Below are 144179 nucleotides of genomic sequence, written 5' to 3' on the forward strand. Positions count from 1 at the left end.
TATTTTTGCAAATGCTTCACCCTTATCTTTCGCACTGATGTGCTGGGCTCCCCCTCATTGAGGATGGGGATATTTGTGGAGCCACCTCCTCCAGTTAGTTGTTTAATTGTCCAACACCATTCACGACTGGATGTGGCAGGATTGCAGAGCCTGGATCTGATCCATTGGTTATGGGATCGCTTAGCTCTGTCTATCGCATGCTGCTTATGCTGTTTCCACACAAGTAGTCCTGTGTTGTAGCTTCACCAGGTTGACACCTCATTTTGAGATATGCCTGGTGCTGCTCCTGGCATGCCCTCCTGCACTCTTCATTGAACCAGGGTTGGTCTCCTGGCTTGATGGTAATGGTAGAGTGGGGGATATGCTGGGCCATAAGGTTACAGATTGTGGTTGAGTACAATTCTGCTGCTGCTGATGGCCCACAGCGCCTCATGGATGCCCAGTTTTACATTGCTAGATCTGTTTGAAATCTATTCCATTTAGCACAGTGATAGTGCCACACAACATGATGGAGGGTATCCTCAATGTGAAGGCGGGACTTTGTTTCCACAAGGACTGTGTGATGGTCACTCCAGTGTTGTTACTGGACTAGTAACCCAGAGACCCAGGGTATTGGTCTAGGGTCATGGATTTGAATCCCACCACGGCAGAAGGTGGAATTTGAATTAAATTAATAAATCTGTAATTAAAAGCTAGTCGAATGATGACCATGAAACCAGTGTCGATTGACGTAAAAACCCATCTGGTTCACTAATGTCCTTTAGGGAAGGAAATCTGCTGTCCTTACCTGGTCTGGCCTACATGTGACTCCAGACCCACAGCAATGTGGTTGACTCTTAAATGCCCTCTGAAATGGCCGAGCAAGCCACTCAGTTGTATCTAACTGCTACAAAGCTGATAAGGAATGAAACCGGACTGACCACCTGGCATCGACCTAGGCACCGGAAATGACAACAGCAAACCCAGCCCTGTCGATCCTGCAAAGTCCTCCTTACTAACATCTGGGGGCTTGTGCCAAAGTTGGGAGAGCTGTCCCACAGACTAGTCAAGCAACAGCCTGACATAGTCATAGTCACGGAAACATACCTTACAGACAATGTCCCAGACACTGCCATCACCATTCCCGAGTATGTCCTGTCCCACCGGCAGGACAGACCCAGCAGAGGTGGCGGGACAGTGGTATACCGTCGGGAGGGAGTTGCCCTGGGAGTCCTCAAAATCGACTCCAGACCCCCTGAAGTTTCATGGCATCAGGTCAAACATGGGCAAGGTAACCTCTTGCTGATTACCATCTGCTGCCCCCCCCCGTCTCAGCTGATGAATCAGTACTCCACCATGTTGAACACCACTTGGAGGAAGCACTGAGGGTGGCAAGGGTGCAGAATGTACTCTGGGTGGGGGTCTTCAATGTCTATCAGCAAGAGTGGCTGGGTAGCACCACTACTGACCGAGCTGGCCGAGTCCTAAAGGATATAGCTGCTAGACTGGGTCTGCGGCAGGTAGTGAGGGAACCAACAAGAGGGAAAACATATTTGACCTCGTCCTCACCAATCTGCCTGTCTTGGATGCTTCTGTCCATGACAGATACCATCCAATTACTGACAGTGAGCGAGCTCTAGAAGCTGGAAGGCCAATAGGAGGCCAAACAGCACTGAGAGAGCTGCTGCCCATCATTGCTGGCAAGGGAGAGAGAGACAGAGAGAGAGAGAGAGAGAGAGAGCCTCCATCTTGAGGCACTTTCTCAGCACTTTTAAAACTTTTGAAATAAAAAATGGGCACAGCTGTTGGGCTATCATCGTGGAGGGGAAACCCCTCCACACGGCAACCTGTGGTCGTAGCTGTGGCCAGGTGGGCGGGGGTGAGGCCTCAAAGACATCCTGGAGCACTGCACCCCCCCACCCACATCCCTGCGTCTGCCCCTGGGAGGCCGCCTCCAGGCAGCTGCCGCACTCCCAATGCCCCAGGGGCCTGCAGGCCAACTGGAATTTTCCAATCAGCCTCTGAGCATTGGCTTTTTAATTATCTTAACAAGTTACCCGCTACTTTCAGGCATATGGCTGTTCCACCCCCGATTCGACTTGCTGGAAAATGGCTCGGGGGTGGGATGGTGCCGGCAAACCGGCACGCCGGCTAGCGGTGCAAAATTGAGTGCATGCCCGCCTCTGTCCCCACCCTCGTTTCAGGGCAAAGATCCTACCCCCAGTCACACTGGAGTTGTTTAGAGATTAACTATGAGATTCTTTCGACTGAGTAAGACTGGCAGAATAAGGCCACCTGCAGTGAAAGTTGTCATCTTTAATTATAAGGCTCAGATTATTCCTGTATGATACATGCTTATTTTGTAAAATTTCTTGTCTTTAAACTATTTGCACCTCTCGAATGATGATTATTATTTCTCTGACAGTCGGTTTTAGATAGGAATGCTAAAAATGGAGACCTGGGTGTCTGGCCCTGTGTTGGCATCGGCAGAACACAGACACTATCCCAGTCGATAATGGCTGTTTATTGCTGCAGATGCTCATTTTTGATTTTCAGTGCACATTTCTCCAAGACTATAAGAGAGGGAAACAGGTCAGAAACAGCAGACCATTGCTGCATGATCTAAACTTCCTGTTAGTGACCTGGGTGCATTACGTTTGTAATTAAGATACAATGAAAAATAGTTTGTTTGTAAAGAGGCTTTGTCACTAATATAAAGGGACGGCAAACCTTTTCTTCTTTGTTTGTTAGTACAAAGTGTTCCTCTAACTCTGCTCCCTTGAACACTTGTCTTGCTCTGGATTCCAAATCCACTTGATGCACGATGGCTGCAATCAGTCTAATCTGCAGGAAGCACTGCATCAATATCCTTTCACGCCAGTGTCAGAATGGACTGCACAACACAGCCAAGTCGACCCTGAAATCTCACAATTCATCAAAGAAACACCATCAGATGCAGAAAGAAATCCCCACATCAAAAAATACTCCCAAACCTTACCAGAACAGAAAGAAGGGCACTGGCAACTGGAAGTCAGCACCAGGAAATGAGGAAACTGGGGGGTAACCAGTAAATGGGGGAATTGGAGGGCTACCAGCAAATGGAAGAATGGGAGTAACCACTAAATGGGGGAATGGTTGGTTACTCGTAAATAGGGGAATTTGGGGGGATCCAGTAAAAGGGGGATGGCGGGGTAACCGGTAAATAGGGAAATTGGGGGTTCCAGAAAATGGATGAATTGGGGTTAACCAATAAATGAGGGAATTGGGGGTGGGGTGCCAGAAAATGGGGGAGGGAGGGGTAACCAGGGAGTGGGACTGACAACATAACTCTGTGGGAAGCCAGCAAGGACTAGATGGGCCGAGTGGCCTCCTTCTGTGCCATAAATGACTCTATGACTGTATGACTCTAAATGGGGAAATGGGTGGGGTGCCAGTGAATGGGGGAATGGGGGGAATGGCATGAGTAAATAGGCAAAGCCTTGACTTGATAAAAGCCTAAAATCAGAAGGGATTCGGCACGGCAGACATTGAGAAAATGTTTCCACCTGTGGGGGACACTAAAACTAGGGGCTACAAATACAATAGCCGCTAATAAATCCCAATAAGGAATTCAGGAAAAATTCTTTATCAGAGAGTGGTTAGAATATGAAACCCCCACCACGTGGAGTAGTTGCAGAGAATAGCATACATGCATTTAAGGGGAATCTAGATAAGAACATGAAGAAAGGAATAGAAGGACATGCTGATAGGGTTAGATGAGGGAAATAGAATGGGAAGAATCTCATGCGGAACATAATCACCTGTTGAATGACTTGTTTCTGTTCTGTAAATTCTATATAACTCACTAAAGTTACTTCAACAGCACCTGTTCTCCCCAAGGACCTCAACAGCTGAGAAGGACAAAAGCAGTAAAGTTATGGGAACACCATTACCTCCAAGTCACACACCATCCTGACATGGCCATATATCGCATTCCATAGTGTCTTAGCTTAGTGTAGAGCTGGTGCCTCTGAGCTCAGCTCATAATCCAACTCATTATCCAAGCAAATGCTTCAGTGTAGTGCTGAGGGTGTGCAACACTGTCCGATAAGAAGTCAAACCAAGACCTTGTCTGTTCTCTCAGATGGATGTAAGTGATCCCATGAACTTGGTGTTCTGGCCAATATTTATCCCTCAAGCAAGTTCACCAAATACAGGTTATCTAATTATTATCACATTGCTCTTTGTGGGAGCTTGCTGTGCCCAAATTGGTTGCCATGTTTTCTACATAACAGCAGTGACTACGTCATTGGCATCCTTTAATCTGTGAGAGATGATAGACATGCAGCAAATTCATTGGTGATGGGATAATTTTAGGTGGTGCACTTTTGAAGATGGCTGAAGAAGCTAATCAATGAGAGACAGGTTCTGCCACAAGTGCCACGTATGAGATGGTTCACGGCTGTCATTATGGGATGCTGTTTTCAGCCTTGGTGCCTGCGGTCAAGCTGCTGTAGCCATTGATCGCCATGGTGATGCACACCCAGCCCACAGGCAATGTTGCCATTTCCCTCCGTTGTTGACTCGAGTCTCGCGTGTGTGAAAATCAATGTTTAGGACCTTCATGTCACGTTTGTAAGCATCCTTGAAGCGGAGCTTTAGGCATCCTACTGGCCTTCTGGCTCCAGCTACCTCCCCATAAAGAATATCCTCGGGAATGTGTCCATCTTCCAACCTGCAAACATGCCCGAGCCAGCGAAGTTGTTTCTGCTTGACGAGAGCTAGCATACTTAGGAGATTTGCCTTTGAGAGGACTGTCACATTTGTGATTTTGACCTTCCATGAGATGCTGAGAATATGCCATAGACACTGAAGATGAAAATTGTTGAGCTTCCTTTCTAGATAGTTTGATGTCATTGATGCTTCACAGCTGTACAACAAGGTGCTGAGAACACAGATTTCATAGACTATCATCTTGGTCCTAAGGGTTAGCTTGTTGTTTTTCCATGCACGTTTGTGTCGGCCGTAGGTGGTAGCTGCTTTCTTTATGCATATGTCGAGTTCTGCATCAAGAGTCAGATGGTCTGTCACCTTTGACCCAGAATAGCAGAATTTGTTAACCACTTCAAGCAGAATGTTAATTAAGGTGATTGAAGGTGGAGATGTGACACCATGTCCCATACCAGTTTTCTTGATGCTTATAGTAAGGGAGAAGAGGTTACAGGCATGGGAGGCAGCCCTTGAGTCTTTGAAGCTGAGCTTTCATTGGGTGACTAGTGCAGCATCATCAGTGCAGAGGAGTTCTCCGATCAGGAAGTGTTTTTGTCTTCACTTTCAGTCTGGACAGGTTGCTGAGTTTCCATCTGACTTAGTATGCAGGCTTACATATTCCTTACATATTTGCAGGAAAGGCAAAGGTCAGGAGCATGGTAAAGAAAATAGCAAACAAAGTGGAGGCTGGGACACAGTCCTTTTCACTCCATTCTTCACCCTGAAACTGTTAGAAGTGGAGTCATCAAACTGTACAATACTGTGCATGTACAATACTGTACAATACTGTACAATACTGTGCATGTACAATACTGTACAATACTGTACAATACTGTGCATGTACAATACTGTACAATACTGTACAATACTGTGCATGTACAATACTGTACAATACTGTGCATGTACAATACTGTACAATACTGTACAATACTGTACAATACTGTGCATGTACAATACTGTACAATACTGTGCATGTACAATACTATACAATACTGTACAATACTGTGCATGTACAATACTGTACAATACTGTACAATACTGTGCATGTACAATACTGTACAATACTGTGCATGTACAATACTGTACAATACTGTACAATACTGTACAATACTGTACAATACTGTGCATGTACAATACTGTACAATACTGTACAATACTGTGCATGTACAATACTGTACAATACTGTACAATACTGTGCATGTACAATACTGTACAATACTGTACAATACTGTACAATACTGTGCATGTACAATACTGTACAATACTGTACAATACTGTACAATACTGTGCATGTACAATACTGTACAATACTGTACAATACTGTGCATGTACAATACTGTACAATACTGTGCATGTACAATACTGTACAATACTGTACAATACTGTGCATGTACAATACTGTACAATACTGTACAATACTGTACAATACTGTGCATGTACAATACTGTACAATACTGTACAATACTGTGCATGTACAATACTGTACAATACTGTACAATACTGTACAATACTATGCCTGTACAATACTGTACAATACTGTACAATACTGTGCATGTACAATACTGTACAATACTGTACAATACTGTGCATGTACAATACTGTACAATACTGTACAATACTGTGCATGTACAATACTGTACAATACTGTGCATGTACAATACTGTACAATACTGTACAATACTGTGCATGTACAATACTGTACAATACTGTACAATACTGTGCATGTACAATACTGTACAATACTGTACAATACTGTACAATACTGTGCATGTACAATACTGTACAATACTGTGCATGTACAATACTGTACAATACTGTACAATACTGTGCATGTACAATACTGTACAATACTGTACAATACTGTACAATACTGTGCATGTACAATACTGTACAATACTGTACAATACTGTGCATGGTGTCATGTAAAAACAGATGAGACTAAGGAGCTTTGGTGGACAGCCAATTTTCTCCACAATTTTGTCGAGTCATGAGATCTGCGAAAGCAGAGAGGTATGTCCTGTTCCCTACACTTGTCTTGTAGCTGGTGTATGGAGAAGATCGTCTATCTCAAAAAAAGGTAGGCCTGGATACTAAATATTCCTGGTATTCAGGAAAGAAAGAGAAGGGAGGAAAGGAGGAAGAGTAGCTGTATCGATTAAGGAGACTATTATAGTGCTGTAGAGAGAGGATGTCCTAGAAGGATCAAGGGCAAAATCTATCTGGTTAGAGCTAAGAAACAGTAGAGGTACCATTACATTGCTGGGTGTATTCTATAGGCCACCAACTAATGGGAAGGATATAGAGGAACAAATTTGCAAGGAAATTACAGAGAGGTGCAAGAATTATGGAGTAGTTATAATGGGGTAATTTAATTATCCAAATATAGGCTAGGATAGTAGTAGTGTAAAGGGCAGAGAGGGGCAAGAGTTCCTAGAGTGTGTTCAGGAGCATTTTCTACAGCAGTATGTTTCCAGTCCAACGAGAAAGGAGGCACTGCTAGACCTGGTTCTTGGGAATGAGGTGGGCCAAGTGGATCAAGTATCAGTAGGAGAGCATTTAGGGGACAGTGATCATTGTATCATAAGTTTTAGGCTGACTATAGGAAAGGACAAAGAACAATCCAGAGTAAGAATAATTAACTGGGGGAAAGCCAACTTCAATGGAGTAAGAATGGATCTGATCCAGACAAATTGGAATGAAAGGTTGGCAGGAAAAGCAGCAACTGAACAATTAAAAGAAGAGATAGTTTGGGCGCAGTCAAGGTACATCCCCACAAGGGGGAAAGGTAGGGCAAACAAATTCCGGAGCTCTCTGAATGATGAAAGAGATAGAGATTAAGATGAAGGTGAAAGAGGAAGTAATTCACACACTTGAAGAGTTTAAAATTGATAAAGAGGAGGGATTGGATAGGCTGTCTGTACTTAAAGTTGATAAGGCACCAGGACCAGATGAGATGCGTCCAAGGATACTAAAGAAAGTGAGAGTGGCTTCCTTACATTCAGGGGTGGTGCCAGAGGACTGGAGAATTGCAAATGTTACATCCTTATTCAAAAAAAACTGTAAAGATAAGCCCAGCAGCTACAGGCCAGTCAGTTTAACCTCGGTGGTGGGGAAGCTTCTAGAAATGATAATTTGGGACAAAATTAACAGTCACTTGGGCAAATGCAGATTAATTAAGGAAAGCCAGCATGGATTTGTTAAGGGCAGACCATGTTTATGTAACTTGCTGGAGTTTTTTGGTAAGGTAACAGAGACAGTTGATCAGGATAATGCTGCTGATGCGGTGCACATGGGCTTCCAAAAAGCATTTGATAAAGTGTTGCACAATAAACTTGTGAGCAAAGTTACAGCTCATGGAATAAAAGGGACAGTAGCAACATGGAGACAAAATTGGCTGAGTGACAGGAAACAGAGTAGTAGTTACTAGATGGGGAGTCAGTGGTGTAGTGGTAATATTGCTGATATTAGTAATCCAGAGCCCAGGGTAATGGTAGGAGACATTGGTTCAAATCCCACCACGGCAGCTGGTGGAATTTTAATTTAATTAATAAAAATCTGGAATTGAAAGCTAGTCTCAGTAATGGTGCTGTAAAACTATCATTGATTGTTGTAAAAACCCATCTGGTTCACTAATGCCATTTGGGGAAGGAAATCTGCCGTCCTACATGTGACTCCAGACTCACAGCAATGACTTTAACTGCCCTCTGAAATGGCCTAGCAAGCCACTCAGTTGTCAAGGGCAATTAGGGATGGGCAACAAATGCTGGCCTTGCCAGCAACACCCACATCCCATGAAAGAATTATAAAAACAGGAACTTCAGTTGTTTGGATAGATTGGAGAAGTTAGGACTGTTTCCCTTGGAGAAAAGAGGTTTGAGAAGAGATTTGATAGAGATGTTCAAAATCATGAGGGGCCTGGACAGAATAGATAGGAAAAACCATTCCCATTGGTGGAAGGATTGAGACCAAGTGGGCACAGATTTAAGGTAACTGGCAAAAGAAGCAACGGTGACATGAGGAAAAATTCTTCACGCAGCGAGTGGTTAGGATCTGGAATGCACTGCCTGAGAGTGTGGTGGAGGCAGATTCAATCAAAAGAGAATCGGATTATTATCTGAAAAGGAAGAATGTGCAGGGCTAAGGGAGTAGGCAGGGGAGTGTCACTAGGTAAATTGCTCCTTCGGAGAGCCAGCGCAGACACGAAGGCCTGAATGGCCTCCTTCTGTGTTGTAACAATTCTGTGATTCAATTCCGTGACATTAAACCACACTGTAAGTGGACAATGCTTTCTTCATAAAATGTTCATGGAATGAGCTTTTCTTAGCAGCTTGAGCAAAATGAGCTGCGTTCCAGTTTTTGTTGCAGGAATGTTATCTGCCAGTGGTGTGATATCATGGGCCAGTGGTGTGATGCCTGAAGAGGTGGCAGAGGCAGGAACCCTCACATTTAAGAAGTATTTAGATGAGCACTTGAAACAACATAACATACAAGGCTTTGGGTCAAGTGCTGGAAAATGGGATTAGAATAGTTAGGTGCTTGATGGCGGACACAGACACGATGGGCCAAAGGGCCTGTTTCTGTGCTGTATAACTCTATGACTCTATGATATTACGAGCTAATGGTGTGGTGATATTTGTGGTGATATTATGGGCTGGATTTTCCCAGTTGGGTCGCAATTCTGCCATCGGCCTCAATTCCTGGTCTGGAACCTGGAAGTGATCATGGTGAGATATCAGGTGGGATCTTGCCAGAGGCAGCTGAGTAAGAAACCGCCTCCCGGAGCCCTGTCCAATTAAGGACGGTGGCCATAGCAGGAAAGCGACAGGCCCAGCAATGTCCGGCCAGCAGCCCCATCTGGAGAGGTGAGCAGTGCTAAAACAGATAGCCAAGCATGAGAGCGTATCAACATGGATGTGCTGTCCAATGCTTTCTGCAAATGTTATACTGAAGATGCCCACAGGAGGTAGGGCCATGAGGGTGATGGAGGAGCCTAGCCTCAGGGCCGGTTTTGGCCGTGATAGCAGCCTTTTGTCTTATCAATGTTTTTCTTGGGGCAGGGAGTCACCAACTCCGATGGTTCTGCCCCCGACCTCCCCCCTGCTTCCCCAGCCTGCCGTCGGGAGTCCACCTCTAGGGAGCTGGCAGGCTCCATACATGGCGGGCGTTTACTCTGACAGCAGGAAGCCCTGTCTCCATTGGAAAATGCCCCAATTGTCCCTTAAATGGCATAATTGGCGGCCCACCTCACTGAAGGGGGATGCCAAATTACTTCCCTGCCTGCCCGAGGGAGATTCCCATGGAGGAGGGGATGAGTGAAGGAGCTGGCCTGACACGGCTCCCTGCTATTTTCCCAATTCCACCCCTTCCAACCCCATCTCCACAGGGCTGGGAAAATTCAGCCCTACACATCTGTAGTGTTTGATATTACGAGCAAATAGTGTGGTGCTATTACAAGTCAGTGGTGCGGTGATCATAGAGTCATAAAGTCATTATGGCACAGAAGGAGGCCATTCGGCACATCGAGTCCATGCCAGCTCTCTATAGAGCAATCCCTCAACGCTGGAACCATTCTCTCTCCACCCTCTCACGGACCCTCACATCTTTCCTAAAGTATGCCTAAAGTAAAGACATGTCAGTCGTTTGGTGATATTGCAAGTCAGTGGTGATGTGATTTTACCAGTAAGTGATGAGGGGATATTACGAGTCAGTGGTGATGTGATATTACGAGTCAGTGGTGATGTGATTTTACCGGTAAGTGATGAGGGGATATTACGAGTCAGTGGTACAGTGATATTACGAGTCAGTGGTACAGTGATATTACGAGTCAGTGGTACAGTGATATTACGAGTCAGTGGTGATGTGATATTACGAGTCAGTGGTGATGTGATATTACGAGTCAGTGGTGATGTGATATTACGAGTCAGTGGTGATGTGATTTTACCGGTAAGTGATGAGGGGATATTACGAGTCAGTGGTACAGTGATATTACGAGTCAGTGGTACAGTGATATTACGAGTCAGTGGTGATGTGATATTACGAGTCAGTGGTGATGTGATATTACGAGTCAGTGGTGATGTGATATTACGAGTCAGTGGTACAGTGATATTACGAGTCAGTGGTACAGTGATATTACGAGTCAGTGGTACAGTGATATTGTCTCACAAGGTTTGCAATGTGGCATTGCCAAATTGGAATTGAATGAGAAATGAGCCCTGTGTGTAACATGACAGGAACAGACAGACCCTGTCTCCACTTTGCTCACATGTAGAAAGAAAATAATCATCACAGGATCATTCTCAGTAGTTTAAAGAATGAAAATGTGATTACACAATCCCAAATCATTCTATCATGAGGTCTATAATTAAAGAGGATGTATTTTCCTAAAGATATTCTTAAAGAAGCTCTGATCATATATTTGTGCAGCTCCATTCTAGGCCAGCAGAGTCTAACTGCAGCCTATTGCTGCTCTTCAACAAGACTGGACAAACCCATTATCCATCATCCTGTTACTGACGCATTACCTGCACCATTAGCTGATTAATTGTTGTGTTGGAATACTCAGCAGGTCAGGCTGCATTTCTGCAGAGAGAAATCAGGTTAACGTTTTAAGGCCAAAGACATTTCATCAGAATATTCATTGTAACCGTACGGCTGGACAACCTCCAGAGGCTATGGTTTGCCAACCCATGACATCAACAACAAATTGTATTTATATAGCGCTTTTAACATAGCAAAACATCCTAAGAAGCTTCTCAAGAGCGTTACCAGACAAAACTCGACAGCAAGGAGATATTAAGACAGCTGACTAAACATTCGGTCAAAGAGGTAGATTTTAAGGAGCATCTTAAAAGAGGAAAGAGAGGCGGAGAGGTTTAGGGAGGGAATTCCAGAGTTTAGACCCTCAGCAGCTGAAGGCATGGCCGCCAATGGTGGACTCGTTTAAAACAAGAAGCCAGAATTAGAGGAGCCTGGAGGAGATTACAGAGAAAGGGAGGGCTGAGGCCGTGGAGGGACAATTTCAAAATTGAGGCATTGCTTAACTGGGAGGCAATGTAGATCTGTGAGCGCAGGGGTGATGGGTGAATGGGACTTTGTGTGAACCAGGCAAAGGGCAGCAGAGTTTTGAATGAGCTCAAGTTTCTGGAGAGTGGAAGATGAGAGGCCGGCCAGGACTGCAGTGGAGTAGTCATGTCTGGAGGTAACAAAGTCACGGATGAGGGTTTCAGCAGCTGTTGAGCTGAGACAGGGGCGGAGTTGGGTGATGTTACGGAGGTGGAAATAGGCAGTCTCAGTGATGATGTGTATATGTGGTTAAAAGCTCAGCTCAGGATCAAATATGAAACCGAGGTTATGAACAGTTTGGTTTAGCCTGAGACAGTTGCCAGGGAGAAGGGTTGGTTAGGTGGCTACAGATCGGAGTTTGTGGCAGGGACCGAAGACAATGGGTTTGGATTCTCCAATATTTAGTTAGAGCAAATTTCTGCTCATCCAGTACTGGATGTTGGACAAGCAGTCTGACAGTTTACCAACTGTGGAGGGGTCGAGGGAGGTGTTGGTGAGATAGAGCTGTGTGTTGTCAGTGTACATGTGAAAACTTGCCTGGATGGGTGCAGTTCCAGCAACACTCAAGAAGCTCAACACCATCCAGGACAGGGCAGCCCACTTGATTGGCACCCCATGCACAAACATTCACTCCCTCCACCACCGACGCACAGTGGCAGCAGTGTGTACCATCTACAAGATGCACTGCAGCAATGCACCAAGGCTCCTTAGACAGCACCTTCCAAATCCGCGACCTCTGCCAACTGGAAGGATAAGGGCAGCAAATGCATGGGAACACCACCACCTGCAAATTCCCCTCTAAGTCACACACCATCCTGACTTGGAACTGTATCGCCGTTCCTTCGTTGTTGCTGGATCAAAATCCTGGAACTCTCTTCCTAACAGCACTGTGGATGTACCTACCCCACATGGACTGCAGCACTTCAAGAAGGCAGATCACCACCACCTTCTCAAGGGCAATTAGGGATGAGCAATAAATGCTGGCCTAGCCAGCGACGCCCACATCCCATGAATGAATTTTTTAAAACTGACATGGTGTTTTTGGTTAATATAAATGTAAGAGGCCTTGTGGAAGATGATAATCAGCAAGAGAATGTTTCCAGGGAATATTACCCCCTGTGCTACAGTTTAATTAACTAGCCAGGTCTGTGGTGAGAGTTTACTGAAACAAATTGCCTACATTTTACATAAGGATCAAAATATTCTCCTCTGAATATTCTGACTCCAAATATCAGCAACTTAGAAAGACAGCTTTGTTGCAGTAATGTGTAAACAGTATCTGTTTTCAGGAACTTGATGAATGAAGAACATGGTAATCCATAAGCTGCTATTGTGTTTGTATGATTACAGCCTGTGAAAAGCGTGGGATAGATTGAACTGGTATTGGCAGTGACAAGATCCAGCTCATGGCATTTAATTTATTTTTGCATACACCTGATCTCATTTCATCAAATGTCAGTCATTAATCTTTGCTTCCGTCAGACTATCTCTGAAATCAACTCATCCTCCTTCGTAAGTATTCATTACAGAAGTGTATTTGCTAATGGCTTAACTGTATTGTCAACTGACGATTAATGTGCTGAAGTATCAAATAACTGTTTACAATGTGCTCTGTGTTGTACCGCACTGTAATACTCTACCCTCAGCACTGTGCTCTGTGTTGTACCGCACTGTAATACTCTACCCTCAGCACTGTGCTCTGTGCTGTACCGCACTGTAATACTCTACCCTCAGCACTGTGCTCTGTGCTGTACCGCACTGTAATACTCTACCCTCAGCACTGTGCTCTGTGCTGTACCGCACTGTAATACTCTACCCTCAGCACTGTGCTCTGTGCTGTACCGCACTGTAATACTCTACTCTCAGCACTGTGCTCTGTGCTGTACCGCACTGTCATACTCTACTTTCAGCACTGTGCACTTAGAAAATCATAGTATGATCAGACAAAGTCTCCATGTTTTACGAAAAGGAAATTATGTTTGACAAATTTATTACTGTTTTTGAGAATGTAACTAGTAGGGTCGATAAAGGGGAACAAGTAAATGTAGTATACTTGGATTTCCAAAAAGCATTCGATAAGGTGCCACACAAAAGGTTAATTCACAAGATAAGGGCTCTTGGATAACATATTAGCACAGATAGAGGATTGGTTAATGGACAGGAAGCAAAGAGTCAGGGAAAATGGGACATTTTCAAGTTGGCAGGCTGTAACTAGTGGAGTGCCGCAAAGATCAGTGCTGGGACCTCAGCTATTTACAATCTATATTAATGACTTAGACAAAGAGACTGCGAGTAATGTATCTAAGTTTGCTAATGATACAAAGCTAGGTGGGAATCAGCTGTGGGGAGGACACAGAGAGGCTGCAAAGAGCTGTAGACAGGTTAAGTGTGTGGGGATCAAGGTGCAGGCAGAGTAAAATGTAGGGAAGTGTGAGGTTATTCATGTTGGTCATAAGAATAGAAAAGCAGAATTTTTTAAAAGGCATGAAAATTGTAAATGGTGATCTTCAGAGGGACTTGGGTATATTCGTACACGGAACACTGAAAGTTAGCATTGAGGTATAGCAAGCAATTAGAAAGGCAATTGGCATATTGGCCTTTATTTCAAGGGAATTGGCACACAAGAATAAGGAAGTCTTGCAATAGTTGTTCAGGGCTTTGGTGAGACCACACCTGCAGTACTGTACCCAGTTTTGCTTTCCATATTTATATATATATATATATATATATATATATTCCATACTTTGTATTGGAGGTGGTACAGCAAGGGTTCATTAGGTTGGTGCCTGGGCTGAGGGGGTTGTCCTATGATGAGAGGCTGAATAAATTGGGCCTATATTCTCTGGAGTTTAGAAGAATGAGAGGAGCTCTCATTGAGACATACAAGATTCTGAACGGGCTGGACAAGATAGACACTGAGAGATTGTTTCTGTTGGTCAGGGAATCTAGAAGACGGGGGCAGAGTCTCAGGATAAGGGGCCAATCATTTAGGACTGAGATGAGGAGAAATTTCTTCACTCAAAGATTTGTGAATTTTTGGAATTCTCTACCCCAGAGGATTGTGGATGCTCCATCATTGAATATATTTAAGGCTGGGATAGACAGATTTCTGGTTTCTCAGGGAATCAAGGGATATGGGGAGCAGAGGGAAAGTGGAATTGAAGCCAAAGATCAGCCATTATCATATTGCGTGGTGGAGCAGACTGAATGGGCCATATGGTCTACTCCTGTCCATATTTCTTATGTTCTTATGCTGTATCACACTATAATACTCTACTCTCAGCAGTGTGCTCTGCGGGGCACTGTAAAGATTTTTTTAAAAATTTGTTTGTGGGAGTCACTGACTGGGACAGCATTTGTTGTCCATCCCTAATTGCCCTTGATAATGGAGTGGCTTGCTAGGCCATTTCAGAGGGCATTTAAGAGTCAACCACATTGCTGTGGGAATGGAATCACATGTAAGCCAGACCAGTAAGGACAGCAGATTTCCTTCCCCAAAGGACATTAGTGAACCAGATGGGTTTTTACAACAATTGACAATGGTTTCATGGTCACCATTAGACTAGCTTTTAATTCCAGATTTATTAGTTGGATTCAAATTTCACTGTCTGCTTTGGTGGGATTTGAACCCATATCCCTAGAGCATTAAACTGGGCTTTGGATTACTAGGTCCGCAACATTAACACTTCACCACTGCCTCCCTGTCATCTGTCAAATAAACACGAATCTCAGGGTCATTTCAGTTTGTATTTGACTGACAGCTCCTTGTTAATTCTGAGCAGTGAGATATCTAAAATCCCGAACATCCCCCTTATCCTTCTTGGATATGAAAAAGACAATTTCATTTGGAATCAGACAGACAGATCACTTGCAGAATTAACAGCGAGCTGCAGAAACTCTGGACAAGACACAGTTGAGAAATCTTAGTTGTAGAAAGTCTGTGTCAGTCTGGTACTGGAAACTAAGTGAAAAAGACTGTGGGTGTGATTGTGGTGTCTGGTATTCATCAGGTGGGTGGGGAATCCACTCTGCCTGGTCTATGACATCACTGGGAGGCTCCATCCATTTTTGTGGATTGGGCCTCATTTTAATATGTTTGGAAAGATGCCTGTGTTAACGCAGGGATGGAGGAAATGGGAAATATAATGGCTGTATGGAGCTTAGCTAGAAGTTTCCTTTAAAAGGGGAAGAGGCAATCTCTGGCCAGGGGAGCACGGAGGGTATAGCATTAGCAAGGAAGATACTCGCTCCTCCTGGCCCCACAAAAATCATTGACAAAGTTGTCCTTAAGCAAATAAAAGCAAAATACTGCAGATGCTGAAAATCTAAAATAAAAACAGAAATACTCAGCAGGTCTGCCAGCAGCTGTGGAGAAAGAAACAGAGTTAATGTTTCAGGTATGTGACCTTTCATCAGAACGGCAGGTTCTCACTTTTTTTTTTAAAAGCCTGCCGGAAAACCCCAAGTCTGTTGGAAAACGGCTGTTCCCGATGTCAGCAGCTGTCGGCTTGAAACTGACAGCGATGTTTTTAAATAGGTTGCTCTGTAAGAAGAAGGCAAAGGAAAATTTCTCATCTCCAGTCAGAGTGAGGATGAGGAACGGCCCTGGGAACAGATTACATCCGCGGGCTGATAGAAACTTCTGGCGGGCCAGATTCTGACCCACGGGCTGCATGGTGGACAACCCTGACCTAGATTTGCAAGTACTATCTTGGGAAGGAGATGTACATAGCTGACTGGTTGAGTAGAGACTACCTACATGAACATTGTAGCAGAAAGGCTGATCCAATTTATGATGAAATCGAGCAGATTAATCAAGCAGACTACCTGAGAGTGAATGATACAACATCCATCCAGTCCAGAAAGAGACTTTGACGAATCAAACACTACAAACACTGATGTCCATGGTGATGAATGGATGGCTAGCTGATCGAGCAGAAATACCAGTCTCAGTTCGAGAGTACTTCAATGTCAAAGAGGAATAGAATTCTCTACAAGGGCATAAGAGTCATTGTGCCTAAAGCAATGCAGCCACTGATCTTGTACAGAGTCCCCAACAGTCATCTTGCATCAGACAAGCCAGAGATGTTCTCTTCTGGCCGGGAACGGTTGCATGACTGAAAGACAAAGTGACACAATGTAGCACGTGCAACGTATTTCAGGCAAAGCAGCAGAAAGTGCCAATGATGTCATATGACATTTCATCATGTCCCTGGAGTGTTGTGTCACAAGATCTGTTTAACTACCGGAGTGAGGACTACTTGATTACAGTCGATCAATGCAGTGATTACTGGGAGGTGGATAGGCTAACAGCATCAGCAGTTGTCAAATACACAGCAGTCTAGTTTGCAAGATGTGGCAGGCCTGATAAGGTGATAATGACAATGGGCCCCAATTTGTGTCAAGAGAGTATGAAGAATTAGCATGAAACTGGGAGTTTGAGCATATGACAACATCGTCGCTACACAGTCAAAGCAACAGGAAGGCTGAATCAGCAGTGAAGATAGCAAAGAATGTCCTCAAGAGGACTTCAGGAGAGGGGCGAGATGTTTACTTAACAGTCCTAGATTGGCACAACACGCCCAATGAGAGCAGAAGCAGCCCGGCACAGAGATTGATGTCTTGTCACACCAACATGCTGCTACCTACATCTGAGGTCTACTGAAACCACATGTAATAGAAGGGGTCGCTGAGAACATTCAACACAGAAAACAACAAGCAAAGAAGCAGTATGACAAAGGTGCAGCCCCCCCTTCCAGAGCTGGAGATAGGACAGCGGTTAGAATCCAGCTAGACAGTCACGGCCTGGAATGGAGACTGGGCTGGTGTCAAGACAAAGTAGGACCCAGATCTTACCTAGCTCAGACAGAGACAGGACAAGTCTGCAGGAGAAACCATACATTCCTGAGACTGACAGATGAACTGATACAACCTCCAGCTCAGTCTGAGCCAGTAAGTCAGTCCGCATGAGAGAATCAGCGAGAAACAGATTGGACGGTGTCTCAGAGCGGAGGGAGTAAGGAGAACCCTTCCTATTCAGCAGCAACAGCTAGCACACCAGTCAAAGCTGAGGCTGGCAAAGACCAGCTTCAGAAACATGCAGGAGTATCTGCATCCACCAGACCTAGAACAGAGAAATCAACGGTTACAACATCCTTGACAGCAGCACAGCAGAGCTGGCTGACTTGGTCACTAGATCAAGGCAGAATATCAAGATGCCAGCTAAGTATGATCAGTTTGTCAGCAAGTGAGCTGAGAGTGCTGATTAGAGCAGAGGGAATTCTTTTATAAAGCTCAAGTTTTCTTTGAAATGGTCCATTCAGGTTTGAAATTATTAGTCAATCACTAAACAGAACACTGGAGACACATTTATTGTTGTACAAATACTTAGTTTTATTGACTCACAGAACTGAAAAGAACACTTTGAACACTAAAGGACTCAGCTGAAAAAAACATATACACTTATACATTTGTTGTTTGTTATTGTGCTGTGATTGGGATTGCAAGTAATTCAAAAAAAAATGAAGGGAGGTGTTATGCTATGTGAGGAGAACATGACTTGGTTGCTGTGCTGTTGTGATAACCTGACCAGGCTACCTTTCAGACCGTGTGTGTGACTTGATGTGAGTCTATTTGTATTGGCTCCCTCTAATGGCTATGGCCGCACAGACACAGGAGAATAGAGAAGGATGCTTACAGGGTGAAGCAGATGTTAGAATGTTGAAACTTGTGTCAACCTAACCAAACCAAACAGGTGGGACTGCACTCACCTGGTTCCATTCTTATCTATCCAGTCATAGCCAGAGAATCACCTGTAGTGGCTTAATTCTCTTCCCACTCCCACACCATTAGCTCTGGAGTCCCACAAGGATCTATCCTTGGCCCCATCCTATTTCTCAGCTACCTGCTGCCCTCAGCACCATCATCTGAAAACACCTCAAGTTTCACATGTATGCTGATGACACCCAGATCTACCTCATCACCACCCCTCTCGACCACTCTACTGCCTCTGATTTGTCATGTTGTTTGTCCAACATCCAGTATTGGGTGAGCAAAAAATCCCTCCAACTAAATATTGGGAAGATCATTGTCTTCGGCTTCCACCACAAACTGTTCCCTCGTCACCAACGCCATCCCTCTCCCTGGTTACTGTCTGAGGCTGAACTAGACCATTTGCAACCTTGATGTTCATCCCTGAGATGAGCTTGCCACCCCATAACCTTTCCATCACCAAGACCACTGACTTGTACTTCTGAAACTCACCCATTACTTCGCTGCCTCGTTTCATCTGCTGCTGAAACCCTCAGCCATGCTTTTGTTACCTCTAAATTCGACTACTGTAATGCTCTCCTGGCTGACCTCTCACTGTCCACCTCAAGGTCCAATTTCCATAAACCTGAGCTCATCCAAAACCATGCTGCCCGTATCCTGAACTGCATCAAGTCCCATTCACCCCTCACCTCAACTGACCCCCAGCATTCAGAGCCGTTTGGAGCAGAGATCCCATTTCCTTGGGGAATGAGCCAGCCTCCCATCAGAGTTGGGGCACGAGATCTGTAGACCTGGGGCTAACATTTTTAAAGCAAACACTGCACATGTGGTTTCCTCGGACACAGGCTCTGTCTGGAATGTAAGGGCAGTGGGTGGAAATCCAGCTTTCAGTCAGTTCTATGAGATGGAAGCTCAGGACTCCCATTAGGGAGAAGATGTCTTTCTGTTAAACCTCCCTCTCCTGGCACAGGATGAAGTGCACAGGCCACAAATCAAACACATTGACCACCAGACCCAAATTCACAATTCAGGGTTGGGGGGGTCGGGGGGGTGGGGGGTTGGTGGTGGTGGATCCCTTCGCATGAAGCTCTGGAATGGGAGCATTAAAGAGTAAAATGTCCCCTCCGAGATCTCTGCGCTGCTCTAATTCCGGCCTCTTGAGCATCCCTGATTTTAATCACTCCACCTCTCCATCTCTCTCTCCTCCTTTAAGATGCCCCATGAAATCTTTTTAATCAAGCTTTTGGTAATTTGCCCTAATATCTCCTTGTATAGCTTGATACCAATCTTTGTTTGATCATCAGCTATCCCTCGATTCGAGGATGACATCTACTCAGGGTCACTAGTTTCTGACATGGATCTTCAGGTGACTGAACAGGCCAATTCTCGCCCCGGAGATCTTTGGGCACATGGGGCAGGACATCCCTCGCAGTAGTGGGATCCGGAGTGCAGGATTTGCTTCCTTTCCTTTTCCTCTCTGCCGCCGTTCTGCTTCATCGTTAAGGCATTTAGACTCAAAGCATGACGCAGCTTGATGGACACGCTGTCGTCATTTTGAACAATTGGTAGCAAACCCCTGCCAGTCATTAATGTTGATGCTGCCCCGCTTCAAAGAGAGCTTCAGAGTGTCTTTGAAGCATTTTCTTTGTCCTCCCCTGGAACACTGGCTATTTGAGTGTTGAGAAAACAGGGCCTGGCGTGGCAGACGGTTTTCAGCCATCCAGACACAGTGTCCAGTCCATTCAAGTTGGTTGTGCATGGGTTTGCCTGAATGCTTGTGGATCTGGCTTCAAGGAGGATACTAGTGTTTGTTCGACAGTGCTCCCACTAAATCCAGAGGATGTGGCGGAGGTATTGCTGATGGAATTTCTCTAGCGCTCTTATGTGTCGCTGATACACAGTATAGGAGCGTGGTGACAACTGCTCTGCACACTAGGATTTTATTGACTTGTGGAGGTCTTTGTTGTCAAACACTCGCTGCCGTAGTTTGTAGAAGGCTGAGCTGGCGCAGCTGATCCGGTTTTGGATCTCCTCGTCAATGATGGCCTTTTGAGAGTGGTGGCTGCCAACGTATAGGAAGTGCTCAACATATTCCAACGTCTCTCCTTCAACATATAAGAGAGGTGGAATATTTAACTGACCAGGTGTGGGTTGATATTGTGATGGAAACCACACCTGCAAAATGGAAATATATTAATTTTGTCAGATGGAACACTACTTGAACCCTTTTGCTTTACATTTCACAGAACTTGTTTAAAAAAGACCACAGAGTTGGAGAGCTGAAACGTGGCTGCACATTTGCATTCTGAGAGACCATTGAATAGAGACACAATGGGAGTGCTCACTGATTCAATTAACAAGATTGGTCTGGGCAATCATGATACTCAACATTCTTTGTCTGTGTAAGAGCCAGAGCTCCATACCACACCGACTGTAACTGGAGAACTTTGAGAAGCAACAACCCGTGCAGACGATGCTGTTTCAAACAAAGAGCTGGTCACATGACTTACCTGCTGGCCAGACTGGGAACTGTTTGATTTGTGCCTCACAGAAAGGTTTTGGGAAGACTGCAATTTGAGGACAAAAGAGAAGGAAGGTCTCTCCCTGTCTCTCTCTCTCTCCAGCAAAGTCCCAGGGACCCAAGGCAGAAGCTTGAGCCTCAAGACAGAGCACTTCTTCAGCCTTCTGGTACCAGAGAAGTGAGTTGGAAATTGTGCACTGGACCCCAGTGAGAACTCCAAGACTTCAATTTTTGTCAAGGACTTTTCTACCCAGTAGCTGAATTCCATTTACTACTCCACCTCCCCCCACCCCACCCCCACTTAATTTCACCCCCCCCCGTGTCTATTTGTGTGTGTGTTTATTCCATATGCATGCTAGCATGGTTGCATCACACATTTTAATAATTTTAGCTGAGTTAGAGTGATAAGGATAATAAACTTACATCTTTCTTGTTTAAACCTGAGAAAACTTGTCAGATTGGTTCATTTACAATTACAATTAGAGAGCAGTGAGCAAGGACTCATTGAGGTGCAGCTAAAAACACTGCAGTTTGAAAGATAAACCCTGTTATGGCCAAACTAGGAAAGGGGCAAGGAGGGAGCTTGAGACCCCTTCCTCATCTGGTCGTAACATAAATTTGGGGGCCAGCGTCCGGATTGGACCCACAGCCAAACAAGAAATTGGAAGTGGGAAATCAAATTGATCCCAATCAAAAAAGAGAAAAGATTTACATACAGGTTTTCTTGTGGTTGTGTGTGCTGGAAGACTAACATGTCTGCGACTGAAGCCAGGGTGAAATAATTGGGATAAGTTAAAGGCACTGTCTATGGACAGTTGAGAAATATGGCTGAGCAGTGTGGGATCACTTTCCGTGTCAAGACTAGGAAATCAGAACTGCTAAGACTAGTGGCCAACCACTTTTCCCTCAAATCTGAAGAATCAGAGGCAGGGTTAGAGTTCGAGTCAGACAGGATAATATTGGTAAAGATACAATTGGAACAGAGGAAACTTGAACTAGAAGACAGGGAAAAAGAGAGAGAAGAGAGAGGCAGAGAAAGAACTTTCCGGAAGGAATGGGAGGTAAGAGAGCAGAGAGGGCTTGAGTTAGCTAGGGGACGACAGAGTGACCCCAGTGAAAGCATGGAGAATACAAATAATTCGGGGCTGTGTGCTGAGTTTTTAAAATGTTCCCAATTGATTCCAAAATTCAATGAGGGAGACGTGGAAGCATTTTTTGTATCTTTTGAGCAACTTGCGAGGCACTTAAAATGGCCAGCACAGAACTGGACTCTACTGCTACAAAGCAAGCTAACAGGAAAAGCCCATGAGGTTTATTCCCTGTTACCAGGCAATAAAACGCTAGTTAGGCCATAGCTGGGGTACTGTGTACAGTTCTCATCACCGCACTATAGGAAGGATGTGATTGCACTGGAGAGGGTGCAGAGGTGATTCACCAGGATATTGCCTGGGCTGGAGCATTTCAGCTATGAAGAGAGACTGGATAGGCTGGGGTTGTTTTCCTTAGGGCAGAGAAGGCTGAGGGGGGACATGATTGAGGTATACTAAATTATGAGGGGCATTGATAGGATAGATAGGATGAAACTTTTTTTCCCTTAGCGGAGGGGTCAATAACCAGGGGGCATAGATTTAAGGTAAGGGGCAGGAGGTTTAGAGGGGATTTGAGGAAAAATATTTTGACCCAGTGGGTGGTTCGAATCTGGAACACACTGCCTGAAGGGGTGATGCAGGCAGGAACCCTCACAACATTTAATAAGTATTTAGATGAGCACTTGAAATGCCATAGCGTACAAGGCTATGGGCCAAGTGCTGGAAAATGGGATTAGAATAGTTAGGTGCTTGATGGCTGGCGCAGACACGATGGGCTGAAGGGCCTGTTTCTGTGCTATATGACTCTGACTCTGTGGTCTAGCCTATATGTGACTCCAGACCCACAGCAATGTGGTTGACTCTTAACTGCCCTCTGAAGTGGCTTAGCAAGCCACTCAATTGTATTCAAGTAACTGGCTCTTCACCAGCTTCTTAAGGGCAATTAGGGATGGGCGATAAATGTTGGCCTTACTGATGACACCCTCATCCCATAACTAAATTAAGAAAAATTACAAGGAGAGGTTACACAAGTTAGAGTCGTATTCCCTGGAATTTAGCAGGTTATAGTAGGATTTGATCAAAGTTTTCAAGATATTAAGAGGATCAGATTGGGTAGAGAATAAAACTGTTTCTGCTAGTTGCTACCCAGGTTAATAGGGCTGTTAAGAAGGCATATGGTGTGATAGCTTTTATTAGTAGGGGGATCGAGTTTCGGAGCCACGAGGTCATGCTGCAGCTGTACAAAACTCTGGTGAGACCGCACCTGGAGTATTGCGTGCAGTTCTGGTCACCGCATTATAGGAAGGATGTGGAAGCTTTGGAAAGGGTGCAGAGGAGATTTACTAGGATGTTGCCTGGTATGGAGGGAAGGTCTTACGAGGAAAGGCTGAGGGACTTGAGGTTGTTTTCGTTAGAGAGAAGGAGGAGGAGAGGTGACTTAATAGAGACATATAAGATAATCAGAGGGTTAGATAGGGTGGATAGTGAGAGTCTTTTTCCTCGGATGGTGATGGCAAACACGAGGGGACGTAGCTTTAAGTTGAGGGGTGATAGATATAGGACAGATGTTAGAGGTAGTTTCTTTACTCAGAGAGTAGTAGGGGCATGGAACGCCCTGCCTGCAACAGTAGTAGACTCGCCAACTTTAAGGGCATTTAAGTGGTCATTGGATAGACATATGGATGAAAATGGAATAGTGTAGGTCAGTTGGTTTCACAGGTCGGCGCAACATCGAGGGCCGAAGGGCCTGTACTGCGCTATAATGTTCTAATTCTAATTCTAAGAGTTCATCAAATTAAGAACTGACTAAAAATGCTATCCTTGGGGCATATAAGCTAGTACCAGAAGCCTACCACCAGAAATTCCAAACCCTCCGGAAACAAGCTGACCAAACTTACTTGGAGTTTGAGAGAAGTAAGCAGCTGGCCTTTGGCCAGTGGTTGAGGGCTCTTAAAGTGTAGCCCAGTTATGAAAGCCTCCGAGAGATAATTTTCCTTGAGGAAATTAAAAACTCGCTCCCCCTCTCCATAAAGACCCACGTGGAGGAACAAAAAGTACATAGAGCGAAACAAGCTGCAGTTCTGGCTGATGAGTTTGCTTATCCCCAGGGGAAAAACATTTCTAGTCATCCCCACAAATCCGAAAAGGATAAAGGCTGGGATGGTGATCGGAGCCCAAGCAATCCTGGGAGAGAAAGAAAAGCAGGACGCACAGGGGGCCCTCCTCCAGCCAAAAAGGATAGTGCTGAAAGTAGGAGTGAGACCCGGAGGCCTGTGTGCTTCCATTGTAATAAAGTAGGTCATCTAAGAGTTGACTGCTGGAAACTAAGGGGAAAGCCTATAGAGTTAATCAGGACACATAGAGCGAGTGCAGGAGAAGAGACCCTGATGGAAAGCACAGCGGAACAAACTATGGCTTTAACTGCAGCAGAAGTTAAGACCCAGAAGACATACTGCTGCGGGTGCAGGAAAATGTAATAGGATCCATGAAGGTTATCAGGCTTTTGTATCTGAAGGGAAAGTAACTCCATACCCCTCGAGTGGGGCAAGCAAGCCCATAGTAATCCACAGGGATACAGGGGCCACTAGATACCTTTTACTGGGAAAAGGCCTGACCTTTCTCCCAGCGAGTGCAGTAAATACCAGAATGGTGATGAATGGTATTGGAGGGCAGTGAACGCCCACACCTTTACACCGGGTGCAGCTGGAGTACGACCTAGTTTCGGGACCGGTGACTATAGGGATTGTCCCTAGTTTGCCTGTGGAAGGGGTTGACCTGCTCCTAGGTAATGATCTGATGGGGATGAAGGTGGTAGCCCCCCCCAGTATTGAAAGAGAGACCGAAGAGGGTCAGAGAGACGGGGCAGTGGCAGGAGATGGTCCCCTGCATTTCCCTGAATGTGTAGTGAATCAGGCCATGACCAAACCAGCTCCCCCAGAGGAGACGGAATTGGCACTGCAGACAGATGACCATGTGGTCTGTCTGTCTGAAACTTTCTTTGGAAAGTTAGAGGACCCAGGGAATGGATTAAATGGATCTTTCCTAGTGGAGGTTCAGCGAGCTGACCCAGTATTGGAAAAATTAGCACAGGCTGCCCAGCAAAGGGAGCCCCTGATTGCTACCATTTAAAGAATGAGATACTGATGAGGAAATGGAGTTCTCCTCACAGACCTGAGAGCAAGGAGGGGACAGTAGTTCACCAGTTAATGGTGCCACAGAGATACCGGAGAAAAATTTTAAGGGCCCATGAGAATACAGTGGCTGTACATGTCGGTATACGAAAGACCAAAACCCGCTTAAGGCAGCAGTTTGACTGGCAAAATACTCCACAAAGATGTGGTGGAGTACTGTAGGAGTTGCCACATGTGCCAAGTTGAGGGGAAACTCCAACCTGCAGTGAAATCTGCACCCTTAAGTCCTGTACTGGCGTTTGTGAAATTCTCCATCAAAGGGCTGGTGAATTGTGAGGGACCCCCGCTGAGAACAAAAGGGGACAGACAGGCAGAGGGCTGGAAAAAGGTTAGAATTTCTTGTATGCAGAATTGAAGAGATCGAGAGTGGCTTGCAAATCTGGTGCAGAGTGGGCAATGACACTGCAGTTATCCGCCAATTGTAGATCATGTATATCTATGGTGGTCAGTTTACTTTTGGCACTGAGGTGACTGAGGTTAAAGAGTTTCCTAACTAGGCGGTATTTAATACTCACACTGGAGGACAGTTCATCTTTGATGAGGTGATTAGCCACTGTCAGGTAGATTGTGAATAGTATGCGGTTATCACACAGCCTTGCTTAACTCCAGTCCGGATTTTGAAGAGTTCTGTTTCAGATCTCCCGCTCAAGACAGTTGCAGTCATATCATCATGGAGCAACTGCAGGATTGTGATGAAGTTTCTTGGACATCCAAATCTTTGGAGCACCATCCACAGAGCCTCACAATTTACTGAGTCAAATGCTTTGTTCAGGTCGATGAATGCAATGAAGAGTTCCTGGTGTTGTTCCCGTCATTTTTCCTGGATTTGTCTGGAAACAAAGACCATGTTGGAGGTTCCTCTTGAAGGTCTAAAGCCACACTGTGTCTGAGGATTTCATCAGCCAAAGAAAGTAGGCGATTCAGGAGAATGTGTGTCAGGATTTTCCCTGCTATGGACAAGAGGGAAATACCTCGATAGTTTCCACAGCATGATTTATCTCCCTTCTTGAAGATAGTTACAATTGTCGCATTCCTGAAGTCAGGGGGGTGTCCTTTTCCTCCCAAATCCATAGGATGAGTGCATGGAGTCTTGAAGTGAGCAAAAGCCCACCAACTTTGAAGACCTCAGCTGGAATACCATCAGGGCTGCAGGCTTTGTCGTTTTTCATCTGTTTGGTTGCTTGTTGCAGCTCTCCCATCGATGGTGGTTTGATAATGCTCCTGTGAGGTGTTGCAGGATGTTCTGCTACGTTAAAGGTGCTATATAAATACAAGGTGTTGGTGTTGTTGTTTCTTGAGTACTTTTGATCAGTCTGCAGCGGTGCCTCGAATGGAGAGCTGTTTTGGTCACTCAACACCCAGTGGATGATGAAGATTGCCCTGGATTCCTAAACGTGTCTTACAGCATTCATCAACCTATCGCAAAATAGCAATTATTGAGAATTGTGTTACAGTGATAGTGGGGCAGTGGTGAGTATAAACACTAATAGATCGCTCTTTAAATTAGGACCAAAGCATAATGTTCGTAAATTAGGGGCCTGTTTATCAGCAAAAGGAAAAGTAATTCATTGTATTTACTGACTTATTCAAAACAGGATCACTTCCTGGTTGGTGATGGTGACCTGCTGTTAAACAGTTGATCTGGTGCTAATTCCTAATTTCATTATTCTGTAAAATAGATGGCAATTATTTTGTCTGCAAAATAGACACATTCTTTGGGGTACAATTTGGTATATGTTATGACTGTTTGAGAGCAAAACAGATTGTGTATACCAATTTATTAATGGCTTTGCCTATGCCCAATCTGCACTTGCATTGGTCCCTATGGTAAATTTGTGAGGACCATATTTTAGACTTCCCAGATGGAATCTATCACGTCTGAGCAACTTCTGCCTGACTCCTTCATTCTTTTTGAAATCAATTTTCTCCCCCTCTTCCTCAATATTAAGACTCCTGAGGTCACGCAGCACCTCTAGCTAAAACTGGAAGTATGTGTTCTTTGCTCAGACCTTCACCAATGCCCCCCTGAAATTGGCCACAAAGAATGGTCCAGGGACTCTCATCCTCTGGTTTACTTGCCTCTGTATTTGAACTGCTTCGTTTTTTTTCCCCAGATGATGAATCCATGATAAGTGGTCAGGGATTGTGCAATGTTAGGACTGGGTCACCTCCAATTTCACAAGATCATAACAGAATTTAATTTATTTAGTTCATCTATGTAGAAAAAAAGTAAGCCCTTCCAGGACAAGCAATTATTTCTTAGATGATTCCAAGTATTGTGTGGATCAAGAGCTGTTCACACCTTCTGAATTCTTCAAAAGACCTGAAGTTGAGATTGAACCTCAGCCCTGCCATCAATGTAGCTCTTTAGTCTCCCATTTCCCAAGTCTACATTGTGGGAAACTCTGACAGTTAAACAAGGAGTTAATTCATGCTTGTTTGTATAATTTGCACATTGTAAATTCTTGTTTTGACTGTAGAATCATCGAGATAAGGGATAGTAAAATATATGTTTTCTGCAAGTATCTCACTCTGTGTCCGCTGATTCATGAAATGGCTGTGTGTAACGTAAACTTGAGGACTCCAGGTTAAGGAAGACTTTTACTCTGTGTGTGCTGACCGTACAGATAAACATGTGGACAGGCCTGATATAGACTAGGTTTTCAATCACTACATATCAACATGAATCAGTGCTCCAGACCACACACAGCTCTTTCATCCAAGGTAAAGAATACCCGGTTCAGTCTTTCAAAAATAAAAACATTGAGAGACAGGAAATCAGAAGGTGTGGTGAAAATGATGTAGTGCTTACAATGACACACAGTGGTGATTACGATTAATCTCCCATCTCTGCCAATAAACAAAAGTGAAGTCTTGGTGATGCACAAATTCCATTAGCAAGAACAGTCAATATAGCATTACAGTCCTATCAACTCAAAACATTTAGGTTGGAAAGATATCAGTGCTCCTCTGTTCAAAGACACCAGAACGGAAAGAAAAGGTGAAGGCCATTTGGCCCATCAAACTTGCTCCTTCCACAGAGGATGTGCAATCGACTTAATCACTGTGAATTTTTTTTCTCCCTTTGAAGTCAGTATAACCCTCATATCTTCATCACCAGGAACTGAATGGTAGTTGTGATGGAGACCACACCTGCCAAAATGAGACATATTAATTTCATCATATGGAACATTATTTTTTAACTGTTATTGGACTTGAAATAACTTGTTTAAGAAGACCACAACAGTGGCTGAAAACATAGCTGCACATTTGCATTCTAAAAGACAGTTGCATGAAGAAGACAATGGGAATACTCCCTGATTCAATTAGCCAGATGGATTTTATCCATAGTGATGATCAAGAGACATTGAGTGTCATTGAGCCAGCAGTCCACCACCCCTCCCCCCGCCCCCCACTGCCCCACCACTGAGAGTGTCTGGTGAGCTTGAAGGAATCCAAAAATCTCATGGGCGAGGCTGCTCTAAACAAGGAGCTAGTCACATGACTAACCTGGTGGCCAACCTGGGTTTTTTTTGAATTATACCTGACACAGAACAGTTTTGGAAGAGACTGCAACTGAACGTCAAGAAGAGAGCATCTCTCTCTGTCTCTCTCCCACACACACACAAAGTTTCAGGGACCCACGAAGTAACTAAGCCTCAAGACAGAAGACCTGTGAAACAAGTTTGAAAGTGTGCACTGGTTCCCAATGAGAACTGCAACACTTAACTTCAATCAAAGACTTTACATCCAATCCAAAACCAGTAACTAAACTCTATCTACTGCTTCAAACCTTTCCCTTTTGATACTTTCTTCTTTTCTGTGTCTATTTGCGTGTGTATCGCATATGCATGCATGGTCACGTCGCATCACATATCTTTCGTAGTTTTAACTGAATTAGAGTGTTAAGGTTAATAAACTCACTCCTTTCTTGTTTAAATCTGAGAAAACCTGTCTGGTTGATTTCTTTGCAATCACAATTAGAGAGCAGTGAGCAAGGACTCACTGAGGAGAATCTAAAAACACAGTGTTTTAAAAATTAAACCCTGTTACGGCCAAACCAGGAAAAGACTGAGAAGAAAGCCCCAGACCCCTGCCTCAACTGATCATAATATAGTTCTAAGATCAACTCATTTCACTGATGTCAGCCATGGTTCAGTAGGTGGCACCCTTTCCCCGAGTCAGAAGTTTGTGGGTTCAAGTTCCACTCCAGAGACTTGAGCACTCACTCTAGGCTGGCACAACAATGCAGTATTGAGATGAGTATGTGCTGTGCTGTCAAAGGTGCCATCTTTCGGATAAGACATTAAACTGAGGTGCCGTCCGCCCTCTTTAATGAATGTAAAAGATCACATATTCAAAAAAGCGCAGCAGAATTTTCATAGAAGCAAAATACTGCAGATGCTGGACATCTGAAATAAAAACAGAAAGCGCTGGAAACACATAGCAGGTCTGGCAGCATTTTTGGAGCAAGAAAGGTCTGTGACCTTTCATCAGAACTGGCAAAGGTTAGAAATGTAATAGGCTATAAGCAAGTGAAAAGGGGGAGGAGGAAGAAGAATAAAAGGGAAGGTCTGTGATATGGCAGAGGGCAGGAGAGATTAAATGACAAAGAAGTCATGGAGCAAAAGGTAAAGGGAGTGATAATAGTCTAGTAAAAGACAAGGCATTAGTCCAGAGAGAGTGTTAATGGCAGAATAATGAACAGCTCTGTCTGAAAGCAAAAACATGAAAAACAAGTTTGAGACACTCACATGGTAAAAGATAATCAAAATGGCAGTCATGGTCTGAAGTTGTTGAACTCAGTGTTGAGTCCAGAAGGCTGTAGAGTGCCTCATCGGAAGGTAAGGTGCTGATCTTCATGCTTGTGTTGAGCTTCACTGGAACACTGCAGCAAGCTGAGGTCAGAAATGTGGGCATGAGAGCAAGATGGTGAATTAAAATGCCAAGCAACCGGAAGCTCAGGGTCATGCTTGCGGACTGAGAAGAGGTGCTCTGCAAAGCAGTCACCCAATCTGTGTTTGGTCTCCCCATTGTAGAGGAGACCGCACTGTGAGTAGTGAATACAGTATACTAAATTGAAAGAAACACAAGTAAATTGCTGCTGCACCTGGAAGGAGTGTTTGTGGCCTTGGATGGTGAGGAGAGAGGAGGTAAAAGAGCAGGTATTACACCTCCTGTGATAGCATGGGAAGGTGTCATTGGAAGGGGACAGGGTGTTGGGGGTGATGGAAGAGTGGATCAGGGTGTTGCAGAGGGAACAATACCTCCGGGATGTTGACGGTGGGGAAGGGAAGATGTGTTTGGTGGTGGCATAACGCTGGAGGTGCCGGAAATGGCAGAGGATGATCCTTTGGATGTGGAGACTGGTGGGGTGAAAGTTGCAGTTCTGGGAGGGAGGGGAAGAGGTGAGGGCGGAGTGTGGGAAATGGGTCGGGCAAGGTTGAGGGCCCTGTCAACCACAGTTGGGGGGAATCCTCGGTTGAGGAAAAAGGAAGATGCATCAGAAGTGCTGGTGTGGAAGGTTGCATCATCAGAACATATGCGACGGAGACGGAGAAACTTGGAGAATGGAATGGAGTCCTTACAGGAGGCAAGGTGTGAAGAAATGTAGTCAAGGTAGCCATGGGAGTCGGTGGGCTTATAATAAATATTAGTAGACAGCCTATCCTTGGAAATGGAGACAGAAGTTGAGTATGGGAAGGGAAGTGTTAGAGATGGACCACTTGAAGGTAGGAGAAGGGTGGAAATTGGAAGCAAAGTTTATGAAATTTTTCAGTTCGGAGCGAGTGCAGGAAACGGCACCAATACAGTCATCAATATACCAGAAAAAGAGTTGGGAGAGGGGGCCTGAGTAGGACAGGAACAAGGAATGGTCCACATATCCCACAAAAAGACAGGCATAACTCGGACCCATGTGGGTACCCATAGCAATGCCTTTTATTAGGAGGAATTTTCAGGAATTAGCGGAATTTGCATGGTGCCCTGACCAACATTTGTGCTCCAACCAACATCATTTATCTGTTTATTTATTTTGTTACTGTTTGTGGGAGCTTACTGTGCAAAATGTTACTGCTGCATGTCCCTACATTACAATAGAGACTACATTTCATTGGCTGTGAAGCACTTTGGGACATCCTGAGGTCGTGAAAGTTGCTATATAAATGCAACTTCTAGAGCTTCAAGATGAGTCTAGTTAGTAGGATCTGAGAACATTAATTGCGATTAGTAAAAAGTACATTTAGAATTTTGATGAAATGATGCTTAAGCCAAAGGGTGGAGACCCGACCAGATAAAACAGCGAAGTCAAAGTAATTAGGGGTGTTCAAGATACAATTGCATGTTAGGTGAAGTGGAAGAGTTGAGGGATGAGTTTTATGACCCAGTGGTCTTCTCTCCCCCTTTATTACCTCCACTTATTTACAATCAGTATGTTTCTCTGTCTTTAAGTCATAGTACCTGAATGTGAGTCCTTGCCAGCATTTATTGCCCATCCCTAATTGCCCTTGAGAGGGTGATGGTGAGTCGCCTTCTTGAACTGCTGCAATCCATATGGAGTAGGTACACCCACAGTACTGCTAGGAAAGGAGTTCCAGGATTTTGACACAACGACAGTGAAGGAACAGTGATAGAGTTCCAAGTCAGGGTGGTATGTGGCTTGGAGGGGAACTAGTAGATGGTGGTGTTCCCATGTATCTTCTGCTATTGTTCTTCTATGAAGTGGAGGTCACTGGCTTGGGGTGAATTGGCCATTTGCTCATCTGGCTTTCTCTCTAAAACATTAAAATATTGAAAGATTATGTTTCAGTGACTGCTACACACTTGGTCAGTGCTGCAAAGGAAAATATCCATACTCTTGGTGACATCATTCAGTAACTCTGGTTATTGTTGTCAGTCCGCAGGTTGAACACAGTCTGGGAGCAGTCAATGTGCACAGAAACTCCTGTTGTTCCATTCCTCTACTAGTATGAATGGGAGAGCTCCGCTCTCGGCCCACATTTCCTATCACTGGAGTAAAAAAAATCACAATATCATATCAACGGAAATTTTAAGACAAAACATCTGCTCGCAGAATGTCTTTAACATCAGATAAAGCATGAATCACTGTGATAGAGAACGTGTCAGACACCAGTTACTGCACAAACACCTCCCTTTGTAACAATTAGAATAATGGGGGGGGGTAGATTGGAGTGTAAAAAATCAGAAGAGGAAAGGGGGTGAATTTGCTTACTGTTTTTGCCATATTACCAGTGCGTGCCAGAAAAATTTGGGTAGAAGCTATTTCCTCCATTAAAACACATCCCAGAGTTTCCTTGAGCAATTGGGCCCTTCCTGCGAGTCTGACTGGCATCATTTGCATATTCCACAAGGAGGGCCAGTGACGCTGCAGCTTTGGGCTTCCTCATTCGAACACTCTTGGTAATTTGCCAGCACCGTCCGCCTCAAATAATCAACCTGCTTTAATTTGTGTGAGGTAGTTAAATCTAAACTGTCCATTCTCCATCCATCCTCTGAGTTTGAGTCTGTGACTCCACATGCCCTTTAAGTCAGTTGAGTCCTGGGTCAGGTGTTAGAACCTGTTTACCATAACAACAATAGGCAGCTCTACCTGTGATTGGTGAATGCCAAGTGCCAGCAGCAGTTGGTCACCTCCAGAATGGGTCAAGAGGAGAACAGGGCCCTCGATAGGGGAAATACAGTCAAAAGATGGGTCAGTTAATCCAACAACTTGCATTTATATAGCGCCTTTAATGTTGTAAAACATCCCAAGGAGCTTCACAGGTATGTTATCAAAATTGACACCGAGCCAAAGAAGGAGATATCAGGGCAGCTGACCAAATTCTTGCTCAAAGAAGTGGGTTTTAAAGAGTATCGTCAAGGAGGAGAGGGAGGTAAAAAGGAGAGAGGTGCAGGGAGAGAATTCCAGAGCGTGGGGCTCGGCAGCTGATCCTTAAATTAGCCACAACCTGCAACAGTGACCCAGCTACAGTACAGAACAAGTCAATGATAGAGGTACCGTGGACAGTCCCTGGGTTCAGATGTGGTGTACAGATGGTCAGGAGCACCAACAACTCTCGGCTCATGATGATGAAGATTGTGTGAGTACTTCATGTCCTCGACTATCAGGCTGAATCGAAATAAATTGTGCTGTGTGGCAACGTAACTTGCAGTTCTGTGTGGACAGATGAAGATGTCATCGTAATTCACCAGGCTGCCATTCCATAAATCGTTTTCTTCAAGGTAAACATGAATTACCGTTGTAATATCACTCAAAGTAATGTTTCAGTGATATACTGAGTATTAGTATTCACAACTGTCACTCAGCACATCAGTCACCAATATCCAGTCAGGTAGATAATTCAATAACCAGCATGTAGATCGGCCGAACATTGTCAAAACCACTTGATTTTAATTTCCATGACAAATGATATATAAAAAGTTGCACACCATCCCACTTGGACATATATCACTGTTCCTGCATCATCACTGGGTCAAAATCCTAGAATTTCCGACATAACACCATTGTGGAAAAATCATCGCCACACAGACGGTTCAAGGTTCACTATCACTTTTCCACAACTCCTAGGGATGGACGATAAATGAGACCTTTCCAGCAATGCCCATATCCCAAGAATTAATTAGAAAAAAATGATAGTTCACGACCTTAGCATCCTGTTTGAATCTCAGCTAAGATACCGATCCCTTATCTTCTCCATCGCAAAGACTGCCGACTTCCATCTGTGTAACCTCACCTACTTCCGCTATTACCTCAGTCTATCTACCGCTGGAACACTAAGGCTGGATTTTACCATGGGCTTTGAGACTACAATATCGGGACTAAATTGGGGTCCTGGCCTCACCGCTTCCAAGCCAGCCACTACAGGCCCGGAAAATTCAGCCCTTAGTGTCACCACCAGACTTGATTTCTCCAATATTCTCCTGGCTAGTCTCCCATCCTCTATATTTCAGTCTGTTCAAAACTCTGCCGCCTGTACCAGCAACAAGTTCTGCTTGGCATTGTTGACCTACATTGGCTCTAGTTCCCTAGTGTTTTAAATTTAAAATTCCTATCCCCATGTTTAATTCCATCTATGGCTTTGCCCCTCCCTATCTTCCTGCAGTCACGTGACATACTCCTACTGCTTGTTCCTCTGACTCTTGCTCTTGCGCATTCACCCTACCTTCGCCCCACAATTGGCACCAGTATCTTCAGCCACCTAGATCTCATTCTCTGCAATACCCTCCCTAAAATCATCTGTCTCTCTCTACCTTTCTCTCCTCCTTTAAGACCCTCTTTAAAACCTACCTTATTGACCAAGCTTTCAGTTACCCTCCTTAGATCTCCTTCTTTGGAAACAGTGTGCAGATTGCAAGCTGAGTGTGGAGATTTGACTTTGGTGAGTGGGGATTTTAAGTGTTGTTATCTCTATAAACATCTGGTCTGCAGTTAGCATTTAACTGGGATTTACCTTCGAGATAAAGTAGGGTTAAGAAAGTAAAGTAAGTTTCTTACAGTCTTAGGCAGGGATTAACTGCAGGCTCTACTGCAGAGTAGTTGATTAGTTAAGTAGCTGACCAGTCTAATCTGGTTGCTGCAGTTGCAGCTTCAAAAGGTATAAATACAGAGGTCTGGGTGCAGCCTGCAAGCTGAGTGTAGAGATTCGAGTTTGGTGAGTGGCGGGTTCGGTGAAGGGGGGAGGAGGTGCTCCTTTTTCCTATTTTCTTTCCTACTTTTTTAACCCTCCAGTATTTGTTTCCTGCTTCGGTGCAGTGGAAAGAGCTGTTTGGTGAGTATCTGGTAAGCTATTCTACTTATTGTAAATAGTCTGTAAAGTTAAGGTACGGCAGGGCAACTCTGCCAAGTGGAATGTACAGCCTGTGGCATGTGGGAAGTCATGGACACACCACGTGTCCTAGACAAACACATCTGCAGGAACTATCACCGGCTGCAAAAGCTTGAGTTCCAGGTTTCAGAACTCAAGCGGCGGCTGGAATCACTGTTGTGAGGCGGAGGACTACGTGAATAGCACATTTAGGGAGGTGGTCACACCACAGGTTAGGAGCATGCAGGCAGATAGGGAATGGGTGGCCAGCAGGCAGTCTATGAGAACCAGGCAGGTAGTGCAGGAGTCCCCTGATATGACCTCACTCGCTAATCAGTTTTCCATTTTGGATACTGGAGAGGGTGATGGTTCCTCGGAGGAGTGCAGTCAGAGCCAAGTTTGTGGCACCACAGGTGGCTCAGCTGCACAGGAGGGGAAGAGCAGTAGTGATAGGGGATTTGTTAGTTAGGGGAACAGACAGGCGTTTCTGTGGCAGTAAACGTGACTCCAGGATGGTGTGTTGCCTCTCACTGGCGCCAGGGTCAAGGATGTCATGGAGAGGCTGCAGGACATTCTTCTGGGAGAGGGTGAACAGCCAGAGGTTGTGGTCCATATTGGTATCAATGACATAGGTAAGAAGGGGGATGAGGTCCTGAAAGTAGATTTTATGGAGCTAGGAAGATTAAAAAGCAGGACCTCAAAAGCAGTAAACTCAGGATTATTCCCAGTCCCACGTGCAAGTGAGCATAGGAATAGGAGAATTGAGCAATTGAACACATGGCTGGAGAACTAGTGTAGGAGGGAGGGCATCAGATTTCTGAGACATTGGGACCGGTTCTGGGGCAGGTGGGACCTGTACAAGATGGACGGATTGCATCTTAGCAGGACTGGGACAAATATCCTCACAGGGAGATTTACTGGTGCTGTTGGGGAGAGTTTAAACTAAATTTCCAGGGGTTTGGAAACCTGAAAGGGAGCTCAGATTGGAGGGAAGCAAAACTGGTAACTTGTCAGGGGTGTTGGAACCAAGAGCAAGTATCGGAGAGGAATATCAAGGTTCACAGAATACTGGGGGAGATAGATAGCACAAGAATAAGGAATATTGCGTTATTAGGTGGGGTTAGAGTAGGGGAGAAAGTAGTAAAGTCTGAATCAGGGTTCATGTGCCTGTATGTGAATGCACAGAGTGTGGTTAATAAGACTGGTGAGGTACAGGCGCAGATTGCCTTGTGGAAATATGATGTTGTGGCAAGAACAGAGACCTGACTCAAAGAAGGGCAGGACTGGGTGTTAAATATTCCTGGATACAAGGTGTTCAGGAAAGATAGGAAAGGGAAAAAAGGGGGAGGGGTGGCGTTATTGATTAATGGGTGGCAGCATTGCAGTGCTGGAGAAAAAGGATGTCCCAGAGGGGTCGAGGACAGAATCAATTTGGCTGGAGCTAAGGAACAAAAAAGGAGCAGTTACATTGCTCGGTGTTGTCTATAGGCCACCAGCTAGTGGGAAGGACGTGGAGGAACAAATTTGTAAGGAAGTTACAGAGAGGTGCAAAAATTATAGGGTAGTTATAATGGGGGACTTTAATTATCCAAACATAGACTGGGATAATAGTGTAAAGGGCAGTGACGGGCAAGAGTTCCTAAAGTGTGTTCAGGAAAATTTTCTACAGCAGTCTGTTTCTAGTTCAACAAGAAAGGAGGCACTGCTAGACCAGGTTGTTGGGAATGAGGTGGGCCAAGTGGATCAAGTATCAGTAGGGGAGCATTTAGGGGACAGTGATCATTGTATCATAAGGTTTAGGCTGACTATAGAAAAGGACAAAGAGCAATCCAGGGTAAGAATAATTAACTGGGGGAAGGCCAATTTCAATGGGGTAAGAATGGAGCTGGGACAAATAAATTGGAGTCAAAAGCTGACAGGAAAACCAATAGATGAACGATGTGCTTTCTTCAAAGAAGAGATAGTTTGGGCACAGTCAAGGTATGTTGCCTCGAAGGGGAAAAGTAGGGCAAACAAATCCAGAGCTCCCTGGATGACAAAAGAGGTAGAGATTAAGATAAAGAAGAAAAAGTGTGCTTATGATAGATGCCAGGTAGAAAATACTAATGAAAACCAGGCTGAATATAAAAAGTCCAGAGGGGCAGTGCAAAAGCAAATAAGAGAAACAAAGAGAGAGCATGAAAAGAGACTGGAAGCTAGCATTAAAGGAAATCCCAAAGTTTTCTATAAGCATATAAATAGTAAAAGGGTGATAAAAGGAGGAGTGGGGCTGATTAGGGACAAGAAAGGGGATTTACACATGGAGGCAGAGGGCATAGCTGAGGTATTAATTGAATACCTTGCATCTATCTTTACCAAGGAAGAAGATGCAACACAGACAATGTTTAAAGAGGAGGGAAGTCAGACACTAGAAGGGTTTAAAATTGATAAAGAAGAAGTATTAGATAGGCTGTCTGTACTTAAAGAACTGGATGAGATGCATCCAAGGATATTGAAGGAAGTGAGGGTGGAAATCGCAGAGGCACTGGCCCTAATTTTTCAGTCTTCCTTAGACTCGGGGGTGGTGCCAGAGGACTGGGGAATTGCAAGCGTTACACCCTTGTTCAAAAAAGGATGTAAAGATAAGCCCAGCAACTACAGACCAGTCAGTTTAACTTCGGTGGTGAGAAAACTTCTAGAAAAAATAATTCAGGACAAAATCAAAAGTCACATGGACAAATGCGAGTTAATTAAGGAAAGCCAGCATGGATTTTTTAAGGGAAAAACATGTTTAACTAACTTGCTGGAGTTTTTTGAGGAGGTAACAGAGAGGTTTGATGAGGGCAATGCTGTTGATGTGGTGAACATGGACTTTCAAAAGACATTTGATACAGTGCCACACAACAGCAAACTTGTAGCTCATGGAATAAAATGGACAGGAGCAACATGGACACGAAATTGGCTGAGTGACAGGAAACAAAGAGTAGTGGTTAATAGATGATTTTCAGGCTGGAAGAAGGTTTGCAGTGGAGTTCCCCAGGGATCAGTGTTGGGACCCTTGCTTTTCCTGATATATATTAATGACATAGACCTTGGTGTACAGGGCACAATTTCAAAGTTTGTGGATGATACGAAACTTGGAAGTATTGTGAACTGTGAATAGAACTTCGAAAGGACATAAACAAGTTGGTGGAATGGGCAGACAGGTGGCAGATGACATTCAATGCAGAGAAATGTGAAGTGATTCATTTTGGTAGGAAGAACATGGAGAGACAATATAGAATAAAGGGTACAATTCTAAAGGGGGTGCAGGAGCAGAGGGACCTGGGTGTATATGTGCAGAAGTCATTGAAGGTGGCAGGACAGGTTGAGAGTGCGGTTAATAAGGCATACAGTATCCTGGGCTTTATTAATAGGGGCATAGAGTACAAGAGCAAGGAGGTTATGTTGAACTTGTATAAGACACTAGGTCGGCCTCAGCTGGAGTATTGCGTCCAGTTCTGGGCACCGCACTTGAGGAAAGATATGAGAGAATTAGAGAGAGTGCAGAAATGATTCATGAGAATGGTTCCAGGGATGAGGAGTTTCAGTTATGAAGATAGATTGGAGAAGTTAGGACTGTTTTCCTTGGAGAAGAGAAGGCTGAGAGGTGATTTGATAGAGGTATTCAAAATCATGATGGGTCTGGACAGAGTAGATAGAGAGAAACTGTTGCCTTGTGAAAGGATGGAAAATGAGAGGGCACAGATTTAAAGTATTTTGTAAGAGAAGCAAAAGTGACACGAGGAAAAACTTTTTCATGCAGCGAGTGTTAAGGTCTGGAATGCACTGCCTGAGAACGTGATGGAGGCAGGTTCAATTGAAGCATTTAAAAGGGAATTAGACAGTTATATGGAAAGGAAGCAGAGTTAACGTTTCGGGTCAGTGACCTTTCTTCGGAACCAGTTCCGAAGAAGGGTCACTGACCCGAAACGTTAACTCTGCTTCTCTTTCCACAGATGCTGCCAGACCTGCTGAGTGATTCCAGCATTTCTTGTTTTTATTTCAGATTTCCAGCATCCGCAGTATTTTGCTTTTATTATATGGAAAGGAAGAATGTGCAGGGTTACGGGGAGAAGGCAGGGGATTGGGACTGAGGGAGTTGCTCTTTCGGAGAGCCAGTGCAGACACGATGGGCCGAATGGCCTCCTTCTGTGCTGTAACGATCCTGTGATTTGACTCGATGTCCATTTTGCTTATGTATCTGTGAGATGCCTTGGGAAGATAGACAATGTTAAAGGGGCTGTGTAAACACTAGTTGCTGTTGGTTAATACCTCTTTCATTTGGAAATCCTCTCCTTCATATCCTCCTTTCCATTTACAATGGTACATTTCTGACATGTTTAGCATTTGTGGTTGATTAAGTCTGTCACACCTACATAACTTCATGCCTCTACACTTCAAAAGGATTCCCACTTGTTTTTGATTGCAGTCTCTGACCCACTTAGGTAAAGCTTTGTTTAACCCTGGAGAGGCCACTCCTTTGACTTTGAACCAGTCAGTCTGGTTTCTAAGAAACTTCAAGCAATGAAAACACCGTGAGAAAGCTTGTCTCTCGTGGTTAGACTGTTTGAAATGTTGGGATGATTCACTGGTTTACTGCTCTGCTAATGTATGCGCACATGGGTACGTATACACAGAAATAGACGCATAACATAAACATACACAGAAATTTTCACATAAACCCACACTAAAACATGTTCATAAGTTGTCACACTTTGTATGTATATTTTGTCACACTATCCATCCATAATCCTTAAACTCCTGTGTCTCAGTGCCTATTAAGCTTATGTGAGCCATTTATTTTTACCCCTGTTTTTTCCACTCTTTTCATTTTTCATTCTGACTTTATCCTCTTGCCCTTCTTGTCCTGAAGATAATGACTCATCTAAGGACCACCTTGATCTGTATGGTTCAGGACTGTAGACACTCTTATCCATAATGCCTCTCAACACAAGCACTCCAAACACACCCAAAGCCATGTAATTCACTATCAAACTGGATAAAGTTTGGAAAAATTTCTTAGCTTCAGGCCCATATGAGGAGGATTTTAACTAACTTGGCAGCGGGATGGGAACCAGTATGTAGCATTAGGAAGGATAAACAAGGTGCACAAAGGATTGGGAGAAGGGGGTAGTGGTAGCGTAAGAACTAGTAAAGTATTAGTTGGGGTCAGAGTAAGAGATCATGCAATAAATCCAAATTAGGTTTGCAGTACACGTATGTAAACATGTGGAGTGTGGTAAATGAGGTTTGTGAACTTCAAGCACAGATAGCCACGTGGGAATATGATGTCGTGGTGATAACAGAGACCTGGCTCAAAAAACGGCAAGACTGGGTATTAATTATTCCTGGATACAAGTTGTTCAGGAACGTTATGGAAGAAAAGAAAAGAGGAGGGGTAGCAGTATATTATTACAGCATATATATATATATATATATATATAGAGAGAGAGAGAGAGGATGTCCTGGAGGGGTCAATGACTGAATCTGTTTACAAGAATGATACCTGGACTACAGGGGTTAAGTTACGAGGAGAGATTATACAAATTAGGCCTGTTTTCGCTAGAATTTAGAAGGTTAAGGGTTAAGGGGTGATCTGATCAAAGTCTTCAAGATATTAACAGGAAAAGACAGGCTAGATAAAGATAACTATTTCTACTGGTTGGAGATTCTAAAACTAGGGGGCATAGTCTAAAAATTAGGACCAGACCGTTCAGGAGAGGTGTTAGGAAACACTTCTTCACGCAAAGGGTGGTAGAGGTTTGTAACTCTCTCCCGCAAACAGCAGTTGAAGCTAGAACAGTTGTTAATTTTAAATCTGAGATAGATTTTTGTTAAGCAAAGATATTAAGGGATATGGGCCAAAGGCAGGTCTGTGGAGTTAGGCCGCGGATCAGCCACGATCTCATTGAATGACGGGACAGGCTCGAGGGGCTGAATGGCCTACTCCTGTTCCTATCTTCTTATGTTCCTATGTTTGGTTCGAATTAAGAAACAATAGAGGTAGCATTACACTACCTTGTGTATTATACAGGTCCAAACTAGTTGAAAAGCTATAGAGGAGCAAATTTTCAAGGAAATTACAAACAGGTGCAGACACTACAGAGTAGTGATAATGGGGGACTTCAATTATCATAATATAGGCTGTGATAGTAATAGTGTAAAGGGCAGACAGGGGAAGAGTTTCTGAAGTGTGTGCAGGAGAATTTTCATGAGCAGTATGTTTCCAGCCCAATGAGGAAGGAGGAACTAGTTCAGCCTCAGCTGAAATATTGCATCCAGTTCTGGGTGCCGCACTTGAGGAAAGACATGAGGACATTGGAGAGAGTAGAGAAAAGATTCACGAGAATGGTTCCAGGGATGAGGAACTTCAGTTATGAAGATAGATTGGCAATGTTAGGGCTGTTTTCCTTGGAGAAGAGAAGGCTGAGAGGTGATTTGATAGAGGTATTCAAAATCATGAGGGGTCTGGACAGAGTGGATAGAGAGAAACTGTTCCCACTCGTGAAAGGATGGAGAACGAGAGGGCACAGATTTGAAGTATTTGGTAAGAGAAGCAAAAGTGACATGAGGAAAAACTTTATCACGCAGCAAGTGGTTAAGGTCTAGAATGCACTGCCTGAGAACGTGGTGGAGGCAGGTTCAATTGAAGCATTCAAAAGGGAATTAGACAGTTATATGAAAAGGAAGAATGTGCAGGGTTACAGGGGGAAGGCGGGGGAATGGAACTGAGGCAGTTGCTCCTTCAGAGAACTGGCATGGACATGATGGGCCGAATGGCCTCCTTCTGCACTGTAACAATTCTCTGTGATTCTGTGAGGCATTGCTGAATCTGGTTCTGGGTAATGAAGTTGGCCAGGTGCATCAAGTGTCAGTTGGGGAACTTTTAGGGAATAATGATCATAGTAGCATATAGTTTAAATTAGCCAGGGAAAAGGACAAGCAGCCAATTTGATTCACTCTGTGTGATATCAAGAAATGACTGAAGGCATTGGATACTGCAAAGGCTTTGGACCCTGACAACATTCTGGCAATAGTACTGAAGACCTGTGCTCCAGAACTAGCCGTATCCCTAGCCAAGCTGTTCCAGTACAGCTACAACACTGGCATCTACTCAGCAATGTGGAAAATTTCCAGGTATGTCCTGTGCACAAAAAGTAGGACAAATCCAACCAGTCAATTAACGCCACATCAGTCTACTCTCGATCATCGGTAAAGTGATGGAGGGTGCCATTGGCACTGCTATCAAGCAGCACTTGCTTAGCAATAACCTGCTCAGTGACGCTCAGTTTAGGTTCCGCCAGGGCCACTCAGCTCCTGGCCTCATTACAGCCTTGGTTCAAACATGGTCAAAAGAGCTGAACTCAAGAGGTGAGGTGAGAGTGACTGCCCTTAACATCAAGGCAGCATTTGACCGAGTATGGCATCAAGGAGCCCTAGCAAAACTGGAGCCAATGGGAATCAAGGGGAAAACTCTCCACTGGTTGGAGTCATACCTAGCACAAAGGAAGATGGTTGTGGTTGTTGGAGGTCAATCATCTCAGCTCCAGGACATCACTGCAGGAGTTCCTCAGGGTAGTGCCCTCGGCCCAACCATCTTCCGCTGCTTCATCAATGAGCTTCCTACAATCATAAAAGTCAGAAGTGGGGATGTTCGCTTATGATTGCATGATGTTCAACACCATTCATGACTCCTCAGATACTGAAGCCATTCATGTAGAAATGCAGCAAGACCTGGACAATATCTCGGCCTGGGCTGATAAGTGGCAAGTAACATTTGAGCCAAACAAGTGCCAGGCAATGACCATCTCCAACAAGAGAGAATCTAACCATCTCCCCTTGACATTCAATGTCCTTCCTAACAGCACTGTGGGAGATATTTCGTCTATAGTCAAGGTACATTCCCACAAGGGGGAAAGGTAGGTCAAATAAAGCCAGAGCTCCCTGGATGACGAGTGAGATAGAGGGATAAAGCAGGAAAAGGGGTGTATGACAGATGTCAGGTTGATAATACAAGTGAGAATCAGGCTGAATTTCAAAAGTTCAGAGGGAAAGTGAAAAAGGCAAAAGGGAAGTAAAGAGAGAGTATGACAAGAGATTGGCAGCTAACATAAAAGGGAATCTAAAAGCCTCTATAAGCATCTCAATAGTATAAGGGTAGTAACAGGAGGGATGGGACCGATTAGGGTCCAGAAAGGGATTTATGCATGGAGGCAGAGGGTGTGACTGAGGTACTAAATGAGTACTTTGCACCTTTCTTTACCAATAAAGAAGATTCTGCCAAAGTCGTAGTGCAAGAGGAGGTAGTTGAGATGCTGGATAGGCTAAAAATTGTAAAGAGGAATTATTAGAAAGGCTGGCTGTACTTAAAGTTGAACAAGCATGGATTTATTAGGGAGAGGCAGTAAGGAATTTGTTAAAGGCAAATCATGTTCAACTAACTTGATTGTGTTTTTGATGAGGTAACAGAAAGGGTTGATGAGGGTAATACAGTTGATGTGGTGCATATGGACTTCCAAAAGGTGTTTGATAAAGTGCCACATAATAGACTTGCCAACAAAGTTGAAACCCATGGAATAAAGGAGACAATGGCAGCATGAATACAAAGTTGGCTGAGTGACAAGAAACAGACTAATGGTGAACGGTTATTTTTCGGACTGAGGAAGGTATACAGTCAGGTTTCCCAGGGATCAGTACTAGCGTTGCTTTTCTTGATATATATTATTGAGCTAGACTTGGGTGTACAGGGTACAATTTCAAAATTCGCAGTATTGTGAACTGTGAGGAGGATAGTGATAGACTTCAAGAGGACAAAGACAGGCTGGTGGAATGGGCGGAGAAGTGGCAGATGAAATTTAATGCAGAAAAGTGTGAAGTTATTCATTTTGGTAGGAACAATGAGGAAAGGCAATATAAATTAAAGGGTACAATTCTAAAGGGGGTGCAGGAACAGAGAGACAGGGATATTTATTTTTATTTATTTATTTAGAGATACAGCACTGAAACAGGCCCTTCGGCCCACCGAGTCTGTGCCGACCATCAACCACCCATTTATACTAATCCTACGCTAATTCCATATTCCTACCACATCCCCACCTGTCCCTATATTTCCCTACCACCTACCTATACTAGGGGCAATTTATAATGACCAATTTACCTATCAACCTGCAAGTCTTTGGCATGTGGGAGGAAACCAGAGCACCCGGAGGAAACCCACGCAGACACAGGGAGAACTTGCAAACTCCACACAGGCAGTACCCAGAATTGAACCCAGGTCGCTGGAGCTGTGAGGCTGCGGTGCTAACCACTGCGCCACTGTGCCGCCCCTGATCACCTGATATGTGCACAAATCATTGAAGGTGGCAGGGCAGTTTGAGAAATAGTTAAAAAGACATACGGGATACTGTGCTTTATAAATCAGGGTATATAGTACATTGTACAGCAAGCTCGCCACTGGTATCAGACCTACTGGCCGTCCATGTCTCCGCTTTAAAGACGTCTGTAAACGCGACATGAAGTCCTGTAACATTGATCACAAGTCGTGGGAGTCAGTTGCCAGTGATCGCCAGAGCTGGCGGGCAGCCATAAAGGTGGGGTTAAAGTGTGGCGAGTCCAAGAGACTTAGCAGTTGGCAGGAAAAAAGACAGAAGTGCAAGGAGAGAGCCAACTGTGTAACAGCCCCGACAACCAATTTTTCTGCAGCACCTGTGGAAGAGTCTGTCACTCTAGTATTGGCCTTTATAGCCATTCCAGGCGCTGCTCCACAAACCACTGACCACCTCCAGGCGCTTACCCATTGTCTCCCGAAACAAGGAGGCCAAAGAAGAAGAAGAAGATTGTACAAAAGCAAGGAGGTTATGATGACCCTTTATAAAACTATGGTTCGGCCTTAATTGGAGCATTGTGTCCAATTCTGGCACTGCACATTAGGAAGGATGTAAAGTCTTTAGAGAGGGTGCAGAAAAGATTCATGAGAATTGTTTCAGACATAAGGAACTTCAATTATGGGGATGGATTGGAAAAGCTGAGCTTGTTCTCCTTGGAGAAGAGAAGGTTGACAGGAGATTTGATAGAGATGTTCAAAACCATGAGGGGTCTGGACAGAGTAGATACTGAGAAACTGTTCCCATCAGTGGAAGGGTCAAGAACCAGTGGACACCGATTTAAGATGAATGGCAAAAGAACCAAAGGTGGCATGAGGAAAGATGCTTTTACACAGCGAATGGTTAGAATCTGGAATGTTCTGTCTAAGAATGTAGTGGAGGCAGATTCAATCAGGACTTTCAAAAGGGAATTGGATAAACACTTGAAGAGAAACATTTGCAGGCCTACAGTGAAAGGTGGGAGAGTGATACTAGTCGAGTTGTTCTTGCAGGGTCAGCAGGAACCCAACAGGTGAATTGTCTTCTTCTGTGCTGTAACCAATTTATGATTCTATTTAGATTTAGTGCATTTATTCTGGTAATTCATATTTATTTTACATATTTAATTGGATATTTTTATTTGCTCCGGATGTGGACAATAGAGGCAAGACAGTATTTATTGGCCAACCACATCAAGTGAGACTGGAGTTACGTGTAGGCCAGGTCATGTAAGGGAAGCAGATCCCTCCACTGAAGAAAGTTTGAGAATCACCAATCCAGCAGCTTTCATGGTCATTTGTCTGGTTGTCAGTGCCCAAATTTCAAGATTTATTGAACATAATTTCATAACATGCTAAGGCAGTAAAACATAAAATTAGAAGCACATAATTTTAGCAGGATGTGAACTTCTGACCTCTGGGTTACTCATCAAGTATTATAACCAACAGTTTACTATACCAAGATAACAGATAAGAGCACTGGGAAGTTTAATGCAGGAACAATACTTCCTGGACTTGTCCCCAGCAATATACCCTTTCCCAAAACTCCTTACTGCCCCAGCGTGGCATTTCCATTTGCCCACGCCAGCTGTCGCATGGCATCTAGGTGCTTTGTCTTGTCAGCTCAATCCAGCTGGGACCTAAAGCCTTTTCTCCTCACATAGGAAACATAGCGAGACTTCCTCATCATAGTGAACACACGATCAATATCCTGGGAGTTACTATTGACCAGAAACTGAACTGGACCAGCCACATAAATACTGTGGCTACAACAGCAGGTCAGAGCTAGGAAATCTGCTGTGATTAACTCACCTCCTGACTCCCTAAAGCCTGTCCACTATCTACAAGGCACAAGTCAGGAGTATGATCGAATACTCTCCACTTGCCTGGATGGGTGCAGCTCAAACAACACTCAAGAAACTGGACACCATTCAGGACAAAGCAGCCCGCTCGATTGGCACCCCATGCACCACCGACGCACAGTGGCAGCAGTGTGTACCATCTACACGATGCACTGCAGTAACGCACCAAGGCTCCTTAGACAGCACCTTCCAAACCTTCAACCTCTACTACCTCGAAGGACAAGGGCAGCAGATGCATGGGAACACCACCACCTGCAAGTTCCCCTCCATGTCATACACCATCCTGACTTGGAAATATATTGCCATTCCTTCACTGTCGCTGGATCAAAATCCTGGAACTCCCTTCCTAACAGCACTGTGAGAGTACCGACACCACATGGACTGCAGCTCACCACCACCTTCTCAAGGGCAATTAGGGATGGGCAATAATCCATTCCACAAAAGAATTAAAAAAACACAAAGATCTCTACATCATAGGCAACACACGGAGACTGTAATGAGAAGCTTTTTATGTTGTCTGATGCAACATAAAATGAGATACGTGGAGTTCAGTTGATTGAAGATCTCAAACAGGTTCATTATAGCTAACTATTATATATGCTGTAGAGCTATCTCTTTACAGGTCTTGCCTCTTGGTGTTACAGTTACAGAGTGAGACTGGCATGTAGTCACATGACTGCATCCTGGTACTAGACTTATTAGCATAGTAAGATCTTAAAGGATTATCACTCTTAAAGGCAATCACACAACAGAGACCTTCCCATGATAGGAACACACAGAGACCTCTCCATCATAGGAACACACAGAGACCTCTCCATGATAGGAACACACAGAGACCTCCCCATCATAGGAACACACAGAGACCTCCCCATGATAGGAACACACAGAGACCTCTCCATCATAGGAAGCACACAAAGACCTCCCCGTCTTGTCAGCCTGGGCTGGATTTGAACAAGATCATGGGAGTGACAGAGCAATTGGCCTTACAGTATCAGCAGTGGGAGAATTTGACTCAATATTCCTGTGGGATTTCCCCAGCAGTGAAGTGGTTAATGATACATAATTGAAATAATTCAATCTAATGACTTTTATTTCTGGTGAGCAGCATAAGAGGAACTCAGCATTCTTTGGCACCATAACAAAATGCTCATCACAGACCAACTGTGTTTATATCTGTATGATAAGCAATGAACTTTGAATTTTGAAGTATGAATTAGACTTCATTTTGCTTGGTATCTTATTGATTGTAACAACATTGCAAAGGTCAGCCTGCAGGGCAGAGCGTGTATAGAGGAGTGTTGGATAACATAGTGCCAATTTGTCTGTTTGTTTGGCATTGGTGCAAAACAGATTTCTGCTCGATGCAGCCAGAACCTAACACATCTTATCACCCCTCACCTGGGATTGGAGGAGCTCCCTCACCCCTCAACTGGGATTGGAGGAGCTCCCTCAGCCCTCAACTGGGATTGGAGGAGCTCCCTCACCCTTCAACTGGGATTGGAGGAATGTCACACTGCTCAGCTGGGATGGAATGAGTTTTCCTACACTTTTTGTGGAATGCAATGAGTTCCTTATCAGTCAGCTGCATCTCTGAAATGAAATCAAAGGTTCAATTCTTGCTCGAGATATTTTGTTTTTATATCTCCCTTCATATTACCCAGGGATTTCCTGGAGATCAGGGGAGGAGGTTTTCAGTTACACACCAAAGACTGCCATGGTGATCAGGTGGACAGTGGTTGAAGAGATACCTAGAAGAAACTGGTCATAGGCTCTGCACTGAGCCCTCTGCACACCTCAGATCAGAACACCTGAGAGGGATGGACCCCACAAAAGGGCAAGTGTACAGATATTGTGCACCATCTTTAGGCCTGGTGGGAATCCTCTGCCCGTTGTTTATGGACAGCAGCCAGCAGCCATTACAGCTGCCTCTCAGCCAGGTACATTCCCACCACTGTTCTCAGGTGTACGGTCCTGCCAGGGAATGGGATATCACTTAGGGAACAGCGAGCCACAGAGATCTAGGTGGGTCAGGGAATGTCAGGCAAAGCTTACTCAGATGTGCTCCAACTGACTAGCATTGAATAGAAGGTAATTGGCCCACCACTGCGTACTGTTGTTTTGCAAACGTGGCAGCCTATTTGTAAACAGCAAGATCCCACAAATAGAAAATAAGATAAATTACAAATCAGCTCTGGTGATATTGGTTGAGGGGTAAAGGTTGGTGAAGACAACTCCTCTGCACTTCTTTGAATAGTCCATGAGATCTTCTATATCTACCTGAGCAGGCAGTCAGAGCCTCATTTAATCTTCCATCGAAAAGGTATCACTTCTGTTACGACCGAGGTGGGAGGAGTGCACTGTCTTTTCTAGTTTCACTTCTCCACAGGTCACAACACATATTCAAATGTTTACCCAGTTATCAATGTGTTCAATCATATGCTCTACACTTTATCCCAGAATAAAAAACAACAACCAGATTTCTTTAATAAGCAACAAAATTATCAGTTTATTATCAAGCAAGACTTATCCAGTAACAGAGCAAAGCATTAACACACAGATTGAAATATGAAAGTTCCCTTTTTAAATTCCACCCCCCCCCAACCAATACACACACTGAAAAAATCCAGAAATTCTCTCTGCAGAGGTCTGTTATTAAAAAAAACAACAAAAAAGAATACTTTAGCCAAATACTTGCTAATTCTTGAAGAAAAAAAAGAAGATATGGAAGGAAGTCAATTGTCCCTTTTGGTCTGGCATCCGGATATACGGAGACGGGTCACTGGGATTTTTTCTAAAGCAGTTCTTTTCAGGCGGAGTTGAGAATTATTCTGGCAGGTTTTTTCAGCTTCTCAGGAGAGATGCAGCACCAGGGATTTTAACTCTCCCACACTGGATCTTTGCAGGGTTTCTTCAAAGAGGTAGAGAAAGAGGTGAGCTGGGTGGTTTCTTTTTCCTTGACAGACAAAACACCAACTGTCAAAACAGTTCACACCCCAACTGAACTAAAACAATATCCAAACCCCAAACAGAAAACCAACCCCTTGACCTCCACAAACCTTTACATGTGGCTTCTCTGTAAACATCTTCCTCAGGTCACCAAGGTTTCTGTTGTTTACTGAACTTAAAGCACATGATTTCCAACACAGGTTGTTTTCAAACAACATCTCAGTGTCCTTTCAGTGAACTGTCAGCAACAAAGCAAAGTCCAGCATTTATGAAATCTTCAGCCTTCCAATGAATCTATCTTCACAATTTAAATATATGAGTCCTCAAAAAAAACTTTAAAAATATTTAAGTATCTTCATAACACTTCCATCAGTACTGCACTATAACATCAGTATAGGTTAGATGCTTAAATTCATTTATATTTATAGATACAGCACTGAAACAGGCCCTTTGGCCCACCGAGTCGGTGCCAACCATCAACCACCCATTTTATACTAATCCTACACTACCACATCCCCACCTGTCCCTATATTCCCCTACCTATACTAGGGGCAATTTATGATGGCCAACTTATCTATCAACCAAGTCTTTGGCTGTGGAAGGCAACCGGAGCACCCGGCGAAAAGCCACACAAACACAGGGAGAACTTGCAAACTCCACACAGGCAGTACCCAGAATTGAACCCGGGTCGCTGGAGCTGTGAGGCTGCAGTGCTAGCCACTGCACCACTGTGCCGCCCTTTTTTTTATGGTTTACATCCCTCTGCTAAGTTTGTTTAAATACTTCCCAACAACTTAACTTAAACCCACAACTTTCCTCACTGAGAGGTAAGAGAGATGTTACTGAGCCTAACTTATAGTGGCAATTTGTTCCCTTTTCATGATTTCATTTGTTTGAAATTGTAATGTTTTAAATTGACTGTGGACTGTGATACTGAAAGAATAGCTTAAGGTGACAGTTGTATTAAAATTGGCCAACCGTGCCGAATGACAGAATAAATGATGGACAGGACACCAGGAGAGCTTCCCTCTTTGAATTGTGCCATGGGATCATTCGTGGCAACTCAGTGGACAGATATGTCCTTGGTTTAAACATGTAAAAGGCAGAGCCTACATTAATACAGCATTGTAGCATCAACTTAGATTTTATGCTCAAGTATATAGAGTGGGACTTGAACCCATGAGTTTCTGACTCATGAGCACATGTGCTACTAATTGAGCCAAGCTATCACGTATGTTGATTTGCTGATTGCTACCTCAAATCTGCAAATTCATAGTGGCGAATGACTTTTGACTGTTTGAAATATAACTCTATCTTGTACTGTTTTGTTTGTGGAATGACACGCACATTTGTGGTTTGCAGGGTCATGCAGTCCATGCAAAGTCTCTCCTGTTTCTCTCCATTGACCTTGTGACAGTAAACACAGGGATGTCTGCCCCTGGGAGGAGACAAAGCTCTAGTCATCAGTCAGAGTGGGCAAGACAGGGGCATAAAAAGATACCAGGATGAGTTTGCAGAGATTGTGCTGGCTATGGTGGAAATTTCAACGCCCATCTGGAAAGTACAAATTATTATAAATATTCTTTCTCCTTCAATAATTTTAGAATCATTCTGCCCATCATGTGCTGACTCTTTGAAAGAGCTCCAACTAGTTTCACTCTGTTCTTTCCTCATAGCCCTGTAATTTTTCCTTTTTGAAGTATTTATTCAGCTCTCTTTTGAAATTAATTATTGAATCTGCTTCCACAACCCTTTCAGGCAGTGCATTCTCTAATTTGTTCCTCTCAACCCTCTCAAAATGGCATGGTATGGTATTGACAACTCCCTGGGAACACCCAATCAGCCATTCTCTGGGGGTTAGCCTGAACAAGGAATTCCAGCAGGCTAATCTAACTCTTCAGGATTTGATAACTGAGCATGACCCTTTTCCTCATCTTCATGCATGCTGGGTGGTTGATTGAGATCTGGAACTCTGGACCATCTCTCCAGCTCCTCACCAGAGTGGCTGACTGTGACACTCCCCAGTTTATGGAGAACAGAACCGTGAGCAAGTAGGTCTTACCAGGTCTGTGTGCCTCAGTACCATAACTACTAAGCCACCTCTGTGACTGATAGTTTAGCACATATTTAATATTGTTTTATTTCATTGTCAAGAAGTATTACTGAAAGGGACATTGAAGATAAACAAAACCTGTCTTTAATAAGCTTTTTGAAAATACAAGCTCACTGTGTAGTCCTGAATTACTTAGAAGGCACAGCACAGAAAAAGGCCATTCTGCACAATTGGTCCATGTTGTGTTTATTCGCCACAAGGGCGGCACAGTGGCGCAGTGTTTAGCACTGCAGCCTCACAGCTCCAGCGACCCGGGTTCAATTCTGGGTACTGCCTGTGTGGAGTTTGCAAGCTCTCCCTGTGTCTGCGTGGGTTTCCTCCGGGTGCTCTGGTTTCCTCCCACAGCCAAAAGACTTGCAGGTTGATGGGTAAATTGGCCATTTTAAATTGCCCCTAGTATAGGTAGGTGGTAGGGGAGTATAGGGACAGGTGAGGATGTGGTCGGAATATGGGGTTAGTGTAGGATTAGTATAAATGGGTGGTTAATGGTTGGCACAGACTCGGTGGGCCGAAGGGCCTGTTTCAGTGCTGTATCTCTAAATTTTAAAAAAAGGGCCTCCTCTCAAACCTCATCAGCATAACCTTCTATTCCTTTCTCCCTCGTGTGCTTATCTGGCTTTCCCTTAAATTCATCTATACTGTTCGCTTCAACCACTCCCTGTGGTAGTGAGTTGCACATTCTCACCACTCTCTGGGTAAAGAAGTTTCTCCTGAATTCCCTATTGGAATTATTACTATCTTATATTTATGACCCCTAGTTTTGATCTCCTGTCACATGGAGACCAGAACTGCGCACGGTACTCCAAATGTGCTCTAACAAAGGTTTAACATAACTTCCATGCTTTTCAATTCTATCCTTCTAGAAATGAATCTTGTTTGCATTTTTTATGACCTTATTAACCTGTTTTGCTAATTTTAATAATCTGTGAATGTGTTTCCCTCGGATTGCTTTTCTCCTCTACCCATTTCGATGCTTTAATATTGTTTTATTTTGTTGTCATGAAATATGACTAAGAGGGAGGTCAAAGATAAAAATAACACTTTTAATAAGCTATTAGGTTTTGAAAATCCACATGCAAACAAAGTCAATCAGTCTCAGCATTTTCAAGTGCTCACTAAGCAGAGTAGCAATTTTCCAGATGCCAGGAGGGTTTAAACTGGTTTGTGTTGTTACATTGTGTAATGTAACCTGCCGGATACACCTGTATTGCAACAGGGCGATAAAACTGTGTGGGAAGCCACCTTCACACACGCTATCATCTTATCAATTGTTACTCACTGGTGGTTGCCATGGAGACCTACATAGTTGTAGGGAAACCCTTGCGTGACTCGATTCAGCAGAAAGAGAAAGAATGCAGTTGAGACGTCAGCAGCAGTAGGGACTCCAGATGTGAAAGGAAAGGACATATATGGCATCATAGAATCATAAAATGGTAATAGCACAGAAAGAGGCCATTTGGCCAATCGAGTCTGTACCAGCTCTCTGCAAGAGCAATTCAGCTAGTACCAGTCCCCCACCCTTTCCCCACAGCCCTGCAAATGTGTTCTCCTCAGGTGCTTTTCCAATTCCCTTTTGAAAGCCACAATTGAATCTGCCTCCACCACACTCTGAGGCAGTTCATTCCAGATCCAAACCACTCACTGCGTAAAAAAATGTTGTCTCATGTCACCTTTGGTTCTTTTGCCGATCACCTTAAATTCTACTCTGGTTCTCAACCCTTCCGCCAAAGGGAACAATCTCTCTCTACCTACCCTGTCTAGGTAGTTTTATATGGGTTTTATATATATGCAGCAAGCCTAGGCCTGACTTCTGCACCAGCTTGTTACAGGTAAACACAAGGCTCTCCTGTCAACACACATTGACCTTTACATCTCCGACCAAAGTGTTCATTCAATGAAATTTGCACTTAATCTTAAGAATACCATCAATAAAGTGACCATAAAGAGCTTTTGCACTGACCGGACAAGATTCGATTTGGTGATTACAGTCTACAACCTTCACATTACTTGTAACCCTTTGAGAACTGCATTTTTTAAAAAACCCTGATAATTACAGTGTTAAGTAATATTTACAGCACAGAAACAGGCCATTTGGCCCAACAGATCCATGCCAATATTATTGCTCCACATGAGCCTCCTCCCACCCCACTTCATCTAATTACAGCATCATATCCTTCTATTCCTTTCACCCTGAAGAGCTTATCTAGCTTTCCCTTAAATGCATTTATGTTAGTCACCTCAAACTACTCCATGTGGTAGCAAGTTCTGCATTCTAACCAGTCTCTGAATAAAGAAGTTTCTCCTGAATTCCCCATTGGATTTATTGGTGACTATCTTATATTTATTGCTATTAGTTCTGGTCTTCCCCAAAAGTGGAAACATCTTATCCATGTCTACCCTATCAAACATTTTCATCATCTTTAAAGACCTCTACCAGCTCACCCCTCAGACTTCTTTTTTCCAGAGATAAGATTCCCAGCCTGTTCAATCTTTTCTGATAGCTATAACCCCTCAGTTCTGATATCATCCTTCTCCAGAGCCTCAATAACGTTTTTATAATATGGAGACCAGGACTGTGTCCAGTACTCTTAATGTGGTCTACCCAAGGTTCGTTACAAGTTTAACATAATTTCTTAGCTTTTCAATTCTATCCCTCTCGAAATGAACCCCAGTGTTTGTTTGTTATTGTTATGATCTCATTAACCTGTGTTTTAGTGATTTGTGTTTCTGTACACCCAGATCTCTCTGCTCCTCTACCGCATTTAGACACATAGGCCAGGATTTTACGATAGGCAGACAGGAGTCAACCACCGACTGAAAGGTTGGTGGGGAACCTGCTTCCGCCTCACCTGGGGATCTGATTTATATTTTGCGGGTCGCCAGGCTTCAATTGGTGTGTGAGGCGGGACTTCCACCCACTTGAGGTAGGAACGCCCGCCCAATAGAGCTGCTGGCCAATCAGCGGCTGGCAGCTTTTAGTCCCAGCAGCACCACTGGGACCGGTGGCCACTGCTGGAACTACAGCCCAGCTTGAAAAAGATGTCGAGGAGCTGGATAGGCAGGTAAGTTTTGGTTGCCTCGCTGGAGGTAATTGGTCAGGTCCCGGTGAGGGAAGGGTGGTTGAATGGGGGGGAAGGGGTCATGTTGGGTCTTGGGGGTGGTTGAGGTAGTGGGGGCAGCCCTCCATCGGGCACAGGGTGCCCGAACATGAGGGCCACCACCCCACCCCCTCCCCACCCCGGGACCCTCGAGAGCCACCTGCGTTTGTCAGGCGGCTTCTCTCGGTCCTCGGCTGCCCGACCAGCCACACATAAAATCCGCGTGGAGGCAGGCGAAGCCACTTAAGGGCCTTGATTGGCCTGGGTGGGCGGGCCATTTTTCGCCCCCGGCGTCCTACATAAAGTGACGGTGGAGGCAGGAGCAGGTTGGGAAGACCTCCCAGAGCCTCCCGCACTATTTTATTCATAAAAATCTGTAAAAAATACATTACAAAACAGTTCCAAAAAGCACTAAGTCAAACAATATAAACAGTGGAAAGGAGATCAGTTTTCTTCAATACAGGAGTGAGTTGCCTCACAACCCTTCCATTTCATTTTTCATGCCACGTACATTTTACAGCAAACAAATATTTTCTGGATACAGTTCGAGGGGTTTCCCATGGATCCAGCCCCTCAGTTCAGCTTAGTGGGGGGACCTTACACTGTGGTCTTTCCCCATTGAGCCTTTGCCGCAGCTGTCTTAGTGCGTCCCTCAGCACGTAGTCCAGGACCTTGGAATGTGCCAGTCTGTAACATTTGGTCGTGGACAACTCTTTGTGCTGGAAGACCAGCAAGTTTCGGGCAGACCAAAGGGCGTCTTTCACTGAATTGATAGTCCTCCAGCAGCAGTTGATGTTTATCTCGGTGTGCGTCCCTGGGAACAGCCCGTGGAGCGCAGACTCCTGTGTTACAGAGCTGCTTGGGATGAACATCGACAAAAACCACTGCATCTCTTTCCTCACCTGCTTTGCAAAGACACATTCCAGAAGGAGGTGGGCAACCGTCTCTTCCCCACCACAGCCACCTCGAGGGCATTGTGCGGAGGGTGTGAGACTCCGAGCGTGCAGGAAGAAACTGATGGAGAGGGCTCTTCTCACCATCAGCCAAGCTACATCTTGGTGCTTGTTTGAAAGTTCTGGTGATGAGGCATTCTGCCAAATGACTTTGGCAGTCTGCTCGGGGAACCATCCGACAGGATCCACCATCTCCTTTTCCCGTAGGGCCTTGAGAACATTCCGTGCAGACCAGTGCCTGATGGATTGGTGGTCAAAGGTGTTTTCCCGCAGAAACTTTTCCACGAAGGATAGGTGGTACGGAACGGTCCAACTGGATGGAGCGTTCCATGGCAATGTGAGCAGGCCCATCCTTCGCAACACCGGGGACAGATAGAACCTCTGCATGTAGTGACACTCGGTGTTTGCGTACTGGGAATCTACGTACAGCTTGATGCAGTCACACATGAAGGTGGTCATCAGGATGAGAGCGACGTTGGGTGCATTTTTCCTGTCCTTATATATAGGTTTGAACATCGTGTCCCTCCGGACCCGGTCCATTTTGGATCCTCAGATGAAGCGGAAAATGGCTCAGGTGATCGCCACGGTGCAGGGGTGGGGTATGGGCCAGACCTGCGCCACATACAGCAACAACGTGAGCACCTCGCACCTGATGACCAGGTTTTTACCCACAATGGAGAGAGATCGCTGCTCCCACATGCTCAGCTTGTGTTGTACTCTGGCTACTCGCTCCCTCCAGGTTTTGGTGCATGCCCTGGCCCTTCCGAACCATATCCCCAGCACCTTCAGGTAATCTGACCTGACGGTGAAGGGGACAAAGGTCAGCCCAGTTCCCAAAGAACATGGCCTCGCTCTTGCCTTGGTTAACTTTGGCTCCCGAGGCCAGTTCGAACTGGTCGCAGATGCTCATCAGTCTGTGAACGGACAGCAGATCCGAGCAGAAGACGGCGACGTCATCCATGTACAGGGAGGTTTTAACCTGAGTGCCTCCACTGCCTGTCACCCCTCTTATACTCGCATCCTTCCTAATAGACTCAGCAAAGGGTTCAATACAGCAAACAAACAAGACCGGGGAGAGAGAACAGCCCTGTCTGACTCCAGATTGGATCGGGAAACTTTCCGATTCCCATCCATTGATTGAGACTGCGCTACTGATGTTTGCGTAGAGCAGTTTAAACCAATTGCAGATTCCCTTCCCAAACCCCATTTTGGTGAGCACGTCCATCATGTAGGTGTGCGATATCCTGTCAAAAGCCTTCTCCTGATCCAGGCTGATGAGGCAGGTGTCCACCCTCCTGTCCTGTACATAGGCGATCGTATCCCTGAGTAGCGCGAGACTATTAGAGATCTTCCTGCCGGGTACAGTACAGGCCTGGTCAGGGTGGATCACCAACTCCAGAGCAGACTTGACTCGACTGGCTATGACTTTGGACAGAATCTTGTAGTCAACATTAAGCAGTGAGATGGGCCACCAATCTCTGAAGTCTGCCCTCTCCCCCTTCCGCTTGTAGATGAGGGTGTTGATGCCTCCCCACCACCATCACGCTCTTTGGGGTGATGTAAAATTCAGCCCATATTTTCCAAGCAGTATGTGGCCTCCTTACTCTTCCTACCAAAATGTACCACCTCACACTTATCTATATTGAAGTTAATTTGCCAATTGCACACCCAGTCTGCAAATTTATTCATGTCTTCTTGTATTTTTTCGCAGTCTTCCTCTGTGTCTACTATTTATGGCATCTACAAATTTTGAAGTTGTACTTCTGATTCCCAAATCCAAATCATTTATGTAATTGGTGAACAACAATGATCCTAGCACCAATCCTGTGGAACACCACGTTTCATCTTTTGATGCACTGAGTAACTACTTTTAACTCCCACTCTCTGTTTTTTATTTTGTCGCCAGCAAGTTATCCACCCTGCTACCTTTCTTCTGATTCTTCATGTTCTGACCTTAGTCATAAGTCTATTATGCAGAAACTTAGCAAAGGCCTTTTGAAAATCCAAATATATTATGTCCACTACATTACCCTGATCTACACATTCTGTTAGTTTGTCAAAGAATGCAATAGTTTGGTCAAGCATGATCTTCCCTCTTGGAATCTGTACTGACTATTACATTTTCAGTTTCTAGATGATTTTCCATTATATATTTGAATAAGGATTTCATTATCTTTCCCACCACCAACATTAAACTAATTGGTCTATAGTTCCCTCGACTTTTACTGTCTGTCAGTCCTCTGGCACTATTCTCTTTTCTAATGAAATTTTATACATATGTCACAGTGTTTCTGTGATCTCTTTCCTCACATCTTTTAGTATACATGGATGCAATCCAACCAAACCCCCAGTGGTTTTATCTTTCTAAGTTTGATTAGTTTATCAAATATCTTACCCTTTTGTAACTTGAAATGACTTTGTATCTTTTTTGATCTTTTCTTATAATGCCTTGCACACCATGTTAATCTCCCCGGTAAATACCGGGGCAAAGTAATTATCGAATATTTCTGCCTTTTTGATGTTATTACCTCTGAGTTTATCATATGTGTCATACTGGGTGATATCAGTGCTGGGGAATAAAACTGATCTTCACTCTTTGCATTCAGTGTCAGCCATGTCAGGTTAATATTCTACACAACAATCTGCTGTTACCATGGTCTCAGTTGAATGCATTACTGCAGCAATTTCTATTGATCACACAAGAAGTACTTATGGCCTCTCTAAGTGAGAGTGAGACCTCCCCAGGCTCAGTTAAGTCTGCTCCCTCTCCTTCCTTCATACATATTTTGCTTGGTCCCCAGAATAAGGCGCTAAAGGATTAAATTATGAGGATGGGTTGCAAAGACTATGGCCGGAACTTTTCTTGCCCTTCAGAGATGGGCTGGGAGGCAGGAGAGGTGGTAAAATGGCAGTGGGCTGCGTCGGGAGGGAAGCCCGACGTGTTCCCTCTGCCACAGAATATTACCAAAGGTGGGAATGGCAGCAGCTTGGTCACCCGCCAGCCGGAAGTGGGCAGCCAATTAAGATAAGTAATTGGCCTATTGACGGCCATTTTACAATTCCGCCGGCATTTTATCAGCCTCGGAACGGTACCCCGCCCTGTGGTGAATCCCCCAGCGGCATCGAGATGTCCTACCGGCAGGTTCCTGAGGGAGACATTGCTTTCCTGAGGCTCCATGGCCCATGGAGTTGCCCATCAGCAGTAACGGCTGCCCTGTGTCACCAATATCACTGCTGCAGGCTTCAAGCCTCCAATCGCTGGGGTCTGCCTGCTTGGCCATGTCACATATCTATGTTTTCTCCCAGCCATTCGTGGGAGTCTCAATATGGAGGTGCCCTCTCCTTCCACTTGCATCTCAACAGCGAATGCACTTACTGACTGCCATCGGCAAACTCACTGCCACAGCAAGCTCACTGCCACGGCAAACTCACTGTCACTGCAAACTCACTGTCACTGCAAACTCACTGCCATCGCAAACTCACTGCCACCGCAAACTCACTGTCACCGCAAACTCACTGCCATCGCAAACTCACTGTCACCACAAACTCACTGTCACCGCAAACTCACTGTCACTGCTAACTCACTGTCACTGCAAACTCACTGCCATCGCAAACTCACTGCCACCACAAACACTCTGTCACCACAACCTCACTGCCACTGGCAAACTCACTGCCACCACAAACACACTGTCACCACAACCTCACTGCCACTGGCAAACTCACTGCCACCAAAAACTCACTGCCACTGGCAAACTCACTGCCACCACAAACTCACTGTCACTGCAAACTCACTGCAACTGGCAAACTCACTGCCACCAAAAACGCACTGTCACTGCAAACTCACTGCCACTGGCAAACTCACTGCCACCACAAACTCACTGTCACTGCAAACTCACTGCCACTGGCAAACTCACTGCCACCACAAACTCACTGTCACCACAACCTCACTGCCACTGGCAAACTCACTGCCACCAAAAACTCACTGCCACTGGCAAACTCACTGCCACCACAAACTCACTGTCACTGCAAACTCACTGCAACCGGCAAACTCACTTCCACCAAAAACGCACTGTCACTGCAAACTCACTGCCACAATAAACTCACTGGCACCGCAAACTCACTGTCACCGCAAACTCACTGTCACTGCATACTCACTGTCACCGCAAACTCACTGTCACTGCAAACTCACTGTCACTGCAAACTCACTGTCACCGCAAACTCACTGCCATCGCAAACTCACTGCCACCACAAACTCACTGCCACAATAAACTCACTGGCACCGCAAACTCACTGCCACCACAAACTCACTGCCATCACAAACGCACTGCCACCAAAAACTCACTGTCACCGGCAAACTCACTGCCACCACAAACACACTGTCACCACAACCTCACTGCCACTGGCAAACTCACTGCCACCAAAAACTCACTGCCACTGGGAAACTCACTGCCACCACAAACTCACTGTCACTGCAAACTCACTGCAACTGGCAAACTCACTGTCACCACAAACTCACTGCCATCGCAAACTCACTGCCACCACAAACTCACTGCCACAATAAACTCACTGTCACCGCAAACTCACTGTCACCGCAAACTCACTGTCACTGCAAACTCACTGTCACCGCAAACTCACTGTCACTGCAAACTCACTGTCACCGCAAACTCACTGCCATCGCAAACTCACTGCCACCACAAACTCACTGCCACAATAAACTCACTGCCACCACAAACTCACTGCCACCACAAACTCATTGCCACAATAAACTCACTGCCATCGCAAACTCACTGCCACTGGCAAACTCACTGCCACCACAAACTCACTGTCACCACAACCTCACTGCCACTGGCAAACTCACTGCCACCAAAAACTCACTGCCACTGGCAAACTCACTGCCACCACAAACTCACTGTCACTGCAAACTCACTGCAACCGGCAAACTCACTGCCACCAAAAACGCACTGTCACTGCAAACTCACTGCCACAATAAACTCACTGGCACCGCAAACTCACTGTCACCGCAAACTCACTGTCACTGCATACTCACTGTCACCGCAAACTCACTGTCACTGCAAACTCACTGTCACTGCAAACTCACTGTCACCGCAAACTCACTGCCATCGCAAACTCACTGCCACCACAAACTCACTGCCACAATAAACTCACTGGCACCGCAAACTCACTGCCACCACAAACTCACTGCCATCACAAACGCACTGCCACCAAAAACTCACTGTCACCGGCAAACTCACTGCCACCACAAACACACTGTCACCACAACCTCACTGCCACTGGCAAACTCACTGCCACCAAAAACTCACTGCCACTGGGAAACTCACTGCCACCACAAACTCACTGTCACTGCAAACTCACTGCAACTGGCAAACTCACTGTCACCACAAACTCACTGCCATCGCAAACTCACTGACACCACAAACTCAGTGCCACAATAAACTCACTGGCACCGCAAACTCACTGTCACCGCAAACTCACTGTCACTGCAAACTCACTGTCACCGCAAACTCACTGTCACTGCAAACTCACTGTCACCGCAAACTCACTGCCATCGCAAACTCACCGCCACCACAAACTCACTGCCACAATAAACTCACTGCCACCACAAACTCACTGCCACCACAAACTCATTGCCACAATAAACTCACTGCCATCGCAAACTCACTGCCATCGCAAACTCACTGCCACCACAAACTCACTGCCACAATAAACTCACTGCCACCGCAAACTCACTGCCACTGGCAAACTCACTGCCACCACAAACTCACTGTCACCGCAAACTCACTGTCACCGCAAACTCACTGCCATCGCAAACTCACTGCCACCACAAACCCACTGCCACAATAAACTCACTGGCACCGCAAACTCACTGTCACCGCAAACTCACTGTCACTGCAAACTTACTGTCACCGCAAACTCACTGTCACTGCAAACTCACTGTCACCGCAAACTCACTGCCATCGCAAACTCACTGCCACCACAAACTCACTGCCACAATAAACTCACTGGCACCGCAAACTCACTGTCACCGCAAACTCACTGCCACCACAAACTCACTGCCACCACAAACGCACTGCCACCAAAAACTCAGTCACCGGCAAACTCACTGCCGCCACAAACACACTGTCACCACAACCTCACTGCCACTGGCAAACTCACTGCCACCAAAAACTCACTGCCACTGGCAAACTCACTGCCACCACAAACTCACTGTCACTGCAAACTCACTGCAACTGGCAAACTCACTGTCACCACAAACTCACTGCCATCGTAAACTCACTGTCACCACAAACTCACTGCCTCCGCAAACTCACTGCCATCGCAAACTCACTGCCATCGCAAACTCACTGCCATCGCAAACTCACTGTCACCTCAAACTCACTGCCACAATAAACGCACTGCCATCGCAAACTCACTGTCGCCGCAAACTCACTGTCACCGCAAACTCACTGTCACTGCAAACTCACTGCCACAATAAACTCACTGCCATCGCAAACTCACTGCCATCGCAAACTCACTGTCACAATAAACTCACTGCCACCACAAACTCACTGCCACAATAAACTCACTGTCACCGCAAACTCACTGCCATCGCAAACTCACTGCCATCGCAAACTCACTGCCACAATAAACTCACTGCCACCACAAACTCACTGCCACAATAAACTCACTGTCACCGCAAACTCACTGTCACCGCAAACTTACTGTCACTGCAAACTCACTGTCACTGCAAACTCACTGCCACTGGCAAACTCACTGCCACCACAAACTCACTGTCACCACAACCTCACTGCCACTGGCAAACTCACTGCCACCAAAAACTCACTGCCACTGGCAAACTCACTGCCACCACAAACTCACTGTCACTGCAAACTCACTGCAACCGGCAAACTCACTGCCACCAAAAATGCACTGTCACTGCAAACTCACTGCCACAATAAACTCACTGGCACCGCAAACTCACTGTCACCGCAAACTCACTGTCACTGCATACTCACTGTCACCGCAAACTCACTGTCACTGCAAACTCACAGTCACTGCAAACTCACTGTCACCGCAAACTCACTGCCATCGCAAACTCACTGCCACCACAAACTCACTGCCACAATAAACTCACTGGCACCGCAAACTCACTGCCACCACAAACTCACTGCCATCACAAACGCACTGCCACCAAAAACTCACTGTCACCGGCAAACTCACTGCCACCACAAACACACTGTCACCACAACCTCACTGCCACTGGCAAACTCACTGCCACCAAAAACTCACTGCCACTGGGAAACTCACTGCCACCACAAACTCACTGTCCACTGCAAACTCACTGCAACTGGCAAACTCACTGTCACCACAAACTCACTGCCATCGCAAACTCACTGCCACCACAAACTCACTGCCACAATAAACTCACTGGCACCGCAAACTCACTGTCACCGCAAACTCACTGTCACTGCAAACTCACTGTCACCGCAAACTCACTGTCACTGCAAACTCACTGTCACCGCAAACTCACTGCCATCGCAAACTCACTGCCACCACAAACTCACTGCCACAATAAACTCACTGCCACCACAAACTCACTGCCACCACAAACTCATTGCCACAATAAACTCACTGCCATCGCAAACTCACTGCCATCGCAAACTCACTGCCACCACAAACTCACTGCCACAATAAACTCACTGCCACCGCAAACTCACTGCCACTGGCAAACTCACTGCCACCACAAACTCACTGTCACCGCAAACTCACTGTCACCGCAAACTCACTGCCATCGCAAACTCACTGCCACCACAAACTCACTGCCACAATAAACTCACTGGCACCGCAAACTCACTGTCACCGCAAACTCACTGTCACTGCAAACTTACTGTCACCGCAAACTCACTGTCACTGCAAACTCACTGTCACCGCAAACTCACTGCCATCGCAAACTCACTGCCACCACAAACTCACTGCCACAATAAACTCACTGGCACCGCAAACTCACTGTCACCGCAAACTCACTGCCACCACAAACTCACTGCCACCACAAACGCACTGCCACCAAAAACTCAGTCACCGGCAAACTCACTGCCGCCACAAACACACTGTCACCACAACCTCACTGCCACTGGCAAACTCACTGCCACCAAAAACTCACTGCCACTGGCAAACTCACTGCCACCACAAACTCACTGTCACTGCAAACTCACTGCAACTGGCAAACTCACTGTCACCACAAACTCACTGCCATCGTAAACTCACTGTCACCACAAACTCACTGCCTCCGCAAACTCACTGCCATCGCAAACTCACTGCCATCGCAAACTCACTGCCATCGCAAACTCACTGTCACCTCAAACTCACTGCCACAATAAACTCACTGCCACCGCAAACTCACTGTCACCACAAACTCACTGTCACCTCAAACTCACTGCCACAATAAACGCACTGCCATCGCAAACTCACTGTCGCCGCAAACTCACTGTCACCGCAAACTCACTGTCACTGCAAACTCACTGCCACAATAAACTCACTGCCATCGCAAACTCACTGCCATCGCAAACTCACTGTCACAATAAACTCACTGCCACCACAAACTCACTGCCACAATAAACTCACTGTCACCGCAAACTCACTGCCATCGCAAACTCACTGCCATCGCAAACTCACTGCCACAATAAACTCACTGCCACCACAAACTCACTGCCACAATAAACTCACTGTCACCGCAAACTCACTGTCACCGCAAACTTACTGTCACTGCAAACTCACTGTCACTGCAAACTCACTGCCACCACAAACCCACTGCCACCAAAAACTCACTGTCACCGGCAAACTCACTGCCACCACAAACACACTGTCACCACAACCTCACTGCCACTGGCAAACTCACTGCCACCAAAAACTCACTGCCACTGGCAAACTCACTGCCACCACAAACTCACTGTCACCTCAAACTCACTGCCACAATAAACGCACTGCCATCGCAAACTCACTGTCGCCGCAAACTCACTGTCACCGCAAACTCACTGTCACTGCAAACTCACTGCCACAATAAACTCACTGCCATCGCAAACTCACTGCCATCGCAAACTCACTGTCACAATAAACTCACTGCCACCACATACTCACTGCCACAATAAACTCACTGTCACCGCAAACTCACTGTCACCGCAAACTCACTGCCATCGCAAACTCACTGCCATCGCAAACTCATTGCCACAATAAACTCACTGCCACCACAAACTCACTGCCACAATAAACTCACTGTCACCGCAAACTCACTGTCACCGCAAACTTACTGTCACTGCAAACTCACTGTCACTGCAAACTCACTGCCACCACAAACCCACTGCCACCAAAAACTCACTGTCACCGGCAAACTCACTGCCACCACAAACACACTGTCACCACAACCTCACTGCCACTGGCAAACTCACTGCCACCAAAAACTCACTGCCACTGGCAAACTCACTGCCACCACAAACTCACTGTCACTGCAAACTCACTGCAACTGGCAAACTCACTGTCACCACAAACTCACTGCCATCGCAAACTCACTGCCACCACAAACTCACTGCCACAATAAACTCACTGGCACCGCAAACTCACTGTCACCGCAAACTCACTGTCACTGCAAACTCAATGTCACTGCAAACTCACTGTCACCGCAAACTCACTGCCTTCGCAAACTCACTGCCACCACAAACTCACTGCCACCACAAACTCACTGCCACAATGAACTCACTGCCATCGCAAACTCACTGCCATCGCAAACTCACTGCCACCACAAACTCACTGCCACAATAAACTCACTGCCACCGCAAACTCACTGCCACTGGCAAATTCACTGCCACCACAAACTCACTGTCACTGCAAACTCACTGCAACTGGCAAACTCACTGTCACCACAAACTCACTGCCATCGCAAACTCACTGTCGCCGCAAACTCACTGCCTCCGCAAACTCACTGCCATCGCAAACTCACTGTCACCACAAACTCACTGCCATCGCAAACTCACTATCACCGCAAACTCACTGTCACCGCAAACTCACTGTCACCACAAACTCACTGCCATCGCAAACTCACTGTCACCGCAAACTCACTGTCACCACAAACTCACTGCCATCGCAAACTCACTGCAACTGCAAACTCACTGTCACCGCAAACTCACTGCCACCACAAACTCACTGCCACAATAAACTCACTGCCACCACAAACTCACTGCCACCACAAACTCATTGCCACAATAAACTCACTGCCATCGCAAACTCACTGCCATCGCAAACTCACTGCCACCACAAACTCACTGCCACAATAAACTCACTGCCACCGCAAACTCACTGCCACTGGCAAACTCACTGCCACCACAAACTCACTGTCACCGCAAACTCACTGTCACCGCAAACTCACTGCCATCGCAAACTCACTGCCACCATAAACTCACTGCCACAATAAACTCACTGGCACCGCAAACTCACTGTCACCGCAAACTCACTGTCACTGCAAACTTACTGTCACCGCAAACTCACTGTCACTGCAAACTCACTGTCACCGCAAACTCACTGCCATCGCAAACTCACTGCCACCACAAACTCACTGCCACAATAAACTCACTGGCACCGCAAACTCACTGTCACCGCAAACTCACTGCCACCACAAACTCACTGCCACCACAAACGCACTGCCACCAAAAACTCAGTCACCGGCAAACTCACTGCCGCCACAAACACACTGTCACCACAACCTCACTGCCACTGGCAAACTCACTGCCACCAAAAACTCACTGCCACTGGCAAACTCACTGCCACCACAAACTCACTGTCACTGCAAACTCACTGCAACTGGCAAACTCACTGTCACCACAAACTCACTGCCATCGTAAACTCACTGTCACCACAAACTCACTGCCTCCGCAAACTCACTGCCATCGCAAACTCACTGCCATCGCAAACTCACTGTCACCTCAAACTCACTGCCACAATAAACTCACTGCCACCGCAAACTCACTGTCACCACAAACTCACTGTCACCTCAAACTCACTGCCACAATAAACGCACTGCCATCGCAAACTCACTGTCGCCGCAAACTCACTGTCACCGCAAACTCACTGTCACTGCAAACTCACTGCCACAATAAACTCACTGCCATCGCAAACTCACTGCCATCGCAAACTCACTGTCACAATAAACTCACTGCCACCACATACTCACTGCCACAATAAACTCACTGTCACCGCAAACTCACTGTCACCGCAAACTCACTGCCATCGCAAACTCACTGCCATCGCAAACTCATTGCCACAATAAACTCACTGCCACCACAAACTCACTGCCACAATAAACTCACTGTCACCGCAAACTCACTGTCACCGCAAACTTACTGTCACTGCAAACTCACTGTCACTGCAAACTCACTGCCACCACAAACCCACTGCCACCAAAAACTCACTGTCACCGGCAAACTCACTGCCACCACAAACACACTGTCACCACAACCTCACTGCCACTGGCAAACTCACTGCCACCAAAAACTCACTGCCACTGGCAAACTCACTGCCACCACAAACTCACTGTCACTGCAAACTCACTGCAACTGGCAAACTCACTGTCACCACAAACTCACTGCCATCGCAAACTCACTGCCACCACAAACTCACTGCCACAATAAACTCACTGGCACCGCAAACTCACTGTCACCGCAAACTCACTGTCACTGCAAACTCACTGTCACTGCAAACTCACTGTCACCGCAAACTCACTGCCATCGCAAACTCACTGCCACCACAAACTCACTGCCACCACAAACTCACTGCCACAATGAACTCACTGCCATCGCAAACTCACTGCCATCGCAAACTCACTGCCACCACAAACTCACTGCCACAATAAACTCACTGCCACCGCAAACTCACTGCCACTGGCAAACTCACTGCCACCACAAACTCACTGTCACTGCAAACTCACTGTCACTGCAAACTCACTGTCACCGCAAACTCACTGTCACCGCAAACTCACTGCCATCGCAAACTCACTGCCACCACAAACTCACTGCCACAATAAACTCACTGGCACCGCAAACTCACTGTCACCGCAAACTCACTGTCACTGCAAACTTACTGTCACCGCAAACTCACTGTCACTGCAAACTCACTGTCACCGCAAACTCACTGCCATTGCAAACTCACTGCCACCACAAACTCACTGCCACAATAAACTCACTGTCACCGCAAACTCACTGTCACTGCAAACTCACTGCCACCGCAAACTCACTGCCACCACAAACGCACTGCCACCAAAAGGTCAGTCACCGGCAAACTCACTGCCACCACAAACACACTGTCACCACAACCTCACTGCCACTGGCAAACTCACTGCCACCAAAAACTCACTGCCACTGGCAAACTCACTGCCACCACAAACTCACTGTCACCGCAAACTCACTGCAACTGGCAAACTCACTGTCACCACAAACTCACTGCCATCGCAAACTCACTGTCGCCGCAAACTCACTGCCTCCGCAAACTCACTGCCATCGCAAACTCACTGTCACCGCAAACTCACTGTCACCACAAACTCACTGCCATCGCAAACTCACTGTCACCGCAAACTCACTGTCACCGCAAACTCACTGTCACCACAAACTCACTGCCATCGCAAACTCACTGTCACCGCAAACTCACTGTCACCACAAACTCACTGCCATCGCAAACTCACTGCAACTGCAAACTCACTGTCACCGCAAACTCACTGTCACCGCAAACTCACTGCCACTGGCAAACTCACTGCCACCACAAACTCACTGTCACCGCAAACTCACTGTCACCGCAAACTCACTGCCATCGCAAACTCACTGCCACAATAAACTCACTGGCACCGCAAACTCACTGTCACCGCAAACTCACTGTCACTGCAAACTTACTGTCACCGCAAACTCACTGTCACTGCAAACTCACTGTCACCGCAAACTCACTGCCATCGCAAACTCACTGCCACCACAAACTCACTGCCACAATAAACTCACTGGCACCGCAAACTCACTGTCACCGCAAACTCACTGCCACCACAAACTCACTGCCACCACAAACGCACTGCCACCAAAAACTCAGTCACCGGCAAACTCACTGCCGCCACAAACACACTGTCACCACAACCTCACTGCCACTGGCAAACTCACTGCCACCAAAAACTCACTGCCACTGGCAAACTCACTGCCACCACAAACTCACTGTCACTGCAAACTCACTGCAACTGGCAAACTCACTGTCACCACAAACTCACTGCCATCGTAAACTCACTGTCACCACAAACTCACTGCCTCCGCAAACTCACTGCCATCGCAAACTCACTGCCATCGCAAACTCACTGCCATCGCAAACTCACTGTCACCTCAAACTCACTGCCACAATAAACTCACTGCCACCGCAAACTCACTGTCACCACAAACTCACTGTCACCTCAAACTCACTGCCACAATAAACGCACTGCCATCGCAAACTCACTGTCGCCGCAAACTCACTGTCACCGCAAACTCACTGTCACTGCAAACTCACTGCCACAATAAACTCACTGCCATCGCAAACTCACTGCCATCGCAAACTCACTGCCACAATAAACTCACTGCCACCACAAACTCACTGCCACAATAAACTCACTGTCACCGCAAACTCACTGTCACCGCAAACTTACTGTCACTGCAAACTCACTGTCACTGCAAACTCACTGCCACCACAAACCCACTGCCACCAAAAACTCACTGTCACCGGCAAACTCACTGCCACCACAAACACACTGTCACCACAACCTCACTGCCACTGGCAAACTCACTGCCACCAAAAACTCACTGCCACTGGCAAACTCACTGCCACCACAAACTCACTGTCACTGCAAACTCACTGCAACTGGCAAACTCACTGTCACCACGAACTCACTGCCATCGCAAACTCACTGCCACCACAAACTCACTGCCACAATAAACTCACTGGCACCGCAAACTCACTGTCACCGCAAACTCACTGTCACTGCAAACTCACTGTCACCGCAAACTCACTGTCACTGCAAACTCACTGTCACCGCAAACTCACTGCCATCGCAAACTCACTGCCACCACAAACTCACTGCCACCACAAACTCACTGCCACAATAAACTCACTGCCATCGCAAACTCACTGCCATCGCAAACTCACTGCCACCACAAACTCACTGCCACAATAAACTCACTGCCACCGCAAACTCACTGTCACCGCAAACTCACTGTCACTGCAAACTTACTGTCACCGCAAACTCACTGTCACTGCAAACTCACTGTCACCGCAAACTCACTGCCATTGCAAACTCACTGCCACCACAAACTCACTGCCACAATAAACTCACTGTCACCGCAAACTCACTGTCACTGCAAACTCACTGCCACCGCAAACTCACTGCCACCACAAACGCACTGCCACCAAAAGGTCAGTCACCGGCAAACTCACTGCCACCACAAACACACTGTCACCACAACCTCACTGCCACTGGCAAACTCACTGCCACCAAAAACTCACTGCCACTGGCAAACTCACTGCCACCACAAACTCACTGTCACCGCAAACTCACTGCAACTGGCAAACTCACTGTCACCACAAACTCACTGCCATCGCAAACTCACTGTCGCCGCAAACTCACTGCCTCCGCAAACTCACTGCCATCGCAAACTCACTGTCACCGCAAACTCACTGTCACCACAAACTCACTGCCATCGCAAACTCACTGTCACCGCAAACTCACTGTCACCGCAAACTCACTGTCACCACAAACTCACTGCCATCGCAAACTCACTGTCACCGCAAACTCACTGTCACCACAAACTCACTGCCATCGCAAACTCACTGCAACTGCAAACTCACTGTCACCGCAAACTCACTGTCACCGCAAACTCACTGCCACTGGCAAACTCACTGCCACCACAAACTCACTGTCACCGCAAACTCACTGTCACCGCAAACTCACTGCCATCGCAAACTCACTGCCACAATAAACTCACTGGCACCGCAAACTCACTGTCACCGCAAACTCACTGTCACTGCAAACTTACTGTCACCGCAAACTCACTGTCACTGCAAACTCACTGTCACCGCAAACTCACTGCCATCGCAAACTCACTGCCACCACAAACTCACTGCCACAATAAACTCACTGGCACCGCAAACTCACTGTCACCGCAAACTCACTGCCACCACAAACTCACTGCCACCACAAACGCACTGCCACCAAAAACTCAGTCACCGGCAAACTCACTGCCGCCACAAACACACTGTCACCACAACCTCACTGCCACTGGCAAACTCACTGCCACCAAAAACTCACTGCCACTGGCAAACTCACTGCCACCACAAACTCACTGTCACTGCAAACTCACTGCAACTGGCAAACTCACTGTCACCACAAACTCACTGCCATCGTAAACTCACTGTCACCACAAACTCACTGCCTCCGCAAACTCACTGCCATCGCAAACTCACTGCCATCGCAAACTCACTGCCATCGCAAACTCACTGTCACCTCAAACTCACTGCCACAATAAACTCACTGCCACCGCAAACTCACTGTCACCACAAACTCACTGTCACCTCAAACTCACTGCCACAATAAACGCACTGCCATCGCAAACTCACTGTCGCCGCAAACTCACTGTCACCGCAAACTCACTGTCACTGCAAACTCACTGCCACAATAAACTCACTGCCATCGCAAACTCACTGCCATCGCAAACTCACTGTCACAATAAACTCACTGCCACCACAAACTCACTGCCACAATAAACTCACTGTCACCGCAAACTCACTGCCATCGCAAACTCACTGCCATCGCAAACTCACTGCCACAATAAACTCACTGCCACCACAAACTCACTGCCACAATAAACTCACTGTCACCGCAAACTCACTGTCACCGCAAACTTACTGTCACTGCAAACTCACTGTCACTGCAAACTCACTGCCACCACAAACCCACTGCCACCAAAAACTCACTGTCACCGGCAAACTCACTGCCACCACAAACACACTGTCACCACAACCTCACTGCCACTGGCAAACTCACTGCCACCAAAAACTCACTGCCACTGGCAAACTCACTGCCACCACAAACTCACTGTCACTGCAAACTCACTGCAACTGGCAAACTCACTGTCACCACAAACTCACTGCCATCGCAAACTCACTGCCACCACAAACTCACTGCCACAATAAACTCACTGGCACCGCAAACTCACTGTCACCGCAAACTCACTGTCACTGCAAACTCACTGTCACCGCAAACTCACTGTCACTGCAAACTCACTGTCACCGCAAACTCACTGCCATCGCAAACTCACTGCCACCACAAACTCACTGCCACCACAAACTCACTGCCACAATAAACTCACTGCCATCGCAAACTCACTGCCATCGCAAACTCACTGCCACCACAAACTCACTGCCACAATAAACTCACTGCCACCGCAAACTCACTGCCACTGGCAAATTCACTGCCACCACAAACTCACTGTCACTGCAAACTCACTGCAACTGGCAAACTCACTGTCACCACAAACTCACTGCCATCGCAAACTCACTGTCGCCGCAAACTCACTGCCTCCGCAAACTCACTGCCATCGCAAACTCACTGTCACCACAAACTCACTGCCATCGCAAACTCACTATCACCGCAAACTCACTGTCCACCGCAAACTCACTGTCACCACAAACTCACTGCCATCGCAAACTCACTGTCACCGCAAACTCACTGTCACCACAAACTCACTGCCATCGCAAACTCACTGCAACTGCAAACTCACTGTCACCGCAAACTCACTGCCACCACAAACTCACTGCCACAATAAACTCACTGCCACCACAAACTCACTGCCACCACAAACTCATTGCCACAATAAACTCACTGCCATCGCAAACTCACTGCCATCGCAAACTCACTGCCACCACAAACTCACTGCCACAATAAACTCACTGCCACCGCAAACTCACTGCCACTGGCAAACTCACTGCCACCACAAACTCACTGTCACCGCAAACTCACTGTCACCGCAAACTCACTGCCATCGCAAACTCACTGCCACCACAAACTCACTGCCACAATAAACTCACTGGCACCGCAAACTCACTGTCACCGCAAACTCACTGTCACTGCAAACTTACTGTCACCGCAAACTCACTGTCACTGCAAACTCACTGTCACCGCAAACTCACTGCCATCGCAAACTCACTGCCACCACAAACTCACTGCCACAATAAACTCACTGGCACCGCAAACTCACTGTCACCGCAAACTCACTGCCACCACAAACTCACTGCCACCACAAACGCACTGCCACCAAAAACTCAGTCACCGGCAAACTCACTGCCGCCACAAACACACTGTCACCACAACCTCACTGCCACTGGCAAACTCACTGCCACCAAAAACTCACTGCCACTGGCAAACTCACTGCCACCACAAACTCACTGTCACTGCAAACTCACTGCAACTGGCAAACTCACTGTCACCACAAACTCACTGCCATCGTAAACTCACTGTCACCACAAACTCACTGCCTCCGCAAACTCACTGCCATCGCAAACTCACTGCCATCGCAAACTCACTGTCACCTCAAACTCACTGCCACAATAAACTCACTGCCACCGCAAACTCACTGTCACCACAAACTCACTGTCACCTCAAACTCACTGCCACAATAAACGCACTGCCATCGCAAACTCACTGTCGTCGCAAACTCACTGTCACCGCAAACTCACTGTCACTGCAAACTCACTGCCACAATAAACTCACTGCCATCGCAAACTCACTGCCATCGCAAACTCACTGTCACAATAAACTCACTGCCACCACAAACTCACTGCCACAATAAACTCACTGTCACCGCAAACTCACTGTCACCGCAAACTCACTGCCATCGCAAACTCACTGCCATCGCAAACTCATTGCCACAATAAACTCACTGCCACCACAAACTCACTGCCACAATAAACTCACTGTCACCGCAAACTCACTGTCACCGCAAACTTACTGTCACTGCAAACTCACTGTCACTGCAAACTCACTGCCACCACAAACCCACTGCCACCAAAAACTCACTGTCACCGGCAAACTCACTGCCACCACAAACACACTGTCACCACAACCTCACTGCCACTGGCAAACTCACTGCCACCAAAAACTCACTGCCACTGGCAAACTCACTGCCACCACAAACTCACTGTCACTGCAAACTCACTGCAACTGGCAAACTCACTGTCACCACAAACTCACTGCCATCGCAAACTCACTGCCACCACAAACTCACTGCCACAATAAACTCACTGGCACCGCAAACTCACTGTCACAGCAAACTCACTGTCACTGCAAACACACTGTCACTGCAAACTCACTGTCACCGCAAACTCACTGCCATCGCAAACTCACTGCCACCACAAACTCACTGCCACCACAAACTCACTGCCACAATGAACTCACTGCCATCGCAAACTCACTGCCATCGCAAACTCACTGCCACCACAAACTCACTGCCACAATAAACTCACTGCCACCGCAAACTCACTCCCACTGGCAAACTCACTGCCACCACAAACTCACTGTCACTGCAAACTCACTGTCACTGCAAACTCACTGTCACCGCAAACTCACTGTCACCGCAAACTCACTGCCATCGCAAACTCACTGCCACCACAAACTCACTGCCACAATAAACTCACTGGCACCGCAAACTCACTGTCACCGCAAACTCACTGTCACTGCAAACTTACTGTCACCGCAAACTCACTGTCACTGCAAACTCACTGTCACCGCAAACTCACTGCCATTGCAAACTCACTGCCACCACAAACTCACTGCCACAATAAACTCACTGTCACCGCAAACTCACTGTCACTGCAAACTCACTGCCACCGCAAACTCACTGCCACCACAAACGCACTGCCACCAAAAAGTCAGTCACCGGCAAACTCACTGCCACCACAAACACACTGTCACCACAACCTCACTGCCACTGGCAAACTCACTGCCACCAAAAACTCACTGCCACTGGCAAACTCACTGCCACCACAAACTCACTGTCACTGCAAACTCACTGCAACTGGCAAACTCACTGTCACCACAAACTCACTGCCATCGCAAACTCACTGTCGCCGCAAACTCACTGCCTCCGCAAACTCACTGCCATCGCAAACTCACTGTCACCACAAACTCACTGCCATCGCAAACTCACTGTCACCGCAAACTCACTGTCACCGCAAACTCACTGTCACCACAAACTCACTGCCATCGCAAACTCACTGTCACCGCAAACTCACTGTCACCACAAACTCACTGCCATCGCAAACTCACTGCAACTGCAAACTCACTGTCACCGCAAACTCACTGTCACCGCAAACTCACAGTCACTGCAAACTCACTGTCACCGCAAACTCACTGTCACTGCAAACTCACTGTCACCGCAAACTCACTGCCATCGCAAACTCACTGCCACCAGAAACTCATTGCCACAATAAACTCACTGCCATCGCAAACTCACTGCCATCGCAAACTCACTGCCACCACAAACTCACTGCCACCACAAACTCATTGCCACAATAAACTCACTGCCATCGCAAACTCACTGCCATCGCAAACTCACTGCCACCGCAAACTCACTGCCATCGCAAACTCACTGCCACCACAAACTCACTGCCACAATAAACTCACTGGCACCGCAAACTCACTGTCACCGCAAACTCACTGTCACTGCAAACTTACTGTCACCGCAAACTCACTGTCACCGCAAACTCACTGCCACAATAAACTCACTGTCACCGCAAACTCACTGTCACTGCAAACTCACTGCCACCACAAACGCACTGCCACCAAAAACTCAGTCACCGGCAAACTCACTGCCACCACAAACACACTGTCACCACAACCTCACTGCCACTGGCAAACTCACTGCCACCAAAAACTCACTGCCACTGGCAAACTCACTGCCACCACAAACTCACTGTCACTGCAAACTCACTGCAACTGGCAAACTCACTGTCACCACAAACTCACTGCCATCGCAAACTCACTGTCGCCGCAAACTCACTGCCTCCGCAAACTCACTGCCATCGCAAACTCACTGTCACCACAAACTCACTGCCATCGCAAACTCACTGTCACCGCAAACTCACTGTCACCGCAAACTCACTGTCACGACAAACTCACTGCCATCGCAAACTCACTGTCACCGCAAACTCACTGTCACCACAAACTCACTGCCATCGCAAACTCACTGCAACTGCAAACTCACTGTCACCGCAAACTCACTGTCACCGCAAACTCACTGTCACTGCAAACTCACTGTCACCGCAAACTCACTGTCACCGCAAACTCACTGTCACCGCAAACTCACTGCCATCGCAAACTCACTGCCACCAGAAACTCATTGCCACAATAAACTCACTGCCATCGCAAACTCACTGCCATCGCAAGCTCACTGCCACCACAAACTCACTGCCACCACAAACTCATTGCCACAATAAACTCACTGCCATCGCAAACTCACTGCCATCGCAAACTCACTGCCACCGCAAACTCACTGCCACTGGCAAACTCACTGCCACCACAAACTCACTGTCACCGCAAACTCACTGTCACCGCAAACTCACTGTCACCGCAAACTCACTGCCATCGCAAACTCACTGCCACCACAAACTCACTGCCACAATAAACTCACTGGCACCGCAAACTCACTGTCACCGCAAACTCACTGTCACTGCAAACTTACTGTCACCGCAAACTCACTGTCACTGCAAACTCACTGTCACCGCAAACTCACTGCCATCGCAAACTCACTGCCACCACAAACTCACTGCCACAATAAACTCACTGCCACCACAAACGCACTGCCACCAAAAACTCAGTCACCGGCAAACTCACTGCCGCCACAAACTCACTGCCACAATAAACTCACTGGCACCGCAAACTCACTGTCACCGCAAACTCACTGCCACCACAAACTCACTGCCACCGCAAACTCACTGCCACCACAAACTCACTGCCGCCACAAACACACTGTCACCACAACCTCACTGCCACTGGCAAACTCACTGCCACCACAAACTCACTGTCACTGCAAACTCACTGCAACTGGCAAACTCACTGTCACCACAAACTCACTGTCACTGCAAACTCACTGCAACTGGCAAACACACTGTCACCACAAACTCACTGCCATCGCAAACTCACTGTCACCACAAACTCACTGCCATCGCAAACTCACTGCCACCACAAACTCACTGTCACTGCAAACTCACTGCAACTGGCAAACTCACTGTCACCACAAACTCACTGTCACTGCAAACTCACTGCAACTGGCAAACACACTGTCACCACAAACTCACTGTCACCTCAAACTCACTGTCACCACTAACTCACTGCCATCGCAAACTCACTGCCTCCGCAAACTCACTGCCTCCGCAAACTCACTGCCATCGCAAACTCACTGCCATCGCAAACTCACTGTCACCACAAACTCACTGCCATCGCAAACTCACTGTCACCTCAAACTCACTGTCACTGCAAACTCACTGTCACCGCAAACTCACTGTCACCTCAAACTCACTGCCACAATAAACTCACTGCCACCACAAACTCACTGTCACTGCAAACTCACTGTCACCGCAAACTCACTGTCACCGCAAACTCACTGTCACCTCAAACTCACTGTCACCGCAAACTCACTGCCACAATAAACTCACTGTCACCGCAAACTCACTGTCACCGCAAACTCACTGTCACCTCAAACTCACTGCCACAATAAACTCACTGTCACCGCAAACTCACTGTCACCGCAAACTCACTGTCACCACAAACTCACTGCCATCGCAAACTCACTGCCACCACAAACTCACTGTCACCGCAAACTCACTGTCACCGCAAACTCACTGTCACCTCAAACTCACTGCCACAATAAACTCACTGCCACCACAAACTCACTGCCATCGCAAACTCACTGAAACTGCAAACTCACTGTCACCGCAAACTCACTGCAATCGCAAACTCACTGCCACAATAAACTCACTGCCACCACAAACTCACTGCCATCGCAAACTCACTGAAACTGCTAACTCACTGTCACCGCAAACTCACTGCCACAATAAACTCACTGTCACCGCAAACTCACTGTCACCGCAAACTCACTGTCACCTCAAACTCACTGCCACAATAAACTCACTGCCACCACAAACTCACTGCCATCGCAAACTCACTGAAACTGCAAACTCACTGCCATCGCAAACTCACTGAAACTGCAAACTCACTGTCACTGCAAACTCACTGCCACAATAAACTCACTGTCACCGCAAACTCACTGTCACCGCAAACTCACTGCCATCGCAAACTCACTGCCATCGCAAACTCACTGCCACCACAAACTCACTGCCACAATAAACTCACTGTCACCGCAAACTCACTGTCACCGCAAACATACTGTCACTGCAAACTCACTGCCACCACAAACGCACTGCCACCAAAAACTCACTGTCACCGGCAAACTCACTGCCACCACAAAGACACTGTCACCACAACCTCACTGCCACTGGCAAACTCACTGCCACCAAAAACTCACTGCCACTGGCAAACTCACTGCCACCACAAACTCACTGTCACTGCAAACTCACTGCAACTGGCAAACTCACTGTCACCACAAACTCACTGCCATCGCAAACTCACTGCCACCACAAACTCACTGCCACAATAAACTCACTGGCACCGCAAACTCACTGTCACCGCAAACTCACTGTCACTGCAAACTCACTGTCACTGCAAACTCACTGTCACCGCAAACTCACTGCCATCGCAAACTCACTGCCACCACAAACTCACTGCCACAATAAACTCACTGCCACCACAAACTCACTGCCACCACAAACTCACTGCCACAATAAACTCACTGCCATCGCAAACTCACTGCCATCGCAAACTCACTGCCACCACAAACTCACTGCCACAATAAACTCACTGCCACCACAAACTCACTGCCACCACAAACTCACTGCCACAATAAACTCACTGCCACTGGCAAACTCACTGCCACCACAAACTCACTGCCACCACAAACTCACTGCCACCACAAACTCACTGCCGCCACAAACACACTGTCACCACAACCTCACTGCCACTGGCAAACTCACTGCCACCACAAACTCACTGTCACTGCAAACTCACTGCAACTGGCAAACTCACTGTCACCACAAACTCACTGTCACTGCAAACTCACTGCAACTGGCAAACACACTGTCACCACAAACTCACTGCCATCGCAAACTCACTGTCACCACAAACTCACTGCCATCGCAAACTCACTGCCACCACAAACTCACTGTCACTGCAAACTCACTGCAACTGGCAAACTCACTGTCACCACAAACTCACTGTCACTGCAAACTCACTGCAACTGGCAAACACACTGTCACCACAAACTCACTGTCACCTCAAACTCACTGTCACCACTAACTCACTGCCATCGCAAACTCACTGCCTCCGCACACTCACTGCCTCCGCAAACTCACTGCCATCGCAAACTCACTGCCATCGCAGCTCACTGTCACCACAAACTCACTGCCATCGCAAACTCACTGTCACCTCAAACTCACTGTCACTGCAAACTCACTGTCACCGCAAACTCACTGTCACCTCAAACTCACTGCCACAATAAACTCACTGCCACCACAAACTCACTGTCACTGCAAACTCACTGTCACCGCAAACTCACTGTCACCGCAAACTCACTGTCACCTCAAACTCACTGTCACCGCAAACTCACTGCCACAATAAACTCACTGTCACCGCAAACTCACTGTCACCGCAAACTCACTGTCACCTCAAACTCACTGCCACAATAAACTCACTGTCACCGCAAACTCACTGTCACCGCAAACTCACTGTCACCACAAACTCACTGCCATCGCAAACTCACTGCCACCACAAACTCACTGTCACCGCAAACTCACTGTCACCGCAAACTCACTGTCACCTCAAACTCACTGCCACAATAAACTCACTGCCACCACAAACTCACTGCCATCGCAAACTCACTGAAACTGCAAACTCACTGTCACCGCAAACTCACTGCAATCGCAAACTCACTGCCACAATAAACTCACTGCCACCACAAACTCACTGCCATCGCAAACTCACTGAAACTGCAAACTCACTGTCACCGCAAACTCACTGCCACAATAAACTCACTGTCACCGCAAACTCACTGTCACCGCAAACTCACTGTCACCTCAAACTCACTGCCACAATAAACTCACTGCCACCACAAACTCACTGCCATCGCAAACTCACTGAAACTGCAAACTCACTGCCATCGCAAACTCACTGAAACTGCAAACTCACTGTCACTGCAAACTCACTGCCACAATAAACTCACTGTCACCGCAAACTCACTGTCACCGCAAACTCACTGCCATCGCAAACTCACTGCCATCGCAAACTCACTGCCACCACAAACTCACTGCCACAATAAACTCACTGTCACCGCAAACTCACTGTCACCTCAAACATACTGTCACTGCAAACTCACTGCCACCACAAACGCACTGCCACCAAAAACTCACTGTCACCGGCAAACTCACTGCCACCACAAAGACACTGTCACCACAACCTCACTGCCACTGGCAAACTCACTGCCACCAAAAACTCACTGCCACTGGCAAACTCACTGCCACCACAAACTCACTGTCACTGCAAACTCACTGCAACTGGCAAACTCACTGTCACCACAAACTCACTGCCATCGCAAACTCACTGCCACCACAAACTCACTGCCACAATAAACTCACTGGCACCGCAAACTCACTGTCACCGCAAACTCACTGTCACTGCAAACTCACTGTCACTGCAAACTCACTGTCACCGCAAACTCACTGCCATCGCAAACTCACTGCCACCACAAACTCACTGCCACAATAAACTCACTGCCACCACAAACTCACTGCCACCACAAACTCACTGCCACAATAAACTCACTGCCATCGCAAACTCACTGCCATCGCAAACTCACTGCCACCACAAACTCACTGCCACAATAAACTCACTGCCACCACAAACTCACTGCCACCACAAACTCACTGCCACAATAAACTCACTGCCACTGGCAAACTCACTGCCACCACAAACTCACTGTCACTGCAAACTCACTGTCACCGCAAACTCACTGTCACTGCAAACTCACTGTCACCGCAAACTCACTGTCACCGCAAACTCACTGCCATCGCAAACTCACTGCCACCACAAACTCACTGCCACAATAAACTCACTGGCACCGCAAACTCACTGTCACCGCAAACTCACTGTCACTGCAAACTTACTGTCACCGCAAACTCACTGTCACCGCAAACTCACTGTCACCGCAAACTCACTGCCATCGCAAACTCACTGCCACCACAAACTCACTGCCACAATAAACTCACGGGCACCGCAAACTCACTGCCACCACAAACTCACTGCCACCACAAACGCACTGCCACCAAAAACTCAGTCACCGGCAAACGCACTGCCACCACAAACACACTGTCACCACAACCTCACTGCCACTGGCAAACTCACTGCCACCAAAAACTCACTGCCACTGGCAAACTCACTGCCACCACAAACTCACTGTCACTGCAAACTCACTGCAACTGGCAAACTCACTGTCACCACAAACTCACTGCCATCGCAAACTCACTGTCGCCGCAAACTCACTGCCTCCGCAAACTCACTGCCATCGCAAACTCACTGTCACCACAAACTCACTGCCATCGCAAACTCACTGTCACCGCAAACTCACTGTCACCGCAAACTCACTGTCACCACAAACTCACTGCCATCGCAAACTCACTGTCACCGCAAACTCACTGTCACCTCAAACTCACTGCCACCACAAACTCACTGTCACTGCAAACTCACTGTCACCGCAAACTCACTGTCACCGCAAACTCACTGTCACCTCAAACTCACTGTCACCGCAAACTCACTTGCCACAATAAACTCACTGTCACCGCAAACTCACTGTCACCGCAAACTCACTGTCACCTCAAACTCACTGCCACAATAAACTCACTGTCACCGCAAACTCACTGTCACCACAAACTCACTGCCATCGCAAACTCACTGCCACCACAAACTCACTGTCACCGCAAACTCACTGTCACCGCAAACTCACTGTCACCTCAAACTCACTGCCACAATAAACTCACTGCCACCACACACTCACTGCCATCGCAAACTCACTGTCACCACAAACTCACTGCCTTCGCAAACTCACTGAAACTGCAAACTCACTGTCACCGCAAACTCACTGCCATCGCAAACTCACTGAAACTGCAAACTCACTGCCATCGCAAACTCACTGAAACTGCAAACTCACTGTCACTGCAAACTCACTGCCACAATAAACTCACTGTCACCGCAAACTCACTGTCACCGCAAACTCACTGCCATCGCAAACTCACTGCCACCACAAACTCACTGCCACAATAAACTCACTGTCACCGCAAACTCACTGTCACCGCAAACTCACTGCCATCGCAAACTCATTGCCATCGCAAACTCACTGCCACCACAAACTCACTGCCACAATAAACTCACTGTCACCGCAAACTCACTGTCACCGCAAACTTACTGTCACTGCAAACTCACTGTCACTGCAAACTCACTGCCACCACAAACTCACTGCCACAATAAACTCACTGGCACTGCAAACTCACTGTCACCGCAAACTCACTGTCACTGCAAACTTACTGTCACCGCAAACTCACTGTCACTGCAAACTCACTGTCACCGCAAACTCACTGCCATCGCAAACTCACTGCCACCACAAACTCACTGCCACAATAAACTCACGGGCACCGCAAACTCACTGCCACCACAAACTCACTGCCACCACAAACGCACTGCCACCAAAAACTCAGTCACCGGCAAACGCACTGCCACCACAAACACACTGTCACCACAACCTCACTGCCACTGGCAAACTCACTGCCACCAAAAACTCACTGCCACTGGCAAACTCACTGCCACCACAAACTCACTGTCACTGCAAACTCACTGCAACTGGCAAACTCACTGTCACCACAAACTCACTGCCATCGCAAACTCACTGTCGCCGCAAACTCACTGCCTCCGCAAACTCACTGCCATCGCAAACTCACTGTCACCACAAACTCACTGCCATCGCAAACTCACTGTCACCACAAACTCACTGTCACCGCAAACTCACTGTCACCACAAACTCACTGCCATCGCAAACTCACTGTCACCACAAACTCACTGCCATCGCAAACTCACTGTCACCGCAAACTCACTGTCACCACAAACTCACTGCCACCACAAACTCACTGTCACTGCAAACTCACTGTCACCGCAAACTCACTGTCACCGCAAACTCACTGTCACCTCAAACTCACTGTCACCGCAAACTCACTGCCACAATAAACTCACTGTCACCGCAAACTCACTGTCACCGCAAACTCACTGTCACCTCAAACTCACTGCCACAATAAACTCACTGTCACCGCAAACTCACTGTCACCACAAACTCACTGCCATCGCAAACTCACTGCCACCACAAACTCACTGTCACCGCAAACTCACTGTCACCGCAAACTCACTGTCACCTCAAACTCACTGCCACAATAAACTCACTGCCACCACAAACTCACTGCCATCGCAAACTCACTGTCACCACAAACTCACTGCCTTCGCAAACTCACTGAAACTGCAAACTCACTGTCACCGCAAACTCACTGCCATCGCAAACTCACTGAAACTGCAAACTCACTGCCATCGCAAACTCACTGAAACTGCAAACTCACTGTCACTGCAAACTCACTGCCACAATAAACTCACTGTCACCGCAAACTCACTGTCACCGCAAACTCACTGCCATCGCAAACTCACTGCCACCACAAACTCACTGCCACAATAAACTCACTGTCACCGCAAACTCACTGTCACCGCAAACTCACTGCCATCGCAAACTCACTGCCATCGCAAACTCACTGCCACCACAAACTCACTGCCACAATAAACTCACTGTCACCGCAAACTCACTGTCACCGCAAACTTACTGTCACTGCAAACTCACTGTCACTGCAAACTCACTGCCACCACAAACGCACTGCCACCAAAAACTCACTGTCACCGGCAAACTCACTGCCACCACAAACACACTGTCACCACAACCTCACTGCCACTGGCAAACTCACTGCCACCAAAAACTCACTGCCACTGGCAAACTCACTGCCACCACAAACTCACTGTCACTGCAAACTCACTGCAACTGGCAAACTCACTGTCACCACAAACTCACTGCCATCGCAAACTCACTGTCACCACAAACTCACTGCCATCGCAAACTCACTGCAACTGCAAACTCACTGTCACCACAAACTCACTGCCACCACAAACTCACTGCCACAATAAACTCACTGCCACCACAAACTCACTGCCACCACAAACTCATTGCCACAATAAACTCACTGCCATCGCAAACTCACTGCCATCGCAAACTCACTGCCACCACAAACTCACTGCCACAATAAACTCACTGCCACCACAAACTCATTGCCACAATAAACTCACTGCCATCGCAAACTCACTGCCACCACAAACTCACTGCCACCACAAACTCATTGCCACAATAAACTCACTGCCATCGCAAACTCACTGCCACCACAAACACACTGTCACCACAACCTCACTGCCACTGGCAAACTCACTGCCACCAAAAACTCACTGCCACTGGCAAACTCACTGCCACCACAAACTCACTGTCACTGCAAACTCACTGCAACTGGCAAACTCACTGTCACCACAAACTCACTGCCATCGCAAACTCACTGTCACCACAAACTCACTGCCATCGCAAACTCACTGCAACTGCAAACTCACTGTCACCACAAACTCACTGCCACCACAAACTCACTGCCACAATAAACTCACTGCCACTGGCAAACTCACTGCCACCACAAACTCACTGTCACCGCAAACTCACTGTCACCGCAAACTCACTGCTATCGCAAACTCACTGCCACCACAAACTCACTGCCACAATAAACTCACTGGCACCGCAAACTCACTGTCACCGCAAACTCACTGTCACTGCAAACTTACTGTCACCGCAAACTCACTGTCACTGCAAACTCACTGTCACCGCAAACTCACTGCCATCGCAAACTCACTGCCACCACAAACTCACTGCCACAATAAACTCACTGGCACCGCAAACTCACTGTCACCGCAAACTCACTGCCACCACAAACTCACTGCCACCACAAACGCACTGCCACCAAAAACTCAGTCACCGGCAAACTCACTGCCGCCACAGACACACTGTCACCACAACCTCACTGCCACTGGCAAACTCACTGCCACCAAAAACTCACTGCCACTGGCAAACTCACTGCCACCACAAACTCACTGTCACTGCAAACTCACTGCAACTGGCAAACTCACTGTCACCACAAACTCACTGCCATCGCAAACTCACTGCCACCACAAACTCACTGCCACAATAAACTCACTGGCACCGCAAACTCACTGTCACCGCAAACTCACTGTCACTGCAAACTCACTGTCACCGCAAACTCACTGTCACTGCAAACTCACTGTCACCGCAAACTCACTGCCATCGCAAACTCACTGCCACCACAAACTCACTGCCACAATAAACTCACTGCCACCACAAACGCACTGCCACCAAAAACTCAGTCACCGGCAAACTCACTGCCGCCACAAACTCACTGCCACAATAAACTCACTGGCACCGCAAACTCACTGTCACCGCAAACTCACTGCCACCACAAACACACTGTCACCACAACCTCACTGCCACTGGCAAACTCACTGCCACCACAAACTCACTGTCACTGCAAACTCACTGCAACTGGCAAACACACTGTCACCACAAACCCACTGCCATCGCAAACTCACTGTCACCACAAACTCACTGCCATCGCAAACTCACTGCCACCACAAACTCACTGTCACTGCAAACTCACTGCAACTGGCAAACTCACTGTCACCACAAACTCACTGTCACTGCAAACTCACTGCAACTGGCAAACACACTGTCACCACACACTCACTGTCACCTCAAACTCACTGTCACCACTAACTCACTGCCATCGCAAACTCACTGCCTCCGCAAACTCACTGCCATCGCAAACTCACTGCCATCGCAAACTCACTGTCACCACAAACTCACTGCAATCGCAAACTCACTGTCACCTCAAACTCACTGTCACTGCAAACTCACTGTCACCGCAAACTCACTGTCACCTCAAACTCACTGCAACAATAAACTCACTGCCACCACAAACTCACTGTCACTGCAAACTCACTGTCACCGCAAACTCACTGTCACCGCAAACTCACTGTCACCTCAAACTCACTGTCACCGCAAACTCACTGCCACAATAAACTCACTGTCACCGCAAACTCACTGTCACCGCAAACTCACTGTCACCTCAAACTCACTGCCACAATAAACTCACTGTCACCGCAAACTCACTGTCACCGCAAACTCACTGTCACCACAAACTCACTGCCATCGCAAACTCACTGCCACCACAAACTCACTGTCACCGCAAACTCACTGTCACCGCAAACTCACTGTCACCTCAAACTCACTGCCACAATAAACTCACTGCCACCACAAACTCACTGCCATCGCAAACTCACTGAAACTGCAAACTCACTGTCACCGCAAACTCACTGCCATCGCAAACTCACTGAAACTGCAAACTCACTGCCATCGCAAACTCACTGAAACTGCAAACTCACTGTCACTGCAAACTCACTGCCACAATAAACTCACTGTCACCGCAAACTCACTGTCACCGCAAACTCACTGCCATCGCAAACTCACTGCCATCGCAAACTCACTGCCACCACAAACTCACTGCCACAATAAACTCACTGTCACCGCAAACTCACTGTCACCGCAAACTTACTGTCACTGCAAACTCACTGTCACTGCAAACTCACTGCCACCACAAACGCACTGCCACCAAAAACTCACTGCCACAATAAACTCACTGGCACCGCAAACTCACTGGCACCGCAAACACACTGTCACCACAACCTCACTGCCACTGGCAAACTCACTGCCACCAAAAACTCACTGCCACTGGCAAACTCACTGCCACCACAAACTCACTGTCACTGCAAACTCACTGCAACTGGCAAACTCACTGTCCCCACAAACTCACTGCCATCGCAAACTCACTGCCACCACAAACTCACTGCCACAATAAACTCACTGGCACCGCAAACTCACTGTCACCGCAAACTCACTGTCACTGCAAACTCACTGTCACCGCAAACTCACTGTCACTGCAAACTCACTGTCACCGCAAACTCACTGCCATCGCAAACTCACTGCCACCACAAACTCACTGCCACAATAAACTCACTGCCACCACAAACTCACTGCCACCACAAACTCACTGCCACAATAAACTCACTGCCATCGCAAACTCACTGCCATCGCAAACTCACTGCCACCACAAACTCACTGCCACAATAAACTCACTGCCACCACAAACTCACTGCCACCACAAACTCACTGCCACAATAAACTCACTGCCACTGGCAAACTCACTGCCACCACAAACTCACTGTCACTGCAAACTCACTGTCACCGCAAACTCACTGTCACCGCAAACTCACTGCCATCGCAAACTCACTGCCACCACAAACTCACTGTCACCGCAAACTCACTGTCACCGCAAACTCACTGGCACCGCAAACTCACTGTCACCGCAAACTCACTGTCACTGCAAACTTCCTGTCACCGCAAACTCACTGTCACTGCAAACTCACTGTCACCGCAAACTCACTGCCATCGCAAACTCACTGCCACCACAAACTCACTGCCACAATAAACTCACGGGCACCGCAAACTCACTGCCACCACAAACTCACTGCCACCACAAACGCACTGCCACCAAAAACTCAGTCACCGGCAAACGCACTGCCACCACAAACACACTGTCACCACAACCTCAATGCCACTGGCAAACTCACTGCCACCAAAAACTCACTGCCACTGGCAAACTCACTGCCACCACAAACTCACTGTCACTGCAAACTCACTGCAACTGGCAAACTCACTGTCACCACAAACTCACTGCCATCGCAAACTCACTGTCGCCGCAAACTCACTGCCTCCGCAAACTCACTGCCATCGCAAACTCACTGTCACCACAAACTCACTGCCATCGCAAACTCACTGTCACCGCAAACTCACTGTCACCGCAAACTCACTGTCACCACAAACTCACTGCCATCGCAAACTCACTGTCACCGCAAACTCACTGTCACCACAAACTCACTGCCACCACAAACTCACTGTCACTGCAAACTCACTGTCACCGCAAACTCACTGTCACCGCAAACTCACTGCCACCACAAACTCACTGCCACCACAAACTCACTGTCACTGCAAACTCACTGTCACCGCAAACTCACTGTCACCGCAAACTCACTGTCACCTCAAACTCACTGTCACCGCAAACTCACTGCCACAATAAACTCACTGTCACCGCAAACTCACTGTCACCGCAAACTCACTGTCACCTCAAACTCACTGCCACAATAAACTCACTGTCACCGCAAACTCACTGTCACCACAAACTCACTGCCATCGCAAACTCACTGCCACCACAAACTCACTGTCACCGCAAACTCACTGTCACCGCAAACTCACTGTCACCTCAAACTCAGTGCCACAATAAACACACTGCCACCACAAACTCACTGCCATCGCAAACTCACTGTCACCACAAACTCACTGCCTTCGCAAACTCACTGAAACTGCAAACTCACTGTCACCGCAAACTCACTGCCATCGCAAACTCACTGAAACTGCAAACTCACTGCCATCGCAAACTCACTGAAACTGCAAACTCACTGTCACTGCAAACTCACTGCCACAATAAACTCACTGTCACCGCAAACTCACTGTCACCGCAAACTCACTGCCATCGCAAACTCACTGCCACTACAAACTCACTGCCACAATAAACTCACTGTCACCGCAAACTCACTGTCACCGCAAACTCACTGCCATCGCAAACTCACTGCCATCGCAAACTCACTGCCACCACAAACTCACTGCCACAATAAACTCACTGTCACCGCAAACTCACTGTCACCGCAAACTTACTGTCACTGCAAACTCACTGTCACTGCAAACTCACTGCCACCACAAACGCACTGCCACCAAAAACTCACTGTCACCGGCAAACTCACTGCCACCACAAACACACTGTCACCACAACCTCACTGCCACTGGCAAACTCACTGCCACCAAAAACTCACTGCCACTGGCAAACTCACTGCCACCACAAACTCACTGTCACTGCAAACTCACTGCAACTGGCAAACTCACTGTCACCACAAACTCACTGCCATCGCAAACTCACTGTCACCACAAACTCACTGCCATCGCAAACTCACTGCAACTGCAAACTCACTGTCACCGCAAACTCACTGCCACCACAAACTCACTGGCACAATAAACTCACTGCCACCACAAACTCACTGCCACCACAAACTCATTGCCACAATAAACTCACTGCCATCGCAAACTCACTGCCATCGCAAACTCACTGCCACCACAAACTCACTGCCACAATAAACTCACTGCCACCGCAAACTCACTGCCACTGGCAAACTCACTGCCACCACAAACTCACTGTCACCGCAAACTCACTGTCACCGCAAACTCACTGCCATCGCAAACTCACTGCCACCACAAACTCACTGCCACAATAAACTCACTGGCACCGCAAACTCACTGTCACCGCAAACTCACTGTCACTGCAAACTTACTGTCACCGCAAACTCACTGTCACTGCAAACTCACTGTCACCGCAAACTCACTGCCATCGCAAACTCACTGCCACCACAAACTCACTGCCACAATAAACTCACTGGCACCGCAAACTCACTGTCACCGCAAACTCACTGCCACCACAAACTCACTGCCACCACAAACGCACTGCCACCAAAAACTCAGTCACCGGCAAACTCACTGCCGCCACAAACACACTGTCACCACAACCTCACTGCCATCGCAAACTCACTGTCACCACAAACTCACTGCCATCGCAAACTCACTGTCACCTCAAACTCACTGTCACTGCAAACTCACTGTCACCGCAAACTCACTGTCACCTCAAACTCACTGCCACAATAAACTCACTGCCACCACAAACTCACTGTCACTGCAAACTCACTGTCACCGCAAACTCACTGTCACCGCAAACTCACTGTCACCTCAAACTCACTGTCACCGCAAACTCACTGCCACAATAAACTCACTGTCACCGCAAACTCACTGTCACCGCAAACTCACTGTCACCTCAAACTCACTGCCACAATAAACTCACTGTCACCGCAAACTCACTGTCACCGCAAACTCACTGTCACCACAAACTCACTGCCATCGCAAACTCACTGCCACCACAAACTCACTGTCACCGCAAACTCACTGTCACCGCAAACTCACTGTCACCTCAAACTCACTGCCACAATAAACTCACTGCCACCACAAACTCAATGCCATCGCAAACTCACTGAAACTCCAAACTCACTGTCACCGCAAACTCACTGCCATCGCAAACTCACAGAAACTGCAAACTCACTGCCATCGCAAACTCACTGAAACTGCAAACTCACTGTCACTGCAAACTCACTGCCACAATAAACTCACTGTCACCGCAAACTCACTGTCACCGCAAACTCACTGCCATCGCAAACTCACTGCCATCGCAAACTCACTGCCACCACAAACTCACTGCCACAATAAACTCACTGTCACCGCAAACTCACTGTCACCGCAAACTTACTGTCACTGCAAACTCACTGTCACTGCAAACTCACTGCCACCACAAACGCACTGCCACCAAAAACTCACTGTCACCGGCAAACTCACTGCCACCACAAACACACTGTCACCACAACCTCACTGCCACAATAAACTCACTGTCGCCGCAAACTCACTGCCTCCGCAAACTCAATGCCATCGCAAACTCACTGTCACCACAAACTCACTGCCATCGCAAACTCACTGTCACCGCAAACTCACTGTCACCGCAAACTCACTGTCACGACAAACTCACTGCCATCGCAAACTCACTGTCACCGCAAACTCACTGTCACCGCAAACTCACTGTCACCACAAACTCACTGCCATCGCAAACTCACTGCAACTGCAAACTCACTGTCACCGCAAACTCACTGTCACCGCAAACTCACTGTCACTGCAAACTCACTGTCACCGCAAACTCACTGTCACTGCAAACTCACTGTCACCGCAAACTCACTGCCACAATAAACTCACTGTCACCGCAAACTCACTGTCACCGCAAACTCACTGCCATCGCAAACTCACTGCCATCGCAAACTCACTGCCACCACAAACTCACTGCCACAATAAACTCACTGTCACCGCAAACTCACTGCCATCGCAAACTCACTGCCACCACAAACTCACTGCCACAATAAACTCACTGTCACCGCAAACTCACTGTCACCGCAAACTCACTGCCATCGCAAACTCACTGCCATCGCAAACTCACTGCCACCACAAACTCACTGCCACAATAAACTCACTGTCACCGCAAACTCACTGTCACCGCAAACTTACTGTCACTGCAAACTCACTGTCACTGCAAACTCACTGCCACCACAAACGCACTGCCACCAAAAACTCACTGTCACCGGCAAACTCACTGCCACCACAAACACACTGTCACCACAACCTCACTGCCACCAAAAACTCACTGCCACTGGCAAACTCACTGCCACCACAAACTCACTGTCACTGCAAACTCACTGCAACTGGCAAACTCACTGTCACCACAAACTCACTGCCATCGCAAACTCACTGCCACCACAAACTCACTGCCACAATAAACTCACTGGCACCGCAAACTCACTGTCACCGCAAACTCACTGTCACTGCAAACTCACTGTCACCGCAAACTCACTGTCACTGCAAACTCACTGTCACCGCAAACTCACTGCCATCGCAAACTCACTGCCACCACAAACTCACTGCCACAATAAACTCACTGCCACCACAAACTCACTGCCACCACAAACTCACTGCCACAATAAACTCACTGCCATCGCAAACTCACTGCCATCGCAAACTCACTGCCACCACAAACTCACTGCCACAATAAACTCACTGCCACCACAAACTCACTGCCACCACAAACTCACTGCCACAATAAACTCACTGCCACTGGCAAACTCACTGCCACCACAAACTCACTGTCACTGCAAACTCACTGTCACCGCAAACTCACTGTCACCGCAAACTCACTGCCATCGCAAACTCACTGCCACCACAAACTCACTGCCACAATAAACTCACTGGCACCGCAAACTCACTGTCACCGCAAACTCACTGTCACTGCAAACTTACTGTCACCGCAAACTCACTGCCACCACAAACTCACTGCCACAATAAACTCACTGCCACCACAAACTCACTGCCACCACAAACTCACTGCCATCGCAAACTCACTGCCACCACAAACTCACTGCCACAATAAACTCACTGCCACAATAAACTCACTGGCACCGCAAACTCACTGTCACCGCAAACTCACTCTCACTGCAAACTTACTGTCACCGCAAACTCACTGTCACTGCAAACTCACTGTCACCGCAAACTCACTGCCATTGCAAACTCACTGCCACCACAAACTCACTGCCACAATAAACTCACTGTCACCGCAAACTCACTGTCACTGCAAACTCACTGCCACCACAAACGCACTGCCACCAAAAACTCAGTCACCGGCAAACTCACTGCCACCACAAACACACTGTCACCACAACCTCACTGCCACTGGCAAACTCACTGCCACCAAAAACTCACTGCCACTGGCAAACTCACTGCCACCACAAACTCACTGTCACTGCAAACTCACTGCAACTGGCAAACTCACTGTCACCACAAACTCACTGCCATCGCAAACTCACTGTCGCCGCAAACTCACTGCCTCCGCAAACTCAATGCCATCGCAAACTCACTGTCACCACAAACTCACTGCCATCGCAAACTCACTGTCACCGCAAACTCACTGTCACCGCAAACTCACTGTCACGACAAACTCACTGCCATCGCAAACTCACTGTCACCGCAAACTCACTGTCACCACAAACTCACTGCCATCGCAAACTCACTGCAACTGCAAACTCACTGTCACCGCAAACTCACTGTCACCGCAAACTCACTGTCACTGCAAACTCACTGTCACCGCAAACTCACTGTCACTGCAAACTCACTGTCACCGCAAACTCACTGCCACAATAAACTCACTGTCACCGCAAACTCACTGTCACCGCAAACTCACTGCCATCGCAAACTCACTGCCATCGCAAACTCACTGCCACCACAAACTCACTGCCACAATAAACTCACTGTCACCGCAAACTCACTGCCATCGCAAACTCACTGCCACCACAAACTCACTGCCACAATAAACTCACTGTCACCGCAAACTCACTGTCACCGCAAACTCACTGCCATCGCAAACTCACTGCCATCGCAAACTCACTGCCACCACAAACTCACTGCCACAATAAACTCACTGTCAGCGCAAACTCACTGTCACCGCAAACTTACTGTCACTGCAAACTCACTGTCACTGCAAACTCACTGCCACCACAAACGCACTGCCACCAAAAACTCACTGTCACCGGCAAACTCACTGCCACCACAAACACACTGTCACCACAACCTCACTGCCACTGGCAAACTCACTGCCACCAAAAACTCACTGCCACTGGCAAACTCACTGCCACCACAAACTCACTGTCACTGCAAACTCACTGCAACTGGCAAACTCACTGTCACCACAAACTCACTGCCATCGCAAACTCACTGTCACCGCAAACTCACTGTCACCGCAAACTCACTGTCACCACAAACTCACTGCCATCGCAAACTCACTGCAACTGCAAACTCACTGTCACCGCAAACTCACTGTCACCGCAAACTCACTGTCACTGCAAACTCACTGTCACCGCAAACTCACTGTCACTGCAAACTCACTGTCACCGCAAACTCACTGCCACAATAAACTCACTGTCACCGCAAACTCACTGTCACCGCAAACTCACTGCCATCGCAAACTCACTGCCATCGCAAACTCACTGCCACCACAAACTCACTGCCACAATAAACTCACTGTCACCGCAAACTCACTGCCATCGCAAACTCACTGCCACCACAAACTCACTGCCACAATAAACTCACTGTCACCGCAAACTCACTGTCACCGCAAACTCACTGCCATCGCAAACTCACTGCCATCGCAAACTCACTGCCACCACAAACTCACTGCCACAATAAACTCACTGTCACCGCAAACTCACTGTCACCGCAAACTTACTGTCACTGCAAACTCACTGTCACTGCAAACTCACTGCCACCACAAACGCACTGCCACCAAAAACTCACTGTCACCGGCAAACTCACTGCCACCACAAACACACTGTCACCACAACCTCACTGCCACTGGCAAACTCACTGCCACCAAAAACTCACTGCCACTGGCAAACTCACTGCCACCACAAACTCACTGTCACTGCAAACTCACTGCAACTGGCAAACTCACTGTCACCACAAACTCACTGCCATCGCAAACTCACTGCCACCACAAACTCACTGCCACAATAAACTCACTGGCACCGCAAACTCACTGTCACCGCAAACTCACTGTCACTGCAAACTCACTGTCACCGCAAACTCACTGTCACTGCAAACTCACTGTCACCGCAAACTCACTGCCATCGCAAACTCACTGCCACCACAAACTCACTGCCACAATAAACTCACTGCCACCACAAACTCACTGCCACCACAAACTCACTGCCACAATAAACTCACTGCCATCGCAAACTCACTGCCATCGCAAACTCACTGCCACCACAAACTCACTGCCACAATAAACTCACTGCCACCACAAACTCACTGCCACCACAAACTCACTGCCACAATAAACTCACTGCCACTGGCAAACTCACTGCCACCACAAACTCACTGTCACTGCAAACTCACTGTCACCGCAAACTCACTGTCACCGCAAACTCACTGCCATCGCAAACTCACTGCCACCACAAACTCACTGCCACAATAAACTCACTGGCACCGCAAACTCACTGTCACCGCAAACTCACTGTCACTGCAAACTTACTGTCACCGCAAACTCACTGCCACCACAAACTCACTGCCACAATAAACTCACTGCCACCACAAACTCACTGCCACCACAAACTCACTGCCATCGCAAACTCACTGCCACCACAAACTCACTGCCACAATAAACTCACTGGCACCGCAAACTCACTGTCACCGCAAACTCACTCTCACTGCAAACTTACTGTCACCGCAAACTCACTGTCACTGCAAACTCACTGTCACCGCAAACTCACTGCCATTGCAAACTCACTGCCACCACAAACTCACTGCCACAATAAACTCACTGTCACCGCAAACTCACTGTCACTGCAAACTCACTGCCACCACAAACGCACTGCCACCAAAAACTCAGTCACCGGCAAACTCACTGCCACCACAAACACACTGTCACCACAACCTCACTGCCACTGGCAAACTCACTGCCACCAAAAACTCACTGCCACTGGCAAACTCACTGCCACCACAAACTCACTGTCACTGCAAACTCACTGCAACTGGCAAACTCACTGTCACCACAAACTCACTGCCATCGCAAACTCACTGTCGCCGCAAACTCACTGCCTCCGCAAACTCAATGCCATCGCAAACTCACTGTCACCACAAACTCACTGCCATCGCAAACTCACTGTCACCGCAAACTCACTGTCACCGCAAACTCACTGTCACGACAAACTCACTGCCATCGCAAACTCACTGTCACCGCAAACTCACTGTCACCACAAACTCACTGCCATCGCAAACTCACTGCAACTGCAAACTCACTGTCACCGCAAACTCACTGTCACCGCAAACTCACTGTCACTGCAAACTCACTGTCACCGCAAACTCACTGTCACTGCAAACTCACTGTCACCGCAAACTCACTGCCACAATAAACTCACTGTCACCGCAAACTCACTGTCACCGCAAACTCACTGCCATCGCAAACTCACTGCCATCGCAAACTCACTGCCACCACAAACTCACTGCCACAATAAACTCACTGTCACCGCAAACTCACTGCCATCGCAAACTCACTGCCACCACAAACTCACTGCCACAATAAACTCACTGTCACCGCAAACTCACTGTCACCGCAAACTCACTGCCATCGCAAACTCACTGCCATCGCAAACTCACTGCCACCACAAACTCACTGCCACAATAAACTCACTGTCAGCGCAAACTCACTGTCACCGCAAACTTACTGTCACTGCAAACTCACTGTCACTGCAAACTCACTGCCACCACAAACGCACTGCCACCAAAAACTCACTGTCACCGGCAAACTCACTGCCACCACAAACACACTGTCACCACAACCTCACTGCCACTGGCAAACTCACTGCCACCAAAAACTCACTGCCACTGGCAAACTCACTGCCACCACAAACTCACTGTCACTGCAAACTCACTGCAACTGGCAAACTCACTGTCACCACAAACTCACTGCCATCGCAAACTCACTGCCACCACAAACTCACTGCCACAATAAACTCACTGGCACCGCAAACTCACTGTCACCGCAAACTCACTGTCACTGCAAACTCACTGTCACCGCAAACTCACTGTCACTGCAAACTCACTGTCACCGCAAACTCACTGCCATCGCAAACTCACTGCCACCACAAACTCACTGCCACAATAAACTCACTGCCACCACAAACTCACTGCCACCACAAACTCACTGCCACAATAAACTCACTGCCATCGCAAACTCACTGCCATCGCAAACTCACTGCCACCACAAACTCACTGCCACAATAAACTCACTGCCACCACAAACTCACTGCCACCACAAACTCACTGTCACAATAAACTCACTGCCACTGGCAAACTCACTGCCACCACAAACTCACTGTCACTGCAAACTCACTGTCACCGCAAACTCACTGTCACCGCAAACTCACTGTCACCGCAAACTCACTGCCATCGCAAACTCACTGCCACCACAAACTCACTGCCACAATAAACTCACTGGCACTGCAAACTCACTGTCACCGCAAACTCACTGTCACTGCAAACTTACTGTCACCGCAAACTCACTGTCACTGCAAACTCACTGTCACCGCAAACTCACTGCCATCGCAATCTCACTGCCACCACAAACTCACTGCCACAATAAACTCACGGGCACCGCAAACTCACTGCCACCACAAACTCACTGCCACCACAAACGCACTGCCACCAAAAACTCAGTCACCGGCAAACGCACTGCCACCACAAACACACTGTCACCACAACCTCACTGCCACTGGCAAACTCACTGCCACCAAAAACTCACTGCCACTGGCAAACTCACTGCCACCACAAACTCACTGTCACTGCAAACTCACTGCAACTGGCAAACTCACTGTCACCACAAACTCACTGCCATCGCAAACTCACTGTCGCCGCAAACTCACTGCCTCCGCAAACTCACTGCCATCGCAAACTCACTGTCACCGCAAACTCACTGCCTCCGCAAACTCACTGTCACCACAAACTCACTGCCATCGCAAACTCACTGTCACCGCAAACTCACTGTCACCACAAACTCACTGCCACCACAAACTCACTGTCACTGCAAACTCACTGTCACCGCAAACTCACTGTCACCGCAAACTCACTGTCACCTCAAACTCACTGTCACCGCAAACTCACTGCCACAATAAACTCACTGTCACCGCAAACTCACTGTCACCGCAAACTCACTGTCACCTCAAACTCACTGCCACAATAAACTCACTGTCACCGCAAACTCACTGTCACCACAAACTCACTGCCATCGCAAACTCACTGCCACCACAAACTCACTGTCACCGCAAACTCACTGTCACCGCAAACTCACTGTCACCTCAAACTCACTGCCACAATAAACTCACTGCCACCACAAACTCACTGCCATCGCAAACTCACTGTCACCACAAACTCACTGCCTTCGCAAACTCACTGAAACTGCAAACTCACTGTCACCGCAAACTCACTACCATCGCAAACTCACTGAAACTGCAAACTCACTGCCATCGCAAACTCACTGAAACTGCAAACTCACTGTCACCACAAACACACTGTCACCACAACCTCACTGCCACTGGCAAACTCACTGCCACCAAAAACTTACTGCCACTGGCAAACTCACTGCCACCACAAACTCACTGTCACTGCAAACTCACTGCAACTGGCAAACTCACTGTCACCACAAACTCACTGCCATCGCAAACTCACTGCCACCACAAACTCACTGCCACAATAAACTCACTGGCACCGCAAACTCACTGTCACCGCAAACTCACTGTCACTGCAAACTCACTGTCACCGCAAACTCACTGTCACTGCAAACTCACTGTCACCGCAAACTCACTGCCATCGCAAACTCACTGCCACCACAAACTCACTGCCACAATAAACTCACTGCCACCACAAACTCACTGCCACCACAAACTCACTGCCACAATAAACTCACTGCCATCGCAAACTCACTGCCATCGCAAACTCACTGCCACCACAAACTCACTGCCACAATAAACTCACTGCCACCACAAACTCACTGCCACCACAAACTCACTGCCACAATAAACTCACTGCCACTGGCAAACTCACTGCCACCACAAACTCACTGTCACTGCAAACTCACTGTCACCGCAAACTCACTGTCACCGCAAACTCACTGCCATCGCAAACTCACTGCCACCACAAACTCACTGCCACAATAAACTCACTGGCACCGCAAACTCACTGTCACCGCAAACTCACTGTCACTGCAAACTTACTGTCACCGCAAACTCACTGTCACTGCAAACTCACTGTCACCGCAAACTCACTGCCATCGCAAACTCACTGCCACCACAAACTCACTGCCACAATAAACTCACGGGCACCGCAAACTCACTGCCACCACAAACTCACTGCCACCACAAACGCACTGCCACCAAAAACTCAGTCACCGGCAAACGCACTGCCACCACAAACACACTGTCACCACAACCTCACTGCCACTGGCAAACTCACTGCCACCAAAAACTCACTGCCACTGGCAAACTCACTGCCACCACAAACTCACTGTCACTGCAAACTCACTGCAACTGGCAAACTCACTGTCACCACAAACTCACTGCCATCGCAAACTCACTGTCGCCGCAAACTCACTGCCTCCGCAAACTCACTGCCATCGCAAACTCACTGTCACCACAAACTCACTGCCATCGCAAACTCACTGTCACCGCAAACTCACTGTCACCGCAAACTCACTGCCATCGCAAACTCACTGTCACCGCAAACTCACTGTCACCACAAACTCACTGCCACCACAAACTCACTGTCACTGCAAACTCACTGTCACCGCAAACTCACTGTCACCGCAAACTCACTGTCACCTCAAACTCACTGTCACCGCAAACTCACTGCCACAATAAACTCACTGTCACCGCAAACTCACTGTCACCGCAAACTCACTGTCACCTCAAACTCACTGCCACAATAAACTCACTGTCACCGCAAACTCACTGTCACCACAAACTCACTGCCATCGCAAACTCACTGCCACCGCAAACTCACTGTCACCGCAAACTCACTGTCACCTCAAACTCACTGCCACAATAAACTCACTGCCACCACAAACTCACTGCCATCGCAAACTCACTGTCACCACAAACTCACTGCCTTCGCAAACTCACTGAAACTGCAAACTCACTGTCACCGCAAACTCACTGCCATCGCAAACTCACTGAAACTGCAAACTCACTGCCATCGCAAACTCACTGAAACTGCAAACTCACTGTCACTGCAAACTCACTGCCACAATAAACTCACTGTCACCGCAAACTCACTGTCACCGCAAACTCACTGACATCGCAAACTCACTGCCACCACAAACTCACTGCCACAATAAACTCACTGTCACCGCAAACTCACTGTCACCGCAAACTCACTGCCATCGCAAACTCACTGCCATCGCAAACTCACTGCCACCACAAACTCACTGCCACAATAAACTCACTGTCACCGCAAACTCACTGTCACCGCAAACTTACTGTCACTGCAAACTCACTGTCACTGCAAACTCACTGCCACCACAAACGCACTGCCACCAAAAACTCACTGTCACCAGCAAACTCACTGCCACCACAAACACACTGTCACCACAACCTCACTGCCACTGGCAAACTCACTGCCACCAAAAACTCACTGCCACTGGCAAACTCACTGCCACCACAAACTCACTGTCACTGCAAACTCACTGCAACTGGCAAACTCACTGTCACCACAAACTCACTGCCATCGCAAACTCACTGCCACCACAAACTCACTGCCACAATAAACTCACTGGCACCGCAAACTCACTGTCACCGCAAACTCACTGTCACCGCAAACTCACTGCCATCGCAAACTCACTGTCGCCGCAAACTCACTGCCACCACAAACACACTGTCACCACAACCTCACTGCCACTGGCAAACTCACTGCCACCAAAAACTCACTGCCACTGGCAAACTCACTGCCACCACAAACTCACTGTCACTGCAAACTCACTGCAACTGGCAAACTCACTGTCACCACAAACTCACTGCCATCGCAAACTCACTGTCGCCGCAAACTCACTGCCTCCGCAAACTCACTGCCATCGCAAACTCACTGTCACCACAAACTCACTGCCACAATAAACTCACTGGCACCGCAAACTCACTGTCACCGCAAACTCACTGTCACTGCAAACTTACTGTCACCGCAAACTCACTGTCACTGCAAACTCACTGTCACCGCAAACTCACTGCCATCGCAAACTCACTGCCACCACAAACTCACTGCCACAATAAACTCACTGGCACCGCAAACTCACTGCCATCGCAAACTCACTGTCGCCGCAAACTCACTGCCTCCGCAAACTCACTGCCATCGCAAACTCACTGCCACCACAAACTCACTGCCACAATAAACTCACTGGCACCGCAAACTCACTGTCACCGCAAACTCACTGTCACTGCAAACTTACTGTCACCGCAAACTCACTGTCACTGCAAACTCACTGTCACCGCAAACTCACTGCCATCGCAAACTCACTGCCACCTCAAACTCACTGCCACAATAAACTCACTGGCACCGCAAACTCACTGTCACCGCAAACTCACTGCCATCGCAAACTCACTGCCACCACAAACTCACTGCCACAATAAACTCCCTGGCACCGCAAACTCACTGTCACCGCAAACTCACTGTCACTGCAAACTTACTGTCACCGCAAACTCACTGTCACTGCAAACTCACTGTCACCGCAAACTCACTGCCATCGCAAACTCACTGCCACCACAAACTCACTGCCACAATAAACTCACGGGCACCGCAAACTCACTGCCACCACAAACTCACTGCCACCACAAACGCACTGCCACCAAAAACTCAGTCACCGGCAAACGCACTGCCACCACAAACACACTGTCACCACAACCTCACTGCCACTGGCAAACTCACTGCCACCAAAAACTCACTGCCACTGGCAAACTCACTGCCACCACAAACTCACTGTCACTGCAAACTCACTGCAACTGGCAAACTCACTGTCACCACAAACTCACTGCCATCGCAAACTCACTGTCGCCGCAAACTCACTGCCTCCGCAAACTCACTGCCATCGCAAACTCACTGTCACCACAAACTCACTGCCATCGCAAACTCACTGTCACCGCAAACTCACTGTCACCGCAAACTCACTGTCACCACAAACTCACTGCCATCGCAAACTCACTGTCACCGCAAACTCACTGTCACCACAAACTCACTGCCACCACAAACTCACTGTCACTGCAAACTCACTGTCACCGCAAACTCACTGTCACCGCAAACTCACTGTCACCTCAAACTCACTGTCACCGCAAACTCACTGCCACAATAAACTCACTGTCACCGCAAACTCACTGTCACCTCAAACTCACTGCCACAATAAACTCACTGTCACCGCAAACTCACTGTCACCACAAACTCACTGCCATCGCAAACTCACTGCCACCACAAACTCACTGTCACCGCAAACTCACTGTCACCGCAAACTCACTGTCACCTCAAACTCACTGCCACAATAAACTCACTGCCACCACAAACTCACTGCCATCGCAAACTCACTGTCACCACAAACTCACTGCCTTCGCAAACTCACTGAAACTGCAAACTCACTGTCACCGCAAACTCACTGCCATCGCAAACTCACTGAAACTGCAAACTCACTGCCATCGCAAACTCACTGAAACTGCAAACTCACTGTCACTGCAAACTCACTGCCACAATAAACTCACTGTCACCGCAAACTCACTGTCACCGCAAACTCACTGCCATCGCAAACTCACTGCCATCGCAAACTCACTGCCACCACAAACTCACTGCCACAATAAACTCACTGTCACCGCAAACTCACTGTCACCGCAAACTTACTGTCACTGCAAACTCACTGTCACTGCAAACTCACTGCCACCACAAACGCACTGCCACCAAAAACTCACTGTCACCGGCAAACTCACTGCCACCACAAACACACTGTCACCACAACCTCACTGCCACTGGCAAACTCACTGCCACCAAAAACTCACTGCCACTGGCAAACTCACTGCCACCACAAACTCACTGTCACTGCAAACTCACTGTCACTGCAAACTTACTGTCACCGCAAACTCACTGTCACTGCAAACTCACTGTCACCGCAAACTCACTGCCATTGCAAACTCACTGCCACCACAAACTCACTGCCACAATAAACTCACTGTCACCGCAAACTCACTGTCACTGCAAACTCACTGCCACCACAAACTCACTGCCACCACAAACTCACTGCCACCACAAACGCACTGCCACCAAAAAGTCAGTCACCGGCAAACTCACTGCCACCACAAACACACTGTCACCACAACCTCACTGCCACTGGCAAACTCACTGCCACCAAAAACTCACTGCCACTGGCAAACTCACTGCCACCACAAACACACTGTCACTGCAAACTCACTGCAACTGGCAAACTCACTGTCACCACAAACTCACTGCCATCGCAAACTCACTGTCGCCGCAAACTCACTGCCTCCGCAAACTCACTGCCATCGCAAACTCACTGTCACCACAAACTCACTGCCATCGCAAACTCACTGTCACCGCAAACTCACTGCCATCGCAAACTCACTGTCACCGCAAACTCACTGTCACCGCAAACTCACTGTCACTGCAAACTCACTGTCACCGCAAACTCACTGTCACTGCAAACTCACTGTCACCGCAAACTCACTGCCATCGCAAACTCACTGCAACTGCAAACTCACTGTCACCGCAAACTCACTGTCACCGCAAACTCACTGTCACTGCAAACTCACTGTCACCGCAAACTCACTGTCACTGCAAACTCACTGTCACCGCAAACTCACTGCCATCGCAAACTCACTGCCACCGCAAACTCACTGCCATCGCAAACTCACTGCCACCACAAACTCACTGCCACAATAAACTCACTGGCACCGCAAACTCACTGTCACCGCAAACTCACTGTCACTGCAAACTTACTGTCACCGCAAACTCACTGTCACTGCAAACTCACTGTCACCGCAAACTCACTGCCATTGCAAACTCACTGCCACCACAAACTCACTGCCACAATAAACTCACTGTCACCGCAAACTCACTGTCACTGCAAACTCACTGCCACCACAAACGCACTGCCACCAAAAACTCAGTCACCGGCAAACTCACTGCCACCACAAACACACTGTCACCACAACCTCACTGCCACTGGCAAACTCACTGCCACCAAAAACTCACTGCCACTGGCAAACTCACTGCCACCACAAACTCACTGTCACTGCAAACTCACTGCAACTGGCAAACTCACTGTCACCACAAACTCACTGCCATCGCAAACTCACTGTCGCCGCAAACTCACTGCCTCCGCAAACTCACTGCCATCGCAAACTCACTGTCACCACAAACTCACTGCCATCGCAAACTCACTGTCACCGCAAACTCACTGTCACCGCAAACTCACTGTCACGACAAACTCACTGCCATCGCAAACTCACTGTCACCGCAAACTCACTGTCACCACAAACTCACTGCCATCGCAAACTCACTGCAACTGCAAACTCACTGTCACCGCAAACTCACTGTCACCGCAAACTCACTGTCACTGCAAACTCACTGTCACCGCAAACTCACTGTCACTGCAAACTCACTGTCACCGCAAACTCACTGCCACAATAAACTCACTGTCACCGCAAACTCACTGTCACCGCAAACTCACTGCCATCGCAAATTCACTGCCATCGCAAACTCACTGCCACCACAAACTCACTGCCACAATAAACTCACTGTCACCGCAAACTCACTGCCATCGCAAACTCACTGCCACCACAAACTCACTGCCACAATAAACTCACTGTCACCGCAAACTCACTGTCACTGCAAACTCACTGCCATCGCAAACTCACTGCCATCGCTAACTCACTGCCACCACAAACTCACTGCCACAATAAACTCACTGTCACCGCAAACTCACTGTCACCGCAAACTTACTGTCACTGCAAACTCACTGTCACTGCAAACTCACTGCCACCACAAACGCACTGCCACCAAAAACTCACTGTCACCGGCAAACTCACTGCCACCACAAACACACTGTCACCACAACCTCACTGCCACTGGCAAACTCACTGCCACCAAAAACTCACTGCCACTGGCAAACTCACTGCCACCACAAACTCACTGTCACTGCAAACTCACTGCAACTGGCAAACTCACTGTCACCACAAACTCACTGCCATCGCAAACTCACTGCCACCACAAACTCACTGCCACAATAAACTCACTGGCACCGCAAACTCACTGTCACCGCAAACTCACTGTCACTGCAAACTCACTGTCACCGCAAACTCACTGTCACTGCAAACTCACTGTCACCGCAAACTCACTGCCATCGCAAACTCACTGCCACCGCAAACTCACTGCCACAATAAACTCACTGCCACCACAAACTCACTGCCACCACAAACTCACTGCCACAATAAACTCACTGCCATCGCAAACTCACTGCCATCGCAAACTCACTGCCACCACAAACTCACTGCCACAATAAACTCACTGCCACCACAAACTCACTGCAACCACAAACTCACTGCCACAATAAACTCATTGCCACTGGCAAACTCACTGCCACCACAAACTCACTGTCACTGCAAACTCACTGTCACTGCAAACTCACTGTCACCGCAAACTCACTGCCATCGCAAACTCACTGCCACCACAAACTCACTGCCACAATAAACTCACGGGCACCGCAAACTCACTGCCACCACAAACTCACTGCCACCACAAACGCACTGCCACCAAAAACTCAGTCACCGGCAAACGCACTGCCACCACAAACACACTGTCACCACAACCTCACTGCCACTGGCAAACTCACTGCCACCAAAAACTCACTGCCACTGGCAAACTCACTGCCACCACAAACTCACTGTCACTGCAAACTCAGTGCAACTGGCAAACTCACTGTCACCACAAACTCACTGTCGCCGCAAACTCACTGCCTCCGCAAACTCACTGCCTCCGCAAACTCACTGCCATCGCAAACTCACTGTCACCACAAACTCACTGCCATCGCAAACTCACTGTCACCGCAAACTCACTGTCACCGCAAACTCACTGTCACCACAAACTCACTGCCATCGCAAACTCACTGTCACCGCAAACTCACTGTCACCACAAACTCACTGCCACCACAAACTCACTGTCACTGCAAACTCACTGTCAGCGCAAACTCACTGTCACCGCAAACTCACTGTCACCTCAAACTCACTGTCACCGCAAACTCACTGCCACAATAAACTCACTGTCACCGCAAACTCACCGTCACCGCAAACTCACTGTCACCTCAAACTCACTGCCACAATAAACTCACTGTCACCGCAAACTCACTGTCACCACAAACTCACTGCCATCGCAAACTCACTGCCACCACAAACTCACTGTCACCGCAAACTCACTGTCACCGCAAACTCACTGTCACCTCAAACTCACTGCCACAATAAACTCACTGCCACCACAAACTCACTGCCATAGCAAACTCACTGTCACCACAAACTCACTGCCTTCGGAAACTCACTGAAACTGCAAACTCACTGTCACCGCAAACTCACTGCCATCGCAAACTCACTGAAACTGCAAACTCACTGCCATCGCAAACTCACTGAAACTGCAAACTCACTGTCACTGCAAACTCACTGCCACAATAAACTCACTGTCACCGCAAACTCACTGTCACCGCAAACTCACTGCCATCGCAAACTCACTGCCACCACAAACTCACTGCCACAATAAACTCACTGTCACCGCAAACTCACTGTCACCGCAAACTCACTGCCATCGCAAACTCACTGCCATCGCAAACTCACTGCCACCACAAACTCACTGCCACAATAAACTCACTGTCACCGCAAACTCACTGTCACCGCAAACTTACTGTCACTGCAAACTCACTGTCACTGCAAACTCACTGCCACCACAAACGCACTGCCACCAAAAACTCACTGTCACCGGCAAACTCACTGCCACCACAAACACACTGTCACCACAACCTCACTGCCACTGGCAAACTCACTGCCACCAAAAACTCACTGCCACTGGCAAACTCACTGCCACCACAAACTCACTGTCACTGCAAACTCACTGCAACTGGCAAACTCACTGTCACCACAAACTCACTGCCATCGCAAACTCACTGCCACCACAAACTCACTGCCACAATAAACTCACTGGCACCGCAAACTCACTGTCACCGCAAACTCACTGTCACTGCAAACTCACTGTCACCGCAAACTCACTGTCACTGCAAACACACTGTCACCGCAAACTCACTGCCATCGCAAACTCACTGCCACCACAAACTCACTGCCACAATAAACTCACTGCCACCACAAACTCACTGCCACCACAAACTCACTGCCACAATAAACTCACTGCCATCGCAAACTCACTGCCATCGCAAACTCACTGCCACCACAAACTCACTGCCACAATAAACTCACTGCCACCACAAACTCACTGCCACCACAAACTCACTGCCACAATAAACTCACTGCCACTGGCAAACTCACTGCCACCACAAACTCACTGTCACTGCAAACTCACTGTCACCGCAAACTCACTGTCACCGCAAACTCACTGCCATCGCAAACTCACTGCCACCACAAACTCACTGCCACAATAAACTCACTGGCACCGCAAACTCACTGTCACCGCAAACTCACTGTCACTGCAAACTTACTGTCACCGCAAACTCACTGTCACTGCAAACTCACTGTCACCACAAACTCACTGCCATCGCAAACTCACTGCCACCACAAACTCACTGCCACAATAAACTCACGGGCACCGCAAACTCACTGTCACCGCAAACTCACTGCCATCGCAAACTCACTGCCACCACAAACTCACTGCCACAATAAACTCACTGGCACCGCAAACTCACTGTCACCGCAAACTCACTGTCACTGCAAACTTACTGTCACCGCAAACTCACTGTCACTGCAAACTCACTGTCACCGCAAACTCACTGCCATCGCAAACTCACTGCCACCACAAACTCACTGCCACAATAAACTCACCGGCACCGCAAACTCACTGCCACCACAAACTCACTGCCACCACAAACGCACTGCCACCAAAAACTCAGTGCCATCGCAAACTCACTGTCACCGCAAACTCACTGTCACCGCAAACTCACTGTCACCACAAACTCACTGCCATCGCAAACTCACTGTCACCGCAAACTCACTGTCACCACAAACTCACTGCCACCACAAACTCACTGTCACTGCAAACTCACTGTCAGCGCAAACTCACTGTCACCGCAAACTCACTGTCACCTCAAACTCACTGTCACCGCAAACTCACTGCCACAATAAACTCACTGTCACCGCAAACTCACCGTCACCGCAAACTCACTGTCACCTCAAACTCACTGCCACAATAAACTCACTGTCACCGCAAACTCACTGTCACCACAAACTCACTGCCATCGCAAACTCACTGCCACCACAAACTCACTGTCACCGCAAACTCACTGTCACCGCAAACTCACTGTCACCTCAAACTCACTGCCACAATAAACTCACTGCCACCACAAACTCACTGCCATAGCAAACTCACTGTCACCACAAACTCACTGCCTTCGGAAACTCACTGAAACTGCAAACTCACTGTCACCGCAAACTCACTGCCATCGCAAACTCACTGAAACTGCAAACTCACTGCCATCGCAAACTCACTGAAACTGCAAACTCACTGTCACTGCAAACTCACTGCCACAATAAACTCACTGTCACCGCAAACTCACTGTCACCGCAAACTCACTGCCATCGCAAACTCACTGCCACCACAAACTCACTGCCACAATAAACTCACTGTCACCGCAAACTCACTGTCACCGCAAACTCACTGCCATCGCAAACTCACTGCCATCGCAAACTCACTGCCACCACAAACTCACTGCCACAATAAACTCACTGTCACCGCAAACTCACTGTCACCGCAAACTTACTGTCACTGCAAACTCACTGTCACTGCAAACTCACTGCCACCACAAACGCACTGCCACCAAAAACTCACTGTCACCGGCAAACTCACTGCCACCACAAACACACTGTCACCACAACCTCACTGCCACTGGCAAACTCACTGCCACCAAAAACTCACTGCCACTGGCAAACTCACTGCCACCACAAACTCACTGTCACTGCAAACTCACTGCAACTGGCAAACTCACTGTCACCACAAACTCACTGCCATCGCAAACTCACTGCCACCGCAAACTCACTGCCACAATAAACTCACTGGCACCGCAAACTCACTGTCACCGCAAACTCACTGTCACTGCAAACTCACTGTCACCGCAAACTCACTGTCACTGCAAACACACTGTCACCGCAAACTCACTGCCATCGCAAACTCACTGCCACCACAAACTCACTGCCACAATAAACTCACTGCCACCACAAACTCACTGCCACCACAAACTCACTGCCACAATAAACTCACTGCCATCGCAAACTCACTGCCATCGCAAACTCACTGCCACCACAAACTCACTGCCACAATAAACTCACTGCCACCACAAACTCACTGCCACCACAAACTCACTGCCACAATAAACTCACTGCCACTGGCAAACTCACTGCCACCACAAACTCACTGTCACTGCAAACTCACTGTCACCGCAAACTCACTGTCACCGCAAACTCACTGCCATCGCAAACTCACTGCCACCACAAACTCACTGCCACAATAAACTCACTGGCACCGCAAACTCACTGTCACCGCAAACTCACTGTCACTGCAAACTTACTGTCACCGCAAACTCACTGTCACTGCAAACTCACTGTCACCACAAACTCACTGCCATCGCAAACTCACTGCCACCACAAACTCACTGCCACAATAAACTCACGGGCACCGCAAACTCACTGTCACCGCAAACTCACTGCCATCGCAAACTCACTGCCACCACAAACTCACTGCCACAATAAACTCACTGGCACCGCAAACTCACTGTCACCGCAAACTCACTGTCACTGCAAACTTACTGTCACCGCAAACTCACTGTCACTGCAAACTCACTGTCACCGCAAACTCACTGCCATCGCAAACTCACTGCCACCACAAACTCACTGCCACAATAAACTCACCGGCACCGCAAACTCACTGCCACCACAAACTCACTGCCACCACAAACGCACTGCCACCAAAAACTCAGTCACCGGCAAACGCACTGCCACCACAAACACACTGTCACCACAACCTCACTGCCACTGGCAAACTCACTGCCACCAAAAACTCACTGCCACTGGCAAACTCACTGCCACCACAAACTCACTGTCACTGCAAACTCACTGCAACTGGCAAACTCACTGTCACCACAAACTCACTGCCATCGCAAACTCACTGTCGCCGCAAACTCACTGCCTCCGCAAACTCACTGCCATCGCAAACTCACTGTCACCGCAAACTCACTGCCTCCGCAAACTCACTGTCACCACAAACTCACTGCCATCGCAAACTCACTGCCTTCGCAAACTCACTGCCACCACAAACTCACTGCCACAATAAACTCACTGGCACCGCAAACTCACTGTCACCGCAAACTCACTGTCACTGCAAACTCACTGTCACCGCAAACTCACTGTCACTGCAAACTCACTGTCACCGCAAACTCACTGCCATCGCAAACTCACTGCCACCGCAAACTCACTGCCACAATAAACTCACTGCCACCACAAACTCACTGCCACCACAAACTCACTGCCACAATAAACTCACTGCCATCGCAAACTCACTGCCATCGCAAACTCACTGCCACCACAAACTCACTGCCACAATAAACTCACTGCCACCACAAACTCACTGCCACCACAAACTCACTGCCACAATAAACTCATTGCCACTGGCAAACTCACTGCCACCACAAACTCACTGTCACTGCAAACTCACTGTCACTGCAAACTCACTGTCACCGCAAACTCACTGCCATCGCAAACTCACTGCCACCACAAACTCACTGCCACAATAAACTCACAGGCACCGCAAACTCACTGCCACCACAAACTCACTGCCACCACAAACGCACTGCCACCAAAAACTCAGTCACCGGCAAACGCACTGCCACCACAAACACACTGTCACCACAACCTCACTGCCACTGGCAAACTCACTGCCACCAAAAACGCACTGCCACTGGCAAACGCACTGCCACCACAAACTCACTGTCACTGCAAACTCACTGCAACTGGCAAACTCACTGTCACCACAAACTCACTGCCATCGCAAACTCACTGTCGCCGCAAACTCACTGCCTCCGCAAACTCACTGCCATCGCAAACTCACTGTCACCACAAACTCACTGCCATCGCAAACTCACTGTCACCGCAAACTCACTGTCACCGCAAACTCACTGTCACCACAAACTCACTGCCATCGCAAACTCACTGTCACCGCAAACTCACTGTCACCACAAACTCACTGCCACCACAAACTCACTGTCACTGCAAACTCACTGTCACCGCAAACTCACTGTCACCGCAAACTCACTGTCACCTCAAACTCACTGTCACCGCAAACTCACTGCCACAATAAACTCACTGTCACCGCAAACTCACCGTCACCGCAAACTCACTGTCACCTCAAACTCACTGCCACAATAAACTCACTGTCACCGCAAACTCACTGTCACCACAAACTCACTGCCATCGCAAACTCACTGCCACCACAGACTCACTGTCACCGCAAACTCACTGTCACCGCAAACTCACTGTCACCTCAAACTCACTGCCACAATAAACTCACTGCCACCACAAACTCACTGCCATAGCAAACTCACTGTCACCACAAACTCACTGCCTTCGCAAACTCACTGAAACTGCAAACTCACTGTCACCGCAAACTCACTGCCATCGCAAACTCACTGAAACTGCAAACTCACTGCCATCGCAAACTCACTGAAACTGCAAACTCACTGTCACTGCAAACTCACTGCCACAATAAACTCACTGTCACCGCAAACTCACTGTCACCGCAAACTCACTGCCATCGCAAACTCACTGCCACCACAAACTCACTTCCACAATAAACTCACTGTCACCGCAAACTCACTGTCACCGCAAACTCACTGCCATCGCAAACTCACTGCCATCGCAAACTCACTGCCACCACAAACTCACTGCCACAATAAACTCACTGTCACCGCAAACTCACTGTCACCGCAAACTTACTGTCACTGCAAACTCACTGTCACTGCAAACTCACTGCCACCACAAACGCACTGCCACCAAAAACTCACTGTCACCGGCAAACTCACTGCCACCACAAACACACTGTCACCACAACCTCACTGCCACTGGCAAACTCACTGCCACCAAAAACTCACTGCCACTGGCAAACTCACTGCCACCACAAACTCACTGTCACTGCAAACTCACTGCAACTGGCAAACTCACTGTCACCACAAACTCACTGCCATCGCAAACTCACTGCCACCACAAACTCACTGCCACAATAAACTCACTGGCACCGCAAACTCACTGTCACCGCAAACTCACTGTCACTGCAAACTCACTGTCACCGCAAACTCACTGTCACTGCAAACACACTGTCACCGCAAACTCACTGCCATCGCAAACTCACTGCCACCACAAACTCACTGCCACAATAAACTCACTGCCACCACAAACTCACTGCCACCACAAACTCACTGCCACAATAAACTCACTGCCATCGCAAACTCACTGCCATCGCAAACTCACTGCCACCACAAACTCACTGCCACAATAAACTCACTGCCACCACAAACTCACTGCCACCACAAACTCACTGCCACAATAAACTCACTGCCACTGGCAAACTCACTGCCACCACAAACTCACTGTCACTGCAAACTCACTGTCACTGCAAACTCACTGCCATCGCAAACTCACTGCCACCACAAACTCACTGCCACAATAAACTCACTGGCACCGCAAACTCACTGTCACCGCAAACTCACTGTCACTGCAAACTTACTGTCACCGCAAACTCACTGTCACTGCAAACTCACTGTCACCACAAACTCACTGCCATCGCAAACTCACTGCCACCACAAACTCACTGCCACAATAAACTCACGGGCACCGCAAACTCACTGTCACCGCAAACTCACTGCCATCGCAAACTCACTGCCACCACAAACTCACTGCCACAATAAACTCACTGGCACCGCAAACTCACTGTCACCGCAAACTCACTGGCACCGCAAACTCACTGTCACCGCAAACTCACTGTCACTGCAAACTTACTGTCACCGCAAACTCACTGTCACTGCAAACTCACTGTCACCGCAAACTCACTGCCATCGCAAACTCACTGCCACCACAAACTCACTGCCACAATAAACTCACGGGCACCGCAAACTCACTGCCACCACAAACTCACTGCCACCACAAACGCACTGCCACCAAAAACTCAGTCACCGGCAAACGCACTGCCACCACAAACACACTGTCACCACAACCTCACTGCCACTGGCAAACTCACTGCCACCAAAAACTCACTGCCACTGGCAAACTCACTGCCACCACAAACTCACTGTCACTGCAAACTCACTGCAACTGGCAAACTCACTGTCACCACAAACTCACTGCCATCGCAAACTCACTGTCGCCGCAAACTCACTGCCTCCGCAAACTCACTGCCATCGCAAACTCACTGTCACCACAAACTCACTGCCATCGCAAACTCACTGTCACCGCAAACTCACTGTCACCGCAAACTCACTGTCACCACAAACTCACTGCCATCGCAAACTCACTGTCACCGCAAACTCACTGTCACCACAAACTCACTGCCACCACAAACTCACTGTCACTGCAAACTCACTGTCACCGCAAACTCACTGTCACCGCAAACTCACTGTCACCTCAAACTCACTGTCACCGCAAACTCACTGCCACAATAAACTCACTGTCACCGCAAACTCACTGTCACCGCAAACTCACTGTCACCTCAAACTCACTGCCACAATAAACTCACTGTCACCGCAAACTCACTGTCACCACAAACTCACTGCCATCGCAAACTCACTGCCACCACAAACTCACTGTCACCGCAAACTTACTGTCACCGCAAACTCACTGTCACCTCAAACTCACTGCCACAATAAACTCACTGCCACCACAAACTCACTGCCATCGCAAACTCACTGTCACCACAAACTCACTGCCTTCGCAAACTCACTGAAACTGCAAACTCACTGTCACCGCAAACTCACTGCCATCGCAAACTCACTGAAACTGCAAACTCACTGCCATCGCAAACTCACTGAAACTGCAAACTCACTGTCACTGCAAACTCACTGCCACAATAAACTCACTGTCACCGCAAACTCACTGTCACCGCAAACTCACTGCCATCGCAAACTCACTGCCACCACAAACTCACTGCCACAATAAACTCACTGTCACCACAAACTCACTGTCACCGCAAACTCACTGCCATCGCAAACTCACTGCCATCGCAAACTCACTGCCACCACAAACTCACTGCCACAATATCTCACTGTCACCGCAAACTCACTGTCACCGCAAACTTACTGTCACTGCAAACTCACTGTCACTGCAAACTCACTGCCACCACAAACGCACTGCCACCAAAAACTCACTGTCACCGGCAAACTCACTGCCACCACAAACACACTGTCACCACAACCTCACTGCCACTGGCAAACTCACTGCCACCAAAAACTCACTGCCACTGGCAAACTCACTGCCACCACAAACTCACTGTCACTGCAAACTCACTGCAACTGGCAAACTCACTGTCACCACAAACTCACTGCCATCGCAAACTCACTGCCACCACAAACTCACTGCCACAATAAACTCACTGGCACCGCAAACTCACTGTCACCGCAAACTCACTGTCACCGCAAACTCACTGTCACTGCAAACTCACTGTCACCGCAAACTCACTGTCACTGCAAACACACTGTCACCGCAAACTCACTGCCATTGCAAACTCACTGCCACCACAAACTCACTGCCACAATAAACTCACTGCCACCACAAACTCACTGCCACCACAAACTCACTGCCACAATAAACTCACTGCCATCGCAAACTCACTGCCATCGCAAACTCACTGCCACCACAAACTCACTGCCACAATAAACTCACTGCCACCACAAACTCACATGCCACCACAAACTCACTGCCACAATAAACTCACTGCCACTAGCAAACTCACTGCCACCACAAACTCACTGTCACTGCAAACTCACTGTCACCGCAAACTCACTGTCACCGCAAACTCACTGCCATCGCAAACTCACTGCCACCACAAACTCACTGCCACAATAAACTCACTGGCACCGCAAACTCACTGTCACCGCAAACTCACTGTCACTGCAAACTTACTGTCACCGCAAACTCACTGTCACTGCAAACTCACTGTCACTGCAAACTCACTGTCACCGCAAACTCACTGCCATCGCAAACTCACTGCCACCACAAACTCACTGCCACACTAAACTCACGGGCACCGCAAACTCACTGCCACCACAAACTCACTGCCACCACAAACGCACTGCCACCAAAAACTCAGTCACCGGCAAACGCACTGCCACCACAAACACACTGTCACCACAACCTCACTGCCACTGGCAAACTCACTGCCACCAAAAACTCACTGCCACTGGCAAACTCACTGCCACCACAAACTCACTGTCACTGCAAACTCACTGCAACTGGCAAACTCACTGTCACCACAAACTCACTGCCATCACAAACTCACTGTCGCCGCAAACTCACTGCCTCCGCAAACTCACTGCCATCGCAAACTCACTGTCACCACAAACTCACTGCCATCGCAAACTCACTGCCATCGCAAACTCACTGCCACCACAAACTCACTGCCACAATAAACTCACTGCCACCACAAACTCACTGCCACCACAAACTCACTGCCACAATAAACTCACTGCCACTGGCAAACTCACTGCCACCACAAACTCACTGTCACTGCAAACTCACTGTCACTGCAAACTCACTGTCACCGCAAACTCACTGCCATCGCAAACTCACTGCCACCACAGACTCACTGCCACAATAAACTCACTGGCACCGCAAACTCACTGTCACCGCAAACTCACTGTCACTGCAAACTTACTGTCACCGCAAACTCACTGTCACTGCAAACTCACTGTCACCACAAACTCACTGCCATCGCAAACTCACTGCCACCACAAACTCACTGCCACAATAAACTCACGGGCACCGCAAACTCACTGTCACCGCAAACTCACTGCCATCGCAAACTCACTGCCACCACAAACTCACTGCCACAATAAACTCACTGGCACCGCAAACTCACTGTCACCGCAAACTCACTGGCACCGCAAACTCACTGTCACCGCAAACTCACTGTCACTGCAAACTTACTGTCACCGCAAACTCACTGTCACTGCAAACTCACTGTCACCGCAAACTCACTGCCATCGCAAACTCACTGCCACCACAAACTCACTGCCACAATAAACTCACGGGCACCGCAAACTCACTGCCACCACAAACTCACTGCCACCACAAACGCACTGCCACCAAAAACTCAGTCACCGGCAAACGCACTGCCACCACAAACACACTGTCACCACAACCTCACTGCCACTGGCAAACTCACTGCCACCAAAAACTCACTGCCACTGGCAAATTCACTGCCACCACAAACTCACTGTCACTGCAAACTCACTGCAACTGGCAAACTCACTGTCACCACAAACTCACTGCCATCGCAAACTCACTGTCGCCGCAAACTCACTGCCTCCGCAAACTCACTGCCATCGCAAACTCACTGTCACCACAAACTCACTGCCATCGCAAACTCACTGTCACCGCAAACTCACTGTCACCGCAAACTCACTGTCACCACAAACTCACTGCCATCGCAAACTCACTGTCACCGCAAACTCACTGTCACCACAAACTCACTGCCACCACAAACTCACTGTCACTGCAAACTCACTGTCACCGCAAACTCACTGTCACCGCAAACTCACTGTCACCTCAAACTCACTGTCACCGCAAACTCACTGCCACAATAAACTCACTGTCACCGCAAACTCACTGTCACCGCAAACTCACTGTCACCTCAAACTCACTGCCACAATAAACTCACTGTCACCGCAAACTCACTGTCACCACAAACTCACTGCCATCGCAAACTCACTGCCACCACAAACTCACTGTCACCGCAAACTTACTGTCACCGCAAACTCACTGTCACCTCAAACTCACTGCCACAATAAACTCACTGCCACCACAAACTCACTGCCATCGCAAACTCACTGTCACCACAAACTCACTGCCTTCGCAAACTCACTGAAACTGCAAACTCACTGTCACCGCAAACTCACTGCCATCGCAAACTCACTGAAACTGCAAACTCACTGCCATCGCAAACTCACTGAAACTGCAAACTCACTGTCACTGCAAACTCACTGCCACAATAAACTCACTGTCACCGCAAACTCACTGTCACCGCAAACTCACTGCCATCGCAAACTCACTGCCACCACAAACTCACTGCCACAATAAACTCACTGTCACCACAAACTCACTGTCACCGCAAACTCACTGCCATCGCAAACTCACTGCCATCGCAAACTCACTGCCACCACAAACTCACTGCCACAATATCTCACTGTCACCGCAAACTCACTGTCACCGCAAACTTACTGTCACTGCAAACTCACTGTCACTGCAAACTCACTGCCACCACAAACGCACTGCCACCAAAAACTCACTGTCACCGGCAAACTCACTGCCACCACAAACACACTGTCACCACAACCTCACTGCCACTGGCAAACTCACTGCCACCAAAAACTCACTGCCACTGGCAAACTCACTGCCACCACAAACTCACTGTCACTGCAAACTCACTGCAACTGGCAAACTCACTGTCACCACAAACTCACTGCCATCGCAAACTCACTGCCACCACAAACTCACTGCCACAATAAACTCACTGGCACCGCAAACTCACTGTCACCGCAAACTCACTGTCACCGCAAACTCACTGTCACTGCAAACTCACTGTCACCGCAAACTCACTGTCACTGCAAACACACTGTCACCGCAAACTCACTGCCATCGCAAACTCACTGCCACCACAAACTCACTGCCACAATAAACTCACTGCCACCACAAACTCACTGCCACCACAAACTCACTGCCACAATAAACTCACTGCCATCGCAAACTCACTGCCATCGCAAACTCACTGCCACCACAAACTCACTGCCACAATAAACTCACTGCCACCACAAACTCACATGCCACCACAAACTCACTGCCACAATAAACTCACTGCCACTAGCAAACTCACTGCCACCACAAACTCACTGTCACTGCAAACTCACTGTCACCGCAAACTCACTGTCACCGCAAACTCACTGCCATCGCAAACTCACTGCCACCACAAACTCACTGCCACAATAAACTCACTGGCACCGCAAACTCACTGTCACCGCAAACTCACTGTCACTGCAAACTTACTGTCACCGCAAACTCACTGTCACTGCAAACTCACTGTCACTGCAAACTCACTGTCACCGCAAACTCACTGCCATCGCAAACTCACTGCCACCACAAACTCACTGCCACAATAAACTCACGGGCACCGCAAACTCACTGCCACCACAAACTCACTGCCACCACAAACGCACTGCCACCAAAAACTCAGTCACCGGCAAACGCACTGCCACCACAAACACACTGTCACCACAACCTCACTGCCACTGGCAAACTCACTGCCACCAAAAACTCACTGCCACTGGCAAACTCACTGCCACCACAAACTCACTGTCACTGCAAACTCACTGCAACTGGCAAACTCACTGTCACCACAAACTCACTGCCATCACAAACTCACTGTCGCCGCAAACTCACTGCCTCCGCAAACTCACTGCCATCGCAAACTCACTGTCACCACAAACTCACTGCCATCGCAAACTCACTGTCACCGCAAACTCACTGTCACCGCAAACTCACTGTCACCACAAACTCACTGCCATCGCAAACTCACTGTCACCGCAAACTCACTGTCACCACAAACTCACTGCCATCGCAAACTCACTGCAACTGCAAACTCACTGTCACCGCAAACTCACTGTCACTGCAAACTCACTGTCACCGCAAACTCACTGTCACTGCAAACACACTGTCACCGCAAACTCACTGCCATCGCAAACTCACTGCCACCACAAACTCACTGCCACAATAAACTCACTGCCACCACAAACTCACTGCCACCACAAACTCACTGCCACAATAAACTCACTGCCATCGCAAACTCACTGCCATCGCAAACTCACTGCCACCACAAACTCACTGCCACAATAAACTCACTGCCACCACAAACTCACATGCCACCACAAACTCACTGCCACAATAAACTCACTGCCACTAGCAAACTCACTGCCACCACAAACTCACTGTCACTGCAAACTCACTGTCACCGCAAACTCACTGTCACCGCAAACTCACTGCCATCGCAAACTCACTGCCACCACAAACTCACTGCCACAATAAACTCACTGGCACCGCAAACTCACTGTCACCGCAAACTCACTGTCACTGCAAACTTACTGTCACCGCAAACTCACTGTCACTGCAAACTCACTGTCACTGCAAACTCACTGTCACCGCAAACTCACTGCCATCGCAAACTCACTGCCACCACAAACTCACTGCCACAATAAACTCACGGGCACCGCAAACTCACTGCCACCACAAACTCACTGCCACCACAAACGCACTGCCACCAAAAACTCAGTCACCGGCAAACGCACTGCCACCACAAACACACTGTCACCACAACCTCACTGCCACTGGCAAACTCACTGCCACCAAAAACTCACTGCCACTGGCAAACTCACTGCCACCACAAACTCACTGTCACTGCAAACTCACTGCAACTGGCAAACTCACTGTCACCACAAACTCACTGCCATCACAAACTCACTGTCGCCGCAAACTCACTGCCTCCGCAAACTCACTGCCATCGCAAACTCACTGTCACCACAAACTCACTGCCATCGCAAACTCACTGTCACCGCAAACTCACTGTCACCGCAAACTCACTGTCACCACAAACTCACTGCCATCGCAAACTCACTGTCACCGCAAACTCACTGTCACCACAAACTCACTGCCATCGCAAACTCACTGCAACTGCAAACTCACTGTCACCGCAAACTCACTGTCACCGCAAACTCACTGTCACTGCAAACTCAATGTCACCGCAAACTCACTGTCACTGCAAACTCACTGTCACCGCAAACTCACTGCCATCGCAAACTCACTGCCACCAGAAACTCATTGCCACAATAAACTCACTGCCATCGCAAACTCACCGCCATCGCAAACTCACTGCCACCACAAACTCACTGCCACCACAAACTCATTGCCACAATAAACTCACTGCCATCTCAAACTCACTGCCATCGCAAACTCACTGCCACCGCAAACTCACTGCCACTGGCAAACTCACTGCCACCACAAACTCACTGTCACCGCAAACTCACTGTCACCGCAAACTCACTGCCATCGCAAACTCACTGCCACCACAAACTCACTGCCACAATAAACTCACGGGCACCGCAAACTCACTGTCACCGCAAACTCACTGTCACTGCAAACTTACTGTCACCGCAAACTCACTGTCACTGCAAACTTACTGTCACCGCAAACTCACTGCCATCGCAAACTCACTGCCACCACAAACTCACTGCCACAATAAACTCACTGCCACCACAAACGCACTGCCACCAAAAACTCAGTCACCGGCAAACTCACTGCCGCCACAAACTCACTGCCACAATAAACTCACTGGCACCGCAAACTCACTGTCACCGCAAACTCACTGCCACCACAAACTCACTGCCACCGCAAACTCACTGCCACCACAAACTCACTGCCGCCACAAACACACTGTCACCACAACCTCACTGCCACTGGCAAACTCACTGCCACCACAAACTCACTGTCACTGCAAACTCACTGCAACTGGCAAACTCACTGTCACCACAAACTCACTGTCACTGCAAACTCACTGCAACTGGCAAACACACTGTCACCACAAACTCACTGCCATCGCAAACTCACTGTCACCACAAACTCACTGCCATCGCAAACTCACTGCCACCACAAACTCACTGTCACTGCAAACTCACTGCAACTGGCAAACTCACTGTCACCACAAACTCACTGTCACTGCAAACTCACTGCAACTGGCAAACACACTGTCACCACAAACTCACTGTCACCTCAAACTCACTGTCACCACTAACTCACTGCCATCGCAAACTCACTGCCTCCGCAAACTCACTGCCATCGCAAACTCACTGCCATCGCAAACTCACTGTCACCACAAACTCACTGCCATCGCAAACTCACTGTCACCTCAAACTCACTGTCACTGCAAACTCACTGTCACCGCAAACTCACTGTCACCTCAAACTCACTGCCACAATAAACTCACTGCCACCACAAACTCACTGTCACCGCAAACTCACTGTCACCGCAAACTCACTGTCACCTCAAACTCACTGTCACCGCAAACTCACTGCCACAATAAACTCACTGTCACCGCAAACTCACTGTCACCGCAAACTCACTGTCACCTCAAACTCACTGCCACAATAAACTCACTGTCACCGCAAACTCACTGTCACCGCAAACTCACTGTCACCACAAACTCACTGCCATCGCAAACTCACTGCCACCACAAACTCACTGTCACCGCAAACTCACTGTCACCGCAAACTCACTGTCACCTCAAACTCACTGCCACCACAAACTCACTGCCACCACAAACTCACTGCCATCGCAAACTCACTGTCACCACAAACTCACTGCCATCGCAAACTCACTGAAACTGCAAACTCACTGTCACCGCAAACTCACTGCCATCGCAAACTCACTGCAACTGCAAGCTCACTGTCACCGCAAACTCACTGTCACCGCAAACTCACTGTCACCGCAAACTCACTGTCACCACAAACTCACTGCCATCGCAAACTCACTGTCACCGCAAACTCACTGTCACCACAAACTCACTGCCATCGCAAACTCACTGCAACTGCAAACTCACTGTCACCGCAAACTCACTGTCACCGCAAACTCACTGTCACCGCAAACTCACTGTCACTGCAAACTCACTGTCACCGCAAACTCACTGTCACTGCAAACTCACTGTCACCGCAAACTCACTGCCATCGCAAACTCACTGCCACCAGAAACTCATTGCCACAATAAACTCACTGCCATCGCAAACTCACCGCCATCGCAAACTCACTGCCACCACAAACTCACTGCCACCACAAACTCATTGCCACAATAAACTCACTGCCATCTCAAACTCACTGCCATCGCAAACTCACTGCCACCGCAAACTCACTGCCACTGGCAAACTCACTGCCACCACAAACTCACTGTCACCGCAAACTCACTGTCACCGCAAACTCACTGCCATCGCAAACTCACTGCCACCACAAACTCACTGCCACAATATACTCACGGGCACCGCAAACTCACTGTCACCGCAAACTCACTGTCACTGCAAACTTACTGTCACCGCAAACTCACTGTCACTGCAAACTTACTGTCACCGCAAACTCACTGCCATCGCAAACTCACTGCCACCACAAACTCACTGCCACAATAAACTCACTGCCACCACAAGCGCACTGCCACCAAAAACTCAGTCACCGGCAAACTCACTGCCGCCACAAACTCACTGCCACAATAAACTCACTGGCACCGCAAACTCACTGTCACCGCAAACTCACTGCCACCACAAACTCACTGCCACCGCAAACTCACTGCCACCACAAACTCACTGCCGCCACAAACACACTGTCACCACAACCTCACTGCCACTGGCAAACTCACTGCCACCACAAACTCACTGTCACTGCAAACTCACTGCAACTGGCAAACTCACTGTCACCACAAACTCACTGTCACTGCAAACTCACTGCAACTGGCAAACACACTGTCACCACAAACTCACTGCCATCGCAAACTCACTGTCACCACAAACTCACTGCCATCGCAAACTCACTGCCACCACAAACTCACTGTCACTGCAAACTCACTGCAACTGGCAAACTCACTGTCACCACAAACTCACTGTCACTGCAAACTCACTGCAACTGGCAAACTCACTGTCACCACAAACTCACTGTCACCGCAAACTCACTGCCACAATAAACTCACTGTCACCGCAAACTCACTGTCACCGCAAACTCACTGTCACCTCAAACTCACTGCCACAATAAACTCACTGTCACCGCAAACTCACTGTCACCGCAAACTCACTGTCACCACAAACTCACTGCCATCGCAAACTCACTGCCACCACAAACTCACTGTCACCGCAAACTCACTGTCACCGCAAACTCACTGTCACCTCAAACTCACTGCCACCACAAACTCACTGCCACCACAAACTCACTGCCATCGCAAACTCACTGTCACCACAAACTCACTGCCATCGCAAACTCACTGAAACTGCAAACTCACTGTCACCGCAAACTCACTGCCATCGCAAACTCACTGCAACTGCAAGCTCACTGTCACCGCAAACTCACTGTCACCGCAAACTCACTGTCACCGCAAACTCACTGTCACCACAAACTCACTGCCATCGCAAACTCACTGTCACCGCAAACTCACTGTCACCACAAACTCACTGCCATCGCAAACTCACTGCAACTGCAAACTCACTGTCACCGCAAACTCACTGTCACCGCAAACTCACTGTCACCGCAAACTCACTGTCACTGCAAACTCACTGTCACCGCAAACTCACTGTCACTGCAAACTCACTGTCACCGCAAACTCACTGCCATCGCAAACTCACTGCCACCAGAAACTCATTGCCACAATAAACTCACTGCCATCGCAAACTCACCGCCATCGCAAACTCACTGCCACCACAAACTCACTGCCACCACAAACTCATTGCCACAATAAACTCACTGCCATCTCAAACTCACTGCCATCGCAAACTCACTGCCACCGCAAACTCACTGCCACTGGCAAACTCACTGCCACCACAAACTCACTGTCACCGCAAACTCACTGTCACCGCAAACTCACTGCCATCGCAAACTCACTGCCACCACAAACTCACTGCCACAATATACTCACGGGCACCGCAAACTCACTGTCACCGCAAACTCACTGTCACTGCAAACTTACTGTCACCGCAAACTCACTGTCACTGCAAACTTACTGTCACCGCAAACTCACTGCCATCGCAAACTCACTGCCACCACAAACTCACTGCCACAATAAACTCACTGCCACCACAAGCGCACTGCCACCAAAAACTCAGTCACCGGCAAACTCACTGCCGCCACAAACTCACTGCCACAATAAACTCACTGGCACCGCAAACTCACTGTCACCGCAAACTCACTGCCACCACAAACTCACTGCCACCGCAAACTCACTGCCACCACAAACTCACTGCCGCCACAAACACACTGTCACCACAACCTCACTGCCACTGGCAAACTCACTGCCACCACAAACTCACTGTCACTGCAAACTCACTGCAACTGGCAAACTCACTGTCACCACAAACTCACTGTCACTGCAAACTCACTGCAACTGGCAAACACACTGTCACCACAAACTCACTGCCATCGCAAACTCACTGTCACCACAAACTCACTGCCATCGCAAACTCACTGCCACCACAAACTCACTGTCACTGCAAACTCACTGCAACTGGCAAACTCACTGTCACCACAAACTCACTGTCACTGCAAACTCACTGCAACTGGCAAACACACTGTCACCACAAACTCACTGTCACCTCAAACTCACTGTCACCACTAACTCACTGCCATCGCAAACTCACTGCCTCCGCAAACTCACTGCCATCGCAAACTCACTGCCATCGCAAACTCACTGTCACCACAAACTCACTGCCATCGCAAACTCACTGTCACCTCAAACTCACTGTCACTGCAAACTCACTGTCACCGCAAACTCACTGTCACCTCAAACTCACTGCCACAATAAACTCACTGCCACCACAAACTCACTGTCACTGCAAACTCACTGTCACCGCAAACTCACTGTCACCGCAAACTCACTGTCACCTCAAACTCACTGTCACCGCAAACTCACTGCCACAATAAACTCACTGTCACCGCAAACTCACTGTCACCGCAAACTCACTGTCACCTCAAACTCACTGCCACAATAAACTCACTGTCACCGCAAACTCACTGTCACCGCAAACTCACTGTCACCACAAACTCACTGCCATCGCAAACTCACTGCCACCACAAACTCACTGTCACCGCAAACTCACTGTCACCGCAAACTCACTGTCACCTCAAACTCACTGCCACCACAAACTCACTGCCACCACAAACTCACTGCCATCGCAAACTCACTGTCACCACAAACTCACTGCCATCGCAAACTCACTGAAACTGCAAACTCACTGTCACCGCAAACTCACTGCCATCGCAAACTCACTGCAACTGCAAACTCACTGTCACCGCAAACTCACTGTCACCGCAAACTCACTGTCACTGCAAACTCACTGTCACCGCAAACTCACTGTCACTGCAAACTCACTGTCACCGCAAACTCACTGCCATCGCAAACTCACTGCCACCAGAAACTCATTGCCACAATAAACTCACTGCCATCGCAAACTCACTGCCATCGCAAACTCACTGCCACCACAAACTCACTGCCACCACAAACTCATTGCCACAATAAACTCACTGCCATCTCAAACTCACTGCCATCGCAAACTCACTGCCACCGCAAACTCACTGCCACTGGCAAACTCACTGCCACCACAAACTCACTGTCACCGCAAACTCACTGTCACCGCAAACTCACTGCCATCGCAAACTCACTGCCACCACAAACTCACTGCCACAATAAACTCACGGGCACCGCAAACTCACTGTCACCGCAAACTCACTGTCACTGCAAACTTACTGTCACCGCAAACTGACTGTCACTGCAAACTTACTGTCACCGCAAACTCACTGCCATCGCAAACTCACTGCCACCACAAACTCACTGCCACAATAAACTCACTGCCACCACAAACGCACTGCCACCAAAAACTCAGTCACCGGCAAACTCACTGCCGCCACAAACTCACTGCCACACTAAACTCACTGGCACCGCAAACTCACTGTCACCGCAAACTCACTGCCACCACAAACTCACTGCCACCGCAAACTCACTGCCACCACAAACTCACTGCCGCCACAAACACACTGTCACCACAACCTCACTGCCACTGGCAAACTCACTGCCACCACAAACTCACTGTCACTGCAAACTCACTGCAACTGGCAAACTCACTGTCACCACAAACTCACTGTCACTGCAAACTCACTGCAACTGGCAAACACACTGTCACCACAAACTCACTGCCATCGCAAACTCACTGTCACCACAAACTCACTGCCATCGCAAACTCACTGCCACCACAAACTCACTGTCACTGCAAACTCACTGCAACTGGCAAACTCACTGTCACCACAAACTCACTGTCACTGCAAACTCACTGCAACTGGCAAACACACTGTGACCACAAACGCACTGTCACCTCAAACTCACTGTCACCACTAACTCACTGCCATCGCAAACTCACTGCCTCCGCAAACTCACTGCCATCGCAAACTCACTGCCATCGCAAACTCACTTTCACCTCAAACTCACTGTCACCACTAACTCACTGCCATCGCAAACTCACTGCCTCCGCAAACTCACTGCCATCGCAAACTCACTGCCATCGCAAACTCACTGCCTCCGCAAACTCACTGCCATCGCAAACTCACTGCCATCGCAAACTCACTTTCACCACAAACTCACTGCCATCGCAAACTCACTGTCACCTCAAACTCACTGTCACTGCAAACTCACTGTCACCGCAAACTCACTGTCACCTCAAACTCACTGCCACAATAAACTCACTGCCACCACAAACTCACTGTCACTGCAAACTCACTGTCACCGCAAACTCACTGTCACCGCAAACTCACTGTCACCTCAAACTCACTGTCACCGCAAACTCACTGCCACAATAAACTCACTGTCACCGCAAACTCACTGTCACCTCAAACTCACTGCCACAATAAACTCACTGTCACCGCAAACTCACTGTCACCGCAAACTCACTGTCACCACAAACTCACTGCCATCGCAAACTCACTGCCACCACAAACTCACTGTCACCGCAAACTCACTGTCACCGCAAACTCACTGTCACCGCAAACTCACTGTCACCTCAAACTCACTGCCACCACAAACTCACTGCCACCACAAACTCACTGCCATCGCAAACTCACTGTCACCACAAACTCACTGCCATCGCAAACTCACTGAAACTGCAAACTCACTGTCACCGCAAACTCACTGCCATCGCAAACTCACTGAAACTGCAAACTCACTGCCATCGCAAACTCACTGAAACTGCAAACTCACTGTCACTGCAAACTCACTGCCACAATAAACTCACTGTCACCGCAAACTCACTGTCACCGCAAACTCACTGCCATCGCAAACTCACTGCCATCGCAAACTCACTGCCACCACAAACTCACTGCCCCAATAAACTCACTGTCACCGCAAACTCACTGTCACCGCAAACTCACTGCCACCACAAACGCACTGCCACCAAAAACTCACTGTCACCGGCAAACTCACTGCCACCACAAACACACTGTCATCACAACCTCACTGCCACTGGCAAACTCACTGCCACCAAAAACTCACTGCCACTGGCAAACTCACTGCCACCACAAACTCACTGTCACTGCAAACTCACTGCAACTGGCAAACTCACTGTCCCCACAAACTCACTGCCATCGCAAACTCACTGCCACCACAAACTCACTGCCACAATAAACTCACTGTCACCGCAAACTCACTGTCACCGCAAACTCACTGTCACTGCAAACTCACTGTCACCGCAAACTCACTGTCACTGCAAACTCACTGTCACCGCAAACTCACTGCCATCGCAAACTCACTGCCACCACAAACTCACTGCCACAATAACCTCACTGCCACCACAAACTCACTGCCACCACAAACTCACTGCCACAATAAACTCACTGCCATCGCAAACTCACTGCCATCGTAAACTCACTGCCACCACAAACTCACTGCCACAATAAACTCACTGCCACCACAAACTCACTGCCACCACAAACTCACTGCCACAATAAACTCACTGCCACTGGCAAACTCACTGCCACCACAAACTCACTGTCACTGCAAACTCACTGTCACCGCAAACTCACTGTCACCGCAAACTCACTGCCATCGCAAACTCACTGCCACCACAAACTCACTGCCACAATAAACTCACTCTGGCACCGCAAACTCACTGTCACCGCAAACTCACTGTCACTGCAAACTTACTGTCACCGCAAACTCACTGTCACTGCAAACTCACTGTCACCGCAAACTCACTGCCATCGCAAACTCACTGCCACCACAAACTCACTGCCACAATAAACTCACGGGCACCGCAAACTCACTGCCACCACAAACTCACTGCCACCACAAACGCACTGCCACCAAAAACTCAGTCACCGGCAAACTCACTGCCACCACAAACACACTGTCACCACAACCTCACTGCCACTGTCAAACTCACTGCCACCAAAAACTCACTGCCACTGGCAAACTCACTGCCACCACAAACTCACTGTCACTGCAAACTCACTGCAACTGGCAAACTCACTGTCACCACAAACTCACTGCCATCGCAAACTGACTGTCGCCGCAAACTCACTGCCATCGCAAACTCACTGTCACCACAAACTCACTGCCATCGCAAACTCACTGCCATCGCAAACTCACTGTCACCGCAAACTCACTGTCACCTCAAACTCACTGCCACAATAAACTCACTGCCACCACAAACTCACTGTCACTGCAAACTCACTGTCATCGCAAACTCACTGCCATCGCAAACTCACTGTAACTGCAAACTCACTGCCTCCGCAAACTCACTGCCATCGCAAACTCACTGCCATCGCAAACTCACTGTCACCGCAAACTCACTGTCACCTCAAACTCACTGCCACAATAAACTCACTGCCACCACAAACTCACTGTCACTGCAAACTCACTGTCATCGCAAACTCACTGCCATCGCAAACTCACTGTAACTGCAAACTCACTGTCACCACAAACGCACTGCCATCGCAAACTCACTGTAACTGCAAACTCACTGTCACCGCAAACTCACTACCACCACAAACTCACTGCCACCGCAAACTCACTGCCACTGGCAAACTCACTGTCACCACAAACTCACTGTCACCACAAACTCACTGTCACCGCAAACTCACTACCACCACAAACTCACTGCCACCGCAAACTCACTGTCACTGCAAACTCACTGTCACCGCAAACTCACTGTCACCGCAAACTCACTGCCATCGCAAACTCACTGCCACCACAAACTCACTGCCACAATAAACTCACTCTGGCACCGCAAACTCACTGTCACCGCAAACTCACTGTCACTGCAAACTTACTGTCACCGCAAACTCACTGTCACTGCAAACTCACTGTCACCGCAAACTCACTGCCATCGCAAACTCACTGCCACCACAAACTCACTGCCACAATAAACTCACGGGCACCGCAAACTCACTGCCACCACAAACTCACTGCCACCACAAACGCACTGCCACCAAAAACTCAGTCACCGGCAAACTCACTGCCACCACAAACACACTGTCACCACAACCTCACTGCCACTGTCAAACTCACTGCCACCAAAAACTCACTGCCACTGGCAAACTCACTGCCACCACAAACTCACTGTCACTGCAAACTCACTGCAACTGGCAAACTCACTGTCACCACAAACTCACTGCCATCGCAAACTGACTGTCGCCGCAAACTCACTGCCATCGCAAACTCACTGTCACCACAAACTCACTGCCATCGCAAACTCACTGCCATCGCAAACTCACTGTCACCGCAAACTCACTGTCACCTCAAACTCACTGCCACAATAAACTCACTGCCACCACAAACTCACTGTCACTGCAAACTCACTGTCATCGCAAACTCACTGCCATCGCAAACTCACTGTAACTGCAAACTCACTGCCTCCGCAAACTCACTGCCATCGCAAACTCACTGCCATCGCAAACTCACTGTCACCGCAAACTCACTGTCACCTCAAACTCACTGCCACAATAAACTCACTGCCACCACAAACTCACTGTCACTGCAAACTCACTGTCATCGCAAACTCACTGCCATCGCAAACTCACTGTAACTGCAAACTCACTGTCACCACAAACGCACTGCCATCGCAAACTCACTGTAACTGCAAACTCACTGTCACCGCAAACTCACTACCACCACAAACTCACTGCCACCGCAAACTCACTGCCACTGGCAAACTCACTGTCACCACAAACTCACTGTCACCACAAACTCACTGTCACCGCAAACTCACTACCACCACAAACTCACTGCCACCGCAAACTCACTGCCACTGGCAAACTCACTGCCACCACAAACTCACTGTCACTGCAAACTCACTGCCACTGGCAAACTCACTGCCACCACAAACTCACTGTCACCACAACCTCACTGCCACTGGCAAACTCACTGCCACCAAAAACTCACTGCCACTGGCAAACTCACTGCCACTGGCAAACTCACTGTCACTGCAAACTCACTGCAACCGGCAAACTCACTGCCACAATAAACTCACTGCCACCACAAACTCACTGCCACCACAAACTCACTGCCACAATAAACTCACTGCCACCACAAACTCACTGCCACCACAAACTCACTGCCACAATAAACTCACTGCCACTGGCAAACTCACTGCCACCACAAACTCACTGTCACTGCAAACTCACTGTCACCGCAAACTCACTGTCACCGCAAACTCACTGCCATCGCAAACTCACTGCCACCACAAACTCACTGCCACAATAAACTCACTCTGGCACCGCAAACTCACTGTCACCGCAAACTCACTGTCACTGCAAACTTACTGTCACCGCAAACTCACTGTCACTGCAAACTCACTGTCACCGCAAACTCACTGCCATCGCAAACTCACTGCCACCACAAACTCACTGCCACAATAAACTCACGGGCACCGCAAACTCACTGCCACCACAAACTCACTGCCACCACAAACGCACTGCCACCAAACACTCAGTCACCGGCAAACTCACTGCCACCACAAACACACTGTCACCACAACCTCACTGCCACTGGCAAACTCACTGCCACCAAAAACTCACTGCCACTGGCAAACTCACTGCCACCACAAACTCACTGTCACTGCAAACTCACTGCAACTGGCAAACTCACTGTCACCACAAACTCACTGCCATCGCAAACTGACTGTCGCCGCAAACTCACTGCCATCGCAAACTCACTGTCACCACAAACTCACTGCCATCGCAAACTCACTGCCATCGCAAATTCACTGTCACCGCAAACTCACTGTCACCTCAAACTCACTGCCACAATAAACTCACTGCCACCACAAACTCACTGTCACTGCAAACTCACTGTCATCGCAAACTCACTGCCATCGCAAACTCACTGTAACTGCAAACTCACTGCCTCCGCAAACTCACTGCCATCGCAAACTCACTGCCATCGCAAACTCACTGTCACCGCAAACTCACTGTCACCTCAAACTCACTGCCACAATAAACTCACTGCCACCACAAACTCACTGTCACTGCAAACTCACTGTCATCGCAAACTCACTGCCATCGCAAACTCACTGTAACTGCAAACTCACTGTCACCACAAACGCACTGCCATCGCAAACTCACTGTCACCGCAAACGCACTGCCATCGCAAACTCACTGTCGCCGCAAACTCACTGTCACCGCAAACTCACTGTCACTGCAAACTCACTGCCACAATAAACTCACTGTCACCGCAAACTCACTGTCACCGCAAACTCACTGCCATCGCAAACTCACTGCCATCGCAAACTCACTGCCACCACAAACTCACTGCCACAATAAAATCACTGTCACCGCAAACTCACTGTCACGGCAAACTTACTGTCACTGCAAACTCACTGTCACGGCAAACCCACTGCCATCGCAAACTCACTGTCACTGCAAACTCACTGCCACCACAAACTCACTGTCACTGCAAACTCACTGCAACTGGCAAACCCACTGTCACTGCAAACTCACTGTCACCGCAAACTCACTGCCATCGCAAACTCACTGTCACTGCAAACTCACTGCCACCGCAAACTCACTGTCACTGCAAACTCACTGCAACTGGCAAACTCACTGTCACTGCAAACTCACTGTCACCGCAAACTCACTGCCATCGCAAACTCACTGTCACTGCAAACTCACTGCCACTGCAAACTCACTGTCACTGCAAACTCACTGCAACTGGCAAACTCACTGTCACCACTAACTCACTGCCATCGCAAACTCACTGTCACCACAAACTCACTGCCTCCGCAAACTCACTGCCATCGCAAACTCACTGTCATCGCAAACTCACTGTCACCACAAACTCACTGTCACCGCAAACTCACTGTCACCACAAACTCACTGTCACCACAAACTCACTGCCATCGCAAACTCACTGTCATCGCAAACTCACTGTCACCACAAACTCACTGCCATCGCAAACTCACTGTCACCACAAACTCACTGTCACCACAAACTCACTGTCACCGCAAACTCACTGTCACCACAAACTCACTGTCACCACAAACTCACTGTCACCGCAAACTCACTACCACCACAAACTCACTGCCACCGCAAACTCACTGCCACTGGCAAACTCACTGTCACCACAAACTCACTGTCACCACAAACTCACTGTCACCGCAAACTCACTACCACCACAAACTCACTGCCACCGCAAACTCACTGCCACTGGCAAACTCACTGCCACCAAAAACTCACTGCCACTGGCAAACTCACTGCCACTGGCAAACTCACTGTCACTGCAAACTCACTGCAACCGGCAAACTCACTGCCACCAAAAACGCACTGTCACTGCAAACTCACTGCCACAATAAACTCACTGGCACCGCAAACTCACTGTCACCGCAAACTCACTGTCACTGCAAACTCACTGTCACCGCAAACTCACTGTCACTGCAAACTCACTGTCACTGCAAACTCACTGTCACCGCAAACTCACTGCCATCGCAAACTCACTGCCACCACAAACTCACTGCCACAATAAACTCACTGGCACCGCAAACTCACTGTCACCGCAAACTCACTGCCACCACAAACTCACTGCCACCACAAACGCACTGCCACCAAAAACTCACTGTCACCGGCAAACTCACTGCCACCACAAACACACTGTCACCACAACCTCACTGCCACTGGCAAACTCACTGCCACCAAAAACTCACTGCCACTGGGAAACTCACTGCCACCACAAACTCACTGTCACTGCAAACTCACTGCAACTGGCAAACTCACTGTCACCACAAACTCACTGCCATCGCAAACTCACTGCCACCACAAACTCACTGCCACAATAAACTCACTGTCACCGCAAACTCACTGCCATCGCAAACTCACTGCCACCACAAACTCACTGCCACAATAAACTCACTCTGGCACCGCAAACTCACTGTCACCGCAAACTCACTGTCACTGCAAACGTACTGTCACCGCAAACTCACTGTCACTGCAAACTCACTGTCACCGCAAACTCACTGCCATCGCAAACTCACTGCCACCACAAACTCACTGCCACAATAAACTCACGGGCACCGCAAACTCACTGCCACCACAAACGCACTGCCACCAAAAACTCAGTCACCGGCAAACTCACTGCCACCACAAACACACTGTCACCACAACCTCACTGCCACTGGCAAACTCACTGCCACCAAAAACTCACTGCCACTGGCAAACTCACTGCCACCACAAACTCACTGTCACTGCAAACTCACTGCAACTGGCAAACTCACTGTCACCACAAACTCACTGCCATCGCAAACTGACTGTCGCCGCAAACTCACTGCCATCGCAAACTCACTGTCACCACAAACTCACTGCCATCGGAAACTCACTGCCATCGCAAACTCACTGTCACCGCAAACTCACTGTCACCTCAAACTCACTGCCACAATAAACTCACTGCCACCACAAACTCACTGTCACTGCAAACTCACTGTCATCGCAAACTCACTGCCATCGCAAACTCACTGTCACTGCAAACTCACTGTCACCGCAAACGCACTGCCATCGCAAACTCACTGTAACTGCAAACTCACTGTCACCGCAAACGCACTGCCATCGCAAACTCACTGTCGCCGCAAACTCACTGTCACCGCAAACTCACTGTCACTGCAAACTCACTGCCACAATAAACTCACTGTCACCGCAAACTCACTGTCACCGCAAACTCACTGCCATCGCAAACTCACTGCCATCGCAAACTCACTGCCACCACAAACTCACTGCCACAATAAAATCACTGTCACCGCAAACTTACTGTCACTGCAAACTCACTGTCACGGCAAACCCACTGCCATCGCAAACTCACTGTCACTGCAAACTCACTGCCACCACAAACTCACTGTCACTGCAAACTCACTGCAACTGGCAAACTCACTGTCACTGCAAACTCACTGTCACCGCAAACTCACTGCCATCGCAAACTCACTGTCACTGCAAACTCACTGCCACCGCAAACTCACTGTCACTGCAAACTCACTGCAACTGGCAAACTCACTGTCACTGCAAACTCACTGTCACCGCAAACTCACTGCCATCGCAAACTCACTGTCACTGCAAACTCACTGCCACCGCAAACTCACTGTCACTGCAAACTCACTGCAGCTGGCAAACTCACTGTCACCACTAACTCACTGCCATCGCAAACTCACTGTCACCACAAACTCACTGCCTCCGCAAACTCACTGCCATCGCAAACTCACTGTCATCGCAAACTCACTGTCACCACAAACTCACTGCCATCGCAAACTCACTGTCACCACAAACTCACTGTCACCACAAACTCACTGCCATCGCAAACTCACTGTCATCGCAAACTCACTGTCATCGCAAACTCACTGTCACCACAAACTCACTGCCATCGCAAACTCACTGTCACCACAAACTCACTGTCACCACAAACTCACTGTCACCGCAAACTCACTGTCACCACAAACTCACTGTCACCGCAAACTCACTACCACCACAAACTCACTGCCACCGCAAACTCACTGCCACTGGCAAACTCACTGTCACCACCAACTCACTGTCACCACAAACTCACTGTCACCGCAAACTCACTACCACCACAAACTCACTGCCACCGCAAACTCACTGCCACTGGCAAACTCACTGCCACCACAAACTCACTGTCACTGCAAACTCACTGCCACTGGCAAACTCACTGCCACCACAAACTCACTGTCACCACAACCTCACTGCCACTGGCAAACTCACTGCCACCAAAAACTCACTGCCACTGGCAAACTCACTGCCACCACAAACTCACTGTCACTGCAAACTCACTGCAACCGGCAAACTCACTGCCACCAAAAACGCACTGTCACTGCAAACTCACTGCCACAATAAACTTACTGTCACCGCAAACTCACTGTCACCGCAAACTCACTGTCACCGCAAACTCACTGTCACTGCAAACTCACTGTCACCGCAAACTCACTGCCATCGCAAACTCACTGCCACCGCAAACTCACTGCCACAATAAACTCACTGGCACCACAAACTCACTGTCACCGCAAACTCACTGCCACCACAAACTCACTGCCACCACAAACGCACTGCCACCAAAAACTCACTGTCACCGGCAAACTCACTGCCACCACAAACACACTGTCACCACAACCTCACTGCCACTGGCAAACTCACTGCCACCAAAAACTCACTGCCACTGGGAAACTCACTGCCACCACAAACTCACTGTCACTGCAAACTCACTGCAACTGGCAAACTCACTGTCACCACAAACTCACTGCCATCGCAAACTCACTGCCACCACAAACTCACTGCCACAATAAACTCACTGGCACCGCAAACTCACTGTCACCACAAACTCACTGTCACTGCAAACTCACTGTCACCGCAAACTCACTGTCACTGCAAACTCACTGTCACTGCAAACTCACTGCCATCGCAAACTCACTGCCACCACAAACTCACTGCCACAATAAACTCACTGCCACCACAAACTCACTGCCACCACAAACTCATTGCCACAATAAACTCACTGCCATCGCAAACTCACTGCCATCGCAAACTCACTGCCACCACAAACTCACTGCCACAATAAACTCACTGCCACCGCAAACTCACTGCCACTGGCAAACTCACTGCCACCACAAACTCACTGTCACCGCAAACTCACTGTCACCGCAAACTCACTGCCATCGCAAACTCACTGCCACCACAAACTCACTGCCACAATAAACTCACTGCCACCACAAACTCACTGTCACCACAAACTCACTGCCATCGCAAACTCACTGTCACCACAAACTCACTGCCTCCGCAAACTCACTGCCATCGCAAACTCACTGCCATCGCAAACTCACTGCCATCGCAAACTCACTGTCACCTCAAACTCACTGCCACAATAAACTCACTGCCACCGCAAACTCACTGTCACCACAAACTCACTGTCACCTCAAACTCACTGCCACAATAAACGCACTGCCACCACAAACTCACTGTAACTGCAAACTCACTGTCACCGCAAACGCACTGCCATCGCAAACTCACTGCCATCGCAAACTCACTGCCATCGCAAACTCACTGCCACAATAAACTCACTGCCACCACAAACTCACTGCCACAATAAACTCACTGTCACCGCAAACTCACTGTCACCGCAAACTTACTGTCACTGCAAACTCACTGTCACTGCAAACTCACTGCCACCACAAACCCACTGCCACCAAAAACTCACTGTCACCGGCAAACTCACTGCCACCACAAACACACTGTCACCACAACCTCACTGCCACTGGCAAACTCACTGCCACCAAAAACTCACTGCCACTGGCAAACTCACTGCCACCACAAACTCACTGTCACTGCAAACTCACTGCAACTGGCAAACTCACTGTCACCACAAACTCACTGCCATCGCAAACTCACTGCCACCACAAACTCACTGCCACAATAAACTCACTGGCACCGCAAACTCACTGTCACCGCAAACTCACTGTCACTGCAAACTCACTGTCACCGCAAACTCGCTGTCACTGCAAACTCACTGTCACCGCAAACTCACTGCCATCGCAAACTCACTGCCACCACAAACTCACTGCCACCACAAACTCACTGCCACAATAAACTCACTGCCATCGCAAACTCACTGCCATCGCAAACTCACTGCCACCACAAACTCACTGCCACAATAAACTCACTGCCACCGCAAACTCACTGCCACTGGCAAACTCACTGCCACCACAAACTCACTGTCACTGCAAACTCACTGTCACCGCAAACTCACTGTCACCGCAAACTCACTGCCATCGCAAACTCACTGCCACCACAAACTCACTGCCACAATAAACTCACTGGCACCGCAAACTCACTGTCACCGCAAACTCACTGTCACTGCAAACTTACTGTCACCGCAAACTCACTGTCACTGCAAACTCACTGTCACCGCAAAATCACTGCCATTGCAAACTCACTGCCACCACAAACTCACTGCCACAATAAACTCACTGTCACCGCAAACTCACTGTCACTGCAAACTCACTGTCACCGCAAACTCACTGCCATTGCAAACTCACTGCCACCACAAACTCACTGCCACCACAAACGCACTGCCACCAAAAACTCAGTCACCGGCAAACTCACTGCCACCACAAACACACTGTCACCACAACCTCACTGCCACTGGCAAACTCACTGCCACCAAAAACTCACTGCCACTGGCAAACTCACTGCCACCACAAACTCACTGTCACTGCAAACTCACTGCAACTGGCAAACTCACTGTCACCACAAACTCACTGCCATCGCAAACTCACTGTCGCCGCAAACTCACTGCCTCCGCAAACTCACTGCCATCGCAAACTCACTGTCACCACAAACTCACTGCCATCGCAAACTCACTGTCACCCCAAACTCACTGTCACCGCAAACTCACTGTCACCACAAACTCACTGCCATCGCAAACTCACTGCAACTGCAAACTCACTGTCACCGCAAACTCACTGTCACCGCAAACTCACTGTCACTGCAAACTCACTGTCACCGCAAACTCACTGTCACCGCAAACTCACTGTCACCGCAAACTCACTGTCACCGCAAACTCACTGCCATCGCAAACTCACTGCCACCACAAACTCACTGCCACAATAAACACACTGGCACCGCAAACTCACTGTCACCGCAAACTCACTGTCACTGCAAACTTACTGTCACCGCAAACTCACTGTCACTTCAAACTCACTGTCACCGCAAACTCACTGCCATCGCAAACTCACTGCCACCACAAACTCACTGCCACAATAAACTCACGGGCACCGCAAACTCACTGCCACCACAAACTCACTGCCACCACAAACGCACTGCCACCAAAAACTCAGTCACCCGCAAACTCACTGCCACCACAAACACACTGTCACCACAACCTCACTGCCACTGGCAAACTCACTGCCACCAAAAACTCACTGCCACTGGCAAACTCACTGCCACCACAAACTCACTGTCACTGCAAACTCACTGCAACTGGCAAACTCACTGTCACCACAAACTCACTGCCATCGCAAACTGACTGTCGCCGCAAACTCACTGCCATCGCAAACTCACTGTCACCACAAACTCACTGCCATCGCAAACTCACTGCCATCGCAAACTCACTGTCACCGCAAACTCACTGTCACCTCAAACTCACTGCCACAATAAACTCACTGCCACCACAAACTCACTGTCACTGCAAACTCACTGTCATCGCAAACTCACTGCCATCGCAAACTCACTGTAACTGCAAACTCACTGCCTCCGCAAACTCACTGCCATCGCAAACTCACTGCCATCGCAAACTCACTGTCACCGCAAACTCACTGTCACCTCAAACTCACTGCCACAATAAACTCACTGCCATCACAAACTCACTGTCACTGCAAACTCACTGTCATCGCAAACTCACTGCCATCGCAAACTCACTGTCACCACAAACTCACTGTCACCGCAAACTCACTGCCATCGCAAACTCACTGTCATCGCAAACTCACTGTCACCACAAACTCACTGTCACCGCAAACTCACTGCCATCGCAAACTCACTGCCATCGCAAATTCACTGTCACCGCAAACTCACTGTCACCTCAAACTCACTGCCACAATAAACTCACTGCCACCACAAACTCACTGTCACTGCAAACTCACTGTCATCGCAAACTCACTGCAATCGCAAACTCACTGTAACTGCAAACTCACTGCCTCCGCAAACTCACTGCCATCGCAAACTCACTGCCATCGCAAACTCACTGTCACCGCAAACTCACTGTCACCTCAAACTCACTGCCACAATAAACTCACTGCCACCACAAACTCACTGTCACTGCAAACTCACTGTCATCGCAAACTCACTGCCATCGCAAACTCACTGTAACTGCAAACTCACTGTCACCACAAACGCACTGCCATCGCAAACTCACTGTCACCGCAAACGCACTGCCATCGCAAACTCACTGTCACCGCAAACTCACTGCCATCGCAAACTCACTGCCACCACAAACTCACTGCCACAATAAACTCACTGGCACCGCAAACTCACTGTCACCGCAAACTCACTGCCACCACAAACTCACTGCCACCACAAACGCACTGCCACCAAAAACTCACTGTCACCGGCAAACTCACTGCCACCACAAACACACTGTCACCACAACCTCACTGCCACTGGCAAACTCACTGCCACCAAAAACTCACTGCCACTGGGAAACTCACTGCCACCACAAACTCACTGTCACTGCAAACTCACTGCAACTGGCAAACTCACTGTCACCACAAACTCACTGCCATCGCAAACTCACTGCCACCACAAACTCACTGCCACAATAAACTCACTGTCACCGCAAACTCACTGCCATCGCAAACTCACTGCCACCACAAACTCACTGCCACAATAAACTCACTCTGGCACCGCAAACTCACTGTCACCGCAAACTCACTGTCACTGCAAACGTACTGTCACCGCAAACTCACTGTCACTGCAAACTCACTGTCACCGCAAACTCACTGCCATCGCAAACTCACTGCCACCACAAACTCACTGCCACAATAAACTCACGGGCACCGCAAACTCACTGCCACCACAAACGCACTGCCACCAAAAACTCAGTCACCGGCAAACTCACTGCCACCACAAACACACTGTCACCACAACCTCACTGCCACTGGCAAACTCACTGCCACCAAAAACTCACTGCCACTGGCAAACTCACTGCCACCACAAACTCACTGTCACTGCAAACTCACTGCAACTGGCAAACTCACTGTCACCACAAACTCACTGCCATCGCAAACTGACTGTCGCCGCAAACTCACTGCCATCGCAAACTCACTGTCACCACAAACTCACTGCCATCGGAAACTCACTGCCATCGCAAACTCACTGTCACCGCAAACTCACTGTCACCTCAAACTCACTGCCACAATAAACTCACTGCCACCACAAACTCACTGTCACTGCAAACTCACTGTCATCGCAAACTCACTGCCATCGCAAACTCACTGTAACTGCAAACACACTGCCTCCGCAAACTCACTGCCATCGCAAACTCACTGCCATCGCAAACTCACTGCCATCGCAAACTCACTGTCACCGCAAACTCACTGTCACCTCAAACTCACTGCCACAATAAACTCACTGCCACCACAAACTCACTGTCACTGCAAACTCACTGTCATCGCAAACTGACTGCCATCGCAAACTCACTGTCACTGCAAACTCACTGTCACCGCAAACGCACTGCCATCGCAAACTCACTGTAACTGCAAACTCACTGTCACCGCAAACGCACTGCCATCGCAAACTCACTGTCGCCGCAAACTCACTGTCACCGCAAACTCACTGTCACTGCAAACTCACTGCCACAATAAACTCACTGTCACCGCAAACTCACTGTCACCGCAAACTCACTGCCATCGCAAACTCACTGCCATCGCAAACTCAATGCCACCACAAACTCACTGCCACAATAAAATCACTGTCACCGCAAACTCACTGTCACCGCAAACTTACTGTCACTGCAAACTCACTGTCACGGCAAACCCACTGCCATCGCAAACTCACTGTCACTGCAAACTCACTGCCACCACAAACTCACTGTCACTGCAAACTCACTGCAACTGGCAAACTCACTGTCACTGCAAACTCACTGTCACCGCAAACTCACTGCCATCGCAAACTCACTGTCACTGCAAACTCACTGCCACCGCAAACTCACTGTCACTGCAAACTCACTGCAACTGGCAAACTCACTGTCACCGCAAACTCACTGCCATCGCAAACTCACTGCCACCGCAAACTCACTGTCACTGCAAACTCACTGCAACTGGCAAACTCACTGTCACCACTAACTCACTGCCATCGCAAACTCACTGTCACCACAAACTCACTGCCTCCGCAAACTCACTGCCATCGCAAACTCACTGTCATCGCAAACTCACTGTCACCACAAACTCACTGCCATCGCAAACTCACTGTCACCACAAACTCACTGTCACCACAAACTCACTGCCATCACAAACTCACTGTCATCGCAAACTCACTGTCACCACAAACTCACTGCCATCGCAAACTCACTGTCACCACAAACTCACTGTCACCACAAACTCACTGTCACCACAAACTCACTGTCACCGCAAACTCACTGTCACCACAAACTCACTGTCACCGCAAACTCACTACCACCACAAACTCACTGCCACCGCAAACTCACTGCCACTGGCAAACTCACTGTCACCACAAACTCACTGTCACCACAAACTCACTGTCACCGCAAACTCACTACCACCACAAACTCACTGCCACCGCAAACTCACTGCCACTGGCAAATTCACTGCCACCACAAACTCACTGTCACTGCAAACTCACTGCCACTGGCAAACTCACTGCCACCACAAACTCACTGTCACCACAACCTCACTGCCACTGGCAAACTCACTGCCACCAAAAACTCACTGCCACTGGCAAGCTCACTGCCACCACAAACTCACTGTCACTGCAAACTCACTGCAACCGGCAAACTCACTGCCACCAAAAACGCACTGTCACTGCAAACTCACTGCCACAATAAACTCACTGTCACCGCAAACTCACTGTCACCGCAAACTCACTGTCACCGCAAACTCACTGTCACTGCAAACTCACTGTCACTGCAAACTCACTGTCACCGCAAACTCACTGCCATCGCAAACTCACTGCCACCGCAAACTCACTGCCACAATAAACTCACTGGCACCACAAACTCACTGTCACCGCAAACTCACTGCCACCACAAACTCACTGCCACCACAAACGCACTGCCACCAAAAACTCACTGTCACCGGCAAACTCACTGCCACCACAAACACACTGTCACCACAACCTCACTGCCACTGGCAAACTCACTGCCACCAAAAACTCACTGCCACTGGGAAACTCACTGCCACCACAAACTCACTGTCACTGCAAACTCACTGCAACTGGCAAACTCACTGTCACCACAAACTCACTGCCATCGCAAACTCACTGCCACCACAAACTCACTGCCACAATAAACTCACTGGCACCGCAAACTCACTGTCACCACAAACTCACTGTCACTGCAAACTCACTGTCACCGCAAACTCACTGTCACTGCAAACTCACTGTCACTGCAAACTCACTGCCATCGCAAACTCACTGCCACCACAAACTCACTGCCACAATAAACTCACTGCCACCACAAACTCACTGCCACCACAAACTCATTGCCACAATAAACTCACTGCCATCGCAAACTCACTGCCATCGCAAACTCACTGCCACCACAAACTCACTGCCACAATAAACTCACTGCCACCGCAAACTCACTGCCACTGGCAAACTCACTGCCACCACAAACTCACTGTCACCGCAAACTCACTGTCACCGCAAACTCACTGCCATCGCAAACTCACTGCCACCACAAACTCACTGCCACAATAAACTCACTGCCACCACAAACTCACTGTCACCACAAACTCACTGCCATCGCAAACTCACTGTCACCACAAACTCACTGCCTCCGCAAACTCACTGCCATCGCAAACTCACTGCCATCGCAAACTCACTGCCATCGCAAACTCACTGTCACCTCAAACTCACTGCCACAATAAACTCACTGCCACCGCAAACTCACTGTCACCACAAACTCACTGTCACCTCAAACTCACTGCCACAATAAACGCACTGCCACCACAAACTCACTGTAACTGCAAACTCACTGTCACCGCAAACGCACTGCCATCGCAAACTCACTGCCATCGCAAACTCACTGCCATCGCAAACTCACTGCCACAATAAACTCACTGCCACCACAAACTCACTGCCACAATAAACTCACTGTCACCGCAAACTCACTGTCACCGCAAACTTACTGTCACTGCAAACTCACTGTCACTGCAAACTCACTGCCACCACAAACCCACTGCCACCAAAAACTCACTGTCACCGGCAAACTCACTGCCACCACAAACACACTGTCACCACAACCTCACTGCCACTGGCAAACTCACTGCCACCAAAAACTCACTGCCACTGGCAAACTCACTGCCACCACAAACTCACTGTCACTGCAAACTCACTGCAACTGGCAAACTCACTGTCACCACAAACTCACTGCCATCGCAAACTCACTGCCACCACAAACTCACTGCCACAATAAACTCACTGGCACCGCAAACTCACTGTCACCGCAAACTCACTGTCACTGCAAACTCACTGTCACCGCAAACTCGCTGTCACTGCAAACTCACTGTCACCGCAAACTCACTGCCATCGCAAACTCACTGCCACCACAAACTCACTGCCACCACAAACTCACTGCCACAATAAACTCACTGCCATCGCAAACTCACTGCCATCGCAAACTCACTGCCACCACAAACTCACTGCCACAATAAACTCACTGCCACCGCAAACTCACTGCCACTGGCAAACTCACTGCCACCACAAACTCACTGTCACTGCAAACTCACTGTCACCGCAAACTCACTGTCACCGCAAACTCACTGCCATCGCAAACTCACTGCCACCACAAACTCACTGCCACAATAAACTCACTGGCACCGCAAACTCACTGTCACCGCAAACTCACTGTCACTGCAAACTTACTGTCACCGCAAACTCACTGTCACTGCAAACTCACTGTCACCGCAAAATCACTGCCATTGCAAACTCACTGCCACCACAAACTCACTGCCACAATAAACTCACTGTCACCGCAAACTCACTGTCACTGCAAACTCACTGTCACCGCAAACTCACTGCCATTGCAAACTCACTGCCACCACAAACTCACTGCCACCACAAACGCACTGCCACCAAAAACTCAGTCACCGGCAAACTCACTGCCACCACAAACACACTGTCACCACAACCTCACTGCCACTGGCAAACTCACTGCCACCAAAAACTCACTGCCACTGGCAAACTCACTGCCACCACAAACTCACTGTCACTGCAAACTCACTGCAACTGGCAAACTCACTGTCACCACAAACTCACTGCCATCGCAAACTCACTGTCGCCGCAAACTCACTGCCTCCGCAAACTCACTGCCATCGCAAACTCAC

Source organism: Heterodontus francisci, chromosome 36 (genome assembly GCF_036365525.1).
Source record: "Heterodontus francisci isolate sHetFra1 chromosome 36, sHetFra1.hap1, whole genome shotgun sequence".
NCBI classification, from domain to species: domain Eukaryota; kingdom Metazoa; phylum Chordata; class Chondrichthyes; order Heterodontiformes; family Heterodontidae; genus Heterodontus; species Heterodontus francisci.